At 43.4% G+C, this 144,179-nt stretch overlaps 1 protein-coding gene across 8 annotated transcripts; it reads right to left on the reverse strand.

Moving 5' to 3' along the window:
* Nucleotides 1-20,757: 20,757 nt before the first annotated feature.
* Nucleotides 20,758-112,172, reverse strand: GLS2 (glutaminase 2). Of its 8 annotated transcripts, none has more exons than XM_056562394.1 (19): nt 111,776-112,172; nt 111,321-111,658; nt 88,492-88,588; nt 79,073-79,194; nt 77,731-77,860; nt 70,168-70,247; nt 65,328-65,491; nt 48,981-49,039; nt 46,840-46,872; nt 42,259-42,317; nt 34,486-34,552; nt 33,919-33,969; nt 30,842-31,018; nt 27,752-27,883; nt 25,090-25,182; nt 24,267-24,328; nt 23,170-23,246; nt 23,025-23,088; nt 20,758-21,144 (listed from the first exon to the last, which is right to left on the reverse strand). In XM_056562394.1, the coding sequence occupies exons 2-19, from the start codon at nt 111,470-111,472 to the stop codon at nt 20,997-20,999; spliced, it is 1,767 nt and encodes a 588-aa protein (XP_056418369.1). In that variant the 5' UTR covers nt 111,473-111,658; nt 111,776-112,172; the 3' UTR covers nt 20,758-20,996. The 8 variants fall into 8 exon arrangements, with proteins under 8 accessions (XP_056418369.1, XP_056418368.1, XP_056418367.1 ...); XM_056562393.1 differs by having other exon boundaries at nt 111,742-112,172; XM_056562392.1 differs by having other exon boundaries at nt 111,321-112,172.
* Nucleotides 112,173-144,179: the final 32,007 nt, after the last annotated feature.

Consider the following 144,179-nt stretch of genomic DNA (forward strand, 5'->3'; position numbering starts at 1 on the left):
GCCACCGCAAACAGAAGCGGGGACAAGGGACACCCCTGACGTGTGCCCCGGCCGAGAGCAAATGGGGAGGAACACACACCATTCACCAGGATCTGGGCCTGCGGGCATCTGTACAGGAGGGACACCCATTTTCTAAAATTAGGACCAAAACCAAATTTAACAAGGGTAGCCTGCAAATAACCCCATTCCACGGAATCAAAGGCCTTGGCGGCGTCCAGCGACGCCAAAGCCCAATCTCCCCCCAGAGCGTTACCCACCTGGACAGCCGCCTGCACCCTACGGATGTTATCGGATGTGGATTTGCCAGGCATAAAGCCGGATTGATCTGGGTGAATTAAGGATAGGATTACCTTATTCAATCGGTTAGCTAAAACTTTCGTAAGCACCTTATAATCCAGATTCAGCAGTGAAATGGGTCTGTAAGAACCGCACTCCACAGGATTTTTATCAGGTTTTAGGAGGACAACTATGGTTGCCTCATACATGGAGGCTGGTAGAATACCATCCTCAAATGCCCGTTCAAACATTGCAAGCAGGGAAGGAAGGAGCATGTCGGAATACCGCAAGTAAATCTCCAGTGGAAGGCCATCAGGGCCCGGAGATTTACCCTTAGTCATGTCCCCCATAGCATCCTGTATCTCCAGTAAGGAGAGGGGGGCCTCCAACATCATCCGATCACTATCCGATAGTACCGGAAAGTCAATACCGTCCAGGTAGGTGTCCAGCTCCTCAGCACCATATTGCACCTGTGAAGAATAAAGATTAGAGTAGTATGTGGCAAAGCAACGCGCAATGTCCGCTACCCCCAACAGCTCGGACCCATCCGAGGCCACTATCTTAAGAATCGCAGGGGCAGAAGAGTTCTGCCTGACTATATGTGCTAACAGCTTACTAGATTGATTGCCATGTTCAAAGAAGAATTGTTTTGTGAAAAACAGCTTTCTATTGGCCTTCTCTGAGAGGTGCAACATATATTGCCGCCCCGCACACAGCCATTCAACCTTATTAGCCTCGGATGAGTCCGCAACGTATCGGGCCTCCAGCTCCGCACACCGTCCAGCCAGCTCCTCCTCCCGCCTAGACGCTGACTTTTTGAGAAAGGAGATAGTGGAGCGCAAACACCCCCTCAAATACGCTTTCAGTGTCTCCCATACCAGGGTGGGGGAACTCCCAGGGGAATTAGCCTCAAGAAAGACTCGAAGCTGGTCCGGAATACGGTCGCAGGGGCCTATCTGTTCCAGCCAGAAAGGGTGGATTTTCCACCTCCGCGGTGAACCAGGATCTACCATGGAGACATCAAGCATTAGGGGGGAATGGTCTGATATAGCCCGCGGTTCATAGGAAACCGCAGAAACTTGGGGAAGAAGGAGCGGGTTGCCACATGCAAGGTCAATCCTGGACAGCGCATTTCTGCCCAGAGTGTGACAAGAGTATTGCCTAGCCTGAGGGTACCTGGCCCTAAAAATGTCCACCCATCCAACCTCCTCCAGAAACAGCGATAAAGGGCCACCCCCAACTCCCGCCGGGATCCCCCTGGGGCTATGACGATCTAGGGACGGATTCGGTACCATGTTGAAGTCCCCCATACAGAGGACACGGGCAGAGGGATAACTAGCTGCGAATGTAACCGCCTTATGGAGTATATCCATAGAGGCGGGAGGGGGGTTGTATATGAATAAGAAGACAAAAGGCACATTATTTAAAAATGCGTATACAAAGATAAAACGACCCTGTGAATCCTTACGTACTGTAACCGGGTCCCACCTCACTCTCCGACTAACTAGTAGGGAAACCCCCCTTGAGAAGGACGTGTGATAGGAGTGCAAGGACCATTGGACCCAGGGTTTAGAAAACTGACCAGCTCTATCTGGAGTAAGATGTGTCTCCTGCAGTGCCACAATATGAGGCTGATACTTCCTAATATGGGAGAATATCATAGTGCGCTTGCGCGGGGTGCGTGCTCCTCTAACATTCCATGACATTATCTTAATATCAGCCATAAGAAGAGACAACACATAAAACAGCAGGGGGAGAGGTAAGGACAGAGAAGACATACATGCCCCAGCCGGGGTGAGAAATACTGACAGAGATGCGCGGGACCATATATAGACCATAGTACTGAAGTGGCTAGACACAAAACCCTACTAATAGGCGACCTCGCGGGTAGGTATCTTGGAGGCAAAATAAAACCCCAAACTAAGTAGGGGAACAGTAAATAAATCAAACAGTAAACATAGTTATACCAGTGTTGCATAAGCATCAGTGGAGCAACAGCTCCATCTAGTGGGGAGAACCTGCTCATATATGCTAACAGTGGAGAACCCTGAGTATGTTCAACAATCAGTAGGAGAATAGTAGTCCAGCTGGGACCCGAGAGAAGAAGTGGAGGAGAATACAGGAAGAAAGAAAAGAAAAGAAAAAGAAAAAAAACGAGGGGGGGGGGGGGGGGAAGGGGAAAAAGAGGAAGAGAAAGGGAAGGAGAGAGGAGGGAGAGAGGAAGGAGAGAGAGAGGGGGGACGGGAGGGGGAAGAACAGGGGGTGGAGGGAGGGTCCTACGAAGGAGAGAGGGATAGGGGAAGCAGGAGAGAGAGAGAGGAAATAGAACAGGAGAAACTCATATGATCAACAGTAAATCCCATCCCCTCCTCAAGAGATTGTCCACCCGCCACCCCGACCCCCCCACAAATGGAAAAATAAAAAATTAAGAAAGAAAGAAAAAAAAAAAAAAAAACACACCCAAAAAAAAAAAAAAAAAAAAAAAAAAAAAATGTTTTTTTAAATAACCCCAGCAAACAGGAGTCACACAGCAAGGAACAGTCCAGGTAGGCGAGGACCAAAAGGCCTAAGGCACAAAAATGGGGGGGGGGGGGGGGTTGTTGGTTAGGAAGGGAGAATGGGAAGGGGGAGGGAGAAAATGGCACATCAGGGAGGGGGGAAGGAGACCTGAGAAAGATCGCATACTGGTAGTCCTGCGGCCGACGTCCTCCAAGTCCGTGACTCAAAAAGTAAAAATAATAAAAAAAAGGGGGGGAAAAAAATGAAAAAAAATGGACCAACCCAGGAAAAAGGGACAGGGTGACGTGGAAGGTAGACTGGAGAGGGACAGAGTGAATCCCTTCAGAGGGTCAGGGTAGGGCCCTCATGCAGTCCCGGAGGATCAGTTCTGAATCAGGGCACACAGCAGTCCAAAGTAAGCAACAGGATGGGGGCGAGGGAAGGGAGAGGTAAGGCCGGGGATCATCAGGGAGGCACTAGGTGCACGGGGAGAGTGGAGGGTCTGGGGAGACTAGGCTCCCGGGGAGGGGGGAAAGAGGAAGCACAGTACCTTGAGCTCCGCAGAGGGGTCCAGGAGACCGGGGCCATACAGGGGGGTAGAGGTAAGGAGAGGGAGACGGCAGGAGGTCCTGTACCAGCATCTCCATCTCCCCACGTAATTCGGGGTCACCTACAGGATCCGGATCAACGTTGGCGCCGTAGCCAGTCATCCGCATCCTGCGGGGAAGTGAAGAAAATCGCCCGGTCACCATCCACGATTCTCAACCGGGCAGGGTACGCCATGGAATATGGTACCCCTCTCTCTCTCAGCCGCGCCTTGATAGAAGTAAACGAGGCCCTCTTGCGTTGAAGATCAGAGGAGAAGTCCGGGAAAATGGACACCTTTGCGTTCTGCACTATGATCTCCGGCAGCCGCCGGGCAGAGCGGAGGATCAAGTCCCGATCATTGCAGTTGAGAAACCTCGCCAATAGAGGACGAGGAGGTGCACCAGGGACCGGAGGCTTAGATGGTACTCGGTGTGCTCTCTCCACGGCGTAAGCAGCTGAGAATGGGGCATCCGGAAAAAGCTCTTTGATCCAGGACTCCACATAGGCCCCCGGGTTCTGACCCTCCGCCCGCTCAGGAAGACCGATCACTCTAATGTTATTCCGGCGCAGCCGGTTCTCGAGGTCATCATTCTTCTGACGGGCCAGATCCAGCTGCTCCCGGACCTCGCGGAGTGAAGAGGGTAGAGGCTGTACCGTGTCCTCCAAGGTGGAGATGCGCGTCTCGGTCTCCGTCACCCGCTCCCTCAGGGTCTGAAAGTCCTGCCGTAGGAGGCCCACGTCCACCCTGACCTCTTCAAGCTTTCCGGTGAGAGAAGTGCGGCATGTCTGGATCGCCATCAGGAGGGTATCGCTCACCTCTCGAAGGGTAAGGTCAGTAGAATCTGCTCCCTCTTCACGATGTGGAGCCTCTCCTTCCTCCTCAGCCGCTAGTAGAACACGCGTCCCGGCCTGAGCGGCGCCATCTTGCCTGACAGCGCGGGCATAGTCCCGGAGCTTTTCCACGGCCGGTCGATCCCTGTTTCTCGTCGGGTCTTGTTTAGAGGCCATAATGCGGGTCCTCAGCCGAGTCTGTGGGGTCAGGGACTCCAGGATTCACCTCAGGATAAGTTAAATGCAGGTTCTAAGCGGGAGCACTCACAGCGTGCGACCGCTCATCTCAACCGCCAAGCCACGCCCCGACCGTGCAGTTTAATTAACTATATATTTTTATAATTTGGACATTTCCACATGCGGCAATACCACATATGTTTATTTTTATTTACACTTTTTTTTTTATGGGAAAAGGGGGGGGGATTCAAACTTTTATCAGGGAAGGGGTTGAATGATCTTAACTTTTTTTTCACTTACTTTTTTTTACAATGTTATAGCCCCCATAGGGGCTATAACATTGCACATACTGATCTTTTACATTGATCAATGGTTTCGCATAGGAAACCATTGATTAATGATTCTGCCGCTTGACTGCTCATGCCTGGATCTCAGGCACTGAGCAGTCATTCGGCGATCGGACACCAGGAGGCAAGGTAAGGGACTCTCCTGCTGTCCTTCAGCTGTTCGGGATGCTGCGATTTCACCGCAGCGATCCTGAACAACCCGCTGAGCTAGCCGGGGGTAGTTTACTTTCACTTTAGACGTGGCGTTCAACTTTGAACGCCGCATCTAAAGGGTTAATAGCGTGCGGCACCGCGATCAGGGCCGCGCGCCATTAGCCACGGGTCCCGGATGTTGTTAGAGGGTGGACCCAACCCGCTATGACCACGCCGTGGCCCCGCGTTATAGAATGGGAGCTGACTCAGGACGTACAGGTACGGGATAGTGAAATGTTGTAAGGCCGATCTTTTTGACTGTATTGTGAGACGGATGTAGTGCTGAGTGGCAAAACCCAACAAACGGTAGGATAGTGGTGGTGTCATAGGAAAATATTGAAGAACCAAAGAAAGTAGTGTGAGAAATTAAAGCTGTGACATAAGCTCTTTTAGTGCTGGAAGAGAGGAAATCTCTAATTAGGGTGTGACCTACTTGAGCATAGTAATTCAATCCATCATTAGTACGTGCAGGGGCGGGACTAGGTTGCTGACTGAATCTGCATGTGGCACAACCTGCGCTCAGACACACGAGTAACTGGACCAAGACCTTGACCATGATCTTCATTTTAGCTGTAACCAGTACCAGGCTCAAGAACTTACCTGAAGACTACCCGAACAGCACCGACAGTCCCCTCCGACAGACATACCCTAAACTACAAACCAACTGGTCTCAGGAGTAATGGCCCACTGCGGGTGACTGATCCAAGCCTAACCATCGTGCCTGTGAAAGGGCCAGGTCTATGGATAAACATCCTGCCTTACGAGTGGCCAGGTCTATGAGTAAACATTGTGTGTATCAACCTGACAGTCTCACGCATCATCTACTACACTCAAATAACCCCTTTCCTGGACACTAACTGACCTTAACCTGCCGAGCTTCTGACTCAAAACTTGTCTCTGGGGTGATGCCCCCCCCCTGCGAGTGACCGATGCCTTCCTTGCCATCATGCCTGTAGACAAGACCATTACTTGCGTACCCCTCAGACCTGTAGGTCCTTACAAGAACCAATGATGGGTACACAACCGCCTATGTGTCGTGATGTCGCTCTGCAGACGTGTCAGTAACAACTGCGCAGCGCATCCCTTCTGCAGACGTGGCAGGTACAACGGGTATACAACCACCTATGTGTCGTAAAGTTGTTGCTCCGAAGACGTATCAGTAACAACAACTATGGAAAGAAGTCCCCTGCAGTCATGGCATGTATGAGGGGTATACAACCTCCTATGTGTCGTTTATGTAGTTGCTCTGAAGGCATGTCAGTAACAACAACTGTGCAGTGCATCCCCCTGCAGACGTGGCAGGCACGAAGGGTATACAACCACCTATGTGTCGTAATGTTGCCGCTCTGAAGAAGTGTCAGTAACAACAATTATGCAATGTATCCCCCTGCAGTCATGACAGGTATGCAGGGAATAGAACCATCTACATGTCGTGATGCCGTTGCTCTGAAGACGTGTCATTAACCACCAATCTGCAATTTATCCCCCTGCAGACATGGCAGGTATGGAGGGTATATAACCACTTATGTATCATTAAATTATCGATCTGAAAAATGTTTCAGTAACATCAACTACGCAGTGCATCCCCCTGCAGAAGCAGCAGGTATGGTGGGAAAACTGCAATACTATGAACGTATAGCACTGTATAAATGCCATTCGCCATGAAATGCCCTGAACGCCTGAACCCAATTGCACGGGCGCATGCTCCACACAACACGCCAATGGTGCATGTGTAGCATGAATACAATGAATGTATGAACAACAAAAGCGTATGGACAGTGTGAATACCATGATCGTATAAACCGTATGACTACCATGACATGACCAGTATAAATGCCATGAGTGTCTGACCAGTATAAATGCTAAGTGTGTGAACAGTAGCCATAAGCATATGAAACAGTATAGATGCCATGAACTTAAGACAGTATGAGTACCGTGAGATTATGGTCAGAATAATTGTCATGAATATAAGTGAATTGTGAATGCCCCGCGTGTATGAACAGTGGAATTCCCTAATTGTATAAACATCATGGCCGGCATTTATCATTGTAGGTGTAAGTGAAGCATTTTTCTACACCTTTTTTTTTTGTGTGCTGGTAATTTGTAGGAGCACCAAATTTATACAATGGTCACAGAGCATTTGATACATTTTGTGCAGGTCACATTTTCTGAAATTTCTCTCTTCACATACACCAAAAAGCTAAGCTAAGTCTGGGCTGGTGTAGTTTTAGAGACTTTTCAGTGGCTTTGTGCCTTTTTTGCACCTTTTCATAAAAAGGCGCAGTTGATAAAACCCTTCCATATCATGAGTATTGCCAAAATCAGTGGATTGCAACTCAAAATCAGCAAAAGATGCAAAAAAAAGGCGCAAATAAACCCTGCTTGTGCCTTTTTTGTGCCTTTTCTAGACACAAAAAACAGTCTTATTTTGTGCATACACTTATGTTATTTACACGATTCATACGCTCAGGATACTAGGCAGCTCAGATGTTCATAGTACCCATCGGCCGGCATTTATCATTATCTTTAGACTGTTTTTTGTGTCTAGAAAAGGCACAAAAAAGGCGCAAGCAGGGTTTATTTGCGCCTTTTTTGTGCCTTTTCTAGACACAAAAAACAGTCTAAAGATAATGATAAATGCCGGCCGATGGGTACTATGAACATCTGAGCTGCCTAGTATCCTGAGCGTATGAATCGTGTAAATAACATAAGTGCATGCACAAAATAAATGCCATGAACGTGTAAACAGTATCAATGCCATGAGCATACGTTTACAAATAGCCTGAGCGTGTAAACAGCATAAATACTGTGGGCTAATAAACAGTATAAATGTCCTGACCGTATGAGCAAAATAAATGCCATGAGCGTATGAAAGTATACCACCACAAGCGTGCGAACAGAATAGAGGCCATGAGAGTAAGACAGTATGAGTGCAGTGAGCGTATGGACAGTATAACTGCCATGAGCATAAGGCCGGTATGAATGCCATAAGCATCCAGACAGAGAAACTCCCTAAATGTATGAACAGTGTGGGTACTATAAACTGCACAGTATCATGAGAATATGCATCGCATAATATCATGAGCGTAATAATCGTGTAACTAACATAAGTTTAGGAACAATATAAATGCCATAAGCGTATGAAGAGAATCAATGCCCCGAGCCTATGATTACAATTGCCATGAGTGTGTGAACAGCATAAATACCGTAGGCTAATGAACAGTATAATAAATACAAACGCCATAAACGTGTGAACAGTGTAAATACTAATAGTGTATAGACAGCATGTATGCTGTAAAAGTATGAACCGTATACCTGCCCTGCGCTTATGAATATTATGAGTGCCATAAGTGTGTGAAAGTATAAAAAACAAATGCCACAAGCGTGTGAACTGTATAAACGCCAACAGACAGAAAAACCTACGGGCGTATAAACAGTGTGACCTCTCTAGGAAGATCCAACCTGTCCGGTCCAAAAAAGAGGGTGCCGAGGAAAGAGTAACAATCAAAACCACAACAATTAACAGGCTAAGAATGACCCAAACTACCAAATTGAGGGATATGCCGTGGGAACGTGAAGTGCTTAGCGAATCAGAGTAGACATAAACGTGACACTACAGTAACAAAAGTATGTTGCTAGGTACTGTGAGTAAACTAACTGAACCCAAGAGTGACCAAATGCTAGCATAGCATCCATGCTTAACCAAATAACCTGCAGAGTCACGCTGAGTGAGTCGGGTTGATGCGAGCAAGCTGTGTAACATAATATCGTATATGATGTATGTAGGGAGCAACTGCTCTGAAAATGTGTCAGTAACAGCCGCAGGCTAAGGTCACCCCTGAAGATGTGTCAGGATAACAGCAAACCAGAATGTAATAATGACTTGATGCTCTGAAGACGTGTCAGTGTTTTAGTACAACCACCGACTGTCCACATGACAGAATAATTGGCTTGAAAACAATCAAGATGTCTATTAAGCAACATAAAAGCAATCTGCTGACTAATCTGACTTTGACTACCCTCCTACTTAATATTAGAATAACCAACATCATGTGAAATAGATCCTCGACCGTCGTGACGAATCTGGAAATACAACCGTAAGTAGTCACAATAAGATGTTTGGTTGATAAAGCGTTAAAATAAACATTATTGGAACCAACCTTCTAGACAGAAATGAAAGCTATGAATGATGACCATCTGGTACCACAACAACGCACCTGCCTGCAGACACGTTACCAATGAACTTTTTTTTCCTTTTTTCTGACGACTCCGTACCTGCTTGTTAATAAATCTATATATGTGTATACACAGCACCCGTCTCTGACCAGTACAATTATAATGCACAGGGGCCGTAACCAAGACTGCACATCCTCATGTCCCCCTATAAACTAATAATATTACCGTTCATTCCCCCTCCCCTCTTTTTTTTTTAAACTTTATTTAAACTAACAAGCTTGCCTTACCATACTACACAGCGCATGTAGCTCCTCCTGGTGAGGGCGTCCATGCATTGCAGGCAGTTGGACCACGAACTGAAGACATTAACGGGCTATGCTGCAAAGCACGCACCGGAACCCTGAAAGCACCGAAGACCCAGTAAGTCCTGAAAACAAGCATGGAACACAGAAACACATCTGCTAAACAGCACCACCCACCGGTACCTGGTTCAAATGCTGCCGCAGCTTAGATACTTACTGCGCTGTCAACAGCGCTGCAGTCCCTTCACACAGGCCTCCGCCGTAAGAACAGGGCCAGAGAAATACACCAACCTACACAGAATGAATGAATAATCGCATCCCCAGACATCGGCACTTACTGCCCACAGACCAGGAATACTAGATACCAGCTCACAGCAGCGCACAGGAACTGAAACTTCACTAAACATCCGTACGCACCTGTGGAGGGGCCGGTGTGCGCTTATATATCCAACACCCCTCCCACAAACACAGCCTGATAGGCTTAACACCTATACATACATATATAAATACATATACTATCTGAGTACCCGGCGTTGCCCGGTTTTTCTTTCCTAATCCTTGTTGGGGAGGAAAATAAACAAAGGAAGAAGCTTTTGACTTCATATCCCGACCTCCTATCCCGACCTCCTATCCCGTCATCATATCCCGTCCTCCTATCTCGACCTCCTTTCCCCGACCTCTTATCTCTACCTCCTTTCCCGTCCTCCTTTCCCATCCTCCTGTCCCGTCCTCATATCACAACCTCCTATCATGACCTCCTATCCCGTCCTCCTATCTCGACCTCCTATCCCGTCCTATCTCGACCTCCTATCCCGTCCTCCTATCTCGACCTCCTATCCATTCCTCCTATCTCGACCTCCTATCCATTCCTCCTATCTCGACCTCCTATCCAGTCCTCCTATCTCGACCTCCTATCCCGTCCTCCTATCGCATCCTCCTATCCCGGTCCTCCTATCCCGGTCCTCCTATCCCGACCTCCTATCTTGACCTCTCATCCCGTCCTCATATTCCGACCTGTAATATGTGACCAGGTATTGAAATATCTCCAGCCGTACTGAAGTTATGTGGGAACATACATTTCCCATTGATTTGCATGGGACTTTAAACAAAACCCCCAACCCTCACAAATGGGGGTAGTTAAGGGTTAAATTAACTATCCTATATTTTAAGTGGACATATCAGTAACATGTGACTAAGTATTATCGAAATATCTCCAGCCGTTTGGAGGTTATGCAGTAACATATATTTCCCATAGACTTGTATGGGACTTTAAACATAAACCCCGCCCCTGGCAAATGGGGGTGAGTAAGGGTTAAATCATCTATCCTATGTTTGTTGTTGACATATAAGTAACATGTGTGCCAAGTTTCATGTTAATATCTTTAGCCGTTTGGACGTGATGCTGGAACATACACACATACATACATACATACATACACACTAGAGATGAGCAAACTTACAGTAAATTCGATTTGTCACGAACTTCTCGGCTCGGCAGTTGATGACTTTTCCTGCATAAATTAGTTCAGCTTTCAGGTGCTCCGGTGGGCTGGAAAAGGTGGATACAGTCCTAGGAAAGAGTCTCCTAGGACTGTATCCACCTTTTCCAGCCCACCGGAGCACCTGAACGCTGAACTAATTTATGCAGGATAAGTCATCAACTGCCGAGCCGAGAAGTTCGTGACGAATCGAATTTACTGTAAGTTCGCTCATCTCTAATACACACGTTGAGTTTTATATATATATATATATATATATATATATATTACAGTCAAATGTTGGCACCCCTTTTTTCAAGAAAATGAAGTTATTGCAGTAACACATGTTTTGCTATACACATGTTTATTCCCTTTGTTTGTATTTGAACTAAACCAAAAAAGGGAGGAAAAAGCAAATTGGACATAATGTCACACCAAACTCCAAAAATGGTCTGGACAAAATTATTGGCACCCTTTCAAAATTGTGGAAAAATAAGATTGTTCAAGCATGTGATGCTCCTTTAAACTCACATGGGGCAAGTAACAGGTGTGGGCAATATAAAAATCAAATCTGAAAGCAGATAAAAAGGAGAGAAGTTCACTTAGTCTTTGCATTGTGTGTCTGTGTGTGCCACACTAAGCATGGATAACTGAAAGAGGAGAAGAGAGCTGTCTGAGGACTTGAGAACTAAAATTGTGGAAAAATATCAACATTCTCAAGGTTACAAGTCCATCTCCAGAGATCTAGATTTGCCTTTGTCCACAGTGCGCAACAATATCAAGAAGTTTGCAACCCATGGCACTGTAGCTAATCTCCCTTGGCGTGAATGGAAGAGAAAAATTGATGAAAGGTGTCAACACAGGATAGTCCGGATGGTGGATAAGCAGCCCCAAACAAGGTCCAAAGATATTCAAGCTGTCCTGCAGGCTTAGGAAGCATCAGTGTCAGCGCGAACTATCCGTCAACATTTTAATTAAATGAAACGCTATGGCAGGAGACCCAGGAGGACCCCACTGCTGACAAAGAGACATAAAAAAGCAAGACAACATTTTGCCAAAATGAATTTGAGTAAGCCAAAATCCATACCAAAAATGGAATGAGGCCTACAAAGAAAAGAACACAGTACCTACAGGCCTGTTAGTTTAACCTACGTTGTATGTAAATTGTTTGAGGGTTTTCTAAGGGATGCAATTCTGGAGTATCTTGATAAAAATAAATGTATGACTCCATATCAGCATGGCTTTATGAGGGATCAGTCCTGTCAAACTAACCTGATCAGCTTTTATGAGGAGGTGAGCTCCCGACTGGACCAGGAGAAATCGCTGGATGTCGTATATCTGGATTTTTCCAAAGCATTTGATACGGTGCCAAATTTACAACCATGACTGTGTATGTATGTGTATATAATAAATATTTAGCTCCCCTAGGGGACTTGGCTATACAATTGCTGCTGCTGCCACTGTATTACAGTGTACTGTCATTTTACTGTTCCTCTACTATATACTTCTAGGGTGTAATAGATGCAGAATCATGTCAGCCTTGGAGGCCTTCAGAAGGATCCTGGCTGCCATGACAACCGATTGGGTTGTGGTGGGGCACTTGGCGTCTAAATTACCTAGACCATGGCATCTGTGGTGTTAAATGGGTGGAATATGAATTATTGCCCCCATCCTGGCCAACTGAGTGATGGCTGCTATCAGCAGCCATGCACTTATAATAAATAATGGAGAACTGAGATCTCTCAGTTATTGGTTATTAACCTATTTAAATGGGCACTGTCCATTTCAAAAACTTTTTGTATGTTTTATATCTTGGCAAAACATTTACCTTTCTAGTATACTTCATAACAAGATTTTACTTCCTTTTTATAGAAACGATGGCTTATAAAAATCATGGCTTTGTCCAAGCTACAGCACAGGCATGAACAAAGTCCAGTAAGTGAAGGTGGGCTAGCACACCTCTGCGCTCTCTCCTGTCTGATAGGACTCCTCTGTGCTCTCTCTTGTCTGATAGCACTCCTCTGTGCTTTCTCCTGTCTGATAGTACTCCTCTGTGCTCTCTCCTGTCTGATAGGACTCCTCTGTGTTCTCTCCTGTCTGATAGTACTCCTCTGTGCTCTCTCCTGTCTGATAGTACTCCTCTGTGCTCTCTCCTGTCTGATAGGACTCCTCTGTGTTCTCTCCTGTCTGATAGGACTCCTCTGTGCTCTCTCCTGTCTGACAGGACTCCTCTGTGCACTCTCCTGTCTGATAGCACTCCTCTGTGCACTCTCCTGTCTGATAGCACTCCTCTGTGCTCTCTCCTGTCTGATAGTACTCCTCTGTGCTCTCTCCTGTCTGATAGTACTCCTCTGTGCTCTCTCCTGTCTGATAGGACTCCTCTGTGTTCTCTCCTGTCTGATAGTACTCCTCTGTGCTCTATCCTATCAGACAGAGGAGTGATAGCCCACCCTCACTTACTGGACTTTGTCCATGCCTGTGCTTCAGCTTGGACAAAGCCATGCTTTTATAAGTCATGATTTCTATAAAAGGAAAATAAAATTCTCTTATGAAGTATATTAGAAAGGTTAATGTTTTTCCAAGATGTACAACATATAACAATTTTTTTTGTATCTGACAGTGCCCATTTTAGTGCCATGGTCAATAGCTATCACGGCACTTAAGCGCCGCAGTGACTGTCCTCCCTACCTATTCAGCACCCTAGCAACATGTTTATGGAGGTTCAAACTATTTTAATGCCTGCGGGTCCTGGGTCCCATCCCCTGTAGAGCCTGCTTCAGCTATCAAAAGCATAGTGTTGGCAATCTAATGATTGCATGTAAAACTCCCCTATGGGGATTTAAAAAGTTCACATAAAATCTCTTTTTAATTCAAATATGCTCCTCCCCCAATATAAAATTTAAATCGTCCCCTTTTCCCTTTTTGCAAATAAAAAAAAACATCAGCCCTGATTTATCAAACTGTGAGAGAAAAACTGAAGAGATTTTCCCATAACAACCAATCACAGCTCAGCTTTCACTTTACCACAGCTCGTTAGCTGAGATTGGTTGCTGGATAGGGCAATTTTAAGCATACTTAAAATATGCCTACATATTTTGTTGAAAAGTTTGACTTTTTTTTTTAAAGTGGTACAATAATAGAAAAGTATTTAAACATGGTTACATGTTACTTGTATGGACCCACAGAATAAGGCTAGGTTCACACGTCTTTGTCCCCCATCACGATTTTCATCTGTCACTGCCTCCTAAACGGACCATACAACTAATTGATGCAAAGTTATGCCATTTAGTTGCATCCTTTTGCATCAGTTTTTCATCCATTATTATGAAAAGTCAGCCTCCTACAGACTCCAGCAGCTGGGACTACTACTACTCCCATCATGGATAAGACACTTTTCCATGATAGGAGTAGTAGTTCTCCCCCCGGCTGCGGGAGTATGCAGGCAGCTGGGGAGGCTACATAAGTGCTTGTACTACTACCTCCATCATAGAAAAGAGTCTGTTGCATGTTGGGGGTAGTAGTACAGGGGCTGAGGGATTGATCGCACCGGGTCTCATTCCTGAGACCCCATGTGATCAGAAGTTATTAACCAGGGGAGTAGGCACCATGCTCCGCTCCCCTGCGATGTACCGGATTTATCGGCGTATAACACGCACTTTTTAGGCTAAAATATTTAGCCTTAAGTCTACCTGCGTGTTATACGCCGATAAGCCGCTGCAGTTCAATGATTTATAGTGGGCGCTTTAAATCAATGAACTGCAGCGGCTTTGCAGGTACAGAGACCACCACCGCTGCCGGCTTCTCTGCCCCTGCCTGTCCTGGGGTCTAGAGCCCTGCTGCCGGCCCTTCTCTCCCCCTGGCTATCGGTGTCGCTGCCCGTTCTCTCCCCCTGACTATCGGTGCCGGCGCCCCATTGCCGACGCCGATAGCCTGGTGGAGAGAAGCGGAGCCGGCAATGGGGCAGCGGCGCTGACAGACAGGGGAGAGAAGGGGCAGCGGCACCCATTGTCGGCGCCGCTGCCCCGTTGCCTCCCCCATCACCTGTTGCTGGGGTCGGGTCCGCGCTGCTTCAGGCCTCCGGTGTGCGTCCCCTGTGTCGTTGCTATGTGCTGCGAGACACAACGACGTCACTCGTCATTGCGCCGCGCCGTGCAGTGCATAGCAACGACGCAGGGGACGCTGCCCCTTCTCTCCCCCTGGCGCCGGCAATGGGGCAGCAGCGCCACTTCTCTCCCCCTGGCTATCAGCGCCGGCAATTGGGCGCCGGCACCGATAGACAGGGGGAGAGAACGGGCAGCGACGCAGATAGCCAGCGGGAGAGAAGCGGCAGCAGCAGGGCTCCAGACCCCAGGAAAGGCAGGGGGAGAGAAGCGGACAGTGACGGCCTCTCTCCCCCTGCCTTTCCTGGGGGTGTATCGGGGTATACGCATGCACACACACGCACTCTCATTTTACCAAGGATATTTGGGTAAAAAACTTTTTTTACCCAAATATCCTTTGTAAAATGAGGGTGCGTGTTATAGGCCGGTGCGTGTTATACCCCGATAAATACGGTATATATTGGCCCTCATTTACTATTGCAAACCCGACATTTCTTGTCAGGTTGTGCACCAGATTCTGGTGCATTGCACCAGAAATTCTGTCTGCGACAAAATTGAGAATCACCCAACTAACTCTCCATTTTACTGAGAAAGCCTGAAAAAGGGGCATGGTTGTTGGAAAAGGGGGCGTGGTCACAGAAAAGGCGTGTGTTCCCGACATTTTCACAAAAACCCAACATATTTACTGAAGTTTCCACAGAAAATGTAGTGGATTTGAGCTGAGGAAAACCTGACAGAGCATGTGTACAAAAGCTAAATGTAGGGAAAAGTGCAAAATGTAGGGAATTCGTAGTAAATACCGTGCAAAAAAAATTGTAGGGAATTAAAACCCACAAAGAAAGCTACACAACACTCAGGGCCATCAGGGCCATTGTCTTTTACTTTAGTTTTAAAATACCCCGCTGGGAGCCCTGAATGGCCGGCACTGAGGGGCCAATCAGGGCTCCCGGCGGGGTTTTTATACTTGTACTGTGGATATTCACAATCTATTCCTCCCAACATCTCTGCATCATCTAGCGCAATTAGAGCGCACAGAGGGGACGTGTCAGTCTATTCCCTGCTGCTCGTCCACGGACCTGACAGAGTTGAGCAGCAGAGAATGGAGGAAACAACAGTCATATTTTTTACAGCTACAAATATAAGCAAAAATATATGTGAACATAGCCCTATAGTACACCTGAGATGAATATCTTAACACATCTATTATTAGAAAATGTGAATAATTGAGTACATGGTGAACAAATAACCAGTTACAAAGAGTTTATTAAGCATACAAAATTAACACAGCCATATTTGATACAACGTATAAAACCACACAACACAAAGTTTCTCGAAAATTGGCCTACATTACATAGCAGCAATGCAGATAAACTGCACACCTCCGTCATCAAGTACATTCATTCTGTCTTCTATGGACTCCTGGCTGGTGAAGCTTTGGAATTAAAGCAAAACTATATCACATAGATCCATAATGAAAAGAGAACATGACCTATTTGTCTTAGTAGAGGACTCAAAAAAAGAAAAATGACTTTGGACCCAATGTCCACAAGACCTCATTCACACTTCAGTATTGGATCACAATTTTTCAATTGTGTTTTTTTTTTAAGCCAAAATCAGGAATGGAACATGAAAATATGTAATGGAGAGATTTACACTTCTATTTTTTTTAAACCACTCCCAATTTTGACTTACAAAAGATGCTGACCAAATACTGAGGAATGAGTGAACCATACAGTCACAGTGGTCCTTGGGTTTATAAAATGAATACAGTGAAATCTCTTTGAGACAACCACCCATAATTGCACAAAAAGTGGTCTCCTTAAAGAATACATAATAAATGTGGAACAGAAAATCTGGTCTATGCAGCAGTTGTAGTTCTCACACTAAAATGTGAAAATTCCTCTGAAATGATGTACAGTGATCCCTCAACTTACAATGGCCTCAACATACAATAGTTTCAACATACAATGGTCTTATCTGGACCATCATAAGTTGAAACCAGACTCAACATACAATGTACGGACAGTCCAGATCTGTGAAACATGTCAATGGTCGGAAGAACCGACCAATCAGAATGGACATTCACTGGTAAAACACCTGTATTACTGAAGTGTATGCACTGACTGATGTCTGGTAGCGCCCTCTACAGTACAGGGAGGTATTACATGTTCTGTACTCTTTACCTGTACCAGGGTTACCTGCTCCTTTGGACACCAGGTGAGGGCGACTCCATGTTACTTTTTTAGGACACTGTGTACTGTACAGGACCCTGAAGAAGCTTCTGTCCTCTACATAGACCAGTGTTTCCCAAGCAGGGTGCCCCCAGCTGTTGCAACACTACAACTCCCAGCATGCCCGGACAGCCAAAGGCTGTCCGGGCATGCTGGGAGTTGTAGTTTTGCAACAGCTGGAGGCTCCCTGCTTGGGAAACACTGACATAGACAGTGATTTACAGCTCCCAGCAGATTTCTTACTTTTATACGTAAGGATTTGCTTTATCTATATTAGTTATCTACTTATTTTTCTTTAATCATCACTTTTTCCTATTTTGGATGACATTTTGGTGCCTTTAGAACCAATTACCGAGTTTCCATAGAGTTCTGGTCTCAACATACAATGGTTTCAACATACAATGGTCGTCCCAGAACCAATTAATATTGTAACTTGAGGGAGCACTGTATTTGATTTAACCAGCAATGTGAACATACGAAATAAAGAGGTCAGTGCACAATTACTTGATATGGAACCTCCTAGTGTCCTTTTGGATTTCCTTTTCATCACTGGTTGTGAGAATGAAGAGGCCTCAGCACTGATTTAGTACTGTGGCCCCTTCACAGTTTTCCCCTGCGCAATGGTGCCCGGTCACCTGCCGAGCAGGCAATCCGCAGCCAAGCTTTGCTCAGAATGAAGGGGCGACCCCTTTATTCTTGGCAACATCTGGCGACCTAAAGCTTTGATCATAAAATGATGCCATGCCATCCTATCCCTTTATTAATTAGGAGCGCCCCTTTAAATTTCAAAGCAAACTGTTATGTCACCAGTCTCTGGTAAGGTTTATGCTGCAATGATAGACAGGAACAACTGGTGGACAGTAAAGAGTTAACTGAGTAAAGCCTATGAACTCGAGTCTTAGTAAGTACAGTAACTACAAAGTGTTCTTCTACTGTTCTTGCATAATGGAATTGTTGTTATGAGTGCGATTGGATCAAACCTGAAAAGAGTTGCATAATATCTAACATTTGACATTGGTAGATAATATATTTATGTATAATTATGCACACTTACTTAAATATATATTTATTTGCAATACATACATTTTTTATTTTAATTTACAAATAGTATGAAATAAACATAATAAAACACAATTTGCTGTCAGCATTGCTTGTTGTACTGTTGAACGTTATTTAGTTGGGTAACCTAAAGGCTAAGTTTACACATAGAGTAAAATGTATGGCTAGTAACTCAAAGCTGGATATCCTCCTACAATAACTAATAATTTGTGTAAAAACTGGGGCAAAAATCCTCAACAATTATTAATTCAACTACCCACTGCATGGAGTGCCACAAAAGAGCTATATGCAAAGGTTTCTCTCTTTTGATTGGCTGAGAAGAAACCAGGGGGTCTAATTCCACAAGCCTTAAAGGGGTACTCCAGTGGAAACCTTTTATTTTATTTTTTTAAATCAACTGGTGCCAGAAAGTTAAACAGATTTGTAAATCACTTCTATTAAAAAAAAATCTTAATCCTTCCAGTACTTTTTAGGGGCTGTATATTAAAGAGAAATCCAAAAAAGAAATGCATTTCCTCTGATGTCATGACCCCAGTGCTCTCTGCTGACCTCTGCTGTCCATTTTAGGAACTGTCCAGAGCAGCATATGTTTGCTATGGGGATTTTCTCCTACTCTGGACAGTTCCTAAAATGGTCAGCAGAGAGCACCGTGGTCATGACATCAGAGGAAATGCATTTCTTTTTTGGATTTCTCTTTAATATACAGCCCCTAAAAAGTACTGGAAGGATTAAGATTTTTTAACAGAAGTGATTTACAAATCTGTTTAACTTTCTGGCACCAGTTGATTTAAAAAAAAAAAAAAAAAAAAAATTTCCACGGGAGTACCCCTTTAAGCTAGCTGTACAGCCCCAATAGCCGTCAGCTGCCCATCTGTTAGGCTTAGACTAGGTTTCCACTTGGTTTTTTTTCTGGCAGTTTTTGGAAAGCTGCCACTGCAGTTTTTGAGCCAAAGCCAGAAGTGTATTCAAAAGGAATAGGACATATAAAGGAAGGACTTAGACTTCTCTTCCCTTATGGATCCACTTCTGACTTTGGCTCAAAAACTGCAGTGGCAGTTTTCCAAAAACTGCCAGAAAAAAACCCAAGTGGAAACCTAGCCTTAGGCTGCCTTCACACTATAGAATCCTCCGTTTTAAAGATCCGTTATAATGACCCGTTAACAAAACCGTTAAAAACGGCCGTTACAAAATCCTGTTATAGTCTATGGGATTTTTAAATTACCCGTTTTAACCCATCATAGGGCGTTATTTTTTGACGGAAGAAAGAACGGGAGAAATAGTGCATGCACCCATAGACATGAATGGAAGGGGTGTGGTGTGACGAAAGAGGTTTCCGGGACTGGAGACGCAACCCCGCATAGAATACAGGTGCTGCATGGAGATCGCAGGGGGTCCCAGTGGCGGGCCCCCAGCGATCAGACATCTTATCCCCTATCCTTTGGATAGGGGATAAAATGTATTTGGCTGGAATACCCCTTTAACATGTCAGCAACACAAATCACTCTCCTGTCCTAAGGGCTTACTATAGTGTATCATTGTAGGTAAAAAAAAAATAGCAGAACAGTGTTTACATTGGATTCATAGCTCACAAAAGATTACTTAGACCAGTGGTCTTCAACCTGCGGACCTCCAGATGTTGCAAAACTACAACTCCCAGCATGCCCGGACAGCCGTTGGCTGTCCGGGCATGCTGGGAGTTGTAGTTTTGCAACATCTGGAGGTCCGCAGGTTGGAGACCACTGGCCTAGACAGTTGTATCTCCCTGCGTGACCTCAAAGTCCTCAAAAAAGGCACGTGGACAAGGGATATCCTGTTAAGAAAACCCTTTTTTTAAAACTTATCCTAGGGGGCTGTCATATGGACTGCAGAGATTGGTTGTTGAGAGATTCTCACTCTTTTCTTGCAGCGCTGTGGGTTCAGGACTGACCGAGAGCAACATCTGCGTGAGATTTTATCTTCTTCTCATGTCAGAAACTACAGTTTGGATTGTGAACCCCATTGGGGATGGAGATTAAAGGGGTACTCCGGTGAAAACCTTTTTTCTTTTAAATCAACTGGCGGCAGAAAGTTAAACATATTTGTAAATTACTTACATTAAAAAATCTTAATCCTTCCTGTACTTATTAGCTGCTGAATACTACAGAGGAAATTCTTTTCTTTTTGGAATGCTCTCTGATGACATCACGAGCACAGTTCTCTCTGCTGACGTTATAATAATAATAATAATAACGCTTTATTTATTGTTGTCCTTAGTGGGATTTGAACCCAAGTCCCCAGCACTGCAAGGCAGCAGTGCTAACCACTGAGCCACTGAGCATACATCTGCTATGCATGGTTGCTAAAATGGACAGAGATGTCAGCAGAGAGCACTGTGCTCGTGATGTCATCAGTGTTCCAAAAAGAAAGGAATTTCCTCTGTAGCATTCAGCAGCTAATAAGTACTGGAAGGATTAAGATTTTTTAATAGAAGTAATTTACAAATATGTTTAACTTTCTGCCACCAGTTGATTTAAAAGAAAAAAGATTTTCACCGGAGTACCCCTTTAATGTAAGTGATAACAAGCTAAGCAGAATATGTTTGTGATATATAAAAAAAATATTATATTATCGGACTTAACTTTGTAGAAAATTCTACCACTGCACAAAGACATTTTGCTGATCGATGTGTAAAAGGTTAGAGCCGATTCAACTGGGTTGTGTAATCACATGTACAGTGATGAAGGCCGGTAACGGAGATCAGCTACACCATACTCTCCAAAGTCTCCAAAGACATGTGTTCTTCTGCCCCCATCTGTTTTTTCACATAGGTTTCTTGATATTCAGTGAGTAATTTCACCACATCATGTCTCTCAAACCTTATGGCATCTTGCAGAGGAATACTTCCCCATCTAAGGAAAACAGAGAATAGTTTAGTGCCACCTATTAAATACAGAACACGCACAACACTCTTTGTTCTTTTATGGAATAGATAGTTGATAACCACCGTGGATGGTATCACAGGTCATACATGGTGTTATTTCAAATCTGCTTATTTATGCAGCCATAAACTGGGCATGCATCATTCCTTAAAGTGAACCTGTCAAAAAAACAAACAAAAAAAAACTTTTGACATGTCATAGGGAACACTAGAACAAGCTGAGAGAGAAGTATGTACCCGTGCTTCTCTGTGAGCGAAACAGTCCCATAGACTTGTGTGGTACGCCTCGGGGGTGATAGGGTAGTTGGGGTGTTGCTGTTCTGAATAATAAAGGGCGCCGTTAACCCTTGTCACTCGTGACGTCAGGGTGAGGGTTAAATACTGTAATGGTGCTGGGCCTATCGCCACCCTTCCCAAGAGCGATAGGTGAGTCCGTAATAAATGAATTGTCCACAACCACTGTTTAACTGAAAACTTGCAGGAACTTTTACTGAAGATTTTCTGAAGCAGGCAATATCAATAACAGTCCAGATAACAGAGTCTATTTCTAGGTGAGCAGCGATTGACAGTTGGTTGGGATCAGATAAGCTCAATTTAGCTTTTAGAAGATTACGTAGCATAGATCCGCTGGATTTAGGGGTACATTTAGGTCCAGTGATCTTGCGGAGAGTAGCGGGGAATTGTTGAAGTATAACAGCTTTGGGCCTACCTCATTCAGTGACAGCAACCCAAGAGAGAGAATAATGGCCGCAGCTCCCTTATATGGGCAGGGGCTGGCCATTTTGGATTGGTCCATAAGAACTGTCACTCACTGTTACACGGCACTGTGGCTGAATACGTGACACAAGAATCACCTAAGGTCCTTCAACATACCATAGAGTTCTGAGTAACGGGTCACATGACCTAAGGTCCTGCGACGCCAAACAAGTGAATAATACAATATACATATTTACGAGCAAAGTTCACAGCAGCTCACCCTCGTAACCTGCGCACGGACAAGGCGTGGACTCCACCCCAGGAAATATGCAATTGAAGAAAGTGCTGTCCAGCGCTTGACTCAGGGGATCAATATTTTAGTCGGATGCCATGGAGAACAAACAGGTACGTAAAAAGTGACGCGTTTCGGCTCAAGTCACTGAGCCTTAGTCATGACTAAGGCTCAGTGACTTGAGCCAAAATGCGTCACTTTTTACGTATCTGTTTGTTCTCAATGGCATCCGACTAAAATATCGATCCCCTGAATCAAGCGCTGGACAGCACTTTCTTCAATTACAATATACATATTTACTATTATAATTTTGATAAATATCAACTTACTAAGGGGTGACTAGGGGCTAAATAGGGAAGAGGACCCCCACAGTCCAAGGGACTCTGACTTTGGGGACCCCCCTCCACCAAGGCACAGTGTGAAATACGGTGCTGGGACACCACACTTGCATTATGAGACTCAAAGCGTTTGATTTTTACCTACTGGAAACTAATTGACCATCGTAGGATCACTCACTGGGAAAACAAGTCTGACACAGGCTAAAGGACATAGCCCACTGGGAACAATTGGGGAGATTTATCAAAACCTGTGCAGAGAAATAAAGTTGACCAACCATAGAAAGCTTCCAAAGTTCCCTATCCCTTCCACCTCCTCTACCAGCTCTTCTCTTTTTCAGCTGTACATCTTCTCCTCATTTCCATTTCTCAGTTCAAATTTGGTTTTATTGCAGGTCCCATGTGGCCAATTTCAAACCTCCAAGCTAGAACCTCTTTTTTTGTGTTGTATATTTCTAGCACAAATACTTCTGATCCCCACTTTATGTATGTGACATTTCCTGAGCTCATACCACACACACGTCTTACCTGTCTTCTACAAATGGGTTAACTCTGCAACCTTCCGTCAGGAACTTGACCACATCCAGATGTCCTGTCAGAGTTGAAAGTAAAGAATCAAAAATGGAAGAAATACATTTTTGGGGTTTATCTGGGTTTAAATTGTCATACAAACCTTCTGCCGCAGCAACATGTAGAGCGGTCCTGGAGTCATAATCTTTTTGCTCCATGTCCATAGCGGAAAGTGCAAATCTGGAATACAGTGAACACTTATTGCCTGGTATATGCAGAACAATCTAGTTTTAATGAATACAACACAAACGTGTGTGGAGCTTAGAACAATAGATAAGGGAAACTTAACCGGGATTGATAAGATCTATTGACTGTAAATATTATGTAGATAGCATCCAATATAGCCTATATTGAGTGATAGTGACATGGCCAACCACGTTTTTACACTGTGTGCCACTGAACAACATCTATGTATGTGTCAAGGCTGTGCTCTAACTGTGTGTTGTTTGGAGTGTTTTTGGAATGTGCATGTTTCCAAAACGTGATGCAAAAAAAACCAAAAACTAAACTGTAAATAGGTCTAATGGCCTTGGAAATGGATTAAAACATGAAAGCATTAAAAAGATAAGATTTATGCCCAAAAATATTTTTTTTAAATGGCATACTACTGGGCCTGCATAAAAATAGAAAAAATAAATACATATTCACCTACCCCTGGTCTCCCGCAGCTCCTGTTTAACTCCTTCCTTTCCACCTACCTCTTGTCTTCACACTCCTGAGATGAGCACTCAATGTAGGACAGGACCTACTTACTCCACCAAATACTGACTGAGACAAGACACTGCTGCATCCACTGATTGGCTCCGCGGGCAGGTAGAGCACCTACCGCTTGTCTCAGAAGCAGGAAGAAGATAGGGGATCGGGGGACAGAATGAAGCTGCATAGGACCTGGGTATGTAGGTATATATTTTTTTTCTATTCTTATGTGGCCAAGGCAAAGTATATAATTTTTTTAAATTGCTGAAATACCCTTTTAATAGAAGTATAATTTTTCTATTAAATATAGGTAGGTTTCTTTCTAGACAGAATGTGGATTGTACTTTACTTGGTGGCAATGTTTTCCGTATGGCACTTTTAAACATTACTATCTCTGATCTGAATTTATAACATTGATGAAATACATATATTTTAACACTGCTAGATGTCATTTATTTTATTAAGTGCATAACTTAATAATTTATGAGAACAAGAACACCTTACCTTCTTAGAGCAGAGACATCGCCACTGTAGGCTGCAAATAGTAGGTTCACCACAGACTTGTGCTTAAGAGGAGAGAAGAGCAACAATAGAATCTGAGCACCAGGTAGACAACTAATGTGTTTGCAGCACTATTTTATACAATTATAATGTAAGGTACCATAAAAGGTTCATACCACAGTCCACAGAGTGGCCTATCCCCTTTACACACCTCTGGCCTGATCTCCCGGTATTCTACCTTTTCTTCTATACCATTCTTATAAGATCTCCTTCTGTCTGTTCACACAACTGTCTCTAAGATTTCTCCAATTCATATCCCTTACTTGTGCACTTATTACCCCAACATATCAGAATCTCACCCACCCTTGAAACTTCAAAAGAGAAAACCCATCTCTTCAGAAAAGTCTAAAACCTACAGTAACCCTGCTACCGCTGTACATCTATGAGCAGCTCCTTCTTCGCTTCGGTTTTCTCAGCCATCACAGGCAAAGCTCTTCTCCATCTGTAACAGCCTGTAACTTATTTAGCTCATGTGTATTGTACTTGTTTTTTGTTATACATTTTATTTTTTAACCTGCTCTGAGATTAAGAGCTCAAGGTAAAGCTAAGGTAAAATAAGGTCAAATAAATAAATAAAAAATAATAAAAAACAAAAATAATAATTGTAATAATAATTTAACTTCGAAAAAGCCTCAGATTTTAAAAGTAGAGTGAAGTAAGAGGAAAATGTATACCTCTATAGCCTCTGCTCCCATCAGCTCAACATTATCAGTTCCATACTTTTACCGTATATGCCTGATCATATTAGCAGAATACACAATAATACCTGTGATTCTCTTGTCTCTTTGCGGGGATCCACCTTCTTTGCACAGTGACGCAAGTTGTCAAAATGATGGAAATTGAAGAGGGAGACCAATTCCTAAAAAGAAAGATATTTCGACTTTACTGATTAATAAACAGAATGTCCATATCCACACAGTTCAGTATAGCTGCAATGGATAAAGGGATCTAAGGCTCCTTTCACACTATGAATTTCTCAGTTTACAAACTTCCGTCACATGTTCCCTCACTGCAGCTGCAAAACCCGGCGGTTACAAAACCCCTGACGGCCGTGACTAAATTGCATTGCAGCCTATGGGGTTTTGTAACTGCCCGTTTGCACCCGTATATGCCCGTAATTCATTACGGGTGTTATACAGTGACGGGACAACGTGGCGGAAAAATTACTGCATGCTGTAGTGACGGAACGTGACGGAAGTTTGTAAACTGAGAAATTCATAGTGTGAAAGGAGCCTTAGTGCAAGTTGTGTACTTCTAGGTGATTTACAGGAAAACTGACAGCTTGTGCACCCATACTAAACCCAATACACGGGGTTATAGTGCAAGTAAACCAGATGACAATGAGGTATCACCTACTCAGATCTGCAGACCGTTTCTCCAGTGCTAATCTGAAAATGGCCGACTCTGCAATGGATGTGTGACACGGCATACCGAGCTTCTCTTTCTCCATCCCCTCGGCTTTGGTATGTCCACTCACCTTGTAAATATTCATGGAACCCCCTCGCCCATGTTGGTGGGCCTATTTGTGCAGAGGGGGTGGAGGCAGGGAAGCAGAGTGTGCCGGGTCACAACTACATTGTATAAAGCAGTCCATTTCCAAATTAGCAATGCTGGACAATACAATGGGTATCTTTGGTACCGGACCGTGGATCCGAGTAAGTGCTACCTCACTGTAAGGCTGGGTTCACACCACATTTTTCAAGTACGTTTCCCGTATGCGTTTTCATTATTGAAAACTTATGGAACCGTATTGAAAACCGTATACATAGACAAATAATTGAAAACCGTATGCACCCAGATGCATCCAGTTGCGTACGGTTTGCTTGCAATACAGTTTTCTCCCGTACTCAAAACCGTAGTTGACCACGGTTTTGTCTCTCGCACTGCAACCGCATACTTTTTTTTTTTAACATGGACGTCAATGGGAAACGCACATGTACACGGTCCCATACGGGAAACTGGATACGGTTTTTACTTTGCACATGCGCATTTGCATCCTAAAGTCCCCACCCAAGACCCCTCCCATTAAAAATGGACAACATTTTCAAAAACGTATGGTAAAAAAAAAAAAAAAAAAAAAAAAAACGGATGTAACTGTATGCACTTTTAAAAACAGTATACGGTTTAAAAACGCATACGGTTTACATTTTCCCATACTGTTCCATCCGTTTTTTTGCCATACGGTTTTCTTTAGAAAAACGGATTGAAAACAGTATGGCAAAAATGTGATGTCAACCCAGCCTAAGGGTGGGTTCACACTACGTTTTGTCCCATACGGGAGCGCATACGGCAGGAGGGAGCTAAAACCTCGCGCTCCCGTATGTAACCGTATGCGCTCCCGTATGCCATTCACTTCAATGAGCCGACCGGAGTGAAACGTTCGGTCCGGTCGGCTCATTTTTGCGCCGTATGCGCTTTTACAACCGGACCTAAAACCGTGGTTGACCAGTGTTTTAGGTCCAGGGAAAAAGTGCATACAGCGCAAAAATGAACGCTTCACTCCGGCCGGCTCATTGAAATTAATTACATATGGGAGCGCATAGAAAGGCATACGGGAGCGCGAGGTTTCAGCTCCTCCCTGCCGTATGCGCTCCTATATGGGAGAAAACGTGATATGAACCCAGCCTTACACGTAAGGGAATTATTTCTCATATATACATTTTTGCTCCATGAAGATCATACATACCAGGGTTTAATATGTATTCACATCTTTTTTGGAAGACAGGTGTAGCTTGACAAAGCTCTATATATATATATATATATATATATATATATATATATATATATATATATACACATACATACATATACAGTGGCCCAAATTAATCAATCAGCCTTAATCCCATACTGCCTGGGTTTTCCCCACAGAGACCAATCACAGCTCAGGTTTCATATATTAATATGCTCTGGTAAAGTGAAAGCTAAGCTGTGATTAGTTAATGTGGGAAACCCAGAGAGTTTGGGTTTCAGGTAGATTAATAAATGGGGGCCAGTATGTTACTCTGTTAGAATACAATCCTATGTGCAATAAATTCTGATGTTAAAGGGGTATTCCAGGCAAAACCTTTTTCTTTTTATATATATCAACTGGCTCTGGAAAGTTAAACAGATTTGTAAATTACTTCTATTAAAAAATCTTAATCCTTCCAATAGTTATTAGCTTCTGAAGTTTTCTGTCTAACTGCTCAATGATGATGTCATGGAGCTGTGACGGGACGTGAGTCATCAGTTAGACAGAAAACAACAACTCAACTTCAGAAGCTAATAACTATTGGAAGGAATAAGATTTTTTTAATAGAAGTAATTTACAAATCTGTTTTACTTTCCGGAGCCAGTTGATATATAAAAAAAAGTTTTGGCCTGGAATACCCCTTTAACTTTATTTTTTTATAGTTATTATATGCACCAATAAAATAAGTCTTTCTTACGTGGCAAAAATGAATCCCTCGTACACTGTTACCGATTCTGTCCAGAGGAGGGGACCAACAGAAAACTCCCATAATGTTCGGAACAACCAGTAGTATAGCTCCAGACACACCGGACTTAGCTGGAAGTCCAACCTATGAAGACACAACTACAGTCACTAAATGTAAGAGAACCTAATATTCTATTCTTAACAATTCTTTAGACATTCCTAATATAATATGTAAAAAAAAAAGTTTATCTTGTATAATACTGAACTATGTTTTTTTGTAATTACATTATCTCTCCACTAGATGGAACTAGTAGTACATACACAATGAATCCTCTGTGATTGCCACCCAAAATTAAATGCTTAATTAAAGTAAAACTTAAAATCTGGTGAAAAAGTGGGAGGTCTACTTTACATCTATTTTAGACTCATACTTTAAGATTGATTTAATAACATTCCTAAAATGTACTATAAAGAATAGAAAAGTAACAACACAGATTCTTTCCTTTGTATGTTTGCAGAACAATCCAATGTGTCCTCTTGCCTTTATCTTTAGCCAAGAGCCTGGAGGGGCAAGCTGTGCATAACTAGCTTGCCCCCTGACTGGTGAGCAGTTAAGGGGTTAAGAAATGTACAGGCAAGGTTTTTTAGCCCCCTCCCCCGCCTGTAAAACTTGTCAGTGGCTACAGTGGTATGTCCCATGGGTAGGGGGGAAGGAGTGCACCAATCAGGGGTTTAATAGTTTCCCGGGCTTTCAGGGGCCCTCCCCTGGGTATTTATAGCTGTGGTGCCTCCCTTCCCCCCCTCAATCTGCCCAGGACCTGGAGTTTTTGCCCTCCCTCTCTCCCCTTTTTGTATCTCTGTTTATTGTAAGTCACAGCTTGGCGGTAAGAAGACGGTGAAAGCGGGGTCAACCCGGGGTAGACCTCCACACAGGACAGTGTGGCAGCACCTCTCGGGTTGGTAAGAAGCCAATCGGTGTCTTTGTTACAGTTAAATTGTTATTTATATAAGTAATTTTATAAATAAAGCTGTGGCCGATTCCCACCCACGGAAAAGTTAAATTGTTGTTGTGTCAGTTATTATTTAATTAATTATTGTAATAAGGGGGAGGGGTAGTTATAGCCTGCTAGGAGCTAATTGGGTCTCAACAGTCGTGATCAGAGACATAAGCGTCACTGTCTATAATCTACATCCCTTTTATTCAGAGGCTCAGGCTGCTGCTTAGGCCTTCCCATGCTTTAGGCCTCATGCACAAGGCAAAGCTTTGCATATGGAGTCTGTACAGATGCACATAGAGTTCTAATAATTCTATGTGCTGCCATAAACTAGAAGCAACATCAAGAAATGTCACATGACAAATTATGGAATTAAATCCCAGTAAGAAGGGAGCCGCAGAAACCACTTTAATACATAAAGTGTATTATTTATTACAGTAGCATACTTCCAGTCCAGCCACATGGCTGCTATGGGGTCAGTGAGCCAAGGCCCGGCCCTTTAACCCTGTGACTTCACCTTAACCTTCTTCAGGGTCAGATGGACGTGGCTGCGACCCAGGTTGCATCTGCTGAGATGGAGCAATGATTCTGGGCAGCGAGCCGTAAACCATCACAGGAACCCCAATAGGGATTCAACAGAGATTCATACCCAGGACTGTATCTATAACAAGGGGTCATCCTCTACGTTTAGAGGAAAAAAGGTTTCTACACCAGCACAGATAGGGGTTCTTTACTGTAAGAGCAGTGAGACTGTGGAATACTCTGCTAGAGGAGGTGGTCATGGTGAACTCTGTAAAATAATTTAAAAGGGGTCTGGATGCATTTTTTGGAGAGTAAGAACATTGCTGGTTATGTATACTAGATTTTTAGGGACAGAACGTTGATCCAGGGATTTATTCAGAATGCCATATTTGGAGTCAGGAAGGAATTTTTACCTCTAGTATGAGGGTTTTTTTTTTTGGCCTTTTTCTGGCTCAACTCAGTAGGGACTCATTAGGGTTATATGTTGAACTTGATGGACTCTGATCTTTTTTCAACCTTATGAACTATGTTACTTAAAGCCAGGAAGTCACATACAGTATATGCCGAATTAGCAGACAAGGGGCTACCAGGCCAAATAAGTCAGAAGATAATAAGTGAGTAATGCAGAGTACACAGCCAGAATATATAAAAACCACAGGCACCTGCAAAAGACTGAAGCCTTTTTCAAATAGCCCACCTTCTACCAGTATTGGATTCCAAGACGGAGCCCTGAATAGCTTAGTGTCCAGCAGCACTGATTAGCCAACCGGCTTTTCTAGTAGTGAGGGTGGTTGGCAGGGCTCAAGTCCTGCGGGAAAGCATGGGAACAGAGTTTCTACACTTTTTCCACAGCAGGGACGCATTCCCATTAGGAGTGGAAATCTTGGAAAGTTCTGACACTTTTTCCCCCAGGACTTGACCCCTGGTGGTGGGCATGGAGATGGAAGGATGCAGGCTCTCAGTGCCGCCATGCTGATCACAATGGTGGTTGGTGTAAAAGATACACACTGCAGTAACCTGGAGAGCGGTTGTACAGTTTCTTCTTTAGCATATGCATCCATGGTGAAATTTCTGAACTAAATTGTGCCAGTATTCTGCCGGAATTTATTTGTTCTCAGAACACTGAATTCTGCAAAAATTCAAGCCCCCCTGACTTCGATGGGATTTGCTGCGGAGTTCCAAAAAAATGTAAGACTGATCGTATATTTCTGCAGAAAGTGGAATTTTCATGGTGAAATTCCTGCCACGGAAATATCGCTATCAGAATGGGATAGTGGATTCCCATTGAAAGTAATGAGCAGTAAATTCTGCCCTGTGAACCTGCCTCAGTCAGTACCACTCTGAGGGAAAGCTAATATCTTGCACAATATACAGTTGCCCAACTACTCATTTTATTATAATAATAATATTATTAATAACGTTTTTTTTTATACAGAAAACCCTTCTGTTGAAAAAACTAATCTCTCCGAGACTAAAGTTTTCATATTTTATCATATGTTGCTAATGGAAAGTTTTTGTAAAAATATATTTAAAAAAAATTGAGGTCCACCTAAAATTTTTGTAAAGTTGTATAGCAAAGGACTTACATGAAAGGCAAATTGTCCGGAGAAGTCATACATTCCACAAGAATGCATTAGACTCAGAGTATTTCTTACGGCCTCTGGACTCAGGACCCGCTCTCCTGTGATGGGGCAGATGCCACCATTAGCCAGAGTGGCAGCTATCACACTCCCCGACTGACAGTTCACCTCAATGGAGCACAACTAGAAAAGAAATATATATTCAGGGAATATACTGTAAAGGTCAGGGAATATATACAGTGGGACAAAAGTATTTATTTAGTCAGCCACCAATTGTGCAAGCTCTCCCACTTAAAAAAGGTGAGAGAGGCCTGTAAATTTCATCATAGGTATACCTCAACTATGAGAGACATAATGAGAAAAAAAAAATCCATAAAATCACATGTGGTGGAAAATAAGTATTTGGTCATCTACAAACAAGCAAGATTTCTTGCTCTCACAGACCTGTAACTTCTTCTTTAAGAGTCTCCTCTGTCCTTCACTCGTTACCTGTATTAATGGCACCTATTTGAACTTGATATCAGTATAAAAGACACCTGTCCACAACCTCAAACAGTCACACTCCAAACTCAACTATGGCCAAGACCAAAGAGCTGTCGAAGGACACCAGAAACAAACTTGTAAACCTGCATCAGGCTGGGAAGACTGAATCTGCAACAGGCAAGCAGCTTGGTATGAAGAAATCAACTGTGGGAACAATTATTAGAAAATGGAAGGCCTACAAGACCACTGATAATCTCCCTCGATCTGGGGCTCTACGCAAGATCTCACCCCGTGGTGTCAAAATGATCACAAGAATGGTGGGCAAAAATCCCAGAACCATACGGGGGGACATAGTGAAGGACCTGTAGAGAGATGGGGCCAAAGTAACAAAGGCTACCATCAGTAACACACTACACCGCCAGGGACTCAAATCATCGAGTGCCAAACGTGTCCCACCGGTTAAAGGGGTACTCCAATAGAATTTTTTTTTTTTTATCAACTGGTGCCAGAAAGTTAAAACAGATTTGTAAATTACTTCTATTAAAAAATCTTAATCCTTCCAGTACTTATGAGCTGCTGTATGATCCACAGGAAGTTCTTTTCTTTTTGAATTTCCTTTCTGTCTGACCACAGTGCTCTCTTCTGACACCTTTATCCATTTTAGGAACTGTCCAGAATAAGATTTTCTATGGAGATTTGCTCCTACTCTGGACATGCGCTGGCTCCATTTTGGAGAGGCGAGTGTCGCGGAAGTGAATGGATGCAGAGGGGATCTGACGATATAAAAGATGGCCAGATCGTACGGTAAGTTGCCACTGCCACTTCTATAAAGGATCTAGAGGGTATCCCTGACGAGCCTCAGGGCAAAACGCCGCGTTGGAGACAGGTTTTTCCTTGATATCTATTGCACAGCACATTGCACTTTGCTTTTAATCTTGCATTTTGTTTACCGCTAAGAGCCTACTGCTTATCTATAGGGACAACGCAGGTTAGCATTCAGGTTCCGGAGGCACGTGGGTCGCCCTTATTAGGGCGAGTGCCCTAGCTACGTGCCAAACAGCTAGGGGGAGTTTATTGCAGGGGTAACTGCACTACACTATAGGGATCATTAGGGAGTATAGGGAGAGCTACTGTGTAGTATGGCTTCCCTGGATTTAATACCCCTTAGAGACACTACTCTTTTATGACATGTGTGTGTGCAATGTACCTACAAGTATATATGTAAATACAATGCTGCTTTCTAAGTTTATCTTGTAAGGTTCCCTATGCATGCTGCATCTATTTATTGGGCACTGACATTAGGAATATTTTGTGCAAAGTGTATTAAAATTATATGCGCTATTAATTCCAGAAAATTTGACTATCTTTTCTGTGTCAGTGATATTTTGGTCTTAATCTTTTTGGGTAATTTTTAATACTATATCTATTAAAAGTTAGGTTTTATTAGTATTTTTGATAATCTTTACCCCAGTTTCTGAGTAATTGTTTTTTTTATTAAGGTGGGGAAACCTATGGTTTGCTTTTTTGAACTATACAAGCAATTTTTTGTGGTAATTTACAAATCTGTTTAACTTTCTGGCACGAGTTGATTTAAAACATTTTCCAGTGGAGTACCCCTTTAAGCCAGTACATGTCCGGGTACATCTGAAGTTTGCTAGAGAGCATTTGGATGATCCAGAAGAGGAGTGGGAGAATGTCATTTGGTCAGATGAAACCAAAGTAGAACTTTTTGTTAAAAACTCAACTTGGAGGAAAAGAATACTGAGTTGCACCCAAAGAACAACATACCTACTGTGAAGTATGCAAGTGAAAACCTCATGCTTTGGGGCCGTTTTTCAGCAAAGGGACCAGGATGACTGATACGTGTAAAGGAAAGAATGAAAGGGGCCATGTAACGTGAGATTTTGAGTGAAAACCTCTTTCCATCAGCAAGGGAATTGAAGATGAAACGTAGCTAGATCTTTCAGCATGACAAGGATACCAAACACACCGCTAGGGCAACGAAGGAGTGGCCTCGTAAGAAGCATTTCAAGGTCCTGGAGTGTCTAAGCCAGTCTCCAGATCTCAACCCCATAGAAAACCTTTGGAGGGAGTTGAAAGTCCATGTTGCCCAGCGACAGCCCCAAAACATCACTGCTCTATAGGAGATCTGCATGGAGGAATGGGCCAAAATACCAGCAACAGTGTGTGAAAACCTTGTGAACGTTTGACCTCTGTCATTGCCAACAAAGGGTATATAAAAAAGTATTGAGATTAACTTTTCTAATTGACCAAATACTTATTTTCCATCATAATTTGCTAATAAATTCTTTAAAAATCAGAAATGTGATTTTATCATTCTGTCTCTAATAGTTGAGGTATACCTATGATGAAAATTACAGGCCTCTCTCATCTTTTTAAGTGGGAGAACGTGCACAATTGGTGGCTGACTAAATACTTTTTTGCCCCATTGTACAAGGTAATAAAATATTATAGAATTCTTGAAATTCTAATAAGATCATATATATAGGCATGAACAAATATTAGCATTAATCTGAACCATGGCCCACTTGTAAACTTTGCCAAAACCTGGAATATTAATGAAGAGGACTGCTTCTTACCTGGAAGTAAAGATCCAGAGCAGATGCCATGTCAGCTCCTTCTGGGAAACACTAGAAGCACAGAAATAAATGCACAATAATGTCAAAAATTATGTGGAAGTACAAGGATGTCAATGAAATGCTGATGTTTAAAGAAGTGAACTCAGATTGTAAGCACTTTGCAGTAAATACGTTTTCCCAATTAAACATCAATATTAAAAAAATTACATGCTTTCCTTACAATAAAAAAGGTGTATTTGCTGAAACGGTGGCTCATCTTGTGTACCAGGCATTTCATCAGTTTACATAGGAATAGGATTTAATTGGTGCTCAGTAGTGACCATGGCAACCAATTTTTTTTTTTTTTACAAAGGGAAGTGACTTTCCCTTTAACCTATTCATCGGATACTGTAGCAGCTAGAAGCCAAAAAGGCTACTAGATCTGTCATGGACCCGAGTCTTTTAAGCCCTGGCAGATTAAGGGCCTAAAAGCATGCCTCGTAGAAATTGCTTGGTTTTTAATGCCCAAAATCGGTTGGTTAGTACAAGTTTAAAAAGTGAACCAAGGCTTGAATGAGAAATTTTTACCTTTTTCTCTTTCAGGTAATATCCAATAGCAAAGTTTCGATCCCCAGTCTCCTTTTCTGATTGAAAGCTGCAGATGATAGAACACATGTAATGTTAACAAGTGGTTGTTCAGCCCCATAAAAAATGTTTTTAAAACGGACTAAGGTAACATAGAAAAGAAGTCATACTCACCTGCTCTAATCCCCCACAGCTTCCACTCCTGTTTTCCTGAGATGTGTCAACCCCTAAGAAACTGCCTGGTCAACCATAACTACGGCAGAAAACCAGTGCAGCCAGTGATTGGCTAAGCGGGCACTGCCTGCAGAGTCAATGAGTCACAGGGATCAGGAAGCAGCAGTGAGCGGCGGCATCAAGGATCAAGACAGGTGAGTATGACTTCTTTTTCATTTTTATGTACCCTCAGTCAACCGAAAAAAAAAAAATTCTGGGGCAGGACAAACCCTTTAAAACGTTTGAAAGCCTTTTTACCCTTTACACACAATACAGTGAAACGTTTAAGCTTGTGAGCGGCAGGTAATATGCAAACAGTAAACATTCTTTAAGACAGCATTCTAAAAGAAATTCTGAAAAATGTAGAGATAATCCTCTGGTCTAGGTCATTCTTCTCAAATAGGTGGTATTTTTGAGAGGTTTCACAGTACATATAGTGTATATGTATTGCCCAGGATTAAGAGAGAGTCCTGATTTACGAGGAATCTATGAATAAATCAATTATACATTGTTCCTTCTCAGTACTGATTTCTGACTGTACATTGGCATACTGTAGGGAGAGATAGCAAAACACAAGTAGCTGCTGACTGGCAGATTAAAATTAAGTTTGTAACATAGAAAGCAGTTCATGACTGTGGACAAGACAAATGTGTTGTATTCTATTAGATCTGGGCTGCATTGGTATAGGCACCAATATAACAGAAACTGCTACTGCTATATCATTTTGTTTGCACCTAAGGAAAGAAAATCCTGTGCCATGTGTATTTATGATTTACAAGGAATTGTGGCTAGCTATAATTGTGTTTTCTAATAGTTGGTCATGTAGTCTAATAGCCAATAGTGTATGTATTTACAGTACATGTGGTATCCCTGGTATGAGGTTTATAGAAAGCCCACTGAAATTCAAATAGTCTAAATTATGCTAAAAGTAAGGCCCCTTTCACGATACCATTATGTTCCTGGAAAAACTCCCATCAGAAAGTCCATAAAACGGTCGTCAAAAAATCCCATTCATGTCAATGGGATTTTTTGACCATCCTTTTGCATCAGTTATATCCCGTTATGACTAACGTCTGTTATTTTTTAAAAATAACGATGCATGCACAAATTTTTGTTCCGTCAAAAATAACGGTGGAATAATGGACGTTAAAATTTTAACATTGAAGTCTATGGCTGACGGATGTTTACAAAGAACATCCGTTAGCGCCGTTTTTTTCACCTTCCGGTATGATCCATTATTGCTACTGAGCATGCTCAGTATAACATCACAACCAGAACGGGTTAAAACGGACATAAAATAACGGACTAAAACAGTGCGTGACGGATGAAATAACGGATGGAACATGTCCGTTATTTTTACAGAATGCCCGTTAAAATAAAAACATTGGTCATCCATTAGCATCCGTTATGTTCAGTTATTTTGTCTATTTTTTCCATGACCTCTTTCAGCAGAAAAACGGCTGTTAAAATGCAGGAACATGATGGTAGTGTGAAAGAAGCTTAATACACTTGTTCTCAAACTGTGATGAAAAGTCTGGTGGGAGAAAAAGAGCAAAAATACAGGGCTGCATGTTTTTTCACAATATGGGAATTGTCATGATGAGAATGCTTGCTTGTACTGTGCATTGGTAAAGAAAGCTATATTGCCTTGAGTTTTCATGAAATACATGAACTGACCTTCTTACACTGGATGGAGATCGCTATTATCAGATTCCTTATCTAAATAGGTTAAAAATGATGTGCCAGTTTATTCCTTAAAATATCTTTATAGTACTCAGAATTTTTTTTCTTATACAGATCTGCTACAAAGATGGGGCTTTAAACATAACATTTTTGTCACCTGCAGCCACCACTAGAGGGAGTCTGAGCCTACTGCATACTGTTATAGTTTGAACTAATAATGTTACATGCTGTAGGCTCTCCCTCTAGCAGTGGCTGCAAACCAAGAGATTAAATGACAAGTAATGTAAAAAATGTATGTGAGGTGTCCCAGTACCGCATTTCATACGGTACTTATTTATCTATGGGTCCCCGTAGCCAGAGTCCCTAGGACTTAGTAATATCTGTTAGTCAGTCCGCCCCTAGTCGCTTCTATTATAGTGTATAGATTCCTAATTTATCCATAGAATAATGTATATAGTATTATTTCGGCATATAAATGGTTAATTACTTTTCCATGGTGTCGCAGGGCCTTCGGGTCATGTGATGCGTTCCAAGCCTCACTTTGGTATCTCTAGCCTCATTTTGGGTTTTGCAATGTATATAGATCCTGTGATGTAAGCAATCCCATGATACCATGTAAAGTGAGTGGCAGACGTTCGGACCAATCAAAATCGCCACGCCCCCTGCCCATATAAGGTAGCGGCGGCCATCTTATCTCTCTCTTGTTCCTGGGATAGCAAGCAAGCAAGAACTGTATAGCAGTAATCGCAGTGAGTTAGGCCTGAGCCTTGCGACAACGGCTGAATGATCTAAATTATACAGTGTGTCATCCCCTAAGCACTCTGCAGTATCACCGGACCCAATATTTCCCCTAAATCTGGACGGATCTGCACATCAGTCCCTAGATTCAGAGACTAAGTTTAATGCAAGGTCCGTAACTTCTTCCAGTCGCTAAGCAAACTAAGAACTGTTATATGAGACTGTTACTACGCATTGGATATTGCAAGCACTGCAGTAAAGTTATTCAAGTTCAAGTTAAATCTGCTTGTGGACATTCAGTCATTTCATTGCACCTATCGCTTCTGGGAAGGGCGGCGATAGGCCGGAACATAGATTCAGCATACCAGCCCTCACCCTGGCGTCACGAGTGACTGGGTTAATATTAATCCCTCATATACCAACATCATACCATCCCTACCATACACCCCCCAAGTCTACCACAAAGCCTTTTTGGCGTCACGAACAGGATTCGGGTGTGTGCCTACTATTGCCACTAGGGAAAGTGTACTCCCCCCTAAGAAAAGAACTTTATTCATGTGTTGCTGTGTACAGGAACGGTGCTTGTGGTGCATCATACAAGGGGGCCAAGAGAAAAGTAAGGGGGGAGGCGAAGATCTGTCTACAGTTAAAATGTGTAAACTGCGTAATGAGCTCATGCTGCGATCCTCTGGTCCGGTCGGCACAGGCGGAGCCGAACTGCTGCCGGAAAAAGCGCGAAGAAAGCCTGCGCTGCGCCACACCCCGCCCCTCCCCTGGGCGTGGACGCCAAGTTGCTGTATCCCAGCCGAAAGGGAACTCAGAGATGCAGGAGTCGTTTCTGGAGGGACCGGAAGTCAGGGCTGCACCAATAGTGTCCTTCCTGCCCAGCGCCATTTTGGAGAAGCCCACTATAAAAGACGCCATACAGAGCAACCTCTCCAGTCTGCAGAAAGAGCCGGAGGATACAGACATGGCGGAGAGCAGCGTTCCACGTGGTCAAGTTGGCAAAATGGCGCCGGAAACACGGAAAGTTGTGGCAGTCGCAGCCCATCTTTTTCAAGAGCTTGCTGACCGTCTGCAGCGGTTGCCATTAGATGAAGAGGTGGCCTGCAATCTTCCCCCACTGCCTGATGATGACGACAATTGGCCAGAGACACCTCCAGCGAACAGTGCAGGGACACCTGGAGGTGCGTCACCGGTGAGATCGTCCCCTCAACACAGGACCTGGGGCTCGTGGGCCGAGATCCCGTCGGAGGAGTCTGCTGTGAGTACCCCGCCAGAGGCAGCCTATTCTTCCTCCTCCAGCCCTGAGGTCATCCCTCGATCAACCTTGCCAAGTGCACGACCGTGCTCACCAAAATTACCGCAATGGGTGTTCGGAGATGAGCCGGAGCTGATCGAGTACATGCACTTCAACCGTTACCTGGGAAGACACTTCAACCAATCCCAACTGCAGAAGGGGAAAGGGCCTGTCAAGAAGCCGAGCTGGCTGAATTGATGGAAAAGCTAAAGGCCCGATACAAAGAACTCTACGCTCCAAAACACGTACATTTGCCTTACGAAGAAAGAGTGCGGTATCAAGAAAATACCAAAGAAATGGAGGCATTGTACATCCGTAAATGGGGTCACCCCCGAGAAGGGGAGGAGCCATTAGAAAGGAGAAGAGCAACTGTGGCCAAGTTCGACAAGGTCAGAGGTTATGGGACACTCCTTGACTGCCACACTGGGCAGACCATCCTCGTAAACCGGAGAGCAGTGCAAAGGCCATATCTCCATAAAAAGGTCAATACCTTGGAGGTGGGTGAAATTGTGGAGTACACCCCCGTCCAGAGCCTTCGTGGAGAATGGGCTGCAGCGGTCACCAGACCAGCAGCCCCAGCACAGCTTCCCTTTAAATATTTCCCGTCAACGGATTGGGAGTCTGATCCCTTCAACTTGAGGCCGACAAGGTCTGCTCCTAAAGCCTCCACCAGCGTACCCAAGGAGGAGCTTCAAGAGAAAAGTTCATCTTCTGTTTACAGTAAAGAGTCAAGTTCATCATCTTCTGTGTACAGTAAAGAGTCAAGTGCATCATCTTCTACGTACAGCAAAGAACCAAGTTCTTCATCTTCTTCATACCATCGAGAGTCAAGTTCTACACAGGGTGAAGAAAACAGGCCAAAATTGCGGCCACCCAAGTCGGTACCTAGACCCTCTCTGAGCAGTGAGAGTTTGTCTAACCCTGGGGTACCCACAGATGTACCAAGGCCCTCTCAGAGCAGTGAGAGTTTGCCAATTCCTCAGGTAGCAACGAAAGGGTCATGGGTTGCTCCTAATTTGGAGATGGTGCTCAAGCCCTATTGTCCCACTGTGATCCCGGCTAGTAAGCCTATAACCCCTTCTCAAGCTGCTTTCCACAACTCCATTCTCACCAATGTGGTGTGGCAAAGCTATGTCAAATCTGATCCTGCCCCTGATGTTGGCAGATATAGGGGAACCAAGAAAGGCACTACAAGAGTAAAGAAGAACATCTTCTAAAGAGACTCTAAAGTAATGTCTTATTGTTTTTTTCTCTGTCTAACTATTTTGTCTTACAGTAACCAAGTTCAAGAAAAGTGCCTAGCAAGACTGTGCTAAGTTTGTTTCAGTTTAACGTTCAGCAACGTAACCACTAAGCTTGTGCCTGACTATTAAGTCAAGAGAATCCTAGCCTGTAGGAGATTCATCAAGGACTGTACCCGGCTGAGTTGTGGTTAAGGCCGTGTTTATTTTTCATTGAACTCCTAGTGTAGGTGGACTGTTGATCCTTACATGCCTGCTTCATGTATATACCACCATCCTCATAAGAACTCTTATGAAAAATGTCGCACTTATTGAGTGAATGCACCTGAAATATGTTGGAGTGTTAATAAATATATAGTAAATATGTATATGGTTTTGTACACAGAAAGCTGTCCTTGTACATAAATAGTCAGTAAGGTCTGTACATAGAAAAATATAGTCAAATGTCTATATACATTAAAATAGCTTAGAGTTGTGCATGGAAAATATCGACGTACTGCACGTACACACTCAATACTACTGAATCCAATTCTCGTACACACAAATGTATCGTAAATCAAAGGGGTTTAGTAGTAACCCAATAGGGGACACCTCGGCTCCTCCGAGGGTAGTATTATTGCTGTCGCCCATCGCTAGCACCTGTCTCAACCAAAAATGATAGGGAGGATTCCCTTTCAAATAGTACTTGCACATATCAGTACGCTACATTACTCACTTAATGTACTACTTCAAAATTTCTCTAATACATACACAAAAACAAATAAACATCTCACTTAAGTAACACTTAAGGAATTGTAGCACATTGATACCCAATTCCTGCCACTGTTAGGTACACTTCTTCTCTTCTTTTTTCATTGCGTGTGTAAGATGCTCTGCCTGGCCAGTAGATGCTCTTGCTAGTACAAAAGTAGAAACGTAATTTTCAGAATAACCTATTAGGTTGTTTGAGAAGTGCTCTAGGGGTACGTAGCGTGTAGTCGATAGACCCTAGCAGCCACCCTTACTGTGACCTAGCTTAGGACTAGACAGTATACCTTTCGTATACTAACTAACAGGTAACTTGTTGTTGGCATAAAATGTGTGAGATAACAAAATGTCTAGTCAGCTTGAAGCTAACAGTATAGAGAGCTGAACTAATGTCTAGTAAGCTTTAAAAAAAATGTATAATAAGTTTTATAAAGTTATATAGGAAGCTAGAAACTAAAGTATAGATAGCTCCTTTAAGTGTCTAGATAGCATTCAAGTGTCTAGATAGCATTCAAATGTCTAGATAGTATTCAAATGTCTAAGTAGGATGTCTAGCTTAAATATAAATCATCCTGTTCTATAGCATCCTGTTCTAATTCTAGTCCCTCTGTCTCAAGGGACAGACGTTGAGGCCGACTTATGTTTAGTAAGGGAGTTTGTGGTGTCCCAGTGCCGCATTTCATACGGTACTTATTTATCTATGGGTCCCCGTAGCCAGAGTCCCTAGGACTTAGTGATATCTGTTAGTCAGTCCGCCCCTAGTCGCTTCTATTATAGTGTATAGATTCCTAATTTATCCATAGAATAATGTATATAGTATTATTTCGGCATATAAATGGTTAATTACTTGTTTCCATGGTGTCGCAGGGCCTTCGGGTCATGTGATCCGTTCCAAGCCTCATTCTGGATGCGTTCCAGGCCTCACTTTGGTATCTCTAGCCTCATTTTGGGTTTTGCAATGTATATAGATCCTGTGATGTAAGCAATCCCATGATACCATGTAAAGTGAGTGGCAGACGTTCGGACCAATCAAAATCGCCACGCCCCCTGCCCATATAAGGTAGCGGCGGCCATCTTATCTCTCTCTTGTTCCTGGGATAGCAAGCAAGCAAGACCTGTATAGCAGTAATCGCAGTGAGTTAGGCCTGAGCCTTGCGGCAACGGCTGAATGATCTAAATTATACAGTGTGTCATCCCCTAAGCACTCTGCAGTATCACCGGACCCAATATTTCCCCTAAATCCGGACGGATCTGCACATCACTCCCTAAATTCAAAGACTATAAGTTTAATGCAAGGTCTGCAAATTCTGCCAGTCGCTAAGCAACCTAAGAACTGTTATATGAGACTGTTACTACGCATTGGATATTGCAAGCACTGCAGTAAAGTTATTCAAGTTCAAGTTAAATCTGCTTGTGGACCTTCAGTCATTTCATTACACCTATCGCTTCTGGGAAGGGCAGCGATAGGCCGGAACATAGATTCAGCATACTAGCCCTCACCCTGGCGTCACAAGTGACTGGGTTAATATTAACCCCTCATATACCAACATCATACCATCCCTACCATACACCCCCCAAGGGCTACCACATATGTATATGTAGAAACTGACTGACTGCTATAAAGCTACATTAAGGAACTCATCCATGTAATTTTGGACTCAAAAATATCATGGTAGTAAAAGATGGGCATGTTAAGAGATTATATATACATGCTGGCAAATACACAAAAGCAGAAAACCACAATATGGTGTATGTTTGTGTAAGAATGTAAGATCTGTGACAGGATAATTACAGTAGGACATGCGAGCCCTCCACACTTGACTTTGGCGCGACTGATACATCAGTTGTCCTTACGTTGCATTGCTGAAGCCAATTAATTCGTTTCCTGCCATCTTTTTCAGAAACTGCATGACCTTAGGAACAGAAAAATTGTGAGAAACATTAAAACGCTGTTATTTTCCCCTGCCCTCTTGCTAAGAATTGCAGCATATCACTAAACCCCCTTTAATGGAAATAATATGTATAGGGTTTTTCCCTTAAAGATTACCTGTCACCAAATCTTTTATGTGATGTTCCTTATGTAATTATAAGACACTTTGCTATTTACTTGCTGTAAAAATTCTCAACCTTTGTAAGTTTTTGATGTTCTGTTCCCTGCCACAAGTCAAACAGATAGTTTGGTCTCCTCCTGGCCTGGCAGGAGACCAAACTCAGGAAGTGCTTGAGGGGCATGGTGAGGTACAGCTCTCGCAGGCTTCAGTGACGTTGCACCTGCTGGGGAATGTCCACTTTCTCCTGCCGGGAGCTCACACAATGTGTGCAAGGGGAAAGGTATGATACAAAGCTTTTAAAACCTCAGAATTTTTTTTTTAAGGGCAGGGGGGGGGGGGGTGTTAGGAGTAGTTCGGGAATATAATCTGAGTTAGTTTAGAAAATATGGTTTGATGACAGGTACTCTTCAACTTGCTATATATGATTTTGTAATTCAACAAGTTTACGTGTACAGCCCCAATTAAAGCTATCGGCACAATATAAATAAGTAATGACAGAATTCACAATAGGAGAGCATAGAGTGGATCTCAGTAGGATTTTACAACTACATTTGTGGTAAACATTAGCAAACTGGCATAACAGTAGGCTGACATACTGTATACCACGGCAGCCACGCCTTTGAGTCCCACAAAAAAACTGCAAACAGTTTTGCTTGTAGTAGTAGAGATATGATGGCACTCACCACTTCTTGCTTTTCTTTCTTCTTTATTAGAAGTTCTTCATAATTCCGGGGGGGGGGGGGGGGGGGGGGGGAGGAGACACACATAGTGGAAGGGGGGGTACAATACAAAAGACTACAGCACCATTTTTCACTTGCTTGCGCTTTGTCGAGCCTGAGGCCCAACGAAGCACAAGTGTGAAACAGCGCTGTAGCCTTTTGTGTTGTACCCCCCTTCCACTGTGTGTTCCTCCCCCCCGGAATTATGAGGAACTTCTAATAAAGAAGAAAGAAAAGCAAGAAGTGGTGAGTGCCATCATATCTCTATTACTACAAGAAAGATTATCAAAATCTATTATATATATATATATATATATATATATATATATATATATATATATGGCTGAGCACCGCTAGTCTGCTATATTCAGCACAAGTTAGCTTGCATACAACCTTAGCCGTAAATCCAGTTGGGTACCAGTAGCGGCTGTGCCGGATTTCTATGCTATCTTCTTGTACTTTTAGACTATGTTGGGCCCATTGAACAAAATAAATCTGGCACGTGCGCAGCTGTTGTATTCATTTGCATACCAATCTGCCGGTTTGTTGAGATATACCACAAAAGTAGAGAAGTTTTAAGTGTGAAAATACCTTTATTTTGCAGACCAAGATGGCTGTTTTAATCAAATGATTGACAGAATAGGTGATAAATGAGGTGGAGGCAAAGGTAGGGCTTGGTCACTGAACTTGTAACAGATATGTCTATGAAACTACACGCCAATGTAGATATTGTGGTTTGTCCCAATTTTAGGACAATCAGTTTGCTTATCACTTCGCAAAAAGTGTCAGGGCATGCTGCAACAATGTATGATTTCCTATGTATGTATCTTAGTTTAGATTGTTAGGAGAATTTGTTAGGAGAATTTAGCAATCGGGATGTGAAAGCAAATTTATTAAAGCAAATCTGTCGCATGAAAAATACATATGAAACCACTGGCACATACTGTTCAGTTAAAGGATACAGATAATGTATGTGAATCCCGTAGATGAGTTTTTTTTTTTTTTTTAATCTCACGAGAAATGCATTTTCTGGCCTGTTGTAGTGTCAGAGAGACATGACCTAGGGTCTTCTGTGCCCCAGGGCAGCAATCCCTTTGTGCTGTAAATCAGCCCCCCTCCCTTCTCAACCATTGACAGACAGGGTTGACTTGGCTTGTATCGCCAAACCTCACTGAAGCCATGTGAAACTACAGTGCAGGACTTCAACAAGGCTCGATGGTGTAAGTTGAGCCTGGCTGGCCAGTCAGTGGATGGAGGGCAGTGATGTACAGTACAAAGGCTCTGTGGCACTAGTGCACACAAGACCCTAGGCCATGCCTCTCTAACACAACGGGCCATAAATGTATTTTTTAGGCAAAATGAACACTCGCCCACAGGATTCACAGACATCGCCTGTATCCTTCTATTAAAGATTATGTTACAATGCCAGTGACCTCATATGCATTATTCATGTGACAGCTTTGCTTAAAATATGAATCAACGCTCTAAGATGAAACAATCCATAACATGTTTGTAACTGGAATCCTTTCAAAGAATGTCTAGATATTGTTAAAATGTGTTATGTTGCACCTTGTGTTATTTTAATTCCATCTCTGAACATCTAGTTCATATGTGCCTGTGGTCACATGCTCAGTAGCTCTGTACCCCCATTTCTACCCCACTTAAGATAATCCACATAAGAGTAATAGAGAGTTTACTGCTATTGTGCAGGCCAGCCAATAAGTATCAGTACATTAGCAGCAGCTTCTTCTCACCGGCACGGCACACATTAGGTGGACAGATGTAACTATAGGGGTAGCAGTCATAACCGGGTCCTGCTGCCTGAGGAGGCCAAAATGCCCCTCTGCAACATAAGAAAACACCAGAATTATGAATGGCACATTGTAGTGGGGCCATGTTTTAGATTTCCAGGAAATTCAATTTACACCCCTGGTTAACATATCCTTAAAATGAAGGCATTGTATAAATAATAGCAATGTGCTGTAGGTAACTGGCTATTAGCAACCTTTGTATTGCAATTGTGCTGAGCTGTCTATAAAGACAGGGTGCTGTGAGGACAGGTTTACATGTCTTGTAATATAATAGATGGAAGCTTTCATCTTCTCCTTGTATGGAGAGGTTTTAGATGAAAGTCTGCCGACTGCCTAACCAGTCAGTACAAGAACCAAGAAGAATAGGACAACTGTTTCACACACATGTGCTAAAGAAAAAACAAAACCAATGGTACGAGTAATGTATAGACCCATACCTACCAACAGCCCTGACTTGGAGGGGACTCTATAGCTTAATAACCAGCAACAGTTTTTGAAAGGGGGCAGGATTCCTGGGGCACCCTATCTTTGACAGGTATTTCCCTATACAGAAGTACCTGTTAATTATAGTGAGCTAGATGGGAATCCACAGGGAAAATGGCAAGTAGACAGTCCCCCCTGAGCCTGGCACAATACACTGGCTGCGACTTAGTGTTAAAGCTTAGTGTTAAAGCTTAGCTGTTGTTTAAGCTCTTTCCTCTAAGTTAAAACAGTGATGAGAAACTTTGTGATGCACCTTGTAATAAGGCTTCAGAAAGGCAGAGATAAAGATGACACTGTTGCCGTTCTTTCTTAGTGCAGGATTTGCAGCTATACTGCTCATTAATGCTTTACAATGTCCTCCATGTTGCTGCAGCTCCTGAAGGTGTACTATAGAGCTATACAGGTGAACAGGCATGTGTGCAGTGCATGGGAGACTGCATAGGCAAAAACTGCTGATAATGAATATATTTCATATAATAGCCAAAAATAGTGTTATTTTATGTGCATACTCAACTGCTAAAAAGACAGATAGGCCAGTTTCACAAATTGGCTTTTTTTTTTGCCATTTACAGCCTTCTTTACATTGTTTGAACATGGCCTAAAGTTTTTTTTCTCTAGAACAAAAGCAGCATGATCATGGAATCTATCAATAATTTATGCTATTTGTTGCTTCGCTCCCTTTAGGATTATTCATATAAATTAGAGTGATTGAAATAGAGAGTACATACCAAATGTATATAGTTAAATGTAAGTCCAAAGCTGCTCTTCCACCTGATCTGTACAGATTGGTACAGAGAGACGCAGCTGATGCTGGATGGTATAGTTGCCACGACAACCGAATGATGCCCAGCAAGTTCCACGCACGAGCCCCTTTCTGATAAATGGAGCTCGTGCATGGAACTTGCTGAGTAGATTGGGCCAGAGAGCGGCTTTAGACTCACACTTTAAGGGTATGTTCTGACATTATCCTGCGTATATTTGATGTGCAGGATTTTTTGCTGCAGATTTGATACTGTGTTCAGTTATTTAGTTTCATTGAAATCTGCAGCATAAAATGTACAGATTCAAATCCTGTGCATCAAATATGCTCAGGATACTGTACTTGTGAATTGATCCTAAAGGCAGGTTTACACATGCATATTTTGCGGCAGATTTTCTGCAGCTGATTTTGCTACTGCAGAAGCTTTTACTACCTAATGGGTCCACAGCAAAATATGCACGTGTGAATGTACACTAATAGTGGATACAATTCATGTGGAAATCAATATCTGAGTCTTTCCCATACTAAATGAACATTTGTAGAAACCATTATTAATAGCAAATAACAAATGGACCCAATATACTGGAGGATAAATAATGTGAAATACTTACATAATCAAACTTTTCAGCCTTATTAGCTCCTTGCTAAAAAAAAAAAAAAAAAAAAAAAAAAAAAAAAAAACATTATAAAAAGCAGAATATGTCAAGTCAGCACTATCTTTATCACCACTATTCTGGTTTTTGGGCAGTAAAGGGACCAGATAAAGAAGGACCTGCACTGTTTCGCCAAAAGAATTAAAAGGGTACTCTGGTGAAAACCTTTTTTCTTTTAAATCAACTGGTGGCAGAAAGTTAAACATATTTGTAAATTACTTCTATTAAAAAATCTTAATCCTTCCTGTACTTATTAGCTGCTGAATCCTACAGCGGAAATTCTTTTCTTTTTGGAATGCTCTCTGATGACATCACGAGCACAGTTCTCTCTGCTGACGTTGTTATAATAATAATAATGCTTTATTTATTGTTGTCCTTAGTGGCATTTGAACCCAAGTCCCCAGCACTGCAAGGCAGCAGTGCTAACCACTGAGCCACCATGCTGCCCTTAGCATACATCTAATATCCACGGTTGCTAAAATGGACAGAGATGTCAGCAGATAGCACTGTGCTTGTAATGTCATCAGTGTTCCAAAAAGAAAGGAATTTCCTCTGTAGCATTCAGCAGCTAATAAGTACTGGAAGGATTAAGATTATTTAATAGAAGTAATTTACAAATATGTTTAACTTTCTGCCACCAGTTGATTTAAAAGAAAAAAGGTTTTCACCGGAGTTCCCCTTTAACTTGTTCATTCTTATGGTGGAATACATTTCCGTCTATTAGGACCGGCAATGTCTGTGCAGCAGGCCACCTTCGAAATCTTCGCCTGGAAACATTCTGTAGTATAAACGCAGCCTAAAGGTAATGCATGCCTGCACAAACAAGCTGGTTTACTATTGAGCTCTATAGAACTCAAATGGTAAAAAATAAGTCCATCTTTTATCTGTAAATTAGCAGTTTCATGGGTGAAAAAAACTGTTCAAGTATCGATGCGTGAACGTAGCTTGACTGTGATTATTCTCTGGTAACTCCCTCACTGCAGCTGTATTTTATCTATGCAACTTTACAATATGTCTGCTGGTAAACATGCATGAAAGTTTCCAGTCTTATTCAGCCCTCTTATAATACAGGGTGGGCCATTTCTATGGCTACACCTTAATAAAATGGGAATGGTTGGTGATATTAACTTCCTGTTTGTGGCACATTAGTATATGTGAGGGGGGAAACTTTTCAAAATGGGTGGTGACCATGGCGGCCATTTTGAAGTTGTGAAGTGTGAAGAGTGGGAGAAGAGGGTTGCATTGACAATCCAACACAATGGGCAGCACATTGAACACATTTTATAAGTGGTCAGAAACTTGTAAATAACTCATGAAAGAATAAAGTTATGTTAAAACCAAGCACATCATTGTTTTTCTTGTGAAATTCCCAATAAGTTTGATGTGTCACATGACCCTCTTCCTATTGAAAAAACTAAAGTTGGATTCAAAATGGCCGACTTTAAAATGGCCGCCATGGTCGCCACCCATCTTGAAAAGTTTCCCCCCCTCCCTCACATATACTAATGTGCCACAAACAGGAAGTTCATATCATCAACCATTCACATTTTATTAAGTTATATCCATATAAATTGCCCACCCTGTATTTTACTACTGGTTAGACCCCCTTACTGCAGTTTCACTGCAGACACAAAAACTAAAAAAGATACAGGGGGTATTTACTAACTAGCATTTTTTTGGCACGGTGCACATTAGCAAAGCTCGGCCCATTTTGGGTCCACTGCTATTTTATATGAATGTCAGCAAAATAATATATCATAAGGTTCTACTAAGTACATCCTGACAATTGGTGACAGATACACTGTTACATACCGTATGTAGAATGTTTTTAAATTACATTTCTGCTCTCATTGAAAAGGTTAATTTTAAGTGTGCGCAGTTTATATACTGCTTCAGTATTTTTGAAATGCTATTGTTCAATACATTTAAATGTATGCCTTATAATTTTATACATATTCAATTAGGTTCCTTAGACTCTGTGTTAGGAGTTACACACTTCTTGGATGAGGAATTTCTTAGTACTGCTCTATCCAATATATCTGATCTACGTACCCATCGCCCTGTTCTGTAAGCTATGTAAAAAACACTGCCATACTTACTTTAATCAATGAACAACTCACAATCGCTCCGGCATTTACCATAGGGTTGTGTGGTTTGTCTATAAAAAAAGAACATATATCAGTCGATGATTACAAGTAAGAACTTTAAGCCATCTAAGATGGAACAGAGATTGGTACTTTTAAAATGAATACTATTTTGAGTGATCATGAATGTACAATGTATGCCACCAGAAGGCCCTGCACAAGCACGATCAGCATTTGGTAATGAAGTTCCAGTCAGTACAGACAGGGAAACAACACAAAACAGAATCTTGTTTTTAAGGCTTTCTTACATCACTGTCGGAAAAGGAGATTACTCTTTTTTTTGTAACAGAGACAGAACGATCAACACACAAATATAAAATAAATAGGGTAGGTTGGGGGGGGGGGGGGCAGAAGCAATCCCAATGCCTGGGTTCCTCCAACGGCAAAGGGAGGAAAGCACATTGGGACAGATTTATCAAAACCTGCATAGAGGAAAAGTTGACCAGTTGCTCATAGCAACCAATCAGATCGCTCCTTTCATTTTCAAAAAAGCCTCTGAAAATTAGCAATCTAATTGGTTGCTATGGGCAACTGGTTAAGTTTTCTGCTACACAGATTTTGATAAATCTCCCTCATTGTTCTCCATTATTAGCGGTTCTTACCACCCAGTTGGTTTCTCAGGTTTAGCGGAGCCAAAACAGGCAAAAAAAAAAAAAAAAAAGACAGCATGGATGACAGAAATGTACAGTAGGGGGATGTGCTTTCATTGGGGAGAGAAGACGTGTTGGTTGAAGAGGGAACGTGGGTGACATTGTCCTGTCAACAGGGAGGGAATATGTTGCCAAATTTTTTTCAGCATTTTAACTGGTTCTAAAGAGCTAATATAACACATATAGACATAGTCACATAAAGGCAATTGTGATCTGCTGTGGGATTTTACCTTCCTTCGCCACCATAGTACTGTAATCCTATTCCCCGCTTGGTGCTGTATACTTTGGTAAACCCATTCACCATAATAGACTAAACATTTGGGCTATTTCCCAAATGTGTGCATTTTTCTGTGAGACCCAAAATCATGGCTCACTACACTTTTGAGTCTTACAAATAAAAAGTATAAATTAAAGGAAATGGAATAAAATAGTGACCAGTAGACTGCATTCGGTTTATGAAAGTCAGTCGGCCTCCTGCAGGTATGCCATGCTTTATATATGGTATCACAACGTACAACACAGTGACATACAGCCCAAACATGATATAGACCAAGGCTTTACCTTTAGTTCCAAATAGGTGAAAGTATGAGAAACAATAAACATTTTTATATTTACATACATAGGGTTTGAAAATACATTTCTTAGCTATATACAGTATTTCATTTAAGTGATTCCACCCCTCACATTTTTGTACATATTTTATTATATCTTTTCATGTGACAGCACTGAAGAAATGTAAAGTAGTGCACAGCCTGTATAACAGTGTTTAATGTTGTGTCCCTGATCTAAAAAGTTTTTCGACATGAAACTTCTCCTTAAATGTCTAAACCTTGGCAACAAAAGTGAGTACACCCCTAAGTGCAAATGTCCAAATTGAGCCCAATTAGCAATTTTCTTTCCCCGGTGTCAAGGGACTCATTAGCGTTACAAGGTGTCAGGTGTGAATGGGAGCAGGTGTCTTAAAATTTGTGTTATCACTCTCACACTCTCTAATACTGATCAATGGATCTGTATCAAAGAACTTTATGAGAATATAAAAAAAAACAATTGTTGCTCTATATAAAGATGGCATAGACTAAGAAGATTGCCAAGGCTCTGAAAATGAGCTGCAGCACAGTGGGTAAGACCATACAGTGGTTTCACAGGACAGGTTTTATTTAGAACAGGCCTCGCAAAGAAGTTGAGTGCATGTGCTCAGTGTTATATCCAAATGTTGTCTTTGAGAAACAGACATATGAGTGCTGCCAGCATTGCTGCAGAGGTTAAAGGGGTACTCCACTGGAAAACATTTTCTTTTAAATCAACTGGTTCCAGAAAGTTAAACAGATTTGTAAATTACTTCTAATAAAAAAAATCTTAATCTTTCCAGTACTTACAAGCTGCTGTATGTTCCAGAGGAAGTTATTTTCTTTTGGAATTTCCTTTCTGTCTGACCACAGTGTTCTCTGCTGACACATCTGTCCATGTCAGGAACTGTCCAGAGCAGGACAGGTTTTCTATGGGGATTTTCTCCTTGTCTGGACAGTTCCTGAATATGTTACAGAGGTGTCAGCAGAGAGCACTGTGGTCAGGCAGAAAAAAAATAAAGAACTTTCTGTGTAGTATACAACAGCTGTTAAGTACCTGAAAGATTAAGATTTTCAAAAAGAAGTAATTTACAAATCTGTTTAACTTTCTGGCACCAATTAATAAAAAAAAAAAAAACATTTTTCCACCCCTCCCCTTTAAAGTAGTGGAAGGGTGGAGGGGTCAGCCTGTTAATGCTTAGATCAAATGCTGCACACTGCATCAAATTGGTTTGCATGGCTGTCACCACAGAAGGAAGCTTCTTCTAAAGATGAAGCACAAGAAAGTGCACAAACTGTTTGCTGAAGACAACCAGACTAAGGACATGGATTACTGGAACCATGTCATGTTGTTTGATGAGACCAGAATACATTTCTTTTGTTCAGATGGTGTCAAGCGTGTGTCGTGACCACAAGGTGAAGAATACAAAAACTGGTGATTCTTGCTTACAGTCAAGCATGGTGGTGGGAGTGTCATGGTCGGGGCCCCTGCTCTGGGTGCTGCTGATTCTGGGGAGCTACAGTTCATTGAGGAAACTATACAGTGGGGCAAAAAATTATTTAGTCAACCACCAATTATGCAAGTTCTCCCACTTAAAAAGATGAGAGAGGCCTGTCATTTTCATCATAGATATACCTCAACTATGAGAGACATGATGAAAAACAAAAACCATAAAATCACAATGTTTGATTTTTAAAGAATTTATTTGCAAATGATGGTGGAAAATAAGTATTTGGTCAATATCAAAAGTTCATCTCAATACTTTGTTATATACCCTTTGTTGGCAATGACAGAGGTCAAACGTTCACAAGGTTTTCACTCATTGTTGCTGGTATTTTGGCCCAGTCCTCCATACAAATCTCCTCTAGAGCAGTGATGTTTTGAGGTGGTCGCTGGGCAACACAGATTTTCAACTCCCTCCAAAAGGTTTTCTATGGGGTTGAGATCCGGAGACTACTAGGCTACTCCAGGACCTTGAAATGCTTCTTATGAAACCACTCATTCATTGCTTGGGCATTGTATTTGGGATCATTGTCATGCTGAAAGACCCAGCCACGTTTCATCTTCAATGCCCTTGCTGATGGAAGGAGGTTTTCACTCAAAATCTCATGATACATGGCCCCATTCATTCTTTCCTTTACACGTATCAGTCGTCTTGTTCCCTTTGCTGAAAAACAGCCCCAAAGCATGATGTTTCCACCCCCATGTTTCATAGTAAGTATGGTGTTTTTTGGATGCAACTCAGCATTCTTTCTCCTCCAAACATGGCGAGTTGAGTTTTTACCAAAAAGTTCTATTTTGGTTTCATCTGACCATATGACATTCTACCACATCTCTTCTGGATCATCCAAATACTCTCTAGGAAACTTCAGAGGGGCCCAGACATGTACTGGCTTAAGCAGGGGGACACATCTGGCACTGCATGAGTTAAGCCGCTGGCGGCGTAGTGTGTTAGCCAGCTTTCTGCAGGTCATTCACTATGTCCCTCCGTGTGGTTCTGGCATTTTTGCTCACTGTTCTTGAGATTATTTTGACATCACGGGGTGAGATCTTATGTGAAGCATCAGATCAAGGGAGATTATCAGTGGTCTTGTATGGCTTCCATTTTCTAATAATTGTTCCCACAGTTGATTTCTTCACACCAAGCTGCTTGCCTATTGCAGATAAAGTCTTCCCAGCCCGATGCAGGTGTACAATTTTGTTTCCAGTGTCCTTCAACAGCTCTTTGGTCTTGGCCATAGTGAAGTTTGGAGTGTGACTGTTTGAGGTTGTGGACAGGTCTCTTTTATACTGATAACAAGTTCAAACTGGTGCCATTAATACAGGTAATGACTGAAGGACTGAGGAGACTCTTAAAGAAGAATTTACAGGTCTGTGAGAGCCAGAAATCTTGCTTGTTTGTAGGTGACCAAATACTTATTTTCCACCATAATTTGCATATAAAATCTTTAAAAATCCAGACAATATGATTTTATGGATTTTTTTTCTCATTATGTCTCTCATAGTTGAGGTATACCTATGATGAAAATTACAGAACTTGCACTATTGGTGGCTGACTAAATACTTTTTTGCCCCACTGTAAATGCCAACATGTACTGTGACATACTGAAGAGGAGCATGATCCCTTCCCTTCAGAGACTGGGCCACAGGGCAGTATTCCAACATGATAATGACCCCAAACACATCTCCAAGATGACTACTCCTTGCTAAGTAGCAAAGAATAAAGGTGATGGACTGGTCAAACATGTCTCCATTCCAAAACCCTATTGATCATCTTTGGGGTATCCTCAAATGGAAGGTGGGGGAGCCCAAGGTCTCTAACATCCACCAGCTCAGTGATGTCATCATGGAGGAGTGGAAGAGAACTCCAGTGACAACCTGTGAAGCTCTGGTGAACTCCATGCCCAAGAGGCTTAAGGCAGTGCTGGAAAATAATGATGACCACACAAAATATTAACACTTTGGGCCCAATTTGGACATTTCCACTTAGGAGTATTCTCACTATGTGAAACATATAACATTTTTATTTTACTGCCAATAGAGCTGTATAAATCCTTGTTTTTTTTTTATTAGCTGGGCTATAGTATTTTTTGTACCATTTTAATATGCATGTGACATTTTTTTTTATGGGGAAAGAGGTTACGAAAAAGTTTGTCCAACAATTCTTTACATAATATATTACTTTTGTACAGTGTCAGCTGTAATATACAGCTGATAACAGATACATATTGAGTGGGCTTAGCTCCTGATCCTACTCCATATATCTTCTGTGGCTTCTGCCATACTTGTAGGGCACATGATACTAAGCAGCAGGCTTTACTATGTGTTAATTTGATGACTTGCATAATACTCGTCAACAATTCTGTAGAGTGTCAGTTGTATTATACAGCCAACACCTGCTGTGTATGGAGTGGGCTCAGCTCCTAAACCTGCTCCATGTATCCTCTGGCACTTTAACCGTACATGTAGGGCAGATGGCACCATAGGGTTAATGGTCAGCAAGAAACTTGAAGAAAAAAAATTCCACTGTATGGGCATTAGGATTGGTATTAGTGAAGGATTGTATTATGGGGACATAACATTTTATGCTTGTTTTAGCCTGCAGACACCAGGGAAAGCAACTGTAGCTACACAGATCTATTGATGTTTTCTTGTTAGGTCACGTTCCAATGTTAGGAACTGGATTACCAGGTTGTAGCTTATACTACAAATACCTAACCTTCTCACTCACACATACGGAGACAGTTTTGGTCGGGCGAAGTTAAGATTTTTCCAGCAACTACTCTTAGCTCACTGTAACTAGTTTGAGCTAAAACAATGTTGAATTGATGTTACACAATGCATGCAGTATGTGTTAAAGAGGCTTTCCAGGACATTTCCATTGATGGCCTATTATTAGAATAGACCATCAATATTTGATAGGTGAGGATTGGACACTAGACACCCCACCCAGTCAGATGTTTCCCATAGCCATGGTGCTCACATACACAGTGAATAAAGCCGATAGCAGACAGTTTATTACACTGTATAGTGGCCATGCTGAATTACTGCCGCTCAGTATCTGTTGACTTCAATGGGAGGTGAGCTGCAGTAACCTAGCACAGCCACTATAAAGTGTATGTAGCTGTCTGCTTTTGGCTGTGTTCTCTGTACAAGGGGAGTGGCTGCCAGGTATCAAAATCCCACCAATCAAATATTCATGAGACTGCAAAAGGATTTGTTTCCTAGCAGTCTTCTAGTCCTCAAACTGAAACCACATGGTGAGTAAGCGTTGCCATCTGTTCACACTGTGGTGCCGTGTCTGTGGGGTTGCACGGCCCAGAGATAGGGCTAGGTCTAGCAGTACTGGGGGCTGCTTGGCTACTGATCTGTTCCCCGTATGCACACTGGTGTTGTGGCCGTGGTCACCGCCCAACACTACGCCATTTTAAGTTAGGGATGTTAGGAACCTACTCTGCCCGCGTGGGCGTGACATGGCAAGTAAGCTTGCACATTTTAATCAAAACTCACACTAACAACCTGTTAGTTTTATAATTATAATGAATAGCAAATGATCTTTGTACAAGACCCTGAAATGTGGCCTTGTCTGTTTTTCTACATTTATGTCACATTTTGAGTGGTCTACTCATCATCATTTATTTCATTCTAAGTTTGTATAGGGAAATCTAGAATGTTACAAGCAGCTCCTAGGAGGATTCCAGTTGTTACTTCCTAAAACATTGGTCAACAGGGGGAGATTTCCATGTTATGTCATGAAGTGATAATTTTCCCTTTATTATGTGTCCAGGTAGTGACTTTTTGGCAGTACACCTGCCGAATCTCAGTTACCAAGGCTCCATGTCCCAGATGATAAAAAGAGTAACAGTGGAGCCAAGTAGTAGGATCAAGTACAAGGATCAAGGGTTCCTCCAAATCTCACAAATGATTCTAGGTAGTGGGGGAACCGAGGCATCAGAAAACAGAAAAAAAAATTCCCATCAAATTCCACAATCGGAGACAAAATGTAATGCCAATTGTTGCCACCTGCCGACGTGCAGCATGTCTAGGCACTTACTGCCACCCTGCCGTATTCTCTGCTTGACCCCCCCCCCCCCCCCGCGCTGTCAGCTCCGGGCTTCCTTCTCTGGCGGCTCTCCTGCAGCTTTACCCATGACTGCAGTTCCTGGTCTGTCCTCAGGGGATTTGCGCATGCACTGGATCCAACTGAAAGGGCCAGTTTGTGCTTCTGTAATGGGTCTTCCACCAATCTCTTGCTAGCATTACCTATTTAAGGCTGCTCTGCTCGCTTACCCATGTCTGAGCAATATTGTAATTTTAATTGCCATAGAGAAGGTGAGTGCTCCTGGTCTGCTATGCTGTATCTGACCTGTTCCTGTTTACCTGATGTAGCCTCTGCCTGACCCTTGTGTAACTTGCTGACTCTCCTGTGCATAGCCTGAATTGTGAACACTAAACTCGAGCCAGCATCTAGCCAGTGATTAATTCTGTTGCTATTAGAACATCTTTAGCTCTGCTACATCTATGCCTTGAAGCTGCTTAACCCTTGCTAGGCTGAATCTCCTGCTGCTGAGCAATACCACCTATTGCAGTTTCCTTTTGCTACTGACTGTTTACCCACACTGGATTGTGCTGTGTCTCCTGTTATTACCATTAGGCTGCTGAACTCTTGCAGCCGCCTCACTTTTGCCTTTAACCTCGGTACCTGGCATTGGGGCTTTCTGGTTACCTGTCCAGCTGTTCCCTATAACATGACCACTCTTGGGGCAGCTACCTTGTATCCTGTAACAGCAGAGTTCCAGCTTCTGCATCCTGGAACAGGCTAAGGGTTGAAAACCTAGAGGATACCCTCTCTCTAGTTTGGTCTTAAGTCAATCAGGTAAGGTTTAAACAAAGGGTCTGCATCCTTTGGGGGCACTACACAAATTATATCAGTCTAACACAATGAACTATAATTAAAAATAAAGTGGGAAGGGAGTTGGTGATCAATAAGCTCCTGAATACTGCCTCTAAGGGGTGTATCACCTTTACCAGTAAGTGGGTGGGCAGGGCAATTCCTGTGGGGATGACACCATTGTCATAGGAACAAGCAAGCCGGTGATGACTGGGGACTGCAAGGATTCAAATGGCAGCTGCAGGGGATTGGGGAGGTAAATCATATCTATAACATATATAGAGATATATATATATCTATATATAGATATATAATTCTTTTATAAGACCTCATATGACCAGAGCTTGTTAAGATATAAAAAGCTGAGCTGTGATTGGTTGTTATGGCCAAAACCAGACATTTTTGGTTTAAGGCAGATTGATAAATCTGGGCCAATGTCTGTAATAGAGGAAAACAAGAACGTGCTAATCAACATATGATCAAGTCTATGGCCGAGTAAAAAGAATCTGAATGGGTTGTAGGGTGAAGAAGATGCCAGGGGTCACAAATAATGAGTTGAATAAAGCTGTTAAGAATCATAAGGAGAGTGATAGTTGACGCCTGACTTGTCTAAAGTGAGATCAATAGATCTCCTGACACTATGAGGTTAGAGGATTTCTGTGAGTACAAGAATTATGTGTTCGGGGTGTTGGGTACATATACAGTACATGAAGTTTAGATATCTCAGTTTCTGCCACATTTATACACAGTAATAAATATCAACCTTCAAGTGTGGAGGATGGGACATGGCAAGCTTTATGAATAACAATATCAACACCCTTTGTATTCCATTATATGGGGTTGATGACAATGTTCCAACCATGGTGCTTTAAGTTCTTGTTTTCAGATTTGTTTCATGGAGCAATTAATATGGGGCGAAACATGTTTTAGGTATGTTAGAATCTTTTTGTTTAACTGAAGTAATACATTTAGCTCTGCCATGTTCCATAACAACTGTTTTGAAGTGGTTGAAGTAGTGGGAGCATTTGTGTCATACTGCGAGACACTCATCTGTCTACATAAACAAGGATCCACATATGGTCAAAGACTGCATTAGTTGGAGGACCAACCTCATCCCAGCGAGCAGAGAGGCATCTCCAAACTTGAAGACATGCATATGGATAGGACCCAAAGGCCTGGGGAAGGGATAAGGGGAAATGGGGAACTGAAACGACAGTTAGAACCACATATAAGTGTCAGCCACGTTAGTGTGGTAAAATTTCACACAACAACAATAGGTAAGAAAAGCATTTCAGTTCCTAAAAACCCATCATCTAAGAATAACACATTTTAAACAATCAAGGAGGAATTTCCTCTGAACCCCTCAAGCAACAGTTACTACTATTCAAAAGAAGAAACCAAATTGTTGTTGTCCCAAAGATGAGAGAAACTGGTTAATTCCCTCATTCATGAAGCTAAAATGATTATTGCAAGAGTCAGGCTGTCAGATAATACTATGTGATATCAATGGTGACCAAGGTGGACTGGATACAGAATAGGGAATCTGTGATGATGTAATGCCAGTATCTGCAAACTGAGAATCATTCTTTCCTCTTTAAGGAATCTGATACTGGAAGATTTTGGAAAATGAGGATCATGGTCTCTGTTCCTTCTTTTTTTAATATGCTGTTAGAATCTATTCCTGTTTGGAATTGGACATGAGCCATAACTGGCCTCTGTCTAGGTTGGTCAGAACCCAATTTATGGGCCTTTTCAATGGCCAGGGCAGACAGCTCTAGTTGTATCTGAAGATTCAACAGTAATGATACTGTAAGGAAGTGGGTGCGTGCTTCTTCCCTGATTGACTCTGTTATACCCACAAATCTTAAATGGACACTGTCAGATTCAAAAATGTTTTATGTTGTACATCTTAGCAAAACATTAACCTTTCTAATATACAGTACTTCATAAGAAAATGTTATTTCCTTTTTATAGAAATCATGGCTTATAAAATCATGGATTTGTCCAAGCTGAAGCACAGGCATGGACAAAAACCAGTAAGTGAGGATGGGCTAGTACTCCTCTGTGCTCTCTCCTGTCTGATAGCACTCCTCTGTGCTCTCTCCTGTCTGATAGCACTCCTCTGTGCTCTCTCCTGTCTGATAGGACTCCTCTGTGCTCTCTCCTGTCTGATAGGACTCCTCTGTCCTCTCTCCTGTCTGATAGTACTCCTCTGTGCTCTCTCCTGTCTGATAGCACTCCTCTGTGCTCTCTCCTGTCTGATAGGACTCCTCTGTGCTCTCTCCTGTCTGATAGGACTCCTCTGTCCTCTCTCCTGTCTGATAGTACTCCTCTGTGCTCTCTCCTGTCTGATAGCACTCCTCTATGCTCTCTCCTGTCTGATAGGACTCCTCTGTGCTCTCTCCTGTCTGATAGGACTCCTCTGTGCTCTCTCCTGTCTGATAGCACTCCTCTATGCTCTCTCCTGTCTGCTAGTACTCCTCTGTGCTCTCTCCTGGGGGGGGGGACTATATATATTTTTTCATATCAACTGGTGGCAGAAAGTTAAACAGGTTTTTAAATTACTTCTGTTAAAAAAATCTTAAGCCTTCCAGTACTTATCAGCTGCTGTATGCTCCAGAGGAAGTTGAGTTGTTCTTTTCTGTCTGACCACAGTGCTCTCTGCTGAAGCCTCTGTCCATGTCAGGAACTTTCTGCAGCAGGATAGGTTTGCTATGGGGATTTGTTTCTACTATGGACAGTTCATGACACGGACAGAGGTGTTAGCAGAGAGTGGTCAGACAGAAAAGAACAACTCAACTTCCTCTGGAGCATACAGCAGCTGATATATACTGAAAGGATTAAGATTTTTAGTAGAAGTCATTTACAAATCTGTTTAACTTTCTGGAGCCAGTTGATATGAAAAAAATATAGTTTTACCTCTTTAATGTTTTGCCAAGATGTACAACCTATAAAATGTTTTTGAATCTGACAGTGCCAATTTAAGTTATTGTAGTGACATTTGTTTTTAAGGCCTTCTATTTTGTCTTATATTTGACAAATCATGATTACAAATACGACAGGTGTACTGGCACAAGTCCCATTTACTTCTATGGCTGTAACATTGTGAACTAGTGAGTATGTTCGGGTCATTTTCTGAATGCTTATTTGTATTTTCTGGGACTTAACACTACACTTTTGAGTCCTGGAAAATATATGTGTATGTTCGGGAAATGACCTGAACATTATCACTAGCTGAATTTGTTCAGGCTATTAAAGTCAATGGGGACAGTACGTGCAAATATATATTGAAATTCTATTTTGACAGGTTGCCATTGTATGCATATTGCAGAATTGTGATGTGGACTATGAAGTCATGGGGTGTGTATGTGCACCTGGTGCAGTAAAGTCCATATATTTTACCACAAAACCTCAGTAGAATGTCCGAGTTTGTGCAAAGTCAAGGCAATGCCAAGGCATTTTGCATAAGAAATTTGATATGACCACACAGAGTATTTATATAGGTAATTAATAGATATAAATATAAGAGAGTCTTTTGCTGTTATCAAAAACCCTCCATACTGGTAAAATTAACCTGGTTTATTTTCAACATTTTTCCTTAAAGGGGTACTTCCCTGGAAAACCTTTTTTTATTTTATTTATTTTTTTATCAACTGGTGTGAGAAAGTTAAACAGATTTGTAAATGACTTCTATTTAAAAATCTTATCCCTTCCAGTACTTATCAGCTGCTGTATGCTCCACAGGAATTTCTCTTCTTTTTGAATTTACTAACTGTCTGACCACAGTGCTCTCTACTGACACCTCTGTCCATATCAGGAACTGTCCGGAGCAGGATAGGTTTTCTATGGGGATTTGCACCTAATCTGGACAGTTCCTACTCTGGACAGCTGATAAGTACTGGAAGGATTAGGATTTTTAAATAGAAGTAATTTCCAAATCTGTTTAACTTTCTGGCACCAGTTGATTAAAAAAATATGTTTTCCAGAGGAGTACCCCTTTAAGTAAGGAACTTTTTTTGTTGCTTGGTGTTATAGTGTTAATTAAAGTGGCTTTAACTTTTCTTCTTAAAAACAAAAGAAAAAAATGAACCCTTTGTTTAAAGAAAAGAACACATTTCTCTTGTAGCTTGCTGCACATACTGTTATTGAGTTCATCTCCAACATTTGGTAGAGAATGTGGGCAATTTGTTCCTACAAGTCACAACAAGAAGAGTCAGAGGTGATCAGAAGCTGTATATGAACGTCCTGGCTGAAGGCAGCGGCAGGGTCTCCTAGCATGGAGGAGCGGATTAAACATTTAATGCATGAAAAATCTGCAACAGCTGAAAACTAGTGCCCAACAGCAAAATTATGCCCATATGGAGACAACGCAGGCCCAGCAAGAGACAAACCAACATCTTATAAAACAGATGGCTGCCATAACAGAAAAGGTCAGAGCTAAAGATTTTAAAACCCTCCCGAATCAATGATTCAGTGCCACTGACCGGAGTACTGTGACACATAATGACACCTGAGGGTGATGCTGAAGCTTTGTCTAAAGGGATAGAGAAAGAGAGGAATGGCCTCTAGAGCAATGGGCAGAAATGATGGCATCTTACTTAACTGGGGAACCTGAAAAGGCATACTATGATCTGACTCTGCAGGATACTAAGAAGGACAGCAAGCTCAAAGCTGGAATATATGTGCACATTGCACTTTTCTGCACACTATGTAATGGAATAAATACAATTGATCTGCATATTAGCTTATCATGCCTATGTTTCATTGCAGTATTCAAACCTACATCAGTTTGTTTATTGTCTTTTAGAGTACGTTCACATGGGTGTGTAAAAAGTTTTCTGCTGCGGGTTTGAGCCATGGCAGATTTTTTACAGCAAACCAAACCATGCCAACAACTTGTAGACCCTCCCGTAACCGTAGAGCCTGTACGTGCTGGAGGTGTCATGCCCCTGTCCGGTAGGGTTTAGAAGGAGCAGAGAAAAAAACTGGACAAAAGCAAACACTTCGAGAACTGGACATGGTTTTCAAGATTTATTGATTAAAATCAATAAATTCATTTACAGCTGCATAAAGTGTTTTCGAGCAAAAAGAAAAAAAATCCTTCTTTAGATGCAGGCCGATTCAGGAAGACTGGGCAGTCATGACCAGTTTGCCAGATTGTGGGCAGAGTCCTCTCCCCTTCTTTTTCAGCCACTCTGTGTAATGTTTATTGTACTTGGGTTTGTGTCTATGAATTGTAATTTCTCTACCAATTGTTAAAATATTGTCAGCCCATGGATTTGGTCAGTCAGGTATAGTCTGCTATAGGGCCCTATCAGACAGGCCAACACGCCTGAAACATAGAGGTTAGTGGGGAATGTATATGAGAAGAAGGCTTATCCCTTGTGAAGAGAACTATTGTATTGTGGAAAACTTGTCTAGAATTAAAATAGATTAGAATTTTCATGCAGAACACAGACCCGGCTTTGGTTTAGAAAGTAACTGAATATTTTTATTTGTCACTAAGAAGTTGTTAATGTAGATCCTGAGAATAGTATAAATCAGTAACTATAGGATACTGAATAGTTTAATTAACTAGAATTTGGGTCCAGGATTTACAAGTGGAGGATCACTCTCATACTCCATCGCAGGGTTTTAATAGAAAGAAAAGTGATCTAGCACAGTCTGGCTGTGTGAGAACTAGAGAATAAAAATGAAAACTTTATCTGTTCTTTAGTCTAGAAAAGCTGTGTAGGTGAGTTTTCTGATGTACCCTAACCTTTCAAACTTTTGAGATTAACTGGATCCATTGGGTTTGTTGGTCTGTGTATTGTTGTTTTATTCAGTAACAGTGTGGACTCTTTTTATGAGGTTTATTTTGGACTTTTACATCAGTTTTTATGCATTTTTTGTGATATATAAAGTGACCAAAAATCGGCAATTTTGACGTCATCTCAGCTGATCACCCCCCCCCACCCCCAAACCAACCTTAAATGTATTTAAGCACTTTTAGATCCTGTGATCGACTTTGATCATGGCACCTTAAGTGTTAATGCCAGACATTGGCAGGATCCCCAATGTCCATTAGTGGTTGATAGCAGCCATTATTCACCAGCTTTCAAACAAGCTTAGCTCCTGAGCTCGCATCAAAGCCCCGCAGCTGGCATGCTACATCGTGTGTCCTTCAGGGGTTGGGGGAGGGCAATTTAAATGTTTGCCATGGGGCCCAGCCTTTTCTAGTTATGCCTCTGGCTTCATATGTGTGTATATAATATGTATTTAGTGTTATATCTAGTGCTGGATCTGAAATGTGGATCAGGACAAAATTAAAAAAAATTCAGGCCCTGCAATATGTATAAAACCTTGTGTGATTTTTTTAAAAAACATATTTTATATTGAGATAAGTTATATATATATATGAAGAGTGATAACAAACACATTTAATAGCAAGACACACTGTGTTTGTACATGCATCAGATAGAGACTAATCCAACACTTTAGCACCCAGAGAATGTTTTATATATTGAAATCCTGGATGATCTCCTTCACATGAAGCAAATTATCATAGGACACAGATCACGTATTCCTCCAGCTAAAGCCTTGCCATATACATATCTGCCAGCAGATTTATGTTACTCAAACCACGGGAAGCATCATATCACGACTGGCTCCATCATTACTGAAAAGTAAGTTGTGCTCTAAAACCCTGTGGTGTTTAGAGAAAAACTTTTAGACTAAGTACCAAAAAGTTTTCAACCAAGCTGTGGCACAAGGGATGTGTCCAGAATACAGTCTCCCGGCTTCCCATTTGCCCGGCTTAGCTTGATTAATAGGTCTCTCTATATACATAGCTGAGCCAGGAGGGGGGAAGCCAAGGAGACCACCATATTGACACTTTCCTGGTGCCACGCTTCATAGTAAAACATACAGTACTTGTCACTGATGGAGGAGCCGGTTGGGCTTTGATGCTGCTCATGGTTTGGGCAGCAGAAATCTGCAGACAGACTCCCTGTTGTAAAAAGAAAAGGAAACACCTTTGAATTCATTCAATATGTATGTATAGTTAGTGAAAAGCCTGTATGCCAAGGTGCAAAGCAGAACATTCACTCTGTATAAATGGTTAATGCCTATTATCTTAATGGAAAGGGCTTAAATTGAAGATAATCTTGTCGGCACCTAACACACAAATATGTACTGTATAGACATTGGTGAATACACCCACTTTGCTTATAATTACCCTATAATTACAGATGCCTAATATTTCTCCTAAAATACAATTTGTCCAAGTTCACATGTCAGATAAATCACTGGTTGTAAGATGCTGTACTTCAATACAGTACATTTTAACACTTAAACTACTTTAAGCATAGATGGAATCATGGACAAGTCTGTATAACAGCTCTGTACAGGTACAGTGATCCCTCAACTTACAGTGGCCTCAACATACAATAGTTTCAACATACAATGGTCTTTTCTGGACCATTGTAAGGTGAAACCAGACTCAACATACAATATACGACAGTCCAGATCAGTGATACCTGTCAATGGCTGGAAGAACTGACCAATCAGAATGGGCATTCACAGGTAAAACCCTTGTATTACTGAAGTGTATGCACTGACTGATGTCTGGTTGCGCCCCCTACAGTACACGGAGGTACAACATGTTCTGTACACTTTACCTGTACCAGGGTTAGCTGCTCCTTTGGACACCAGGTGAGGGCGACTCCATGTTACTTTTTTAGGCCATTGTGTGTACTGTACAGGACCCTGAAGAAGCTCCTGTCCTCTACATAGACCAGTATTTCCCAAGCAGGGTGCCCCCAGCTGTTGCAAAACTACAGCTCCCAGCATGCTCGGACAGCCTTTGGCTGTCCGGGCATGCTGGGAGTTGTAGTTTTGCAACAGCTGGAGGCTCCCTGCTTGGGAAACACTGACATAGACAGTGATTACATCTCCCAGCAAATCTTTATTACTTTTATATGTAAGGACTTGCTTTATCTATATTAGTTATCTACTTATTTTTATTTATTCCTCACTTTTTCCTTTTTTTGATGACATTTTGGTGCCTGTAGAACCAATTACCAGGTTTCCATAGAGTTCTGGCCTCAACACACAATGGTTTCAACATACAATGGTCGTCCAGGAACCAATTAATATTGTAACTTGAGGGACGACTGTACAAATACTGTTGAACATGTTGAATTTTGTTGCAAAATCCAATTCTGCATCAGAAGTTCAAAATTGAAATCCAAAGGTTACCACATGCTGTGTCCATGAAACCAGAGGGCAAGGCGAGTCCCTACACAGATCACTGTGTGCCACAGCTTCTTCAGGGGTGATCAAATTCAAAGATTCGTTTTTATAAAATGGAAGAAGAGAGCAGCTTCAAATCTTCCCTGAAAAAGTTTCCAGTGAGAAATAAAGACTTTTATGCTGCTCTCTTCTACTATGTTTGGTTTCATCAGACAAGTCACTTTCCAGAAGCTTTGCACACTCAAATATCTCTGGATAACATTGTGCTTTTCCTCTAAGTTTATATAGTTGACTCCACAAAAATATGTGCACTGGATTCCCTATATAAACCATATTACTTATACTTACTGACTATTCTGGATAATATCGAATAGTTAGGGCTTGTTATTTGGCTGTGTTTGATATTTCTAAATTCATAATGTCTGGAATGATCCGGAGATCCATGCAAAGCAGAGCTCTTACCTTGTGGGTTAAGTGACAGCTTGTTAAAGCGAAGGCCGCTTGGCTCTTTACCCACATACTGATGGACATAGTCTGATCCCAGGTCATTCAAAGCGATGGCATACTTTAGTGGCTTCACACATGACTGCAGGCATATTGGGACTTCAGTGTCTCCTACTGAGTATCTTAAAGCAGAGCACACAATTAAAATTGAATATCTACATTGAAATATCCTTTATCTTTTATATACTCTGTTAAAGGGGTACTCCACTAATTTAAAATGTATCCCCATCTGTAGGATACGGGGCCTTGTCTCTACCTGTGCATGAAGCAGCGTATCGGCACGCACTCCATAACCTGTCTATGGGAGCAGGGATTTCAGGCTATAGTGTTCGTGTATCTCCAGCCATCCCATAGACAGCGCATAGAGCGCGCGCTAACATGCTGCTTCATGCACAGGGGATAACTTTTAAAGTAGTGAAGTACCCCTTTTAAGAAAATAATGTAAAAATTGATATTTTCATGACTGTGAAATAACAGTGGTAGTAACAATAGTTTAGGCCCTATTGAAGGGTAATTATAGTAGTATAACTCTGATCACCCTTGAGTTAGGTATTTATATATTTATTGGATAGAATACAGCAACTTGCAATTGAAAAGAACTAATACCTTGGAGACCCATTACCTAATGTGCCATAATGAATAGATTACGGTATAACAAATTCTTCATGGGTCTCATAAAACAGTTATGTGTGGATAGATAGTGCTCCCTCAACATACAATGGTAATTGGTTCCAGGTGGACCATCGTTTGTTGAAACCATCGTATGTTGAGGGATTCGTACAATGGATGCTCAATCATACTCACATGTCCCAGCCGCTGCGGCCCGTCAGTTCGCCGATCCTCTATTGCCATATTACTACGACACCGCTGCCCTGTGCCATCGCTCTCCGTTACCGTCATCACTTTGCCGCTCACACCGCCCCTATTGGATTGACGTGATGACAGCGATGGAGAGCGACAGCGCAAGGCAGCAGAGGAGCGGCAAACTGACAGTCCGGAGCGGTGGGGACATGTAAGTATTATTAAATGGGGCACATGGGGCATATTAAACTGCTTTAACATACAATGGCCTCTGAGATGCTATTTTATGTTGAAACAATCGTATGTTGGGGGACCACTGTACACAGTATCTCACATAAGTGAGTACACCCTTCACATTTTTGTAATATTTTATTATATCTTTTCACATGACAACAGCCTGTATAACAGTGTTTAATGTTGCTGTCTCATTAAAGTAACATAAAACACCCAGCCATTAATGTCTAAACCTTGGCAACAAAGGTAAGTACATCCCTAATTGGATATGTCCAAATTAGGTCCAATTAGACGTTTTCCCTCCCTGATGTCATGTGACTCATTAGTGATACAGGGTCTCAGGTGTGAATGGGGAACAGGTATCTCAAATTTGGTGTTATCACTCCACACTCTCTAATATTGGTCACTGAAAGTTTAACATGGCAACTTCTAGGAAAGAACTCTGTGAGGATCTGAAAAAAAGAATTGTGTCTCTACACAAGGATGGCCTAGGCTTTAAGAAGATTGCTAAGACCCAGAAACTGAGCTGCAGCAAGGTGGGCAAGACCATACAGCGGTTTCAAAGGACAGGTTCCATTCAGTACAGGCCTCGCCATGGTTGACCAAAGAAGTCAAGTGAACCTGCTCCGTGTCATATCCAGAGGTTGTCTTTGGGAAATAGATGTACGAGTGCTGCCAGAGGTTGAAGGGGTGTTAGGAGGTCTGCCTGTCAGTGCTCACACCATACACTACACTGCATCAAATTGGGTGTTGCCCCAGAAGGACGCCTCATAGATGATGCACAAAAAAAGCTCAACAAACTGTTTGCAGAAGGCGAGCAGACTAAGGAACATTGTGCTGTGATGAAACCAAGATAAACCTATTTAGTTTGCGTGTGTGGTGGCTACCAGGTAAGGAGTACAAAGACAAGTGTGTCTTGCCTACAGTCAAGCATGGTGGTGGGAGTGTCATGGTCTGGAACTGCATGAGTGCTCCTGACACAGATGAGCTACAGTTCAGTGAGGGAACCATGAATGCCAACATGTACTGTGACATAGTGAAGCAGAGCATGATCCCCTCCCTTCGAAAACTGTGCCACAGAGCAGTATTCCAACATGATAATGACTCCAAACACACCTCCATATAGTGGGGAGATAAACAAAACTGTCAGCACTGAAAATCTGGTACAATTAAAGGAGAACTTTGGAATATATAAATTGTCCCCCATACTGCCGGCAGTAAAAAACAAAGATGTACATACCTTTCTCCGCTCCCCCGGGGCCTCCGGTCTCCGCCACGATCCTCTTCCTGGTTGCCGGTGGTCGGAGAGTCTTACTGCGCTCAGCCAATCACCAGCCGCAGTGAAGTCCCGACTCGGCTGACGATAGGCTGAGCGGCAGTGTGACGTTTTCGGCCCCGGCAGCAGGTGCCGGTGTAGTGAAGAATTTTGTGTCCTGAAGCGTTCTCACACTGCTGCTCAGCCTATCGCCGGCCGAGTCGGACTTCGCTGCGGCTGGTGATTGGCTGAGCGCAGTATTATTCTCCGACCACCAGCAACCAGGAAGAGGATCACGGCGGAGACCGGAGTCGGTTACCGGAGGCCCTGGGGGATGTACACCTTTATTTTTTTACTGCCGGCAGTATGGGGGACAATTTTTATATTTCGGAGTTCTCCTTTAATGCTAAAAAAAATGTAAAATTGCCCTTGCTATCTTGCACCCAATTTTTTGTGTGTTTTAGACACTTTTTAGACATTTTTGTTCCTCGACAAGGAGGTGTGATCTCCAGGAAATCATGTGTGGTTAAGATGAAAAGTGGTGTGGTTAAGTGCATCAAACTACTTCTGCTTTTTGCCCCACATTTTTGGTATAAAAGTAAGCCAACTAGTAGATGGGAAAATATAGAGTAATCTAAAGATGTGCCACTGTGATAAATCTGGCACATTCTCAGACTGTCTAGGTAACACTGTCTAAGGGTTTTTAATTATCTCTCCACTGTATTTTGCCAGGATTTGCCAGTATGTCGGGTTACTACAAACCTGATATATATTTTTTTTCGTCAAAATAATTTTCTAGCCACTAGCCTTACAGGAGATCACAATATAGCATGGCACCATATCCAGTGGACTCACTAAAAGTAGAAAATATTATGCGTGCACACACAGATATGACAACTAAACTGTTAAACCTAGAATGATAAGATAAGAGCAGTGCTATCTGTTAGGCTCGGGTCACAGTTCATTTTGAGCCTCCCTCGGAATGTTATTGCAGTTTTTATAGAACATAAATCTATAGACAATATATATTTTACAAGAAGTAAAAAAATAAAGCACAGTTAATGACAAAGAAGTGCCAGTGAATTCCTGTTTTTTTTTATAAGCCAGAGAATTCTGCAGCCAGAAGTAACTGCCATTAAAGGAGTAGTCCAGTGGTGACCCAGTGGTGAACAACTTATCCCCTATCCTAAGGATAGGGGATAAGTTTGAGATCGCGGGGGGTCCGACCGCTGGGGCCCCCTGCGATCTCTTGTACGGAGCCCCGACAGCCCGCTAGAAGGGGGGCGTGTCGACCTCCGCATGAAGCGGCAGCCGACACGTCCCCTCAATACAACTCTATGGCAGAGCCGAAGCGCTGCCTTCGGCAATCTCCGGCTCTGCCATTGAGATGTATTGAGGGGGCGTGTCGGCCGCCGCTTCGTGCGGGGGTCGACACCCGCTATCTGGCCGGAGAGCCTGGCCCCCGTATAGAGAGATCGCAGGGGGCCCCAGCAGTCGGACCCCCCGCGATCTCAAACTTATCCCCTATCCTTAGGATAGGGGATAAGTTTTTGACCACTGGACTACCCCTTTAACTAGTACAATAAAACAAAGAGGTGAGCTGCATTTTCTTTTTGCACAGTATGATACATACAGACTCCTATTGTTACACTGTGAAGTATATCATTTTATTTGTTATTTTTTTTTTACTGTGTACCTCTGCATAGGAAAGTATAGGAAACTACGCTTTCAATACAGGACAAAAAAAAAAAACATACATGTATTTTGACAATTTTTTTTAGCATACACTCAGTGCAAGGATCTATTGACAGGATATGTCAATACCAAAGTGTGTACTTGCCTAACTTATTATAAGTAGCACAGGAGCGGGGGGGGGGGGGGGGGGGGGAAATCAAGGAAGGGGTGAATGAAGTTGCATGTCAAAATGTCTAAAAGGGTGTCACCAACACAAAAAGTTTGGAAAGCTCTGATGTTTACACAGCCTATTTTTCCATGGTGCCATATATGGCAGAAATTCCGTTGGTAGGGGAAGACTTATCGGCACTTCAACCTGTATTGTCTGTAGAACCACGCTGGCAGGCGCAGTAGCAGTTAGCAAACACCTGATAGTGAATTGTGTACTCCAACGGAGGTGCGTATCTTGGAATACTGAAGTCCATACAAATCATGTCATAAACAGAGAAGATAAATGCACTCACCATTCCGGTACAAACTGTGGGAAGGTTTTATTTAGTGCAGAGACAAGGTGCAAACATAACGGACAGGTATGCGGCATAGCTGATAGAGCTGGTAAACTGCATTTCTCTCTTTATGACATGGTCTATCGTCTATTAGTATTGGTATTTGAGTGTAAAAATTATACATACAAATTAAAAATGTGAACACAGCTTTAGGATATTCATTGTTGCTTCAGTTAGTGTCCAATAAAAATGTGTCCTGTGTAGTGCAGGCTGTATAAAAGTGTCTTATGGAAAATGTAATTTATAAATACATAAAGGGTTAACTCACCTCTGTCCATCCACTGTGCAAAGAGATACACCCCAGTAGTCAGGACTCACTTTTGCAAGTTGTGGAATATAGTTTGCCACCTGAAGAAAAGTTGAAAAAATAAAAATATTACAAGAGTGTTGCAAAATGCATGGAGGGAGCCTCAATAATAGCTAACCGCTTTGGTTATGGAAGGATACCGGCACGTGATATAGCACATTGTTCAGAGATAAGCCCCATTACTTATTATTCTGACCACACATCCAATTTCAGCCGTGGCTGCAACGCAAAAGCAAAACTATGTTCTCTATAAAGAGCGTTCAGCTAGTGAGGCCGATAACACTATTGAACTGTTCTAAATTGCAGTACTCACAAAAGACTGTTTTTATAATAGGGCCCGATTTTACTTATTTACAGGTAGGACATTTTTCTATTCACTATAACTATACAGTAATTTCTGGTATAGCAAGGATTTTATAAAAGCTTCTGTACTATAAAACGCTTGTCTCATGGTCCTGCACTGCGCTCTACTTTAATAACAGGAAGTTACATTTCCGCAGCCACTATCACTTCCTGTGTCCTCCTCAGCTGGAGCTTAGCAGAAGTCTTTGCTTTATAGCCGACTAGAGCTGGATGGAGGTCAAACAGATCCTCACAATAATGATATAAATCAATGTGAACTGATACATTTTTGTATTAGTTTACATCCCATAGTGTTTACATACATCCCTAGGATTTTAAAGACGGAATATGGTAATGTGAATCTAACAATATAAATTTACACTGTACCTTAATTTCTTTCCTGCTAGAAAAGACAGTGCTAGTCACATAAAGTGCAACATGCATTATCCATTTTTACTTAGGCATTTCACATAACAACTCTGTATGAGGTGACCACCGCTAAGCCCTGGCACCTGCGCAGGTTCACCTACATGCTGGTGACAGTGCTAGATGTGTGTAGGTGCAGGCGCTATGTGCCCAGCAGTTTCCTTATGTGCATGGGTTTCTGTCTACATACTTTGCCTACTATTCACTAATGGAGAAAATTCTAAAGATAATGGGGGAGATCAAAACCTGTGCAGAGGGAAAAAATGCCCAGTTGCACATAGCAACCAATCACATAGCTTCTTTCATTTTTAACAAGGCCTCTACAAAATGAAAAAAACAATCTGATTGGTTGCTATGGGCAACTGGGCAACTTTTCCTCTGGTTTTCCTCAGGTTTTGATCAATCTCCCCAAATGAGTGCCATGATATGATCTTTATGTGCTATTTGGACTTTTTCCATTGTTTCCTAATATGCATTGGTCTGTATTTGCATCCTAGGACTCACGTCTTTCTTAAAGAACCCTTCCCATAGCTGGTAGCCAATAAGGCTAAATATACAGTACAGACCGTGTAAAAATGATATATATATATACACACACACAAACATAGAATGTGTCGGCAGATAAGAACCATTTGGCCCATCTAGTCTGCCCAATAATCTGAATCCTATCAATAGTCCCTGGCCCTATCTTATATGAAGGATAGCCTTATACCTATCTTATATGGAGGATAGCCTTATGCTTATCCCATGCATGTTTAAACTCCTTCACTGTATTTGCAGCGACCACTTCTGGAGAAAGGCTATTCCATGCATCCACTACTCTCTCAGTAAAGTAATACTTCCTGATATCACTGCAGAAACCTTTGCTCCTCTAATTTAAAACTATGTCCTCTTGTGGTAGTTTTTCTTCTTTTAAATATGCTCTCCTCCTTTACCGTGTTGATTCCCTTTATGTATTTAAAAGTCTCTATCATATCCCCTCTGTCTCTTCTTTCTTCCAAGCTGTACATGTTAAGGTCCTTTAAAAGAGATGTCCGGTGCTCACTTTTCTTATTTTATCCGTTCCGGGCCGAAAAATAAAAGAAAACAAATTTTCTCTTACCTGCCTAGGCTCCCCCGGTGCTTCAGTACAGGTGTTCGGTCCCCGGGCTGTATTCTTCTTACTTCCTGTTAGCCCGGCACGTCACATGGAGCTTCAACCTATCACCGGCCGCAGCGATGTCCCGCCTCAGCCAGTGATAGGCTGAAGCTCCGTGTGACGTGCCGGGCTAAGAGGAAGTAAGAAGAATACAGCCCGGGGACCGAACGCCTGTACCGGAGCACCGGGGGAGCCTAGGCAGGCAAGAGAAAGCTTATCTTTTTTTTTTTTGCAGCCCGGGACGGATAAGAAAAGTGAGCACCGGACATGTCCTTTAAGCTTTCCTGGTAAGTTTTATCCTGCAATCCATGTACTAGTTTAGTAGCTCTTCTCTGAACTCTCTCTAGAGCAGGCATAGGCAACCTTCAGCACTGCAGATGTTTTGAACTACATCTCCCATGATGCTTTGTCAGCATTTTGGCTGTAAAAGCATCATGGGAGATGTAGTCCAAAACATCTGCAGTGCCGAAGGTTGCCTATGCCTGCTCTAGAGTATCTATATCCTTCTGCAGATATGGCCTCCAGTACTGCGCACAATACACCAAGTGAGGTCTCACCAGTGTTCTGTACAGCGGCATGAGCACTTCCCTCTTTCTACTGCTTATACCTCTCCCTACACATCCAAGCATTCTGCTAGCGTTTCCTGCTGCCCTATTACATTGTCTGTCTACCTTTAAGTCTTCTGAAATAATTACCCCTAAATCCCTTTCCTCAGAGGGATATACTTTCTGAAACAGCTCCTGAAAAGGGGTTATCAGCAGATAAGATTACATGTTTCTCTTGATTTGAAAGTGAACAAATAGTCTTACATCTTAAAATGGGTACTCCGGTGGAAAACTTTATTTTTTTTTCAAATCAACTGGTGCCAGAAAGTTAAACAGATTTGTAAATTACTTCTATTAAAAAATCTGAATCCTTCCAGTACTTATTAGCTGCTGAATACTACAGTGGAAATTCTTTTCCGTTTGAAACACAGAGCTGTCTGCTGACATCATGAGCACAGTGCTCTCTGCTGACATCTCTGTCCATTTTAGGAACTGTCCAGGGTAAAAGGAAATCCCATAGCAAACATATGCTGTTCTGGACAGTTCATAAAATGGACAGATATGTCAGCAGAGAGCACTGTGCTCGTGATGTCAGCAGACAGTTCTGTGTTTCAAAAAGAAAAGAATTTCCGCTATAGTATTCGGCAGCTAATAAGTACTGGAAGGATTAAGATTTTTTTAATAGAAGTAATTTACAAATCTGTTTAACTTTCTGGCACCAGTTAATAAAAAAAAAAAAAAGTTTTCCACCGGAGTACCCCTTTAAGATGTAAGAATATATTGTTCACTTTCAAATCAAGAGAAACATATAATCTTATCTGCTGATAACCCCGTCTGGCACTATGTAATCTGCAGGTAAATGTTTTCTCTTTTTACTTGTAGATAGTAAAAAAAAAGTCCGTAGCAGTAAAGTTGACCATTTCTATGAACTGGCAAAGAAAAGGAAAAACTAAGTGAAAATCTTTTAATTAAGCTTTAATAAATGCTTGATTAGCAAATATCCTCAATTACTGACACATTGAAGAAAAATGATTTACTTAACAGTGTACCTGTAGTAAACAAAAACTTTCAATATAATGTAAATACCACCATTATATGTATACTTTTAATATACATTGGTTAAAAAATTTGTATATTTTTGCCCCTGCAGCTATTGCATTTGTGTCTCTATGAGGAGTCCAAATACAGGAAGTGAGGGTGGAAAAGCAGGGCTCTGTACGCTAAGAAAAAGTAGGACAGTGTGCACTGAGGCTCTATGACATGCTCCTGACTTATACATCAGGATGATTGACAAGCCAGGAGTCTGCACAGATCCCTGCTTCTCCTGCCCTCGCTTCCTGATTTTGGACTCCTCATAGAGGCACACAATAGCTGCAGGGACAGCATTTTTTCACCCAAAAATATACGCAATTTTTAACCAATGTATATCACAAATATACATATAATGGTATTATCTACATTATATAAAAAGTTTTTGTTGACAACAGGTACACTTTAAAGGAGTACCATAGTGGTTTTTTTTTTTTTATGAATTCATTGTGCCCGGGCTGCATAAAGTAAAAAAAACTCACTTTCCGTCACTTCCCCGTAGCACCAATATATTGCTCATGTAACAGGCTCAAGCAGCAGGGAGAACTCGGGGCCCAGGTTTGTTACATGACACTGCGCTCAGCCTATCACAGGCCGAGGCGGTACATCACTGTGGCCGGCGATACGCTGATCGCAGTGTGAAGTTCTGTGCACACGGAAGCAGGAAGAACACCGGGACCGGAGGACAGTAGAGCTATATCGGCACAACAGCGACGGGAGGAATGATGGAAGGTGAGTTATAGTTGGTTTTATTACTTTATGCAGCCCGGGCACAATGGGATCATAAAAAAAAAAACACTACAGTACTTCTTTAAAAGAGATTTTTTTGTAAATAAATTATTCTGGGTGCTGTAAGAATTTAAAAAAATAAGCCTACTTACCTGCCCTGATCCCTGACCACTGCTATTCAGATGTTGCCTGGTCCCCAGTGCTCTCTGCTGGTTCCTACAATGCACCATTGGTGTAGGAACTGCTCTCCCCAACCAGTCACTGGCTAAGGCTGGCTAAAAAGGTTGTTCCTTCATGATAGGGGAATCATGAAGCATGAAGAAGAGGAGATCACTGGGCACCAGGTCATGTCGGAAAAGCAGCGGGGAATGTGTACTGTTGAGTATGGGTTATATTTTTTTTTGCAGCATCAAACGTGGAGATCCACTTTAAATGTATGCACCACCACCATTTTTATTAATAAAAACCAGATACTAGTACGCATTTTTTTCAAATTTTAATTGTAGATTTGTTATTCTATTGTCTATACATGGTTATGTGAGCTGTTATCTTTCCTAAGCTACTGTTTACATCGTTCACAGAAACCTGTAGTCTGGAGATGGCACATTCATTTCTATAGGAGAGTTTTCTAGGCATGCCCTGTGACCTGTCACTGTGCATAAGGGGGCTGCATTCATCAACTATTGTGAACAGTTTGATCCTGTGTTATCTGGTGTTACTGGTTATTTTAATCCTTCCTGTGATGTTAAGAAGAAGAAAACTAGAAAGCGATCTCTACAGAACATGAAATGTAGTATTATTTAGTCTTAACAGCCAGCGTGAAAGCTGCAACATTTAGAAATATTTTTTATATAAATAGTGACTTAGAAAGGGAATTTAAAGAAACAGGAAGACACAACAAACAAAAAAAAAAAACTTTGAGGCCAACTGTTACGGATCCAACCCAGTGCAAACCCACATTTTTTGAAAAATCTATAGTAACATGGAGAAGGGCCCAAGTAAAAAGGACCCGAGGTAGAGAGAGAGAGATAGCAACAGAGGGGAAAAAAGGAAGGAGAACAAATGGAAGGTGACTTAGAGAGAACATCCAGGAAGACAGCAGGAACACTGATTCAAAATATATATTTTTTTACTTACTTAAATTGATTTTAATTAACTTTGTAAGGGTGGGGTCACACAGGGTAAAATATGCTGCATATATACTACGTGCGACCCTGAAAGGGTTTCTCTAAGCTTAAACAATTGATAGCATATCCAACTGCTTCCTGCCCCATTCACTGTGTATTGTGGGTAAACAGCAGTTCGGCAGGTGTACCAGGTGTTGGTACCTGGCCGATCACCAATTGATGGCTTATTCCGAGGATAGGTATTAGCCTGGAAAACCTCTTCAATAGGTTATCACTTCTCGTACATACAGGATTAAAGAGATTTTTTTTCCTGTACTCTGATTATCTCTTACACACAGTAACATCATGTAAATTAGTTGTATTTGTCATTTAATATATTCACATTTTTTACACAATATATATTCTCCATTTTAGATCTAGAGGTGTTATAACATACCTGCCAGTTTTTTCATGTCTCTGAAGGGTAGATGTAATACACTGCTCAAAAAAATAAAGGGAACACTAAGATAACACATCCTAGATCTGGATGAATGAACTAATCGTATGAAATACTTTCGTCTTTACATAGTTGAATGCGCTGACAACAAAATCACACAAAAATTATCAATGGAAATCAAATTTATCAACCCATTGAGGTCTGGATATGGAGTCACACTCAAAATCTAAGTGGAAAACCACACTACAGGCTGATCCAACTTTGATGTAATGTCCTTAAAACAAGTCAAAATGAGGCTCAGTAGTGTGTGTGGCCTCCACGTGCCCGTATGACCTCCCTTCAATGCCTGGGCATGCTCCTGGACAGTCTGTGGTGCAACATGGCATTGGTTGATGGAGCGAGACATGATGTCACAGATGTGCTCAATCGGATTCAGGTCTGGGGAACGGTATGGCCAGTTCATAGCATCAATGCCTTCCTCTTGCAACAACTGCTGACACACTCCAGCCACATGAGGTCTAGCATTGTCATGCATTAGGAGGAACCCAGGGCCAACCGCACCAGCACATGGTCTCACAAGGGGTCTGAGGATCTCATCTCATTACCTAATGGCAGTCAGGCTACCTCTGGCAAGCACATGGAGGGCTGTGCGGCCCCCCCAAAGAAATACCACCCCACACCATTATTGACCCACCGCCAAATCGGTCATGTTTGAGGATGTTGCAGGTAGCAGAACATTCTCCACGGCGTCTCCAGACTCTGTCACGTCTGTCACATGTGCTCAGTGTGAACCTGCTTTCATCTGTGAAGAGCACAGGGCGCCAGTGGCAAATTTGCCAATCTTGGTGTTCTCTGGCAAATGCCAAATGTCCTGCACGGTATTGGGCTAAGCACAACCCCCACCTGTGGACGTCGGGCCCTCATACCACCCTCATGGAGTCTGTTTCTGACCATCTGAGTGGACACATGCACATTTGTGGCCTGCTAGAGGTCATTTTGCAGGGCTCTGGCAGTGCTTCTCCTCCACAAAGGCAGAGGTAGCGGTCCTGCTGCTGGGTTGTTGCCCTCCTACAGCCTCCTCCACGTCTCCTGATGTACTGGCCTGTCTCCTGGTAGCACCTCCATGCTCTGGACACTACGCTGACAGACACAGCAAACCTTTTTTGCCACAGCTCGCATTGATGCGCAATCCTTGATGAGCTGCACTACCTGAGCCATTTGTGTGGGTTGTAGACTCCGTCTCATGCTACCACTAGAGTGAAAGCACCGCCAGCATTCAAAAGTGACCAAAACATCAGCCAAGAAACATAGGAACTGAGAAGTGGTCTGTGGTCACCATCTGTAGAACCACTCCTTTATTGGGGTGTCTTGCTAATTTCCTATAATTTCCACCTGTTGTCTGTTCTATTTGCACAACAGCATGTGAAATTGATTGTCAATCAGTGTTGCTTCCTGAGTGGACAGTGATTTCACAGAAGTGTAATTGACTTGGAGTTACATTGTGTTGTTTAAGTGTTCCCTTTATGTTTTTTGAGCAGTGTATGTCATGCTAGGGTATAGCTTTTATTAAAATTTGTAGGTATGCACTTATTATTCATATTGCAGATTTACAACTTTCAACCTTTACACATTTTAGAGTTGTTGCTGTAACATTCATACTGGATACCATTTACAACCGTAAGAAGTGCTCACCTCCCCTTCCTTTATACGGCGGGTGTTCTCATACAGCTGGTTTATGTTTAATGTGAAGTGCTCAAAATCTGGAATCACACACTTCTTACAAACAACTTGTGTCAGTAGAACAATATTACTCTGAACACATCTGTAGGAAAAAATGTAAAGGAAAAATATTTTAGCGTTAAATAAATACGTACTGGTAGTTAAAGGGGGTATTCCAACTCTGTAGAAAAAAAATTCTATAGTGCCAGGGACCTGGTAAAATAGAAACAAATATACTTAGCTATCCCATGTCAAGCTACAGTAGCTACGGTGACTCCAGCTGTTGCAAAAGTACACCTCCCAGCATGCTGGGAGTTGTAGTCGAGGAACGTGCTCTCGAATCACCCAAAGTGTAAGAAAAAGTGCAAACGTGTTACACTAAAAAAACGTGCACAAAGGATGCGGTCTATCGCAAGCCCTTCTCCGATAGGAGAGAGGCCCCCCAACAAACCTTACCCTTCGCCTCCTGACCAAAATGTACCTGCGAAATTCCAGGTTCAATGTCCCTTTTCGCCGAAGCTACTAAGGGACCACAAATGCTCCCAGCATCCACCTTGGCGTTAGCCAAGGTATCTACCTGCAGAGCTGATAACGGTAGGTACTCTGCCAAAGCAGGATTACCCGGGGTGTTTGCAGGGAGGTAAGGAACCTTATGGCCTCACACACCTCCCCTAGACCGCCAGGAAGGACACCCAGAAGGGCTACTGCATCCTGACAAATCCTGTGGACACAACACGCAAAAAGTGACACAGTGAAACAAAAAGAAATAAATAAGTGAATGTGTGCAGATATACTGCCGGACATCCGACCGGATCTATAAAAATTTCTCTGATCCTAGCAAGAAGGCCGGGAATCAAGAGGTGAGTGCCACAAAGGTGAAGAGATTATGGTGCCCGTGCTTCAACTCAGTGAGCCAATACTCCCAGTGAGTTTCGGCACCTCGGGGTCACCACTCCCCGAGGCACTAAAGTACCTCGGCTCTAGACCCTCTCAGCCTCATGGTGAGACCCGGAGGTAACAGGTCACACCGGGGCAGCCATCGAGCTGATTCCTCAGAACCAGCCCCGGAACGCCCTGGTACACCTGCTCCCTACCATGCAGCACCCACCCCACCAGCTCCATACTGGCATCACCTGCCACCAGCATGAAACTGATAAGAACAGATACTACATTTGTAACAGCTGGAGGCAGCCTGGTTGAAAAAACTGGTGTAGTATTAAATGGCAGCGATTAAGATAACTAAGAGCTGCTCTTACAACCAAAGACCCAAAAAATGTTGAAGCATAAATTACAAATAATTATATAAGAAAATTACTTTTGAAAAACTTCCAAGTCCATCGATGCTCCCATCATTGACTCCTGTACGGTATATTGTAGCATGTCCATACAGTCTTTCAGCCTGGGGTCTGTTGGAAGCAGTCCATTCACTTTAAGTGTCTACAATGGTTAAGATCAAGTCAGATATTTGAATGAGGAGTGACAATAATAGAGCATTAGTTAAAAGAGATATCAAGTGCTGAAAAACGGAAAGTTTCAGATGGCGGGGGGTCCGACCACTGGGGATCTCCTGTACGGGGCCCCGGCAGCCCGCGGGAAGGGGGTCTGTTGACCACTGCATGAAGTAGCGGCTGACACACCCCCTCATTACAACTCTATGGCAGAGCCGGAGCGATGCCTTCGTACGGTGGTCGACACCCGCTATCTGGCCAGCGAGCCGGGTCCTCGTACAGGAGATCACGGGGGGCCCCAGCGGCCGGACCCCCCGCGATCTGAAACTTATTCCCTATCCTTAGGATAGGAGATACATTTTTCAGCACTGGATATCTCCTTTAAGGTTCTTGTAATATCATTTATATTGTGTAACACAATGTAACAATTCTTCTGGTCATTACACATTTCTATTTTATGGTAAGGATTCAGATTAAAATGAATGTTGAGTTCAGAGATTAATTATTCTTGTATCAATGTACATTTTATCTTGATTTGTACATTCCTCATTGACAATTCTCAGTTTTAATTAATATATGTACAGAAGTAATGAACCATCAATTACATCAATTGCATCAATTACTAATAGAATGCCGTCTGATTATATTCCAAATCACAAATATAAACAACCCCCAAATAACTAAATGAATGCACAAACAATTCTACCGCTTGTATATTTTATTTAGCACACTGGGTAAACATTCACAGCGCAGGGAGAAATAGTAAGGGGACATCTGTGTTAGAAGCATTATCGCAAAATCAACAATTATTGGAAGTCCCAAAGAGAATGAATTCAGTACTGGATCCCATGCATGGTGTTTAATTGTGGGAAAACCCCATTAATGACAGAGCTAACTGGCAAAAGGTTTTTCAATTAAAGGGGTACTCCGGTGGAAAACTTTTTTTTTTTTAATCAACTGGTGCCAGAAAGTTAAACAGATTTGTAAATTACTTCTAGTAAAAATCTTAATCCTTCTAGTACTTATTAGCTGATGAATACTATAGAGGAAATGATTTTCTTTTTGGAACACAGAGGTCTCTGCTGACATCACGAGCACAGTGCTCACTGCTGACATCTCTGTCCATTTTAGGAACTGTCCAGAGCAGCATATGTTTGCTATGGGGATTTTCTCCTACTCTGGACAGTTCTTAAAATGGACAGAGATATCAGCAGAGAGCACTGTGCTCGTAATTCAGCAGAGAGCTCTGTGTTCCAAAAAGAAAAGAATTTCCAGCTAATAAGTACTGGAAGGATTACAATTTTTTTATAGAAGTAATTTACAAATTTAAAAAAGGAAAAATTGGGGCTCAAGGTCAAGGATGTGTGGACACCAGGTATGAATATAGATCATTTATTAAATTAAACAATATACGGTACATGTGGTGGTGACAGTGACCCAAAGGGCCCTTGTGGGATCACAGCACTCACTAATAAAATATTATCTGAATAAATAAAAAATTATAAAATAAATTTTAAAATAAATTAATAGTAGGAAGACCACCAAAATATATAAGCAAAAATATGATCTTATTGAACTGACCAACAGCAGCAAAGAAACAAAAAATTACTAATGACCAGAAAATAGCAGCAGATATGGTCACAAATAGCACAGTTGTAGCAGCAAATATAATCACAATTAGCAGCAATTAATGCCATATAAGTTCAGCAGAGTTCAGCTAAATGAGGGAACTCATAGCAACAATTGGTGTCCTGAGTTCCGTTACACAATTCAGATTTCTTTATATGAAAAACCGCAATATTCTCTTTGTGACAGTATTAGTTCTAATATGCCGGCATATGTAAATTGTAATTAAATGTATCAACTGATACAGCTCACTGCTCCAGAGTCTGTGCGCAGCCGAGGGTTCACTGAGATACTGCGATCTCTTGTGGCAAGGTTGGAATATCTCCTCGAGGACTGTGCCAGGTGCGTTCTCGCGGCAAGAGAGGGCACCGCCGGAGGCTCGGCCATCTCCTAAAGTGACGGTGCTTGTTGGTAGCGGTGGACTCCGGGTGGAGAAGCTACAGCGCTTCAGCTGATAGTGTCGGGCCACGTCCTCGTAGCTCAGAGGTACGTGGTGCTGGTTAGTAACGGTGGGCTCCGGGCAAGGAGGCTACAGCGCTTCAGCTGACGATGTCGGTCCGAGTCCTCGTGGTTTGGAGGTACGTGGTTATACATTCATGCTGCTGAGGAAAATACAGAGAGTCTTGAAACGCGTCCAGCCCCCTGCCAAGGGTGACTTAGACCACCTTGCTATAAGCCCTGAGAGCCCTGTAGAAAGCGGCTCTGCTTGCAATACTACACGCGTACCTCCAAACCACGAAGACGCGGACCGACATCGTCAGCTGAAGCGCTGTAGCCTCCCGCACGGTGAATGCCGTGAAAAAAAAAAAAATCAAAAGATTCGCGAAATTCGCCAATTTTGATACAAATAGCGGAATAAAAAAGATCAAAAGGTAGCATGTAGGACAATAATGATACCAATAAAAAGTACAGCTCATCCCGCAAAAAATAAGCCCTTACTCAATGGCGTCGGACGAAAAATAAAAAGTTACGGCTGTTGGAAAATGAATGGCAGAAAAAGAATTTTGCTCAGAAAAGGAAAAAGAACATAGAAAGCCATATATAATGGGTATCGCCATAATCGTACCGACCCACAGAATAAATATAACATCACTTTTACCGCACAATGTGCACCATAAAAAATAAAAATAAACTCAAGAAATTTTCCAGTTTTTCACAATATTTTGAAGTTTTTCACAAAAAATGCTTCATGTGTCAACAAAAATGCACCAGTTATACAAAGTACAATGTCACGAAAAAAAAAATCCCAGAATCGCTCTGCTCAGAAAAAGCGTTCTAAAGTTATTACCATTTAAAGAGATACATGTAAAAAAAAATAATTTAAAAAATTGTCTTAACGGTCCTTGAGGGGTTAATATAATTCACAACACTACAGTCAATCCCAATAGGGGTGAAAAAATGACCTAAGGAGAACAGCCAAAAACCCATAAAAGACCTAAAAAAAAAAAAACATAAAATGCAAACTGAAAAAAACCTCTGTTCATGTTTCCACAATTAGAAAAAGACTTAACAAGAATGATGAAAAACAGATTAAACAAAAAAAAGCACTAGAACAAATGCTCAATGCTTTGCATACCAACACCAAAACGTAATTCCAAATATAAAACTTAATGGAGGAAGTATCATGGTTTGCTGTTTTAGGGCCTGGAAACAATGTGGAAACTATGAATTTAAATGTGTATCAAAACATTTAACAGGAGAATCTAAGGACAACAGTCTATGATCTCAAGCAGAAGAGACATTGATGCAACAAGACAATGACCCATAATCCACAAAAAACATTAACAAAAGAATGCTTGAAATTCTAAAAGATTTTAGTTTTGGAACAGCCAAATCAGAATCCTGACCTTTTGAATCCTATTGTGATGCTGTGGCATTACCTGAAGAGGGCTATATAAACAAGGCATCCCATAAATATTAAAGGTAATCTATCAGCTCTAGATCATGTTCGGGGTTCTAGTGTCAAAATGGCTGTGCTGAGTTGCAGCATGCATGCCTCCAAACTCCCTCACTCCTCCCTGCCTTGACTAACTGAAGTGCACTGCTCAGAGCTGGAAGCTGAGCTCTTTACATCCATAAAAGCAGGGAGGGGTGGTGGAGGGAGCTGGCATGCATGCTGCCACTCAGCACTCCTCTTTGACGCTTGAATCCTGAGCCAAAAACACTGCTTGAAAAAATACCCTTAGAGTAAACGATACCTCTAGTCTAATAGATTACATATATGTCTAGGAAATTGTTCCATTTTGACTGCCCAGGTCTGATTTTGCTGAGACTTAAATGGAAGAAGTTAATAGCCAGCTGCTAATTCTAATGAAGTCTAAAAACCGTGCGCTATGTGCTAAACCTTTTAACTTTACACAAGCAGAGGCAGGAGTCTGCATAGAGATTGCTGATCTTTCTGGCAACATGTCAGAAAACATTTTTGCAAGGTGAATGTTGAAATAGAGGCAATCAGTTCAGTCACCCCCATCTGAACCATTCCCATGAGTACGGCACCAGCAGTGATCTCAGTGTGGACGTCTGCTTCTGCTCATTCCACCTGTCATTGAGGGCACAGAAGAAGAACTCATACTTTATATAAGATTGACTTCAATGAGTTTGCAGTACATGTCTACTGTATGCACTTATGCACTGGGAAAGGTCCTGGCGTATATGTTTAACATATCCACATACCCTCATTACCCAATATAGGCCAAATGAGTATAATGTTGTCCTCTGTTTGGATGGTAACTCATCGCAGACATCTGCGTTATTCCACTGAGCTGAGCCATCATTTATCTGATGCATTTTTTGTGTGTGTTTTCAGCATATAAAAAGAAAAGAAGGAACTTGTGCATTATTTGTCCAAATTAGATATATATCCAATCCAATACTTACAATGAAATAAATGTGATCCCTTAAAGGGAATTAGTCACCTAGATTTTGTTTTATTACTGGTTGTAGCCAGATGCTAAAAAAAATTTCTTTTTTTAATCTGTTTTTATTTAATGATTACATTTTTTTAAATTTATTTAAACATTATTATAGGGGTAGCCATCTTGCCTGATCATTTTTTAACAGCATTTAGAGATATGCTTTACAGCAAGCCCCATGGACATAAGCAACAATGAACATGAATTGGAAACATTACTGAGCATTCTCGATGACCTTTTCAAAGCTAATTCCACAAGGAAGGGGATCCTGAGCTCTGAGCTTCAGCTATTGTATCTATACACTGGTGTCACCTTTCACTGTAATGCTGTACAGATCACTTTCCAGCAGCATCCAACTTATGATCACAGACAGAACAGGACGTTCTCAGCTTAGTTTCAAGCCTAGTGGCCAAAATGAAAACTGCAAGATTTCAGAATTATTTTCAAATATAGATAGGAAAATTAGAAAATACATACATTCCTAAATGAAAAAAATAAAATAAAACTTGATTTAAACAATAGGTCATTTTCTGATGGCATGTTCCCTCTAAAAGGATTTTAATATACATAATGTACACATTGAAGAGTACCCATCACTAAATAAACTATCCTAAACTAACTTAGGCTATGCTCCCTAACTGCACCTAACAGCCCCCCCCCCCCGTTTAAAAAGCTCTGTATCTTACGCCTACTGGGGCACGCCCACATCATCCTATTTCCTTGCTCACAGAATGACGGATGATGTGGGCGTGCCCCAGTAGGCGTGTCGTCATGGAAGCCTGCTGTGGGTGTGTGTGTGGGGGGGGGGGGAGTGCATTCTAATAAAATACATTTAAAAATTAGTTTCAAATGAGCTTCAAAAATGCTTGCAAATGAAAAAACACCTTAAGGGCAGGTTCACACGTATGTAATGCACTACAGGTTTACCGCAACAGAAACGTCTGCAAGCACATTATCTTGCTACCCATTTTATTGCTTCCAAATCTGCTGCGGAAAACCGAACCTATGTGTGAACCTATACATGTTAAAGCATTAATTGTCATTAAAAGCAACTTTTGACCAGGTCTCACTCCTGAGACCCGCTGTGATCGTGAGATATAAGCTGGGAAGTGGGAAGCATTACGCTCCACTAACCGGACGGCTGGCAGATCCAACTTTTTCTCTGCATAGACTTTGCAGCAAAAAGGAAGGATCTGCTGGCTGGGGGGTGGAGCGTAATGCTGCCCGCTTCTCCAGCTTGACCATAAACATTATGGATTACTTGACCACAAACATTATGGGTTACCCATACAGTATGACATAAGTGTTTGATAAGCAGGGGTTTCGCTACTGGGGCCTCACTTTCCACTAACAAAGTATCCCCCAACAAGAAGAGGGCATAAGAGGACCACAGACTTGGCCATATATGACAGATAAAGAATCAGCCAAACTGTTTCCATATCTATGATGGCCTGTAATAAACAGCGCAATGACCTACAAACGGTGGTCCTCTTGAATGGTGGTGCTGTCTAAACCTCCCCCTCTTTCCCAATGGTAATTCTATGGATAAAAATAGAGCCTCATGAATATTTACCAGCAGTTTTTCCCACTTCTAATTTATAATTTAGCATCTTCCCCTACATATTGACAGATGCCTGGCCTAATGTGTGACCTGAAATTCCATAGTGACAAATAGTGAGCATAATAGGCCATAATCTTCTCTGTAACTTCTTTACATATTTTTGCTCAGTTTTGCAGGTCTATAAAATGTGTATGAGAATATATCAACACATAAAAACAAGTGGCGGGCACAGCACAATACACAAAGTTGTAAATCCACATCTCTTTATGGTTTTACATGCACAGCTTTTAGGAGGACACAGAATATCACAAGAAGGTGCTCAATTCCCAGGAGAAATTAAGCTTCACAATCCATGTAACAGTAGAGCATAGACATAATAGCACTCAACAAGATGCGTGATAAAACTGGTTCTATATTTGATCATCATTAGACAGTAGTATAAGAAGGTAAACTGGCAGACACCGCATAGCAAAAAAGGTTACAGCTGTTTCATACATTAGACACACTTCATCAGACAACACCTGTCACTCTACATTAGTGGGATTATATACCCTCCCACTAATGGATGTGGAGAGGGCAGTTACAAAATATCAGGTTATTTAAAAAACAAAAAGGAATAACAAAGAACATCTGCATTACTCTGACCTTGAGTTCTTAAAATCCAGAGAGCCTCCGCTCATAGTTGTGCCTTTTGTCTGTCTATACTTGGTCTCCCATTAACCCATTCTCTACCTGCAAAATGCAGTACATTAGAGTAAAAGTTATGAACCTCCCTAATATGCTGGATTAGACTTAGGGCCCCCAATTTAGCGGTCATGGAGGGAAAATGTTATACTATTGTCTTGCCTACATAAAATTGCCCACAAGGGCATATAAAAACACACAACATAACTTGTTCTACAGAATATTCCTCAGGTTGTCTATACAAACTATGGACCAGTATATGCTCTTCCTGGAAATTATGAAAGGTTTATTTTCTGCAATACCTGAAAGGTCTGGATCATTTTCTATGAAATAATAGAATTTTAAAAAAGCCAACCTAATAAGTCCAGTCATAGGTAAGTACCTAAAAGAAGGCAAAATGTTTGCTGAAAACACATTGGTGTTTTCTACCCCTTAATAGCGATAGTCAATTTTGAGACTGAGCTTTAAATAAGGCTTCATCTAAGATTATAGCTGGATAGCGCCTCAGTTTTAGGCAGCTTTTCAAATGCTGGGCTTACTCCTGAAAACTAATTCTCTGTGATCGGAGAAATTGGCTATATGGTACCACTTTTTTGGTTTGGATCGGGTGATAACTATTGCAGTGCATCAGTAGGTTTTCTGTTGCCTGGGGTGGACAGTGTACCATTTTTTGCACAAACAGTTACATCTAGGAATTCTAAAGTATCAGGACGGATTTAATATATTAAGTCCATATTCATGTCAAAATCCAACATTGCAAGAAGTAAATAGGGCACTCACCAAACTGTTGCTGATGCGGTTATACTTTATTGAAGACGATCAACAACACATTAGTGTATAAGCAGAAGCAGAAGACAGAGCCATTGATGCTTCCATTGATCTAGGCTATGATGCTTTGTTTACTGCCACTGGGGGAGTTTCTGGAGCAGTAAGTGCAGGTGTAGGTATGGCTGTAAAACCTGCATTAAGAGATGGTGTAAAATCAGCTATAAACTACTTTAAAGCGCAATGGTCAGGTTGACCATACTGCTTTATCTCCGTAAGTGTGCAGACAGTGACAGCTAGTGATGCACAATAATGTAAGTAAAATGGCATGGTCATGAGGTATAATGTACAGATTTCTATACTCTATAGACAATTAATGCTAAAACTATGGGCTAGGGCCATGTGGATTCTTCTAGTATAGCACATAGAATGTGTGAATACAAGAGTCATAGATTTAATTCACAAAGCTGATGTTCTCTTGTAAACTGAATAATTTGGAATCTACATTTTTAAAAGGGTCTCTGCCACAGACATGTCAAAAGATTTGATTGGTTGTGCTGAGACCTCCACCAATCAGGAGAACAAGCAGGGATAAGTGAGCAGCAGCGCGCTTTACTCCCGGCTCACAGCTATCTTTGTCTCACTGCTCCATTATAAGTCTATGGGGCAGCGAGACAAAGATTGCTGGAAGCTGAGGCGTATCCTAGTTGTTCTCCTGAGAGCCTGACCAATTCATAGCCCTATTCAGAACAAAGCATGTTATGTTCCATGTTCTGGTGCTTTCACATGTTTGTTTGTGATCTGTCTTAGCATTTCAAAAAATGTTTACTTCTTGCAATGTTGGATTTTGAACAGTCTGTGTGATTCATAAGGTGAGTGCCACTTAAAGGGTACTCTGCCCCTAGACAGCTTATCCCCGATTGCGGGGGTCCCGCCGCTGGGGCCCCCAGCGATCTTGGCTGCGGCACCCCAGACATCCGGTGCCCTGAGCGAACGTCGCTCCGTATTGGACTGGTGATGCGGGGCGGAGGCTAGTGATGTCACGGCCATGCCCCCTAAATGCAACATCACGGCCATGCCCCCTCCCATAGACTTGAATTGAGGGGGCACAAGTTGACGTCACGAGTCTCCGGCGCTGCACCTGCACTCTAAACGAATGCTCGGGTGCAGCAGGGAGATCACGGGGTCCCCAGCGGTGGGACCCCTGTGATCAGACATCTTATCCCCTATCCTTTGGATAGGGGATAAGATGCCTAGGGGCAGAGTACCCCTTTAAGAAGCATTGCAGTTTAGCTTGTCGTTGTCGGAAAGTAACTGTTACCCGAGTGTATGAAGATACGGATGATATAAACTGTGCCGAGTTTATCTATTTATTAGTGTAGAGCGCATATTCATGTCATTGCTGATGTTGAGCCATTCAATGAACTCCAAAAAGTCTTCCCTGTTCACACAAGTAAGACATCGTTCAAACTTATAGTAACAATGTAAATATTCAAAATAAAATGATTTTCCAGAGGAAAAAAAAAAATGTAGAGCTTTTAAAAAAAACTAACAAAAAAAGGTCCATTAGACTACCAGCTATAGTAGTGCCAATAGCGGTTACGGTTTACCTGCACTGCTCTCCTATGATGTTTGTATAAAAAAAAAAAAAAAAAAATGATCAAGCATCCAGGTGTGTACTACTTCTATGCCCTGCCTCTACATTGTGTAGGAGAATGCATTTCTATCTTTGTCTTACATTTATAAATTTGTTGACTGGAAGCCGTTCCTGTCCTTCGGAAAATGTGTAGAAGAGAAGGTTTGTCATACGTTGTAGCAAGGTGCTGCCTGCAATTCTGAAATGAAAGGAGAGGAGACAAAAAACAAACAAAACACTTATTTGATGCTTCTGATATTTACACATCCACCAGCGCTCTTCTATATCAAAGACACTACTCATAATAAAACAATGTTTGCATTCTATTACTCAAAAGACAATAAACATTGGATGAAATTGGAGGTCAATGTCCATTTTACACCGAGTCACATGATTCTTGGCAAACTTACAGTGGCGTTACACACAAACACATAAAACACACTTGTTAACGCCTACAAAGATAGTAACACAACATAACCACAGGAAAACATGTGACAATATAAACAATACATAAAACTAAAAACGCTTTAAAAGGCATTAAAATAGTAAACCAAGCTTTATTAACCACATTATGACTAAATAGAATTATAGAAAATACCACCAATTGTTATCTAACTGGAAATTGGCAGAAATGTTGTTATTTCCGTTCTTATTCCAATATCCAGAAAAATTTTATAATAGTGTTTTCATGAAACATTGTGTGCTCACAATAATGATCCTTTGGTTCAACTTTTATTTATCTATTGTGCTACCCTGCATTTTATTTTGTCTTAAAGTACTTTTTTTTTTAACAGCCTTGAATTTATGTTGCCATAACTTGTAACACAAAAAAAACTTCACCTTGCAAAAATGTTCTCACTGTAAAAACATTTTTCTAGTTGGCAAGTATGCAGGATAATAAAGCTACAGCGGGGGAGGGGGTGATTCAACCGATGATAGATAGAGCAACCAGCTATCACTGAGCAGATTTGTTATGTTAGTGCTATGGACTGATGCCTTGTATGCTCTAAGATTTCTGACATGGATAAGCAGCAGATTTTTCCTATGGAAAAAAACATTGTCTACACAAACCCTTATTACATATAATTCATTATTTTATTTGGAAGGATAATTTGAGATTTTCCTACTTTTAGTGACAGAATATATGGATTATTTTAAAGACAGGATGCGAATATTATGCATAAATCTTTCTTTAAACTGTCATCAGCAGCAAAATAGTTAAACATAGATAGAAAGAAAAACTTGAAAAAACATAGTAACTCAAACATGCTGGTATTCTTGGACCACCAATCATCTCCGGACCTAGATAATATAAGTCTCTGTCTCTATAGTAGCTTCCTCTCTCTTGTAGCGAAGCAGGAACAGTCTAAATAATAAGTAAAACTCTAAGACTGTAAAACACTGGAGTTGTAGAAGTAACATAGAGAAATCCATAAGTAACTTCTTTTGACACGAACATCTGAGGTATCTTTTCCTTTAAATATGTCGTCAGTATACTGTAAACATATAAAAATATATAATAACTGTCACGATTCGGCTTACGGGTTGTGGATCCGCTGTGTCAGCGAGGGATTGGCGTGGACCGTGCTAGTGGACCGGTTCTAAGAGGCTACTGGTTTTCACCAGAGCCCGCCGCAAAGCGGGATGGTCTTGCTGCGGCAGTAGCAACCAGGTCGTATCCACTAGCAACGGCTCAACCTCACTGACTGCTGAGAAGGCGTGGGACAGAAGGACTAGGCAGAGGCAAGGTCAGACGTAGCAGAAGGTCGGGGGCAGGCGGCAAGGTTCGTAGTCAGGATGGATAGCAGAAGTTCAGGTACACAGGCTTTGGACACACTAAACGCTTTCACTGGCACAAGGCAACAAGATCCGGCAAGGGAGTGCATGGGAGGAGATCAGATATAGCCAGGGAGCAGGTGGAAGCCAATTAAGCTAATTGGGCCAGGCACCAATCATTGGTGCACTGGCCCTTTAAGTCTCAGAGAGCTGGCGCGCGCGCGCGCCCTAGAGAGCGGAGCCGCGCGCGCCAGCACATGACAGCAGGGGACCGAGACGGGTAAGTGACCTGGGATGCGACTCGCGAGCGGGCGCGTCCCGCTGTGCGAATCGCATCCCCGACGGCCATGACAGTGCAGCGCTCCCGGTCAGCGGGACTGACCGGGGCGCTGCAGGGAGAAAGACGCCGTGAGCGCTCCGGGGAGGAGCGGGGACCCGGAGCGCTAGGCGTAACAGTACCCCCCCCCTTAGGTCTCCCCTTTTTTTTGTCCGGTGACTGCCTCCCCTGGGATGAGGACACCGGGAAAGAATGGAGGGTTTCCTCAACGGCACGCAGTACAGCAGGAGTTGGAATGGGGAGGGAGGGCAGAGGGTGAAGCTTGGCACGGGGCAGGGAGACACAAGGACGGGGGCCATGAGGAGGCACAGAGGCTTGCCTGACGGGACTGGGAGGGGGGGGAGAGGCACTTCCTGTGGCAGGCAGAGTCCCAGTTCCTGATCTCCCCGGTGGTCCAATCAAGGGTGGGGGAATGAAGCCGGAGCCAATCTGGCTCCGTTGACCGCGGAAATGTAGAGCGGCTTGACGAGACGGGTCACCGGGATGCTGAATTTATTCACAAAGGACTCCAATATAAAATTTCCAGAGGCACCAGAGTCCAAGCAGGCCACGGCTGAGAGGGAGGAGTTGGCTGAAGAAGAGATCCGCACGGGCACCGTGAGACGTGGAGAAGCAGACTTAGAGCCAAGAGACGCCACACCCACGTGAGCTGGGTGCGTGCGTGCGTTTCCCAGGCATGGAGGACGGATAGGGCAATCCACCAAGAAATGCTCGGTACTGGCACAGTACAGACAGAGATTTTCTTCTCTACGGCGATTCCTTTCTTCCTGGGTCAAGCGAGACCGATCCACTTGCATGGCCTCCTCGGCGGGAGGCCCAGGCGTAGACTGCAAAGGATGCTGTGGGAGAGGTGCCCAGAGATCTAAGTCTTTTTCCTGGCGGAGCTCTTGGTGTCGCTCAGAAAAACGCATGTCAATGCGGGTAGCCAAATGGATGAGTTCTTGGAGGTTGGCAGGAATCTCTCGTGCGGCCAGCACATCCTTGATGCGACTGGATAGGCCTTTTTTAAAGGTCGCGCAGAGAGCCTCGTTATTCCATGATAACTCGGAAGCAAGAGTACGAAATTGGATGGCGTACTCGCCCACTGAAGAATTACCCTGGACCAGGTTCAACAGGGCAGTCTCGGCAGAAGAAGCTCGGGCTGGCTCCTCGAAGACACTCCGGAGTTCAGCGAAGAAGGCCTGGACTGTGGCTGTGGCAGGATCATTGCGGTCCCAGAGCGGTGTGGCCCAAGACAAGGCCTTTCCTGAAAGAAGGCTTACTACGAACGCCACCTTAGACCGTTCTGAAGGAAACAAGTCCGACAACATCTCCATATGCAGGGAACACTGAGACAAAAATCCACGGCAGAGTTTAGAGTCCCCATCAAATTTGTCCGGCAGGGACAAGCGTAGGTTAGGAGCGGCCACTCGCTGCGGAGGAGGTGCAGGAGCTGGCGGAGGAGATGGTTGCTGCTGTAGCAGAGGCAGAAGTTGCTGTAACATGGCGGTCAACTGCGACAGCTGCTGTCCTTGTTGGGCAATCTGCTGCGATTGCTGAGCGACCACCGTGGGAAGATCAGCGAGACTTGGCAGCGGCACCTCAGCGGGATCCATGGCCGGATCTACTGTCACGATTCGGCTTACGGGTTGTGGATCCGCTGTGTCAGCGAGGGATTGGCGTGGACCGTGCTAGTGGACTGGTTCTAAGAGGCTACTGGTTTTCACCAGAGCCCGCCGCAAAGCGGGATGGTCTTGCTGCGGCAGTAGCAACCAGGTCGTATCCACTAGCAACGGCTCAACCTCACTGACTGCTGAGAAGGCGTGGGACAGAAGGACTAGGCAGAGGCAAGGTCAGACGTAGCAGAAGGTCGGGGGCAGGCGGCAAGGTTCGTAGTCAGGATGGATAGCAGAAGTTCAGGTACACAGGCTTTGGACACACTAAACGCTTTCACTGGCACAAGGCAACAAGATCCGGCAAGGGAGTGCATGGGAGGAGATCAGATATAGCCAGGGAGCAGGTGGAAGCCAATTAAGCTAATTGGGCCAGGCAGCAATCATTGGTGCACTGGCCCTTTAAGTCTCAGAGAGCTGGCGCGCGCGCGCCCTAGAGAGCGGAGCCGCGCGCGCCAGCACATGACAGCAGGGGACCGGGACGGGTAAGTGACCTGGGATGCGACTCGCGAGCGGGCGCGTCCCGCTGTGCGAATCGCATCCCCGACGGCCATGACAGTGCAGCGCTCCCGGTCAGCGGGACTGACCGGGGCTCTGCAGGGAGAAAGACGCCGTGAGCGCTCCGGGGAGGAGCGGGGACCCGGAGCGCTAGGCGTAACAATAACTAATTAATGGGATGGGAAATGGGGGGGGGGGGGGAAGATAATATTTGTATTCTGTCTTTAATAAAATCCATATTTTCCGTCATTAAAAGGAAAATCTCAAATTTATAACAAGACAGGACGGCTTCATATTATGCTAGTTTAAAGCTTATAATTGGGAATTTATAAATATCAAAAACAGAAAGAATACAAATACATTTAATATAATGGAAATAAATAATATTAAGAAAGAATCATAGAAACATGAGATTCTGGTCTGAAATAAAAAGGATCTAAAAGTCGATTCTGAGCCCCAATTAGCTGCCTTTAAGATGTCAGCTAAAGAACCTCCTTATTGAACTAATTTAGTGGAAACTGCACTTCTGGTGGAATGTGCTCCAAATTGAGAACTGTCAATTCCTGCTAATTTCATAGTTTGACGAACCCATCTAGCTATAGTGGCTAAGGATACAGGTAAATTGGGTTTACAGAATGAAATGAGAAGTTGAGAAGGGGGGGGGGGGAGGTCTGAAGGATTCTGTACGACATTCGTAAGAACATAAGCAAAGAACTACGCATAGTTTCTCTTGATGAGGGAAATAAGGGTAGAAGACAGAATGTAAATTGGTCTTTGTTCTACGATGAATCGAGAATTGTACTCCCTGAGGTAAGTATTGTCTACGAGAGATGTCCAATGCTTTCACATCAGAAACTCTCTTAACTGATATGAGACATAATAAAACAGTGAGTGTGTAGGAAAGAAGCTTCAGTGATACCGATTCATTGTCTTCCCATGATATGAACATGTTCAGAAGTATGGATACATCCCAAGTGGATTGGTATTTGGGTTATGGAGGTCTACGAAAGCGTATGCCTTTTAATCATTTGCATATGAGAGGATGTCTGCCTATTTGGATAGAATCGATAAAGGCGTGTTTGGAAGAGATAGCCAAAAGGTATAAATCGTGTGATATGCTTTGCCTGAATCAATTGATGAAGAAAGAAAATTCAAGATGGAGTTAAGAGGTGCATGAACGGAATCAAAATCCTGTTGTGAGCACCAATGAATACAACTTTTCCAGGCTGATCGGTAAGCTGCTTTGGTACCAGGAGCCCAGGAGTCGGAAAGGATGTCTCTAGTTGATTGTGAAAGATTTGTGTCAATCTCTGTTGACCTGATATCAGCCATGCAATCAGGGGCTCTGATAGTATCGAAGGGTGATATTCCCGAGTTGTCTTGAAGAAGAAAGGGGTAAGATGGAATCACACGAGGAAAGTCTATTACCATCTCCAGAATTTGTGGGAACCATTATTGCATTGGCCACCAAGGAGTGATCAGGACAAGGGTGGATTGTTGAATTGACATCTCAAGTGGAACTCTGGGAATCATTCGAAAAGGAGGAAAAGCCTATAGTATTTCCGATGGCCAAAGTTGGAGAAAAGCATCTTTACCGATCGCTTCTGGATCCGGACACCAACTTTAAATTCCAGGGTTTGATGATTCAGACGGGAAGTAAACATGTCTAAGTGGAGAGGGCCCGAAAGAATATTGATCTGATGAAATATTGTTGGATCCAGTTTCCAATCGCTGGAGTCCTTCAGATATCGAGAATTCCAGTCCGCTATGTGATTGGATATTCCGGGGAGATATTCCGTTTTTAACACAATGGCCCTCCTTTATTAACAGCATTCCAGCTCTTTTTGTCGGGTTGTGTGCCTAAATTCTGAGTGTGAATTTTTTCGAGAAAAGAGTTGTATTCCCTACATTTCATCCAAAATCACTCGTCTTTTCTGAAAACCACTCTTTTCTGAAAATCATGTGAATTTTCTGGGAAGAAAACCCTACACTTTAAAGCATGTATAAAGTTTCCGAAAGTAGAGTAAAATACCATGAAAAAAAAAAAAAAAGAAACAGACTCCATGAGGGTTGCATGAGGGCCCGACGTCCACAAGTGGGGGGTTGTGCTTACAGCCCAACACCATGCAGGATGTTTGGCATTTGCCAGAGAACACCAAGATTAGCAAATTTGCCACTGGCGTCCTGTGCTCTTCACAGATTAAAGCAGGTTCAGACTGAGCACATGTGACAGACGTGACAGAGTCTGGAGATGCCGTGGAGAAAGTTCTGCTGCCTGCAACATCCTCCCGCATGACCGGTTTGGCGGTGGGTCATCTTGTCATGGTCATGGACTGGATCTGTATTTCTAGCACATCTCACAGTTGCTCAGTTGGACTTGGATTTGGGGAATCTGGAGGACAAGTCTACACCTTGAACTATTTGTCATCTTTCTCTTACCATTCTGTGTTACTGGACACATTGGGGGAGATTTATCAAAACCGGTGCAAAGGAGACGTTGCCCAGTTGCCCATAGCAACCAATCAGCTCGCTTCTTTCATTTTCAACAAGGCCTCTGCAAAATGAAAGAAGGGATCTGATTGGTTGCTTTGGGCAACTGGGCAACTTTTCCTTTGCACAGGTTTTGATATATCTCCCCCATTATCCTGCTGAAAGGGGCCACTCCTTTTTGGGAATACTGTTGCCATAAAGCCATAAAGGTGTGTTCTTTGTTTGCAACAGTGTTTAGGTAGGTGCCACAAGTGATATCCACATGACTGCTAGGACCCAAGATTTCCCAGCCTAACATTTCCCAGAGCATCACACCAACTTCTTATAGTGCATCCAAGTGTTGGCTCTTTCCCTGGTAAGTAACATGTATGCACCTGGATGCCAACATAATGTAAAATACACTGTAATTTGGCAGTGTTAGGCCTAAGGCCTGTGTGTTAGATCAATCCTTATGTATTTTAATTGTGAATCATGTCTAGTCCAAGACCTGAGTGGGAATTCAATCAATGTGTATTTTATATGTGTATGTGCATTTGTATTTTGTACAGTTTTATGGGGGGCTGTATTATAACCTGATGACCTGACAGGATACCTCTGATAAGGACCCATGACACCACCAGTCATAAACTCAAGTCATAAAAACTAAGGAGGAGATAAGAAATCTCAGTCCTAGACTAGTGCTTGGAGACACTTGGTGATTCGGAGGTCAGACACCTAGGCCTCAACTATGATGTTCCAGCTCCCACCTGATAGTCCAGCTCCCACCAGATCATAGAGAAATTGGATCAGATGGACTAGACTCCACTCTCCAGAAACATCAATAAGCCTTGGGTGATCCTGTTGCTGGACCACCATATACCCTTTCTTGGACCCCTTTGAGTAGGTATAACCCACTGCATACTGCCCCCCCCCCCCCCTTTCACACATACACACACACACACAAATGCTGTTTTGGAGATATTGTGACCCAGTCATCTCTGCACCACAATTTGACCCTCACACTCTCATTTAACCTATTTCGTTCTAACATAGCAAATTCAAGAACTGACTGTTCTCTTGCTGCCTAATAAATCACCCCCTTTAACAGGTGCCAGTGTACACCAATGTTATTCCCATCAATTATTTTCAACAATCCATAATGCTGCATATCTGCTGTAGTTTTCCACTAGTACAATAGATCTGTCATCCTATCGCTGTAACCCTACCCTCTAGTGTTATGGGATGACCCTATTGACCCTGTCTCAGTTGGTACAGAAAATCCAAATAGTGAGCAGCTGAAAACAGGAAATGTCAGTATATCTGTGCCATAGAGACAAAGTGAAAAACTGAAGCATCTCAGGAGTTTATACAAAAAATGATGTTTGAAAAGAAACTTTATTTTACAACAACACATTATGAGAATGAGTGTAAAACCATGCCGTATCTTTTTCTAAGTGGAAAATAGAGACGGACATGGTGTTGCATCAAATATTTGTTCCTGATTTTCCTGAATTAATGTCAATTTCCGCTAATTTCCTGTGCTTAGAGAAAAACAATAGCCTTGTGCTACGTATCTGGGTTCAGCTAAAGAATTCACCTGTTCACTAGAGCAGATATCACACATCCTGTTTTTAGTGCTCCTGGCTGTATCACGTGTACATGGGGAATATCGTACAATAATCTATTCAGTCTGCATATGCTTCCAAAAGTTAATAATTAAATTGCTTATGTGACCAAAGAGTTGTTAATGTATTTCTTTATTTACAGCAAAATGTTCCTGCTCCTGGTTGATGTGTAAAAGACTAGCCAGATGGCCGGTTTTAGGCCTATACCCATTTATTCGAATTAAACTGTGGATGAACAAATCCCAAGAGCCATGAAGCTAATGTGGCTAAATGAATGGCTGCTGCTACCTAATGTTTAGAGGTTATAAGGTCAGAGGATGAGCAGATCACCTTGCTTCTAGATTTATACCATTATACCTCCAAGAGAAAATAAATGATGATCTATTCTATTTCTACTTGCTTAAAGGAATATTCCTCCCCTAGACATCTTATCTCCTATCCTTTGGATAGGGGATAAGATGTCTAGAGGTGAAGTACCCCTTTAACACCATAACATTTAACGGGATGATCAGCTTCAGTCTTAAAACTTATGTGTCAGTACCACGCCGCAGTCGTTACCTGCTATTTACTTTCTTTATTCATTGTCTGCTTTTTAGTTTATTCCGTTAGTACACGGCTAAGACCATTGACTCCAGATTGGCAGCATTGCCTATGTTTGTCTGTGGTAATTGGAACTCAACCTAATAAAATAGAGGATGCAGTGTACAATCGAAAAAGAGTAATGATTTGGCTTGCAAATAGCATTGATCGTTCAGTCATTACAAGTCATACAATAAATTACAATTACACAAAGCAAGATAGTACAAAACATAGTGCGGGTTCCCTAAGCTATACATCGCACAGCATGCTACTCTAACACTCCGCTCAAGTCTGACAGAGAAACACCAAATTCGAAATAACCAATACAATACAATCTGTGATCTGGGGGAGGATGGGAGAGCAGCATGGGGGAATATGGGGGTAGGGAGGATCACAGGGCCAAACTACTGGCCAATAACTTCAGGGGGACATGGGGAAGTAGAGGGGACCTCACTCCTCTTGTTCATGGACGCCTGGGCTGTCCAAGATGGCATAGTCTCTCAGCAGGCTACGGATGAACCTGTGGCAGTCCCGGACAGACATGTAGCGTGCTACTAATCATAGCCACGATTTTTTCTGCAAGGTACAACCATATGTAGCTCAGCAGTTGCACTGAATTCATCAGATGCCAAGCACATTGGTGAGGAACATATATACAGTGCCATTCGCCAAGTGGTTTTACTGACAGGTGACCTCTATTCTTCAGTTCAGTTTACAGTGATACACAATTTATATAGTGTTTTGTTTTACTACTTTAAACAAATTGAAAGAGACGCTTTACCCCAAAGCAACAGGAACATTTTACAACTACACAGAAAATGATTTGCTTCGAATTTTGTCTGGTGAACACTTACATATACTTCAAGGAATGTGTAAAGTAAACAGCTTGATCGGTCCTGGTTTTTCTCGTCTTTTAAGTGGAAATTCCTTTTGAGCGTCAACGCTGACATGGTTTGGATTTTTTTTCAAGGGCCCCTGCTAGCACCTAACAAGGTTATTTACTATGTATTACCTATGATTATAACATAATACATAATATATATCATTGTGATAACACACATTAAATATGCAATCATAAAATACCCAAATCATTCTGTAATGGACATAATTACTTTTAAGTCTGGTGTTACGATATATACATGGGATCATGTATGACCACATAAAAGAATCAGATTACTGTTCGATATATACACAATTACAGCATTTTATCTATAGCTACAAATCAATTTAATGTAATGTAATATTGATAGCTATCCTTAAGCTAGAACAAAGGTCACAAACCTTTTGTCCCTTGTAAGCTACATTTAACTGTGAATGAGGGTTAGGGGGCCACATTGGACCCAAACATGGAGGAAAATATTTTATACACGGCCGGGTTACTATAGTAGAGTCTTGTAAGCTGGTTACCAGTAAATCAAAAAGAAAGACATTATATGGCTCAAGGACTTTTCACAGTCTAGCTTGAATTTCATCTCCCATTATAGACACACCAGGGTGACCCTTGGATGATTTACAGTATGCATAAACCCTTACCTAGAGTAGCCAACACATCTAGGCTCACATTAGCTGCAAGTTTGAGCCTATACATTCAAACAATGTCACAAAAAGAAAATACTGAGGCTGATTTCAAGTTATGGAATCTTTTATTCTCTTTTCATATTTAAAGCTAAATGACAAATTCTGCTGCCATTCTGAGAGCTATGCATTGTGGGTGCTCGAATATAAGTCAAAAAGGTTGCAGAGAATTAGCAAAACATGGCGGCTTTGACACACAAATACTGTTTGATATTGCAGCTCATCTTCATTTGAGGCTCCGTGCACATTATGCTTTTGACTTCTATTTGACATAGACAATGGCAAATGTTCCCGACATATCCTTATACTTTATAGAGGGATATGTAGCCCAATTGAAAAAAAATTCTGCATAATATATATATTTTTTTACTATATACAGTAGCTTTTTATAGAATATCATAGGCCATTACCCTATAACATACTTTTCTATGTGTACTTTCCCAAAAGGACATTCTTTTTGGCCCCCATGAGCTGAAGGATACACTTAGCATGTATACCAGGAGCTTTTCCCAGAATAAATGCTAAGCTTTACTAATAGAAAGTGAACAGGACTTAAGTAAATAGGGGTGAGCTGCAATACCACACACAAACTGTAGACAGGTGTGTCACTGTATTTGAGAGAAACCAGCCATACAATCCTTGTAAAGCTAGGTTTCCACACAGGTTTTTTCTGGTGTTTTTTTGCGTCTATTATGTGAGCAGGATTTCCCAAGTGTCAACGGGAGTGCGGAATCCCATAGTAGTGTATTGGGCTTTCATTTCAGGTGGAATTCCACCGTGTGAATTGACCCTAATTCTGTGCAGTACCTACTTCACTTGGCCATACACATATGACTGATGGGACATGTCACTAGCATACAGGGGCTTTTACTAGTGGACATATTAGGCTGTTTTTGGCTTATGGTTTCCACTTTTTTTTCTTCTTCTTCTTGCAAATAAACCACAAAGGTCAAACAGCGTTTTTTGTTTTTTTTTGTATAAAACCCCCCCACAGCAAATAGATGTTAGCCGAAGGGCAATAGGGATTTCTGAAATGTCAAAACCCACTTACTTTGTTGTTTCTTCTTTCAAATTGGCAGCTTGTTGAGAATATGGCTGCTTTTTTTTTTTTTTTTTTTTTTTTTTAAACAAAATCTTGGGGCTTCTCTTAGAGGAAAAAACAAACAAACAAACGTCATGTGGGTTTAGCATTGGCGTTTTTTGGGGTTCCCCCTGTCACGATCACACCCTATCGGTCCAGCCAAGACATTAGAGAGAGTGTGATGGTGCAAGGGTATCCACTACTAGTCCCAGCAAGTCACCAAATGAACCCTTAGATAAACGTGTTTCCACCAGAGCTGAATTCAGAAAGGTGAGCTCATATATTTAGAGATCAAAGACCAGAGCTGATTAATTAAACATTTAATCTGATAAAAGGTATCACAGTGCTGACTATATAAAAATACAGAAACAAATGACATACAGGTATAAAAATATACAGTGGTCCCTCAACATATGATATTAATTGGTTCCAGGAGAACCATCATATGTTGAAACCATCATATGTCGAGTACATATGTCTATGTAAAAATGGTAATTGGTTCTGGTGCCTCGGAACCATTGTATGTTGAATACATATCTCTATGGGAAACTGCCAATTGGTTCTGGGATGACCATTGTATGTGGAGTGTATGGGGAGTGTTTAACAAACCAGGGTGCCTCCAGCTGTTGCACAACTACAACTCCCAGCATGCATGTACAGCCATTGACTGTCTGGGCATGCTGGGAGTTATAGTTTTGCAACAGCTGGAGGCACACTGATAGGGAAACATTGATGTATGGGGTGTATAGTGTGTATATGTATTGTATGTGATGTGTGACATCGCATACAGTACTGTACAGTTCTTTAAATACCTTCAGGGGAGACAGAATGTCCTCCATCACGATCCTGCTGACTACAGCTCTATAGGAAAGGAAGGGGAGCAGCTCATTGGATGCCTGCAGCAAGATGCTGCAGGCTATTGGCTATGGCTGCACTGGGGGGGGGCGGGGCTTACACGGAGCTCACAGTGGAAGCCTCCGTGAGTTAGCAGGACAGCATGTGAGTAACAGGAGGCAGAACGGGGCACACGGGGCACATTAAACAACTATCTGTCAGTTGCTGAAGTTGTCAGCGCTCTCAGATAGCTGTTTGTACGATGGCCCCGACACACAGCAGCATCATATCTCGAGGCTGCCTTCAACATACGATGGGCTCTGAGAGGCCATCATATGTTGAAATGATCATATGTCGGGGCCATCATAAGTCGGGGGATCACTGTATAAAAGAGTTTTGGCAAGGCAAGTTCATAACACAAAAGATGAAGTTCTTACAGCATGATGATATAGCAGTCCTTGTCAGTGAGAGTGCTGTTCTTAGGATGGTCTTGTCAGCTTGTCGCACAGCATTGAACAAACTGAGTCTAGCATTGTTAAATATTATATATCTGCCTTTTTGGAAGGGAGACTCCATTCCCCCCTCCCCGCTGATCCCACCAGGGGGTCTTCTCTCTTCCTGGCCCCTTATCTGTTTGATTATATGATGGGACCAGAGTGCATGACTTCAAAAAACCTTTGACTTCAAAGGAGATGTAAACAAACAGCCAGACCCCCAATAAAATGCAATACACAAACCCACAGTCTGAATGACCTCTCACCCATGGCTTGGATAATGCATCACACAGTTATAATTATAATACACATATAGGATTTTAATAATCAGGCCCCCCCCCTTTCTTCAATAGAAATTAGTCACATGATAAAACATTCAGGACTACAATCCACTATTTAAAAAATAAATAAAAACCATCTTCACCTTAAAAATGAAAACAACAAGGCAGTTTTTGTAGCCTTTTAAGATAAAAAAAACTAAACAAGTGGAAACCTAGCCTAAGGCTACTTTCTCGCTTGCATTTTTCAGCCAGTATTTTACATAATGATTTGAAAGTAAGTAAAAAGTATGAAAGATAGATTTGTACCTCTAGTCTTGGCTTACGAACACTGATGACTCACAAAATACTGCCACGTGAAAGTAACCGCATACACATACACATAGCCAGGCTGTGAGGTCACATAGCTGACAACAGAGAGGAGCTGTGTGCATGTGTCCGTGCTTATTCTGCACTGAACTTATGTCTGGAAGCCAGGACACAGATTAACCCCCATTCAATGGGAACTAATCCACGTACAAAACTGCAGCAAAATCCTTGCGATAAAAGGGTGCGTTCACACGTGCATATTTCTGCTGCAGATTTAGATTGTGTCATTGGGTAGCAAAATCTGCTGCAGCAAATGCAGTAGATAAAATAGCGCATGTGTGAACGTATCCAAAGAGAAACACTGCAAAACTCAGAAAGTACGCTTCAGAGATCTGCCATGTATTTATTTTTTTTTTATTTTTTTTTTATTGAGTTTAAACAAATGTATCAAACAAAGCATATGTAATCCAATAATACCGGGTAGAGTATTTTAGTATTATAAGCGGACGAAAGATGACATAGAGACCTGCTCGCACGTCATCCCACAACTGTTCTTTTGTGTATCGCTTGCTGGTACACGCCAGAGCATGCTAAATCAGAGAAGAATTTGGATATACACTACATAAACTACAGAAAACTACAATACCATGCACCAAGATTTTATCCTAGTTTAGGCCGCTGGTCTCCAAACTGTGGGCCTCCAGATGATTTATTGTCTGACATTTGTCTTCATTTGTCCCCTCAAAAAAGTAAAGTGCTGTGGTATCTGTTGGCACTATATAAATAAATATTATTTTGATTATTATTATTAGATATTCATAAAAAATAAAAAAAATAAAAAAAAACTATGGTAGCAAGGAAAAGCAACTAACTTAAAACTACAATACCACGCAGATTTTAGATTAGTTTAGGCCGGTGGTCTCCAAACTGTTGGTCTCCAGATGTTGTAAAACTGCAACTCCCTGCATGCCTGGACAGCTGTTGGCTGTCTGGGTATGCTGGGAGTTGTAGTTTTGCAACATCTGGAGGTCCACAGTTTTGAGACCACTGCTTTAGGTAATAGATTGCCCTACTTAGTTAAAGGGATTATCCATGATTATAAAAACATAGCTGCTTTCTTCTAAAAATAGTGTGGTGGCCCAGTACAGGAGTGGCACCCCTGTACCTACTCCCTTAAATGCCTATGCTATGCAGTATAATGTACATAAAATGTGTTATAGCATCAACCCATTATAACCCAGTGAGGTATCGGTGACTATGTTACCTAAGGGTGACCTATAGGACCCCTTCTAGTCTCCCCCATTTAAAGGACAACTGCAGCAGAATTACACTTATCCCCTATCCACAGGACAGGGGATAAGTGTTTGATCGCGGGGGGTCCGACCGATGGGACCCCCCTCGATCTCCCTAACGGGGCGCCGGCATTAGCACCCATGGTGACGTAGCGTCGACCTAAAGGTTGACGGTGACGCCCCGTCTACTCCCCGTCCCCATACAGTTCTATGGGGGATGCGGGGAGGCACGAATGCTGCCTCCCCGCCTCTCCCATAGAGATGTATGGAGGAGGCGTGCCGGCCGCAACGTCATGCTGCATGGGAGAGCCGCGGCCCCGTACAGGAGATCGCCTTGGGCCCCAGCGTTCGGAATCCCCGCGATCAAACACTTATCCCCTATCTTGAGGATAGGGGATAAGTGTTTGTACCGCTGCAGATGTCCTTTAAGCCCTGGATGGAGCTAGTTCACTCTCTTAGCTCCTATGCTCTTCTCTACTAAGTGCAGCAAGGTCAAGTCCTAGGTGTGTGTCTGGAGTCCTAAAGAGACCTAAAGTCTACCACGCAGCCAAGGATCCTAAAGTCCAGTACCCCACAGGTCAAATCAAAGCCTGGTAAGCTACAGAAGGGGTGAAGTCAGTCATAGTCAAGTCAGTCCAAGTCAATCTGTTTTCAGTCAGCGTGGCTCTGCAGCAAATTGACCCAGTCCACCATAAGTCCCAGCAAGCCCTGTTGTCTCTGAAGTCAATGGTCACCTCCGTGGACCCATCCAAGCTGTATAGACTGTTACACCTGTCTGACTCAGTAAAGCTGCCATTGTTACGTAACTTGGCGTCAGAGTCATCATTTGCCCTGGTGCCTAGCCCAGGATCCAGCTGTATACCTTCAGGTGGTATAGAGGATAAACCACACCCTGGCGTCACAAACACAATGGGTTAATGCCATCTGCCCCTAGGGTAATTCCATCTGCCCTCATCACACCCTCACCACAAACAGGATACGGGTGTGCGCCTTATGCCCAATGTACCCCTCTCCCCCAGTCTGAACTGTGTACAGTATTGCAGAGTAAAATTTGCATGCCGATGCAAAAATGCCGATGCGAACAAAGTTTGCACCAGAAAGTGTACGGGACTTTGTCAGTGAAAAGTGTTTAATCTGAGGCGCTTGTGAAATAGAGGAAGAGGTGAAGAAAAGTCTGTTATCTGCCATTGTGAACTGTCCTAGAACTGTACCGACCAGGTGTAAAATCAGGTCCGAAGTTATAATACATAACAAACCATTGCCTCTACCTGCCAGGGTTAAAGATGTGCTGGAGAAGCATGCAAAAAATGTCCCTGGGCGTGGAAACCATGTTGCTGTATCGATGCCAAAATGGAACGGTAAAGATCCGCTCCTTATTGCTGGGGAAGTGGAAGTGCACCGCTGAAGCACTTCCAGCCAGGCCCCAATTTTCCCGAAGCCCTCCATAAACGGAGCAGCGCTGCCGGATCCACTCAGTTTTCCTGAAGTCTGCAAGTGGAGCAACATGGCGGAACAGGCAAGCACGAGGTCGGAGAGTCCCAAGATGGCAACGGAGGACCGGAAAGTTGCCATGGCTGCGGCGCAAATGTTTCAGGAGCTGGCAGATCATCTACAACGGATCTCCATTGGGGCCGAAGAGGCCTGCTACCAAGTCCTGGTGCCCGAGGACGATGGAGACTGGCCAGCAACCCCGGCGGAGGGAACACCAGCATCATCTTGAGGAACATCGCCGGTGTATGTGTCCCCTCACCACCGGACCTGGGGATCCATACAGAGGAGTGAGAAGTGATTACCCCGGCTGAGGCCGCTTTCTCTACCCCTTCTTCTACCCCTAACCCAGGGCAAACTCCCAGGTCCAGAAGTCTGTAGTACGTCCCCGGTCACCACTGTTGTCCCAGTGGCTATTTGCCGATGAGCCAGGACTGATCCAGTACATGAGAGAGCACCTTCTTCCCCTGCCAGGGAAGCCCCATTACCCAGTTCCGACGGCCCAGTCCGTGAAGGCTAGGAGAGAAGCCCAGGTGGCCGAAATTGAAGAGGGCATGAGGGCACAAATAATGAAGGCGTATGGGCCAAAGCTGCTACTGTATGACGAGCTACAAGTGCAGCAACACGACAACAAAGCATTAGAGGCCCTGTACATTAGAATGTTGGACCATCCCCAAGAGGGAGAGCCACCCCTGGAATGCTGCAGAGCCACAGTTGAAAAATTCAACAAAGTGCAGGGGTTTGGCACTCTCATGGACTGTCGTCATGGTGGGACCATTCTTGGTCAATTGTCGGGCAGTGCAGAGAGACTATCTTCCCTGACCACTGCATTCTGTGGGGAGATCGTGACATACACTCCTGTTCAAAGTATGAGAGGAGAGTGAGAAATCCGAAAATCCAACACAAATTCCTTTTGCCTACTTCCCATCGGACAGCTGGGACACAGATCCTTTTGGTTTGCTGCAACCTAAAGTCAGAGGTACTGTCCAAGAGGAAGTGGTCTACTTGCCCGAAGGGCATGTCATGGCACCAGTCACAAAAGTCATCTGCAGATGTGCCCAGGCCTACTCCTGTGGTCGAGGAGGTTTGGCCTAATCAGCAGGCACCAACCAAAGTGCCTTGGCCTACTCCTGCTGAGGAGGAGATTTGGCCGGCCCAACAGACACCAACTACTGTTCCCCTAGTGGCGCAAGCTGCTGCAGCGCAAATGGTTGTTACCATCAGCCCCACCATTACCGAGTCTACCTTATCCCGGGTAAACTGGAACACCTCAGTGAGTTCATTGGAGGGGGGCACAATCCCCTGGACCCCATTATATGTCCCAGCTTCGGAAGCAGTCCGACAGGCGAGGCTGGGATGTCAAATACCCAAGCTAAAGAGTCTACAAGTGATAGTGACAAGTAGCAAAATGAACTTTGTTTTGTGAAGAGCTGTTGTTGTTTTCAGGTTCCTGCAACGTTTAAGAAAAGCGCCTGGTGGACTTCTGTAACCAAGAACTTCTGTAACCATTTGCGTATGTGTACGTGCCCGGCTTTTATACGTGATCCTTTACTGAGAACTCTAAAACGTACCAGAACTGTGGAGTGGTACTCCAAAAATATATATGTTCAGAGTAATATATTTCCGTTTATATTTTTGCATAGGTGATGCAAATGTTGTACTATATTGTATAAGGCACAATGTAATAAATGTATAGAACGTGTTTGTACAAAAAAAAATTCTGAGTATTTACTGTTTTTGTCCATGGAAATTTATATAGAAGGTATTCTGACTAGGTCAGGAGAAGAGCATTCACTACCTCACTGCCATGACAGTTACCAGCTAGGTACCGAGAGTGATAGTACCTTTGTATATTTAGTAAGTTTAGCATAGATATTGCTAACATCATGTACATAGTGTTTTGTATAGAAACTAGTCAATTGTCATGCCTAGTTAGGACTGTAGCTAAAATGTATATTATCCAGTCCATATGTAGTCAGAAACGTGTAAATGTCTAACCAATTTTCCTGTCTATCGTGTACAGGGTACTCTACTGGCCAGAGGGTTCCCCTGAAGCATAGGTGAAAACGGATAGAGGCAGAGTTACCATGTATAGGTAATCTTGTATTATTGTTATATTGTCTAGTAATGTGCATAGTGTTCTGGGGAGAAGTAGCTATTGCCGAAGGGCCCCAGCAGCGAAGGCATTCAGGTAGAAAGCCTCCAGCAGCCCGATCCGTATCAAATGTATGCAGTTTCAAGACTCAAAACTTCACATGTCTAACCATCCCAATTATGAATACCCTCACAAAAGGAGCATGAAAAGGACATTCTCACCAATGCCATCATTCCTCAGACCTGAGAAGAACATTCGGTATCAATGCCCCAGGAACCGTTTGTATCACCAGGCCCCAGTGGCAACTTTATTGTCATCTGCCCTCCAGGACTGGGCTCCGAGGATGACTGTTAAGAGGGGGAGTTTGTGGTGGCCCAGTACAGGAGTTGCACCCCTGTACCCTAGCTGCCCTGTCTGGCAGACTCCATACAGCGACCCCTGGGCCCTCCCTGCACTTATGTTCTACCTACTCCCTTAAAAAGTACCTGACACTAAAACTTTTTCTAAACGTACTCAGGCTATGTTCCCTAACTATTCCTATAGACCCCCCCCCCCCCCCCGTCCTTAAAATTTAAAGCTTAAAAAAAGCTTTAAAAATCTCTCTTCTTGCTCACATAGTGTGAGCTGCCGGCAGGAGGATGTGGATGTGCCCCAGCAGGCGCTACGGCACTGAAGCCTCACTTCGCCGAGGAGAGCGGGGGGTGCAAGTGAGCCAGCATTTGCAGAGCCCCGCTTGTCCTCAGTGAACAGAGCCCTGCTTGTCCTCAGAGCCCCGCTTGTCCTCAGTGCACAGAGCCCTGCTTGTCCTCAGAGCGCCGCTTGTCCTCACTGCACAGAGCGCCGCTTGTCCTCACTGCACAGAGCGCCGCTTGTCCTCACTGCACAGAGCGCCGCTTGTCCTCACTGCACAGAGCGCCGCTTGTCCTCACTGCACAGAGCGCCGCTTGTCCTCACTGCACAGAGCGCCGCTTGTCCTCACTGCACAGAGCGTCGCTTGTCCTCACTGCACAGAGCGTCGCTTGTCCTCACTGCACAGAGCGCCGCTTGCCAGTACCCCACAAGTCAGTCATAGTCTGCCATAGTCAAGTCCGTCCAAGTCAATCTGTCTTTAGTCAGCGTTGCTCTGCAGCAAATTGTCCCAGTCCACCATAAGTCCCAGCAAGCCCTGTGGTCTCTGAAGTCACTGGTCACCTCCGTTGACCTAGCCAAGCTGTATAGACTGTTACATCTGTCTGACTCGGAGTCATATTTTGCCCCCCGTATCTAGCCCAGGATCCAGCGGTATACCTTCGGATGATGTAGAGGATAAACCACACCCTGGCGTCACAAACACAAGGAGTTAATGCCATCTGCCCCTAGGGTAATTCCATCTGCCCTCATCACACCCTCACCACAATAGCACCACACTTGTCTTGGTTGCATGTGGTATTACAACCCGGCCCCAAGTTCACTTAAATGGAACTGAGTTGCAACAACATGCACAAAGATTTTATGTTAGTTTAGGCCAGTGGTGAACAAACCGTGGGCCTCCAGATGTTGCAAAACTACATCTCACAGCATGTCTGGACAGCCAACGGCTGAAAGTTGTGGTTTTGAAACATCTGGGGGTCCACAGTTTGGAGACGGGGGGGCAGACCACTGAGCTCTTCCGTGATCTCCTGAACCGGACCCGGCTTTGGTGTGAGGAGCGAGTGTGGTAGATGGCACGTGCTCCATGAAATAAATGGTGCGTACGTTGTCTGGTAGGGTAGATGACACGCGCTCCGCGCTGAGTGAGATGGGGTCCCAGCGGTCAGTCCCCCCCCCCCCCCCTCGATCAGCTATTTATCCCCTATCCTGTGGATAGGGAATAAGTTTATTTTGGCCAAAGTACTCCTTTAAGGTAATAGATTGCCATCTGACAGATGGTTCCATGAACCCCCCAGAGTATACAGGTATACAGTCAATGAACGATTTGTCGAACGGAGATGCTGGATACTATTTTGTGTCCTTCAGGAACCTATTTGACTTTGTATTGTGCCATTATTATCACTGTTGTAAAGGAAATCCCCAACTAACATGTTTAGAAACTGCTTGTCTCCACTATCAATATCCTTTCTATTGCCGCTTACAGCATATGTTGCTATGGACACCGGTACTTGTATTTCTTTTCTTAATAGAATTGACCTTTCAATATGGCAAAGCAATACATAACCAGGGAAACACAGCTTAAAATGTTAATATGCAATGCTCTATATTCTCGGGAGTGTTCATTATAGCCCATATTATATCTCTAATAAAACCTCTTTGAGAAGACCACCCAAAATTGGTGGTTGACTTGTCAAAAAAAATAAAAAAAATTGCCTGTATGCAAAATTTATGGTGGAGTGAAAATCTGCTGCATAAAATCTGGTCTGGATAAAGGGGTGGTCTTCTCAAGGGAGTGGTCTCCTGGAGAGGTTTTATATAATGCATTACTAAAGGAGCTTTATTGACAAAGTATATCGCTAGGATATGCTAAGACGTAGAAAGAGTGTGGTCCTGACTATTGGGACCCCCACTAAGCCTCAGAATAAAGGGACTGCAACATGGCTCCTTTATAGTGTTTCCCCACCCATTGGCATTCTTGGCCACCTACTGTACAGGGGACTAAACCATATCTTAGTTTAAGGGGTTATCCATGATTGGAAAAACATAGCTTCTTTCTTCTAAAAACAGCGCCACGCCTGTCTTCAGGTTGCGTGTGGTATTACAACTTGGCTCCATTCACTTCAATGAAACTGAGTTGCAATACCACGCACATACTGTCGACAAGAGTGGCACTGTTTCTGAAACAAAGCAGTCTTATGTTTCTAACCCTGGATACCCACCATTATTTTTGCATTTCCCTGCACAACGGGTGCTCAGAATAAGGCTGAATACATATCGGTCCATTCATTCCCCAAATTGTTAGAGTTCTGCAGGGATAGGACTGATCAGAATGCTATAGTATATCGTAGCCATATGCCATAGTGTTCTATGATAGGTATACCCCTTTAACCTGTGACAAAGAACACCTAATTTTATAGTGATTTAGTGAACACTGAATTCCCCAAAGTGCAAATGAGAACACCTCAAGAATTCATGAAATCATGGCTGGACCTCAGTATCCATAAAGCGGAGGAAAAGTGACGTTGCCCATAGCAACCAATCAGATCACTTCTTTAATTAAAAAAAAAAAGACCTCTGAAAAATGAAAGAAGCAATCTGATTGGTTGCTATGGGCAACGGCACCACTCTGGCGGGCAGGGCCCTCACTCCTCCTGCTTGTATATTGTGCAATATTTTATTGTCTGATATTTGTCTTCATTTGTAAAGTGCTGGGGTATCTGTTGCCACTATATAAATACATATTATTTGGATTATTATTATTAGATTTTCATTAAAAAGCTATGGTAGCAAGGAGAAGCAACTAACTTAAAACTACAATACCACGCACAAAGGTTTTATGCTAGTTTAGGCCGGTGGTCTCCAAACTGTTGGTCTCCAGATGTTGTAAAACTACAACTCCCAGCATGCCCGGACAGCTGTTGGCTGTCTGGGCATGCTGGGAGTTGTAGTTTTGCAACATCTGGAGGTCCACAGTTTGGAGACCATTGCTTTAGGTAATAGATTGCTCTATTTAGTTAAAGGGGTTATCCATGATTAGAAAAACAGAGCTGCTTTCTTCTAAAAACAGTGCCATACTTGTCTTCAGGTTGCATGTGGTATTACAACTCGGTCATTTCAATGGAACGGAGTTGCAATACCATGCACAAAGATTTTAGCCAGTGGTTTCCAAACTGTGGGCCTCCTATTGCAGTAGGAGGCTGGACCCTAATAATGTGATCCTCACTGAGCATTTGTTAGTTCTATCAGCCCCTGGTATCTGTTTAGTTTCACTTTTAATACTAATAAAAAATATATATATATATAGCACTAACCAGGGTGGTGGCACTAACCAGGGTGGTGCACAGACATTTTGGAGGGCAGGGGCTCAAGTTAAAAAAAATAAATAAATTGGGCAAGTCACTGTGTTTAGTATGCCTATACTGTGCGCAAAACGCTGCAAAATTCAATAATGTGCTTAGGGCATCAAATGGCAAGTGCAGAAAAAGGGCAGGGGCTCAAGCCCCCTTTTACGTCCCTGGCACTAACAGATACCCCAGCACTTTACAATTATGGGGGGGTTCAAATAAAGACAAGTTCCAGAAATTACAATATTACACACTAAATATTCAAACAGGAGAAGACAGGGCGCTGCTCGCGAGAGCTTAGGCTAAGTTTCCACTTGGTTTTTTTTCTGACAGTTTTTGGAATACGGCCACTGCAGTTTTTGAGCCAAAGCCAGAAATGTATTAAAAAGGAACAGGACATATAAAGGAAGGACTTATACTTCTCCTCCCTTATGGATCCACTTCTGACTTTGGTTCAAAAACTAAGGTGGCAGATATCCAAAAACTGCCAGAAAAAACCCCCAAGTGGAAAATTAGCCTTATAGTCTCTGAGTAATAAAAGAGAACACCTCACTCACACTTCTACTTCTACTTACGTCTCTTTGTTGGGTTTGAGTGCCCCGTCAGATGTGCCAGGCCAGTGTTCTCCAAAGTGGCGACGGGGGACATGTTTTTTCACAACGGAGGAAGAGAACATCCAAGGTAGAACTCTCGGGTCGCTCCGTGGTCTCCATCTCAGAAAAAACATTGCTGTCTTAAAGGGTTACAGCTTCGACTTCGGATTCCCAGCTGACGGATGAAGTAGAAATCGCTGAGAAGAAGAAGTTCTTGTTCAACAAAAATACCAGCTAAAAATCCTCGAAACAACCAAGGGAACTGCCTCTCCCCAGTGTCGAATGTCCGGCAAAACTGATCCGGCTGCTTAGGAAAGGATCTGTGGGAAAAAAAAGGTTCTCGGTTGCTCACAGAATCATCCACGTGTAAAATATTTAAGAGAAACAGTGTCTGGAAGCTTACAGCAATGCTTAGCTAAGCTAGTGATGATAGCTACCGTGCGACTGGCGTACAAGTCCCTGAGAAGGTTGTTTCATGTCCCATTCACCAGAGGGAAATTTTCACGGCAGGAAATTGCTCACAAACCAGAGATCCTTTCCAGTAGCTTCTGCCCTTTTGACATGTGTCATCACTTGTAGAGGAGCAGTGACTACACCCACAGTCCCTTTAAGGAACCTCCGGCTGCTACACTGTAGCTATTTCAAGATAAATGGCAAGCCTCTTGCAAAGGCCTGTCCAGCACCCAATCAGACAGGCGGAGAGGTGGGGCTCGGCAAGCAATAGCTCATCTACGAGCAAGGGGAAGAAATGGAAACTGTTATCTTGTTTCTGCACCTCGCACACCTACTAGATGTGTATTATCATGCGCTTACACCACTGCCTCAGACTACTGCCACCTCCACTCAGAGCTTTCCTTCTCACCGTATCTCACCGTAGACCGCTGCTTTACGACAGCCGCAGCCTCGGCTGTATGACATATACTACGCCGAATCTCGATCTGGGTGACGCAGATGGCTTCACGTGATTACATTATATTGCTGAAAAAAGGAACGATCATGTATTATAGTTACGTCACAAAAAAAAAAAAAAAAGGACCATATATCTACTATTACTACAAGCTGGCACAGATTCTATCAATTGTTATGTAGATGACGTAGGCAAGAAAAGAGAATATATGTGTATGCAAATGTTGAGATACAAATGACATCTAGCAACATTTGCCTCCAGCTGTTGCAGAACTACAACTCCCAGCATGCCCGGACAGCCTTCGGCTGTCCGGGCATGCTGGGAGTTGTAGTTTTGCAACAGCTAGAGGCACGATGTTTGGGAAACGCTGGGTTAAAGTATCGTTATAATGGATGTGCTTAGCCCTAGAGCTGATTTCTTCAACATCTGCTGATGCCTTTATTTGCTCACATATCTCATGTTACAGGTTACATAGAAATTTATAATAGGGAGACACAGTGTTCTTGGCTTTAAATTGTGGCAACTGCTTTTTTTGAGATGTAAGCGACTCACTCTGGCTTTCACTTTTTGACAGGGTCTATATTTATTTGCTTAATTTATAAAATGTGACTTTTTAAGTCTTGCACACAAAAAATAGCATTTTTAAGCAACACAGGGGGGGGGGGTTATTTTATACCACAGGATAGGGGATAAGTGTCTGATCATGGGGGGTCCAACTCCTGGGACCCTCCCAGATCTCCTGACCATGGTCGACACGCCCCCTCCATGCAGCTCCGTGCATGGAGCGGTGTCCATTCTGTGCATGGAGAGAGCCAGGAGCTCGGCCAGAGATTGTGTGGGGTCCCAGCAGTCGGACCCCTGGTGATCAGACCCTTATCCCCTATCCTGTACATAGGGGAAAAGTTGATCAGTACCAAAGTACCCAGGACTCAAGTCCTGCAGGAATGCAGAGGAACGTCGTTCCTTTGCTTTTTCCAGAGGAGGAACGTCGTCCCTGTTACATTAGTCCTGCAGACCGACCTCTGAATTATTCTTACCCTCCCTCCGTCTCCTCCCCTGGCCCAGAATGCTGTGATGATGTCACCATCACATGTTGGGGGTGGAGCTTAACTGTGGAGGAAAGGAATGATCATGGTTGAAGGACCTGTGTGATGCTGTGGAGGAGGCGGGGCTGAGCTGGAGGAGACATGTCACATGTCACCCCAATAAGGTAATTACATGAAAGGAGGTTTGTTACAGTGTGTCACCCCAGTAGTAATGAGATTACATGTGGAGGGGGTTTGTTACAGTGTGTCACCCCAGTAGTAAGGTGATTACATGAAGAGGGAGTTTGTTACAGTGTGTCACCCCAGTAGTAAGGAGATTACATGTGGAGGAGGTTTGTTACAGTGTGTCACCCCAGTAGTAAGGAGATTATAATGAGGAGGAGGATTGTTACAGTGTGTCACCCAGTAGTAAGGAGATTATATGAGGAGGACATTTGTTACAGTGTATCACCCCAGTAAGGTAATTACATGGCAGGAGATTTGTTACAGTGTGTCACTCTTATACTCCATAGGCAGCTGTATGCCTGTGGCCTGTAAGAATTGTTACGCCGAGCGCTCCGGGTCCCCGCTCCTCCCCGGAGCGCTCGCTTCACTCTCCCCGCGGCAGCGCTCCGGTCACGTCCTCTGACCCGGGGCGCTGCGATTCCGCTGCCAGCCGGGATGCGATTCGCGATGCGGGTAGCGCCCGCTCGCGATGCGCACCCCGGCTCCCCTACCTGACTCGCTCTCCGTCTGTTCTGTCCCGGCGCGCGCGGCCCCGCTCCCTAGGGCGCGCGCGCGCCGGGTCTCTGCGATTTAAAGGGCCACTGCGCCGCTGATTGGCGCAGTGGTCCCAATTAGTGTGTTCACCTGTGCACTTCCCTATATCACCTCACTTCCCCTGCACTCCCTTGCCGGATCTTGTTGCCTTAGTGCCAGTGAAAGCGTTCCTTGTGTGTTCCTTGCCTGTGTTTCCAGACCTTCTGCCGTTGCCCCTGACTACGATCCTTGCTGCCTGCCCCGACCTTCTGCTACGTCCGACCTTGCTTTTGCCTACTCCCTTGTACCGCGCCTATCTTCAGCAGCCAGAGAGGTGAGCCGTTGCTAGTGGATACGACCTGGTCACTACCGCCGCAGCAAGACCATCCCGCTTTGCGGCGGGCTCTGGTGAAAACCAGTAGTGGCTTAGAACCGGTCCACTAGCACGGTCCACGCCAATCCCTCTCTGGCACAGAGGATCCACTACCTGCCAGCCGGCATCGTGACAGTAGATCCGGCCATGGATCCCGCTGAAGTTCCTCTGCCAGTTGTCGCTGACCTCACCACGGTGGTCGCCCAGCAGTCACAACAGATAGCGCAACAAGGCCAACAGCTGTCTCAACTGACCGTTATGCTACAACAGTTACTACCACAGCTTCAGCAGTCATCTCCTCCGCCAGCTCCTGCACCTCCTCCGCAGCGAGTGGCCGCTCCTGGGATACGCTTATCCTTGCCGGATAAATTTGATGGGGACTCTAAGTTTTGCCGTGGCTTTCTTTCCCAATGTTCCCTGCATCTGGAGATGATGTCGGACCTGTTTCCCACTGAAAGGTCTAAGGTGGCTTTCGTAGTCAGCCTTCTGTCCGGAAAAGCCCTGTCATGGGCCACACCGCTCTGGGACCGCAATGACCCCGTCACTGCCTCTGTACACTCCTTCTTCTCGGAAATCCGAAGTGTCTTTGAGGAACCTGCCCGAGCCTCTTCTGCTGAGACTGCCCTGTTGAACCTGGTCCAGGGTAATTCTTCCGTTGGCGAGTATGCCGTACAATTCCGTACTCTTGCTTCAGAATTGTCCTGGAATAATGAGGCCCTCTGCGCGACCTTCAAAAAAGGCCTATCCAGCAACATTAAAGATGTTCTGGCCGCACGAGAAATTCCTGCTAATCTACATGAACTTATTCACCTAGCCACTCGCATTGACATGCGTTTTTCCGAAAGGCGTCAGGAACTCCGCCAAGATATGGACTCTGTTCGCACGAGGCGTTTCTTCTCCTCGGCTCCTCTCTCCTCTGGTCCCCTGCAATCTGTTCCTGTGCCTCCCGCCGTGGAGGCTATGCAGGTCGACCGGTCTCGCCTGACACCTCAAGAGAGGACACGACGCCGTATGGAGAACCTCTGCCTGTACTGTGCTAGTACCGAACACTTCCTGAGAGATTGTCCTATCCGTCCTCCTCGCCTGGAAAGACGTACGCTGACTCCGCACAATGGTGAGACAGTCCTTGATGTCTACTCTGCTTCTCCACGTCTTACTGTGCCTGTGCGGATGTCTGCCTCTGCCTTCTCCTTCTCTACAGTGGCCTTCTTGGACTCAGGATCTGCAGGAAATTTTATTTTGGCCTCTCTCGTCAACAGGTTCAACATCCCGGTGACCAGTCTCGCCAGACCCCTCTACATCAATTGTGTAAATAATGAAAGATTGGACTGTACCATACGTTTCCGCACGGAGCCCCTTCTTATGAGCATTGGATCTCATCATGAGAGGATTGAACTTTTGGTCCTCCCCAATTGCACCTCGGAAATTCTCCTTGGACTTCCCTGGCTTCAACTTCATTCCCCTACCCTGGATTGGTCCACTGGGGAGATCAAGAGTTGGGGGTCCTCTTGTTCCAAGAACTGTCTAAAACCGGTTCCCAGTAACCCTTGCCGTAACTCTGTGGTTCCTCCAGTAACCGGTCTCCCTAAGGCCTATATGGACTTCGCGGATGTTTTCTGCAAAAAACAAGCTGAGACTCTACCTCCTCACAGGCCTTATGATTGCCCTATCGACCTCCTCCCGGGCACTACTCCACCCCGGGGCAGAATTTATCCTCTCTCTGCCCCAGAGACTCTTGCCATGTCCGAATACGTCCAGGAGAATCTAAAAAAGGGCTTTATCCGTAAATCCTCCTCTCCTGCCGGAGCCGGATTTTTCTTTGTGTCCAAAAAAGATGGCTCCCTACGTCCTTGCATTGACTACCGCGGTCTTAATAAAATCACGGTTAAGAACCGCTACCCCTTACCCCTCATCTCTGAACTCTTTGATCGCCTCCAAGGTGCCCACATCTTCACTAAATTGGACTTAAGAGGCGCCTATAACCTCATCCGCATCAGAGAGGGGGACGAGTGGAAAACGGCATTTAACACCAGAGATGGACACTTTGAGTATCTGGTCATGCCCTTTGGACTGTGCAACGCCCCTGCCGTCTTCCAAGACTTTGTCAATGAAATTTTTCGTGATTTGTTATACTCCTGTGTTGTTGTATATCTGGACGATATCCTAATTTTTTCTGCCAATCTAGAAGAACACCGCCAGCATGTCCGTATGGTTCTTCAGAGACTTCGTGACAACCAACTCTATGCCAAAATTGAGAAATGTCTGTTTGAATGCCAATCTCTTCCTTTTCTAGGATATTTGGTCTCTGGCCAGGGACTACAGATGGATCCAGACAAACTCTCTGCCGTCTTAGATTGGCCACGCCCCTCCGGACTCCGTGCTATCCAACGCTTTTTGGGGTTCGCCAATTATTACAGGCAATTTATTCCACATTTTTCTACCATTGTGGCTCCTATCGTGGCTTTAACCAAAAAAAATGCTGATCCCAAGTCCTGGCCTCCTCAAGCAGAAGACGCCTTTAAACGACTCAAGTCTGCCTTTTCTTCGGCTCCCGTCCTCTCCAGACCTGACCCTTCCAAACCCTTCCTATTGGAGGTTGATGCCTCCTCAGTGGGAGCTGGAGCTGTTCTTCTACAAAAAAATTCTTCCGGGCATGCTGTCACTTGTGGTTTTTTCTCTAGGACCTTCTCTCCAGCGGAGAGGAACTACTCCATCGGGGATCGAGAGCTTCTAGCCATCAAATTAGCACTTGAGGAATGGAGGCATCTGCTGGAGGGATCAAGTTCTCCTGTTATTATCTACACCGACCACAAGAACCTCTCCTACCTCCAGTCTGCCCAACGGCTGAATCCTCGCCAGGCCCGGTGGTCTCTGTTCTTTGCCCGATTTAATTTTGAGATTCACTTTCGTCCTGCCGATAAGAACATTAGGGCCGATGCTCTCTCTCGTTCCTCGGATGCCTCAGAAGTTGAACTCTCTCCGCAACACATCATTCCACCTGACTGCCTGATCTCCACTTCTCCTGCCTCCATCAGGCAGACTCCTCCAGGAAAGACCTTTGTTTCTCCTCGCCAACGCCTCGGAATCCTCAAATGGGGTCACTCCTCCCATCTCGCAGGTCATGCGGGTATCAAGAAATCTGTGCAACTCATCTCCCGCTTCTATTGGTGGCCGACTCTGGAGACGGATGTTGTGGACTTTGTGCGAGCCTGCACTATCTGTGCCCGGGATAAGACTCCTCGCCAGAAGCCCGCTGGTTTTCTTCATCCTCTGCCTGTCCCCGAACAGCCTTGGTCTCTGATTGGTATGGATTTTATTACTGATTTACCCCCTTCCCGTGGCAACACTGTTATTTGGGTGGTCGTTGATCGATTCTCCAAAATGGCACATTTCATCCCTCTTCCTGGTCTTCCTTCTGCGCCTCAGTTGGCTAAACAATTTTTTGTACACATTTTTCGTCTTCACGGGTTGCCTACGCAGATTGTCTCGGATAGAGGCGTCCAATTCGTGTCTAAATTCTGGAGGGCTCTCTGTAAACAACTCAAGATTTAATTAAATTTTTCTTCTGCATATCATCCCCAGTCCAATGGACAAGTAGAAAGGATTAACCAGATCTTGGGTGATTATTTGCGACATTTTGTTTCCTCCCGCCAGGATGACTGGGCAGATCTCCTCCCATGGGCCGAATTCTCGTATAACTTCAGGGTCTCTGAGTCTTCCTCCAAATCCCCATTTTTCGTGGTGTACGGCCGTCACCCTCTTCCCCCCCTCCCTACTCCCTTGCCCTCTGGTCTGCCCGCTGTGGATGAAATTTCTCGTGACCTTTCCATCATATGGAGAGAGACCCAAAATTCTCTCTTACAGGCTTCATCACGCATGAAGAAGTTCGCGGATAAGAAAAGAAGAGCTCCCCCCGTTTTTTCCCCTGGAGACAAGGTATGGCTCTCCGCTAAATATGTCCGCTTCCGTGTCCCTAGCTACAAGTTGGGACCACGCTATCTTGGTCCTTTCAAAATTTTGTGTCAAATTAATCCTGTCTCTTATAAACTTCTTCTTCCTCCCTCTCTTCGTATCCCTAATGCCTTTCACGTCTCTCTTCTCAAACCACTCATCCTCAACCGTTTTTCTCCCAAATCTGTTCCTCCCACTCCTGTTTCTGGCTCCTCGGACATCTTCTCGGTCAAAGAAATTTTAGCTGCCAAAAAGGTCAGAGGGAAAAATTTTTTTTTAGTGGACTGGGAGGGTTGTGGTCCTGAAGAGAGATCCTGGGAACCTGAGGACAACATCCTAGACAAAAGTCTGCTCCTCAGGTTCTCAGGCTCCAAGAAGAGGGGGAGACCCAAGGGGGGGGGTACTGTTACGCCGAGCGCTCCGGGTCCCCGCTCCTCCCCGGAGCGCTCGCTTCACTCTCCCCGCGGCAGCGCTCCGGTCACGTCCTCTGACCCGGGGCGCTGCGACTCCGCTGCCAGCCGGGATGCGATTCGCGATGCGGGTAGCGCCCGCTCGCGATGCGCACCCCGGCTCCCCTACCTGACTCGCTCTCCGTCTGTTCTGTCCCGGCGCGCGCGGCCCCGCTCCCTAGGGCGCGCGCGCGCCGGGTCTCTGCGATTTAAAGGGCCACTGCGCCGCTGATTGGCGCAGTGGTCCCAATTAGTGTGTTCACCTGTGCACTTCCCTATATCACCTCACTTCCCCTGCACTCCCTTGCCGGATCTTGTTGCCTTAGTGCCAGTGAAAGCGTTCCTTGTGTGTTCCTTGCCTGTGTTTCCAGACCTTCTGCCGTTGCCCCTGACTACGATCCTTGCTGCCTGCCCCGACCTTCTGCTACGTCCGACCTTGCTTTTGCCTACTCCCTTGTACCGCGCCTATCTTCAGCAGCCAGAGAGGTGAGCCGTTGCTAGTGGATACGACCTGGTCACTACCGCCGCAGCAAGACCATCCCGCTTTGCGGCGGGCTCTGGTGAAAACCAGTAGTGGCTTAGAACCGGTCCACTAGCACGGTCCACGCCAATCCCTCTCTGGCACAGAGGATCCACTACCTGCCAGCCGGCATCGTGACAAGAATCCTGGAACCGTGCAGGATGTCAAGTTTTAGCTTGGACATTTTCGTTTTGTTTTTTTTGCGCAAACTGGGGGCGGGGGGGGGGGGGTGGCTAGGTGTATTAGAAATCTTGGGTAAGTTCCCACACTTTTTTTCCAGGACTTGCCCCCTGAAAGTACCCCTTTAAACTACTCTGTTCAATCATTTTTATTGTGGCTCACTTTCTTCTTTTTGTAGATGTAGTAGGATTTAGTATGTAGTGGCCATAGCTTCAGCCACAGTAAGGTGCTGATATTTCCAGAGGGCCTGACTTTGGAGTCGCCTTAGCTGCATCACAGCGCCCCTTTGAGCCCCTGCAGGCTCTGGACACTCATCCTCAGGGGAAGCTGGTGCGTTGTCTGCATCATCGGATGATACTGGATTAAGTGGAGCTGCCGTCGGAGTAGGTGGCTGGCTGCTGTCGCTGTCCGGCAATGGCACAGAAGAAAATACCTCAACCGAGGGGACTGGTAACGATAAGGTGGGTCTCGTTGGTCAGGCTGAACCTCTGTGGCAGTAGTAGGAGGCCTGGGCACTTGTGGTGGGGCAGATCCCTGCTCTTGATGGGTAGAAGCTTGAGTTTCTGGAGGATCCCTATCCCAGTCCTCTAACTTCAGTTGGGTGAGGGGCTTCTGTTTGATGCTGACAGCAGATGAGGACATGGCGTTGGTCGCCAATAGTTCATTTGTACTTGGTTCAGACATACTATTGATTTTGAGCACGCTGTCGCTTTAAGAGAAATGCTGTGTATGGCCCTTTAAGAAATTTGAAGAGGTGCTGCAGCAGCTTGGATGGCACTCTCATTCTGTTTTGTAAGTGCTGCCAACACTGGAATTTGGGCTGATAACTGCGGACAATAGCAGGCTGGAACGCGACAGCTGTAAGATACTAGTGGCAGATCTGAACACAGGAGGCTTTGTGCAGCACTACACTGATGATGGCTCTGACTCACTTGTGTCTCCTTGCAGCGGCGCAGTCCTGGAGAGCAGTTGCGGCAGCTGCAAGATTTCCAAGATGGCGGCACCCAGGGAGCTTACTGTAGGGTCTAGCTGTGAAGATCTTTCCCTGTGCAAAACAGGGCAGCACTTTAGTTCCTCCTCGCTGCCTGGGAGGAGGCGTTGCTCCCAGAGGTCGGCGGTGGGTGGAGGTCTGCTTTGGTGCGTGCGGGAGACCACGGGCAACTGTTAACCCCTTCAGAGCTGAAGCTGTGATTGGTGGCGCAGCTTGCGCCAACAGGTAATAGCAACAGCACAGTCTCTCGTCTCAGTTTTCTCTCGCAGTATGGCCCACAATAAAATGCTCCCCCACTATTTTTTCAGCGCCGGTTGACGTAAGCAAAGTCTGTTACAATAAATCTGGCGCACATGATTACATGTTACATGCTTGTTCTCTGAAGTATCGGCACAGTTAAGACTTGGGGTGTTTCTTAGGCACACACCAGAATCTTGTTCGTGCATGCCAAGATTTGAGGTGGCATGGGGGTTCAAGTTATTCTTATCACTTTGTGACGCCAGGGCACCGTTAGCCTATACACGGTCCGAGGTAGAGAAAGCTACTCCTGGGCCAGACACACCGACGTTGGGTTACAGATAACTGCCTTTTACTGAGCAGGTGCAGATGGTATTACACACAGTACAGAGCAGAGTAGAAGGGGATGCAGTGTGACCCTTGGGAGCCCTGTTTCCTTGCTGGGACTTATGGTGCTTTTCACCCACTTGATTGATATAGACTTTAGACTTGCGAACTGAAGATTTCCCATACTGACTAGGGTTCTGACAAAGTTCTATTACTATCACTACCAGGGCTTGACTCAACTTGACTGTACGGGGGAACACTTGCAGAATGACGGGGCTGAGGTGAGAAGATATTTTCTTAGGCTTCCCTGTTGATTCATCACACACAACTTCCACCTCCTTTTCACACTGTACTTAGTACACTGAACAACTCTGAACTGGGGCAACTACTCCCCCCCCCCCCAACCTACACTATATACTGACCAATTTAGGGGTTACCATTGTGCAGACAGTTACCTGATTAACACTGCTCCTCTCTCTTAAAGGCACAATATGTAAATTACGCAATACACAGTGAATACAATAGATGTTATAAATTACTGGAGCATATCAGCCATAATGAACATTTTTACAGTGGGCCCAACACATGTGCAGCAGGCATGCCTGAGGAGATCTGTAGCCCCCAGGACAGCCTTTGGTGCTGGGACACCACAAAAGCACCTCCAAATAGCATGATAAATTCCCTCCCAGGGTAAATACAATTGGTGCACAGCTTCTGAAATAGAGGAGGTGTCCAACTAATGATGGATTAGATGGATTAGCATGCCATAAGCAACAAATGCGTAGCACGAGAAACTGATTAAATAATAAATCCCCCCGTATGCAAAACCTGTTTAGAGAAAGAGTGGTGCAGTTGCCCATTTCAACCAATCAGATCGCTTCTTTCATGTTTCCAAGGCCTTTTAAAAAAATTAAAGAACCAATCTGATTGGTTACTATGGGCAACTGTATGACTTTTCCTCTACACTGGTTTTTGTAAATCTCCCCCACAGAACATTTGCTACATTGTAAGATCAGGGCTATACAATTTGGGGGAGATTTAGCAAAGCCTGCGTAGAGGAATAATAATAGAGCAGTTGTCCATAGCAACCAGATTGCTCCTTTAATAAAAAAAATAAAAATAAATAAACAAAAGCAATCTGATTAGTTGCTATGGGAAACCTTTCATCTGCACGGGTTTTCATAAATCTCCCCCCGGTGACTTTTTTGTAGCGCTACAGATTAATTTTAACTATTGAGTGACAGATGCAGTCCACAAGATTACATATAACTCAATGGATTACCTTGGACTGCAGCTGGAGCAGTGCTACAAAAAGAGTCTAGCCCTGGCCTTAACCTTTATTTGGAAAAAAAAAAAAAAAACTGAAATGAAAATTCAGTTAGAGAAGATGTATCAAGTGTTTATTTATATTTTACATTTCTCACATCTTCAGGAATGGTGCCTGGTTTTTCAGCTAGAGAGCCGCCAACACATCGAAACAGGATCTCATCATTTTTCTTATTATTAAAGGAGAACTGTATTTAATTTTTTTCCATTACCTTTGTGCCGAGCTACAAAAACAAAAAAAACAAAAACTTTAACTCACCTTCCGACGTTCTCCCGTTGCGCCGATATTGGTGTCCCGGCCCTCCAGTGCTGGTCTTCTTCCTGCTTCCTGGGGACGGTGTGGTCCGGGACACTAATATCTGCGTAACGGGAGAACGTCGGAAGGTGAGTTAAAGTTTGTTTTTTTAGTTTTTTGCAGCCCGGGCACAGAGGGAAAACATTTTTTCAAGACAGTTCTCCTTTAAGTGAGGGAAGTCATTGTGACTAATATTAAAAGCAAAAGTTATGGTATGATTATAGAACCTGAAGCGTTGTTATAGGGGTTTTCCATCAGTTAAAGAGGAACTTGTCACTATAATATGGTATCTGAGCACCAGGCCTCATGTTATAGAGCAGGAGGAGCTGAGCAGATTGATTTAGGGTATGTTCACATGATCTTCATCTATGTTCTTCATCAGCTACAGATTTCACATTGTGGATTTAATGCTGTAGATATCAGACATTTTTTTTATACTAATAAAATCTGCAGCATACAATCCACAGCAGATTAAAGAAGCTCTGAGTTTTTTTTTTTTTGTTTTTTTTTTTTCAAATTCAAAAGGTTTTTATAAAGTATAACAATTACATATATACAAACAAATACAACAAGCTAAAGGAAACAATAGCCTTTAGGCCAGGTCAGGCCAGAGAGAACCAAGTGGGCCAGTAATAACAGTGAAAGGAGTCAGCAAATTATTACAAAAAGCAATATATCCAATATTAAACCAAAATGAGAGACAAAAGGTGTGGCAACGGAGAGAACTAAGCAGGTATAGCAAGCGACAAGGCTCCACAGCTAAGAGTTAAAGGGGTACTCTGGTGGTAATGTTTTTTTTTTGTTTTTTTAAATCAACTGGTGCCAGAAAGTTAAACAGATTTGTAAATGACTTCTATTAAAAAATCTTTACCCTACCAGTATTTTTTAGCAGGGAATTCTTTTCTTTTTTAATTTCTTTTTTGTCTTGTCCACAGTGCTCTCTGCTGACACCTGATGCCCGTATCAGGAACAGTCCAGAGCAGGAGAAAATCCCCATAGCAAACCTATGCTGCTCTGGACAGTTCCTGACATGGACAGAGGTGTCAGCAGAGAGCATTGTAGACAAGACAAAAAAGAAATTCAAAAAGAAAATAATTTCCTCTGTAGCATACAGCGACTAAAAAGTACTGGAAGGGTAAAGATTTTTTAATAGAATGTACATGAGCAGAAAATGTACTGGAAAGACACCACACTGTTACAAATGACAGAGACAACATAAAATGACAAGCATGGGAACAAACACAAAACAAGAATAGACACAGACAAACAACACAAGGGGGAGAACATGCCGCCTTGGGCATGCAGGGAACATGCACGCCCGATTCCTCAGAGGTAACCTGGGGAACCGTGTGCCAAAAGGGGGCCAATCAAGAGCACCCCCACCAGACGTGCAGCATCGTACCCTCCTCAATCCCACAGCGCCAACATACGCTAGGCACCAAAGGATACCAACGATGTAAGGTTGCCGGTACACAGTACCATCTTGACATGATCTAGGCAATTATCACCTTATGAGTCAGGAAAAAGCAACAGGCCCAGCCCCAGAAAAAGTCTTGCCCAGCTCAACTTCCCAGGCATGACAAAATGCCGTCAGGGATTGAGATCTGGAAGACAATAGTAGGTCATAAACAATAGAAATGGAGTGCCTAGGGTACGATGAGGCAAGACAAAAGTGCCCAAAGGATGTCAACTCATGATGTAACTGAAAATGGGCCAGGAGTAAGGTGTAAAAATGGTGCAGCTGGAGATATGCAAACGGAGCCGCCTCAAGGAAGGCCTGCCAGTTAATAGTTCCTCTAGGGACTTAAGTCTCCCACTAACCAAAACATGTCGGAAGAGGAGGGGTTTGGCCAGTGAAGCGCCAAAGAAGTCTCCAGCAGAGGAGGCCTAGAGCGAGAACAGCGGGTTATCGGTCACAGGGAGAAGAGGTCCCTGACGATCTATCATGTTCCCCCCCGCAGCATGTAGAGATGCTAGAGTGTGGCGCTTGGAATAAGAGGTTAGGAATTGGTCTTGCTGAGTCGGGGACCAAGTCCACGGAAGAGTGGCTAAAACTTGAAGGGAGAGATCCTGCGCTAGGCGAACCCACAACTTGGAGTCAGCGTTATGCGGCCAGCCAAGAACACGAGCAGGTACACAAGCCAAGAAGTACATGCGTCAATCTGGCAGGCCGGTCCCCTAGATAACTGAGAACTGGAGAGAAGGAGTCTGTTATGTTGAGGTTGTGCCAATGACCAGAAAAATAACCAGAAACACCGTTGTACAAGGCTACAAAATGAGGCAGGGATATATAAGGGTATAGTCTGTAAGAGATATAATAAACGCGGCATAAGAGTCATTTTTAAAATGCTCATCCGACCAAACCAAGAGAACTCCCTACTATCCCAAGGAGCCACATCTGTACAAAAAACAAGGTAAAACAAGGAAGAAAAGTTGAGGTAGAACAATTGAGAAAGGTCCGATGATATTTTAATTCCCAAGTAGGAGATACCCTGGGAAGGCCAGCTGAAAGGGAAGGCAGAACGAAGGGAGGATTCTATATATCCAGGCAAGGAAACATTAACCTGTTAAGGACCGCGTTCTATTAATACGGCTATTAATAGCTAATAGCGAATTGATCGCAGTGCCCTGCAGCAAAATCGCGACATCCCGAACAGCTGTAGGACACGAGGAGGGTCCCCTTACCTGCCTCCTGGTGTCCGATCACCGAATGACTGCTCAGTGCCTGAGATCCAGGCATGAGCAGTCAATCGGCAGAATCATCGATCAGTGGTTTCTTATGAGAAACCACTGATCAATGTAAAAGATCAGTGTGTGTAGTGTTATAGGTCCCTATGAGAGCTATAACACTGCAAAAAAAAAAAAAGTGAATAAAGATCAATTAACCCCTCCCCTAATAAAAGTTAGAATCACCCCCCTTTTCCCATAAAAAAAAAACAGTGTAAATAAAAATTTAAATAAACATATGTGGTATCACCGTGTGTGGAAATGTCTGAATTATAAAAATATATCTTTAATTAAACTGCACGGTCAATGGCGTACACGAAAGAAAATACCAAAGTCCAAAATAGTGCCTTTTTGGTCACTTTTTATATCATGAAAAAATGTATAAAGAGCGATCAATAAGTCCTATCAATGCAAAAATGGTACCGCTAAAAACTTCAGATCACGGCGCAAAAAATGAGCCCTCATACCACCCCATACGCGTAAAAATCAAAAAGGGACAAAATCAAACCTACATAAGTAGGGTATCATTTTAATCGTATGGACCTACAGAATAAAGAGAAGGTGTCATTTTTTTTCGAAAAATGTACTGTGTAGAAACGGAAGCCCCCAAAATTTACAAAACGGCTTTTTTTTTCAATTTTGTCTCACAATGAATTTTTCGCCGTAGATAGTTGGGTAAAATGACTGACGTCATTACAAAGTAGAATTGGTGGTGCAAAAAATAAGCCATCATTTGGATTTTTATGTGCAAAATTGAAAGAGTTATGATTTTTTAAAGGTAAGGAGGAAAAAACGAAAATGCAAAAACGGAAAAACCCCGGGTCCTTAAGGGGTTAAGAGCTTCAGACTTCGAAAAATGTATCTTAAAGTTAGACCAAGCACCAAACTCAGGAATACCTACTATACGATTAGGCAACGACACTATATAGGGTCCATAAGATAGACCAACAGGTCGCCTGCACTTATCCTCGTGATCACCCACAACCACACCGTGGATGCTTGGGTACGCCCTAATTTCTGCCAAAAGATGTTTGATCACCAGGGCAACCCTGCCATGTGCCATTACTTATGGAGATGGGATCGGATAGAGAACCATTCATTTTCAAATGGGCCGCTGGGGAATGATAAAGAGCCATAATCTGTGCTGTAAAATTATGTCCCAGCCTAACAAGGTGCAAAGTTTGTGAAAGGGAGGACCAGGAAAATCGATCAAAGGCCTTTTCGGCGTCAATTGAGAGAATCATCAGGGGCAATTTGGAGGACTGAGCATGATGAATAAGGTCCAGAGTCTTAATAGTGTTATCTCTGGCTTCCCTCCCCAGCACAAAACCCACTTGGTCTGGATGAACCAAAGTCGGGAGAATAGAGTACAGGCGGATCACTAACAGCTTGGAGTAAATCTTAAGGTCCACATTTAGGAGAGACATGGGACGGTAATTCCTACAGGACTGAGGGTCTTTCCTGGGCTTCGGGAGGACCACTATGTGGGCCAGAGTGGAAGAGGGAGGGATAGGATTAGAAGGAGAGACAGAATTGAAAGCCAGCAACATAAGCGGGGAAAGGAAATCTAGAAGGGTCTTGTAGAATTTGGCCATATAGCCATCTGGGACGGGGCTCTTCCCTCCCGGGAGGTCCCTAATGACAAGGCTCTCCTCCAGGGAGAAAGGGGCCTACAACACTTCCACTACGTCTGAAGACAAAGAAGAGAAAGGCGAGGAGGGAGGAGAAGGAGATGCAGGAGCAGAAGGGAGGTTATACAAGTCAGAGAAAAAGGCATGGAAAGTGGATGAAATATCCTCAGTAGAGTGGACCACAGGGCCAGCAGAAGAACAGATACAAAGCATATGTGTTTGGGCCACCCAAGTACGCAGCGCTGGGGCCAGCAGACGGCCACTTTTATTGCCATATTCATAGAACCTACTGCGACCCATCTGAAGCCAGCGTACCCAGGACTCTTCTAAAATGCACTTCACCTCAAGCCTAGCCAGCTGCAGGTCCTGGAGAACTGGCTGAGAAAGCGAGCGCTTATGCGACAATTCAAGGGAGGAGACTAAAAGGAGAGCCTTACGCAAAGCCTGGGCCTTGCCCTGCTTCAGCCGAGAGCCATGCTAAATGAGGATGCCACAGAGAACACACTTAAGCACCTCCCACTGAAGGAAGGAGGCAGTAGGGTCCTCAGCTTGATCTCTCATAAAATTGGTAACAGTGGCAGTCAGGTCAGCCAGACAAGGCGGATCTAGAAGCAAGGATTCGTTCAATCTCCACGATCAGGCTGACTTAGTCAAAAATGGAAGATGAAGAGAACAAAATACAGGAGCATGATCTGACCACAAAATGTTTCCAATTGAACAGGACACCATCCAGGAAAGGGCACTATGTTGAACCAATACATAATACAAGCGACAGTAAGACCCGTGTGGGGAAGAGAAGAAGCTTTAATCCCTGTCCAAGAGATGCTGCAAGTGCCAAACATTATTCAGCTGCAATAGAGCAAGAGCCTGTTTTAAACGTTTAATAGCAGCATAAGACAAACTGGAGCAACCCTAGCTAGTCCTACCCCCAGGGATAAAGACAGGACAATATATCTGGCCTGCGGATCTAAAGCAACATTAAGGACCTGATGAGCACGGGACCTATGAATACCAATAGCAACCCCCTTAGCGCGCACCAGCGGATTATTAGCACAAAACCAAACCAGGTAGTGCCTATTTCTAAGGACCGGTGCAGGGCTTTCTTTAAAATGGGTTTCCTGAAAGCAAGCGATGTGTACCTTGCGTTTGTGAAGGTGATGCAAGATGTGCGTCCGCTTTGCTGGTGTATTGAGCCCCTTCGCACTAAAGGTTGCAAAGTTAAGATCCGCCTGGCGGGGGCTCCATCCTACGAGGGGGGAAGTGGAAAACAAGAAAGCAGGAGGGGAGCCCGAGCCCGACACCCCAAAGAAAAGGCACAACAGATCAAGGCAAAATTAAGAAGAGACCTTTGGCAGACTCACATTGGACAGTGCAAATATACAGCAAGAAAAACAGGGGGAGAGATGCTGAAGAAACAGGGACAGGAAGAGGAAGGAGAAAAGGCGAAAAAGCATGGAAAAATTAGCAAGAATGCACAACGTACAAAAGAGAATAAAGGCACCTCAGGTAAAAGTGCTGCAAATCACCTCAAGCCTGCATTAAAGGGAGAAAAAAAAAACACAAAGGTAAAGATCACATCAGCAATACAGTCAAGTAGCAGGGGTGTTACACACTTCACTTTCTTGGCTTTGCCAATTATTACCGTCAGTTTATTCCCCACTATTCCACCTTGGTTGCCCCCATCGTGTCTCTTACCAAGAAAACTGCCAATCCAAAGGTCTGGACTCCAGAGGCTGAGGAAGCCTTCAAGCATTTAAAGTCTGCCTTCGCTTCTGCTCCGGTGTTGTCAAGACCGGATCCGGACAAGTCATTTACTTTGGAGGTGGATGCATCTTCAGTTAGTACAGGAGAAGTCTTGACACAAAGATCTTCCAAGGGCAGGACTGTGACTTACGGATTTTTCTCTAAGACTTTCTCTCCAGCGGAGAGAAATTATACTATAGGAGATCGTGAGCTCCTGGCTATTAAGTTGGCCTTGGAAGAATGGCAACATCTCTTAGAGGGCTCAGTGCATCCAATAACCATCTACACGGATCACAAGAATTTACTCTATCTTCAGTCTGCTCATTGTCTCAACCCTCATCAGGCTCGTTGGTCCTGAGCGCGCCTGTTTAGGGGACTTCTGAGGAGACCTTTGGTTAGGCCATTTAGGGGAAAAGGAAGCAAGCATGGGCCAGTCCGGCAAGAAAATGTCCAAGTCCTGCAGGAACCCAGGAAGATCATCAGGAGAACGCAAAGTGTCCATCCTTCCATCCTTCTGCACTATGAGGGCGAGTGGGAACCCCCAGCGGTAGAAGTCCTTCTCTCTGAACACATCCAATAGCGGCCGGAGGGCTGCACATTGAGCCAGAGTGTGGCGAGACTGGTTTGGGAACAGTTAAACCTCGACAGAGAATCCAACGCCTAGCACGAGGCAGACGTAAAATGTCCTCTTTAATAGCATAGAAGTGTACCCGGCAGATGACATCCCTGGGGCGCCGTTCATCAGGATGAAAGGTGTGCCCTGTCTAGCTAAATATGGGCATCTGGGGGTCTGTCCAGAAGATCATTGAAAATAGCCAACAGGTCAGAGTGCAGTTCATGCGGGACAACCATCTCAGGCAAGCCACACAGGCGAATGTTGTTACGCCTGTTGCGATTTTTCACATCATTCAAGTGCTGCTGCAACATGAAAAGCTGGTCCCTGTGCAGCTGTACCGTTTCATGAAGAGCTGGAACAGAAGCAGCGGTAGAGTCCTGAGCAGTTTCAAATGCAGCCACATTAGATGACAAAGTGGACACTTCAGAATGGAGTTGATTGTTAATTGTTTAGCCATAGAAGAAAAATCTTCTTTGGTAGGTAACGAAGCAATCAATGAATGGAGGTCTGCCAGGGTGACCGGGTGGTCCAATCCAGCCGAGGGAGAGTGAGCAGCTGGGGAGGGACCCCTAGAAGAAGGCACCTGGAGGAAGGGCTCACAGGGCCCTGTGGAAGGGACCTGAAAACAGGCGGTGGGCCTCAGAGACTCAAGGGAGGATCTTCTGGTCCATGGAGAGAGGCTGCAGCATCACGGCCCATAGCCGGCTGAGACAGTTCAGAAGGGAATGGCATGTCCCCAGTACTGGATATAGAAGGAGGGTGCTGTGCAGGGGGCCCCCAGGAGGAGCCCGCGGACCACTGAGGAGATGGAGGTGCCATAGCAAGCTGACGGCCCGGGCAGGCTGAGGGCACTGTGTAGAATGCCACCATCGGTGGGGGGTTCTGCTCCAAAATGTGGGGGCCACTCCAAGAGTGTCAGGGCAAGGCCCAGAGTAAAGCCACCGTGGTTAGGGGCTGAAGGCTTAATCACAGGAGAGAGGGGAATCTGGGCAGTCCAGGGGGAACCCCTATGCTGGGAGATGCCGAAGCAGGCTTAGCTAGAGGAGCCTGAGAGGTGGGTGCAGGAGGGTCCCTCTGCAGGGAGGGCTCATCGCGGCCTATGGTGATGGAGGACGGACAGATTGCCAGCGGGGATGGCGACAGCCTCACCTGATAGCGGCTGCAGGAGAGCAGGACACCCCCATGGGATAGGGCAGCAGCCGTGGCCACAGCAGGCACGGTGGATGCGGGTGGCGAAGTCACGGGGAGGACCAGAGCCGGGCTAGAGAGCAGAGAAGGGCACGCAGCAGGGTCTAGCCATGAAGAAGCACGAGCCACCGACATCGTGGAAGGAGGTAGGGAGGCACTCTGACGCAGCTGGGAGCAGGTAAAATAGCCCCTGAGGTCTAGCTGTGGGGAGGATGGACGTCTTTCGGCCCCTTTCTTTATCCTCGGGTGATTTCTCTCCATGTAATCCGCCAGAGGGTCAGTGTGTAGCTGGGTGCAGGACCGGAGCTCGAACCACACATGTCCTCACTCTTCCATAGCTAGCCATGCCCCCCAGCACTTTGGGTTTTTGTTGCCTATATCATGCACACTTACTATCACTAGTCCAGCACAGCTAAATCTGTGTGTTCAACTACAGTGACTTTCAAACCATACAGTGCATAAAGAGTTAGTCCTACATATTACTTTTCATCTACAGGTCGCAGCAGTCAGAGCCACCTCGATAAGACACTTATACCCTGATAAGTATCTGATCGCGGGGGGTCTGACTGTGGTGACCCCCTGCAATCTCCAGCACGGCAACCCGGTTCTCATGGTCTCAGTGGTCAAACCCCCGCGACCTGACACTCCTCTCCTATATCCTGTGGATAGGGGATAAGTTTTTGACAAAAAAAAGAATACCCCTTAAATGTCTCAAAACAGGATGTCAGTTCTGGTTCTGACTGCCTGGGAACTACAGGATGACATTACCACCTACCAGATCCCTCCTACAAGCTTTCAGATCTCTCCCCTCCCAGCTACATCTGCCATCTCTATAGTGGATATACATCTCTCCTGATGCTGTGATCACACAAGACCTTTTTTGATGTATTTTTCATGTTTGTGCAGTGCAAATCACAGTAAAAATTTGTAATATTTACCATGATTTTTGAAAACTGCAGCAAAAACTGCCAAGATGCTTTAAAAAAACAAACATCTGAACACATCCTTAAAGATAAATTACACCTAGTTCACTGTCACTAAACCCAATATACTAAGTTATAGTGTGGGTAAACAATAGTAAAAAGAGGGTTTACTCACATTTTTAGGTTAAGAGTCATGCCCATTACTAATATCGTGGCCATTGTGTTTCTATGCAGTGCATTTTTTTTGGTAAAAATTATACATTTTCTACTGAATTAAAATGATACCCTACTTATATAGGTTTCATTTTGTCGTACTTCTGGAAAAAATCATAACTACATGCATGAAAATGAATGTTTAAAATTGTCAACTTTTGACCCCTATAACTTTTTTATTTTTCTGCGTACAGGGCAGTATGAGGCTAGTTTTTTTTTGCATCGTGATTGGAAGTTTTTATCGGTACCATTTTTGTATTGATCAGACCTTTTGATCGTTTTTTAATCCTTTTTTCATTATATAAAAAGTGACCAAAAATACGCTATTTTGGACTTCGGAATTTTTTTTGCGCATACATCATTGAACGTGCAGTTTAATTAACAATATATTTTTATAGTTTGGACATTTCTGCACACGGCAATACCACATATGTTTATTTTTATTGGCACAGTTTTTTTTGTTTTTTCTAATAAATGATCTTTATTAGCTTTTTTCCCCACTTTTTTTTGCAATTTTATAGCCCCCTCTAGGGGCTATAACACTGCACACACTGATCTTCTACACAGAGCACTGCCATGCTTTAACATGGCAATGATCAGTGTTATCGGCGGTCGATTGCTCAAGTCTGGATTTGAGGCTTGTGCAATCATTCGCCGATCAGACGTGCCGGAAGCAGGTAATGGACCCTCCGCTCGCATTTTAGCTGATCAGGACAATTTCACTGCGATGGTCCCTATCGGCCCGACTGAGATGCCGGAGTGTATTTTTTTTACTTGAGACACAGTGATCAACTAAAGGGTTAATAGCGCGCGGCATGCTATCAGCCCAGGGTCCCGGCTTTCATTTAGCCACCAGAACCGACCCGCTATGATGACCCCGGGTTATAGACCGGGACTGGTTGCAGGGTGTACACATACTCCCTGCCTCCTTCAAGAGGTTAATATTCACTCCGCGCCCTTCTGTGACATCAGAGCCTGCCGGAGGATAAGCGCTCTGCTCCAAGAGTCCAGAAGTCGGGTGTAGCGAGGGACAAAGAGGCAGAGCGCTTATCCAACAGCCTGTATCCCCACCCTACCCCCACCCGCAGGCTCTCGTGTCACAAAGGGGCGGGGGGGGGGCTGAAGAGTGAATAATCATGAGGCAGCGGAGCTATTCACCCGCACTATAAATGCGGGTGAACTAGCTGTCTAGAAAACACACCCTGAATAAGAAAACGCATTAAAACTGCATGGAGTGTGAACTGACACCAACCCACTTATGAGTTTCAGCTGTTTAGGCTTCTGGATTCTGCAGCTAGCAGGGGAATAGATTGTCATCATGGGAAATGAAGAATGACAAAGCCGGTTTTGCTCTGAATCATAAACCTGTTTGAAATGTCCTCAGCTAAAAAAGGTAAGCACAAGGCACACACAAGAATCTTTATACTATTCTATAATAATAGCCTACGCTGCATTATATAAGAAAAAAACTATTCCTAGAATGCTTCCTTAACCCCTTCATGACCCCTCGATTTTTGACTTGTGGCTTACGTTTTCTTCCTTTTAATTTTTTTTGCTGACAAAGTTGTATTAGGGCATTTTACATGGAACAATTTGTACTTTTCATAATTCATAAATGATAAATAAAGGCTTTTAGCATTGCCATGTAGATAGGCATATTAGCAATCCGGTGATAACAGTCTAGGGTAATATTTCTATTATCTGTGAGAGGCTACAACTGATAAGTATACAAAGAAGATGTAGTAAAATAATAATCAGGGTCAGTGGGTGCATAGGGTTCCAATTGGTAAAGAGACATACTGGAAATTTTATAAGGCAAATTGTATATATCAGGATACACCAGTGTTTCTCAACCAGGGTGCCTCCAGCTGATGCAAAACTACAGCTCTCAGCATGCACAGAAAGCCTTTGGTTGTCCGCACATGCTGGGAGTTGTAGTTTTGCAACAGCCGTAGGCACACCTGGTTGGGAAACACCAGGTTACACTTAGGGGACTGAGATAAAGGGGTACTCCAGAGAAAAGAAAATGTTTTCAGATTATTATGAGAAAAAGATTTGTAACTTACTTCTATTTAAAAATCTTAATCCTTCCAGTACTTATCAGCTTCTGTATGCTCCAGAGGAAGTTGTGTAGTTCTTTCCAGTCTGACCACAGTGCTCTCTGCTGCTTCCTCTATCCGTGTCAGGAACTGTCCAGAGCAGGAGAGGTTCACTATTGGGATTTACGCCTGCTCTGGAAAGTTCTTGACATGGACAGAGGTGGCAGCAGAGAGCACTGTGGTCAGACTGGAAAGAACTACACAACTTTCTCTGTAGTATACAGCAGCTCATAGGTACTGGAAGGATCAAGATTTTTAAATAGAAGTAATTTACAAATCTGTATAACTTTCTGGCACCAGTGGATTTGAACACATTTTCTTTCCTTCAGAGTACCCCTTTAATGGGTTTCATGGCTCACGATTACTGATAAATAGCAATCCACCTGAGAGGGAGTTGCTAAGGAGATGAAGGAGTTTCCCTATGAAGATTTTTTGGGGAGCAAGGGGCCCATCTGTTGTTTTAGCACAGTTATCTGTGTTCACTCCCGATCAGGGTCAGGTACACAATGTACCAAACAACACACAGGCAACATTGATTTTATTCCTATCATTAGTTGGCATCCTGCTGCTTTTGCAGCCTTTTGTTACAGTTAGAGGGAATACTGTTAATTATTTACTACAGCACCATATTGCAAGCCTGAGTGCCTATATATCAAGTTAGTGACACCAGGTGACCTTTATCCATAACACCTCCGGCTATGCGCAAGACCCAATGTCACTTAATAAGGCAGAGGTCCTTTACCTGGGTCTGTGGGCAGAATTCAGGGAGTCCGTGTACCTAGATGGTGAAAAATAATTTAAATCTAGTATTTCCATATATATTTAAAACGTTGGTTCAATACATTTTTACTAAACAAATACAGTAGTCCCTCAAGTTACAATATGAATTGGTTCCGGGACGACCATTGTATGTTGAAACCATTGTATGTTGAGACCAGAACTCTATGGATACCTGGTAATTGGTTCTAAAGGCACCAAAATGTCATCCAAAAATAGGAAAAAGTGAGAATTAAAGAAAAATAAGTAGATAACTAATATAGATACAGCAAATCCTTACATATAAAAGTAAGAAAGATCTGCTGGGAGCTGTAAATCACTGTCTATTTCAGTGTTTCCCAAGCAGGGAGCCTCCAGCTGTTGCAAAACTACAACTCCCAGCATGCCCGGACAGCCAAAGGCTGTCCGGGCATGCTGAGAGCTGTAGTTTTGCAACACCTGGGGGCACCCTGCTTGGGAAACACTGGTCTATGTAGAGGACAGAAGCTTCTTCAGGGTCCTGTACAGTACACAATGTCCTAAAAAAAAGTTATGGAGCCGCCATCACCTGTTGTCCAAAGGAGCAGCTAAGCCTGGTATGGGTAAAGTGTATAGAACATGTAATACCTCCCTGTACTGTAGGGGGCGCTACCAGACACCAGTCAGTGCATACGCTTCAGTAATACAGGGGTTTTACCAGTGAATGCCCATTCTGATTGGCCAGTTCTTCCAGCCATTGACACGTATCACAGATCTGGACTGTCTGTACATTGTATGTTGAGTCTGGTTTCAACTTACGATGGTCCAGAAAAGACCATTGAATGTTGAAACTATTGTGTGTTGAGGCCATTGTAAGTTGAGGGATCACTGTAGATATAAACTGTAAGCGCAGCATCAATAAAGCAAAATAATATAATGGTCACCTCATTTACACAAAGAGCATGTCTGCCATATGCGATCAAAATCACAAATATACCTCTACTAAAGTAGTAAAATGGCTGTTTAAAGGTTATACTCAGGAATAGAAAAATAGAGCTAATTTCTTTCATAAATAGTGCCACGTCTGTCCTCAGGTTGTGTGTGGTATTGCAACTTGGCTCCATTCCCTTCAATGGAACTGAGCTGCAATATCACACACAACCTGGGGACAGATGTGGCGCTGTTTCTGGAAGAAATCAGCTCAGTTTTTCTAATCCTCGATAACCCATTTAAAAGAGTAACATGGACATGGACGGGGGCAGATACAATAGCAGTAGACTGCATATACACTGTCTTCTGTAATTTGTGGTATGGGTCAATCGAAATTTTTTATAACATTGGAGCAAAGGAATACAAACAGCTTAGTACACACGTTCATGTGGCCATTTTCTTATATTCTGAAATATAATATCCTCTTCACCCTCTAAGGGGATACTCCAGAGAACAATTTTTTTTTTAAATTCGCTGGTGCCAAAAAGTTTTGCAGATTTGCAAGTTACCTCTATTAAAACTCAAGAAGTCAAAAAACTCAAGAAGTCCAGTACTTATCAGCTGCTGTATGCTTTAGAAGTTGGTTAGTTCTTTCCATTCAGGCACAGTGCACCCTACAATTTTCTGTGGGTCAAACTGGTGCACATGACCAAGTTACAGTAATAAAATGCATAAATGCAGGTGTGCAGCAATGAAACAAATGGTGCTGCAGGACTAGTGATGGTAAGTGTGGATGGTATGGGCAAAAAATCCCCAAAACAACAGCATGCTTCTTTAATATTGTCATGATGCATATGTATGTCATATGGTGTTAAGGGGTTAACTTGTGAAAGCTATCATTTCCTTAAAGATATAATCTTGCATTTCCTTAAATGATGAAATCCAGCATTTCCGTAAATAATGAAATCTCCTAAATCCTTCGATTATGGAATCAAGCATTTCCTGTAATGATAAAATCAAGCATTTCCTTAACTTATAAATGTAACCAACACATAATCTAAAATCTATATCAGATGTGGAACACACCACTACTGAAAGAGGTACTCCGCCCCCAGACATCTTATCCCCTATCTAAAGGGGGGTGGGGGGGTCCAGCCGCTGGGACCCTGCGATCTCCGACCCGACATTTATGTTCAGAATGTCGGATTCAGCCTGCTGTGTTCATGCCACAGCAATCAAGCTCGACCACAGCCGTCACGCCCCCTCCCATACACATGAATGGAGGGGGCGTCCGAAGCCGGCGTTCTCAACATTAATATTTAGAACACCGGGATGCCAACCATCAGACATCTTATCTTTTATCCTAGTAGTGGAGTACCCCTTTCATTTTTAGGAAGATCTGTGAAAGAATTCTGGTGTTTGTGTGTGTGTGTTTGTGTGGTTTGTGTGTGTGTGTGTGTGTGGTTTGTGTGTGTGTGTGTGAGTGGTTTGTGTGTGTGTGTGTGTGTGTGTTTGTGTGTGTGTGTGGTTTGTGTGTGTGCGTGTGTGTTTGTGTGGTTTGTGTGTGTGTGTGTGTGTTTGTGTAGTTTGTGTGTGTGTGGTTTGTGTGTGTGTGTGTGTTTGTGTGGTTTGTGTGTGTGTGTGTGTTTGTGTGGTTTGTGTATGTGTGTGTGTGTGTGGTTTGTGTGTGTGTGTGTGTTTGTGTGGTTTGTGTGTGTGTTTGTGTTGTTTGTGTGTGTGTGTGTGTGTGTGTGTATATTAGGAGGAAATAAAACGCAGTGGAAACATATGCTTACAAGTAGTGGAGTTGCTGGGCAGAGAATATTAGGAGACTTGTGTAGTATCATTTGTGGCCAAAAGGTGGGGATAGATAACAAACCATTAGACAATGACATTTCCACTACCATTTAACAATATTTGACTTTTTATAACTATAAAATGGATGCACGCACCATTACAGTTATCATACTGTCAACACAGTTATAATACTCATCTAGTAATACAGAATAGCAGGACAAGTCAGATGACAACCATTCACATGTTCTACCAACTATACCAAATCTATGAAGAATCAATTTCTGCAATACACAATGCTGTTATTGATGGTTTTTGTGTGGAATTACACTGGGAAACCACTATTATAAATGCTTGGAATAGTTTGAATTCTAATGAAAATTGCTCCATATAAATGGGCTATTACTGGCATCACCATTATTAACCAGTTCAGATTCAGGCTGAAATGAAAACCTACACATTTCTTAGGTTTTTTAGACTTTTATGTCTGTCTCAATAAGGCTAAAATAAGCTATAAAAAAAAAGTTGTAGAGTGCACTAATATATCAATAATGTGCATTGTTTTTATGCAGAATACTGTAAAGAACATCAGGAATCATGTGACGTAAAGAAGAGAAAATATCTAACATGTCTGGCCACTTGCTCAAGATTTATCATGCTTAAATATATTTTGTGCAATTTTGCAATTTTGCATCCAATTTTTGCATATATCCTGTTTTCCTTTATGTAAAAAAGTAAAAGGGTATTCCAGGATTATTTTTTTTATCTATATAATGCTGGGGCTACTTCTGAGATGATTCATCGGAGGCCTGACTGGGCAGGTCCTATTTGGGCACATCAGTGGGGATAGCAATTCACAGGGGGCGGGTACACGTATTAAAAAATAATGTGGTAGAGGGTGTGAGATGCAGGGCAGATGGAATTACCCTAGGGGCAGATGGCATTAATCCCTTGTATTCATGGCACCAGGGCGTGGTTTATCCTCAATACAACCTGAAGGTATACCGCTGGATCCTGGGTTAGGCATGGAGGCAATAATGACTCCGATGCTAAGTTACAGACAACGGTAGCTTTACTGAGTGAAAGATGGTACAGTCTATACAATTCAGCCAGGCGCACGGAGGTGACCAGTGACTTCAGAGACCTTAAGGGCTTGCTGGGACTTGCAGTAGATTTGGAAAATTTTAGTGCAGGTCACTCTGACTTGACAATAGATGCCTGTGACTGACTTGAGACTGACAATGCTGTGGTTGAAGCTTACTTGTAGAATTGTGGCGGCTGGACTGACTTGAGGCCTCCTATGGACTCCAGACACACTCTAGGACTTGACTGCACTGCAACTCAGCAGAAAGAGAGAGAAGAGACTCCTCCCAGGGCTTTTGTAGGGGAGACTCTGGTGGGGTCCCATAGGTCACCCTTAAGTCACATGGTCACTGATACTTCCTGGGTTACACTCACATGACAACTCACATGACAACTGGTGATCACATGTTAACTACTCTTAAAGTAGTAACACTTTCTTTATGCATTATAGAGTATAACACATGGCAAACAATATATATAAGGGGAGAGGTGTAAGGGGGCCCAGGGGACACTGTAAGGAGGCTGCCTGACAGGGCAGCAAGGGTACTGGGGCACAACTCCTGTATTGGGTCGCCACAAACTCCCCCTATTAAAGTCCTGGAGGGCAGATGACTGGAAGTGGCCACTGGGGCCTGGTGATGACAATTCCTGGGGCCTTATTGTCGAATGTCCTTCACAGGTCTGAATATGAAAACATAACTGGGGATGAGTCCATGTAGAACTTTGTGAAAATGTCCATACATGCTTCTTGTGATAATGGGGTATACACATGTGGGATTAATTACCCTTGTAACTGCATTCTTAACACAATTAAACATACTTAAACACATTTGTTGCGGATTGGGCTGCCGGAGGCTCTCTACCCAATGCCTTAGCTACTGGGGCTCATTGGCACTAGCTACTTCTCCCCAGAACTCTATACATATTTTACACCAAACAACAATGTTACCTTTGTATACAGCAACTCTGCCTCTATACATGCTTTAATTATACCTCAGGGGAACCCTCTGGCCAGTAGAGTACCCTGTACATGTGGATAGGAAATATGATTAGACATATGTACATTAGACAATTTTGGACTGGTAATATACATCCTGGCTACAGTCCTAACTAGCTATTACATGTGTCTAGTCTATATCCAAGCTCTCTATACATCACTAAATAAGTTATGTGTGAACTAACTAGATTGGACTATATGTTGTACAACTTTATACATGGTACTGTGAATTATTCTCTGTACCTAGTTGGTATTATTCATGGCGGTGAGGCAGCTACGCTTCTCCTGACCTGGTCAGGATACCTCCTATATAGATTGCCATAGACACAAAGAAACATCTTAGACATTTCTGTATATACATGTTATATACACTTTATTAAAACACTCCATAGATAATATAGTACAACAACGTGTGCATTCACTTGTGCAAAAATATAAACAAAGATATATTACTTTGACAGTATATAGATATATTTTCTTTTTAGTACCACTCCACAGTTCTGGTACGTTTAAAGTTTTCAGTAAAGGATCACGGCTAAAAGCTGGGCACATGCTTATGTATATGGTTGCAAACAAAACTTCTTGACAAGTTCGTCAGGCACTTCTTCTTGAACATTGCATAACCTGAAACAACAACAATGCTTCCGCATAAAATACAGTTAGTCTCTTCGACTTAAGAAGTAGTAAGCATTTTAACCCCTTAAGGACACATGACGTTCTCATACGTCTCCATTTCCGAGTCCTTAAGGACACATGACGTATGAGAACGTCATGTGTTTTACCGGCCCCCCGCAACCATCTGGAGCGGAGCCGGTACCCGATGCCTGCTGAAATCGTTCAGCAGGCATCGGGGCATATCGCCCAGGGGGGTCATTATGACCCCCCATGTCGGCGATGGCCGCAGATCGCTGGACAATTCAGTCCAGCGATCTGCGGCGGATTCCGGGTCAATCGGGTCTCCAGTGACCCGGTGACCCGGAATTATTGGCTGATCGGGGCCGTCAGAGACGGCCCCGATCAGCCAGAGCCAGCAGGGGTGAGGTGGCACTGGTGCCACCTCACGATCGCCCTGATTCGTCGGCCGGATTACCGGCCGACCAATCGGGGCGCCTGCTGCGGGTGTCACTCCCGCAACCCGCTCCGCCCCTCTTCCGGAGGACGTGAGCGGGTGCGGGACGTGCACCCCGGGTGCTGGGGACCCCGATCCCCGGCGCCCCTGTTGGGATCGGGGCCCCAGGAGCAGCGGCGGCGGCGGAGACGACGAGGGACTGACCTGATGCGGCTGGAACGTTGGAGGTGAGTGACAGCCTCCTGCTGTTGCTTAGCAACAGCTCCCAGCATGCAAAAAGGGCATGCTGGGAGCTGTAGTTATGCAACAGCAGGAGGCAGACCACCACAACTCCCAGCATGCCCTTATGGGCATGCTGGGACTTGTAGTTTTGCAACAGCTGGAGGCACATTCTTTCTATGGAAAAGTGTACCTTCAGCTGTTGTGTAACTACAACTCCCAGCTTGCACAATCAGCTAAAGTGCATGCTGGGAGTTGTAGTGGTGCATCTGGTGGTTGCATAACTACAACTCCCAGCATGCCCGTTGGCTGTCGGTGACTGCTGAGAGTTGTAGTTTTGCAACAGCTGAAGGCACACTGAGTTAAGTAGCAAACCAGTGTGTCTCCAGCTGTTGCATAACTACAATCCCCAGCCAAAGTAGTATGCCTCCAGCTGTTGCATAACTACAACACCCAGCATGCCCTTCCGCTGTCCGTACATGCTGGGGGTTGTAGCTTTTGCAACAGCTGAAGGCACACTGGTTGCAAAACACTGAGTTTGTTACCAAACTCGGTGTTTCACAACCAGTGTGCCTCCAGCTGTTGCAAAACTACAACTCCCAGCATGCACTGATAGACCGTACATGCTGGGAGTTGTAGTTTTGCAACAGCTGGATGTTCCTCCCCCCCCCAATGTGAATGTACAGGGTACACTCACATGGGCGGAGGATTACAGTAAGTATCCGGCTGCAAGTTTGAGGTGCGGCAAAATTTCTGCCGCAGCTCAAACTGCCAGCGAGAAACTACTGTGAACCCCCCGCCCGTGTGACTGTACCCTAAAAACACTACACTACACTAACACACAATAAAATAAAAAGTAAAAAACACTACATATACACATACCCCTACACAGCCCCCCTCCCCAATAAAAATGAAAAACGTCTGGTACGCCACTGTTTCCAAAATGGAGCCTCCAGCGGTTGCAAAACTACAACTCCCAGCATGCACTGATAGACCGTACATGCTGGGAGTTGTAGTTTTGCAACAGCTGGATGTTCCCCCCCCCCCCCCAATGTGAACGTACAGGGTACACTCACATGGGCGGAGGATTACAGTAAGTATCCGGCTGCAAGTTTGAGCTGCGTCAAATTTTCTGCCGTAGCTCAAACTGCCAGCGAGAAACTACTGTGAACCCCCCGCCCGTGTGACTGTACCCTAAAAACACTACACTACACTACCACAAAATAAAATAAAAAGTAAAAAACACTACATATACACATACCCCTATACAACCCCCCTCCCCAATAAAAATGAAAAACGTCTGGTACGCCACTGTTTCCAAAACGGAGCCTCCAGCTGTTGCAAAACAACTACTCCCAGTATTGCCAGATAGCCGTTGACTGTCCAGGCATGCTGGGAGTTTTACAACAGCTGGAGGCACCCTGTTTGGGAATCACTGGCGTAGAATACCCCTATGTCCACCCCTATGCAAGTCCCTAATTTAGGCCTCAAATGCGCATGGCGCTCTCACTTTGGAGCCCTGTCGTATTTCAAGGCAACAGTTTAGGGCCACATATGGGGTATCGCCGTACTCGGGAGAAATTGGGCTTCAAATTTTGGGGGGGTATTTTCTGCTATTACCCTTTTAAAAAATGTAAAATCTTTGGGAAAACAAGCATTTTAGGTAAAAAAAATATATTTTTTTTACATATGCAAAAGTCGTGAAACACCTGTAGGGTATTAAGGTTCAAATTACCCCTTGTTACGTTCCCCGAGGGGTCTAGTTTCTAAAATGGTATGCCATGTGTTTTTTTTTGCTGTCCTGGCACCATAGGGGCTTCCTAAATGCGGCATGCCCCCAGAGCAAAATTCGCTTTCAAAAAGCCAAATGTGACTCCTTCTCTTCTGAGACATGTAGTGCGCCAGCAGAGCACTTTTCACACCCATATGGGGTGTTTTCTGAATCGAGAGAAATTGGGCTTCAAATTTTGGGGGGTATTTTCTGCTATTACCCTTTTTAAAATTGTAAAAATTTTGGGAAACCAAGCATTTTAGGTAAAAAAAAATATATTTTTTTTTACATATGCAAAAGTCGTGAAACACCTGTAGGGTATTAAGGTTCACATTACCCCTTGTTACGTTCCCCGAGGGGTCTAGTTTCCAAAATGGTACGCCATGTGTTTTTTTTTTGCTGTCCTGGCACCATAGGGGCTTCCTAAATGCGGCATGCCCCCAGAGCAAAATTTGCTTTCAAAAAGCCAAATGTGACTCCTTCTCTTCTGAGACCTGTAGTGCGCCAGCAGAGAACTTTTCACCCCCATGCAAGGTGTTTTCTGTATCGGGAGAAATTGGGCTTCAAATTTTGGGGGGTATTTTCTGCTATTACCCTTTTTAAAAATGTAAAATTTTGGGGAAACCAAGCATTTTAGGTAAAAAAAATATATATTTTTTTTACATATGCAAAAGTCGTGAATCACCTGTAGGGTATTAAGGTTCACTTTACCCCTTGTTACGTTCCCTGAGGGGTCTAGTTTCCAAAATGGTATGCCATGTGTTTTTTTTTTGCTGTCCTGGCACCATAGGGGCTTCCTAAATGCGGCATGCCCCCCAAAAACCATTTGTCGCTCCTTCCCTTCTGAGCCCTCTACTGCGCCCGCCGAACAATTAACATAGACATATGAGGTATGTGCTTACTCGAGAGAAATTGGGTTTCAAATACAAGTAAAAATTTTCTCCTTTTTATCCCTTGCAAAAATTCAAAAATTGGGTCTACAAGAACATGCGAGTGTAAAAAATGAAGATTTTGAATTTTCTCCTTCACTTTGCTACTATTCCTGTGAAACACCTAAAGGGTTAATACACTTACTGAATGTTTTTTTGAATACTTTAGGGGGTGTAGTTTTTATAATGGGGTCATTTATGGGGTATTTCTAATATGAAGACCCTTCAAATCCACTTCAAAACTGAACTGGTCCCTGAAAAATAGTGAGTTTGAAAATTTTGTGAAAAATTTCAAAATTGCTGCTGAACTTTGAAGCCCTATGGTGTCTTCCAAAAGTAAAAACTCATAAATTTTATGATGCAAACATAAAGTAGACATATTGTATATGTGAACCCAAAAAAAATATATTTTGAATATCCATTTTCCTTACAAGCAGAGAGCTTCAAAGTTAGAAAAATGCAAAATTTTCATTTTTTTCATCAAATTTTGGGATTTTTCACCAAGAAAGGATGCAAGTTACCATAAAATTTTACCACTAAGTTAAAGTAGAATATGTCACGAAAAAACTATCTCGGAATCAGAATGATAACTAAAACCATCCCAGAGTTATTAATGTTTAAAGTGACAGTGGTCAGAATTGCAAAAAACGCTCCGGTCCTTAAGGTATAAAATGGCTCGGTCCTTAAGGGGTTAAGAACTGCAGCCTGGCAACTTCCTATCCCAACCTCGACGGTCAGCTTGTTTTCTAGGCTGTGACATACACCTAGGATCACGAGATTGTGCCCCCTCCATAGGGCTGATGTGGGTATTCCAGGACACATGTGACAAACTGA

The sequence above is a fragment of the Hyla sarda genome, chromosome 2, assembly GCF_029499605.1.
Source record: "Hyla sarda isolate aHylSar1 chromosome 2, aHylSar1.hap1, whole genome shotgun sequence".
Lineage (NCBI taxonomy): Eukaryota > Metazoa > Chordata > Amphibia > Anura > Hylidae > Hyla > Hyla sarda.

What these genes read in the sequence shown, in the direction of transcription:
- GLS2 (XM_056562394.1), bottom strand. Translation starts at nt 111,472, where the DNA reads ATGTTTTTTCTGAGATGGAGACCACGGAGCGACCCGAGAGTTCTACCT. An exon ending in CAGTCAACAAATTTATAAAT is followed by an intron (nt 79,195 to 88,491) that starts GTAAGACAAAGA and finishes TAACCATTGTAG; the next exon opens with ACACTTAAAGTGAATGGACT. An exon ending in GCCGTATAAAGGAAGGGGAG is followed by an intron (nt 70,248 to 77,730) that starts GTGAGCACTTCT and finishes ACTTTTCTTCAG; the next exon opens with GTGGCAAACTATATTCCACA.